Source organism: Homo sapiens, chromosome X (genome assembly GCF_000001405.40).
Source record: "Homo sapiens chromosome X, GRCh38.p14 Primary Assembly".
Taxonomy (NCBI): Eukaryota; Metazoa; Chordata; class Mammalia; order Primates; family Hominidae; genus Homo; species Homo sapiens.
The window spans coordinates 135,928,276-136,072,454 of record NC_000023.11 but is presented as its reverse complement, the minus strand read 5'-3'; the positions used below and the strand labels follow the sequence as shown (position 1 = coordinate 136,072,454).

The following is a 144,179-nucleotide window of genomic DNA, read 5'->3' as shown; positions in this document are numbered from 1 at the left end:
GATGAAAAAGAAGTGTATTTCAATTACTTTTGGGACAAGAACTGGTTTTTATTTTATTTTATTTATTCGGATGTTGATAGGAATTATGTCAAATCCGTAGATCATTTGGGGATGACTGACATCATTACTATGCTGAGTCTTCGTATCCAAGACTCTTGTGTCTCTCCAGTCTTTTAAGTCATCTTTGATTTTTTTTTGTTTGTTTGTTTGAGATGGAGTTTCACTCTTATTGCCCAGGATGGAGTGCAGTGGCGCGATCTGGGCTCACTACAACCTCCACCTCCCGGGTTCAAGCAATTCTCCTGTCTCAGCCTCCCTAGTAGCTGGGACTACAGTCACACTCCACCACGCCCGGCTAATAATTTTTGTATTTTTAGTAGATACAGGGCCTCACCATATTGGTTAGGCTGGTCTCAAACTCCTGACCTCAGGTGATCCACCTGCCTCGGCCAAGTGCTGGGATTACAGGCATGAGCCACCGTGCCCAGCCAAGAACTGTTTTTTAAATGAATTTTTGGAAAATAGCCCCTTGAAAGACTGTGCTGCCTACGTGTCATTCCTTAATTTGTTGGTAAGGCTTTTCAATGTCAAGTCATTCCCATTCTGGACTTTCGGGGGAAAATGAAAAACGCTAATCTTGGTTAAGTGAAGATTATCTTTTCCTGTTTTTGAAAGGCAATATTGGTTGAAAACTGTACGTAAAAACTGGTAAGTAGAGTAGATAACCTGTAAAAGTGTTTAGTAACCTAAACATTCCTTTACAGAGGTCAGTTACTATTGTGGTTGTTATAGTACTTAAATACATTGATTTAAAAATACATACACATAGGACCTGCAGCAGGGCAGGAGGACGGCAACCACAGACTGCACCACAACCTGCAAATGTTGCTGCTCCACTTTTTCACATCCCATGCCCTTCTCCACTTGTTTCTATCAGGCTTCCTTGCCCCCTTACCTCTTCTGAAATAGATCTTGTCAAGGACACTAATGGCTTCCCTGTAGCCAATGCAACAGTCATTCTACTGTCTTCATCTGAAGGCTCAGCAGTAGCATTAGACACGTGAACAGCTTCTTCCTCCTTGAAACAGTTTTTCCTCTCATCTGCTTCAAATAAACAACTTCTGGGTTTTCTTCTATCTCACTGGCTACTCTTCCTTCTCCTCCACTTGACCTCGAAATGTGGTGACCTCTAAATGTGCCTGTTTCTCTTAGCATTCCTCTCCATTCCCGTGGCCTTGACTGTCACAACTCTCATCTCTGGACTAACAGCTCTTCCTAGGCCAGAACACTCCCCTGTATTTCCATCTGCCTGCTGGACATCTCCTCAAACTCAAAATGTCCTGAGCACAGCTCTCACCTTGCCTCCATATCCTCACCATATATCATACTCTGTCTCTGCCATCTCTTTATTATTATTATTATTATTTATTATTATTATTAAGATGGGGTCTTGCTCTGTCACCCAGGCTGGAGTGCGGTAGCACCATTATAGCTCACTGCAGCCTCGAACTCCTGGGCTTAGGTGATCCTCCTGCCTCAGCCTCTCCAGTAGCTGGGACCACAGGAATGCACCACGGTGCTCACCTTCTGCCATCTCTTTAAATAGTACCAGCCGATATCCACTTGCTCAGGCCAAAAGCCTCAGGGGCATCACTGACTCCTCTTTCACTTTCACTTACCTCCGTATACAACTCCCTCATCAAGCCCTGTCAGTCTTACCTTCTACATGTCTCATGAATCTGTCCACTTATCTTCATCTCCATCCACCACCCTGGTCAAACCAACACCCTCTCTTACCTGAGTGCCTGAACTTGTCTCCTAACTGATCTTACTGCCTCCAGCCTTCCTCCCCTACAGCCCACTCTCCCCTTAGCAAGAGCCATGGTCTTTTCTTTTTCTTTTTTTTTTCGTGTGTGTGTGTGTGTGAGACAGAGAGAGAGAGAGAGACGGAGTCTCGCTCTCTCACCCAGGCTGGAGTGCAGTGGCACAATCTCGGCTCACTGCAACCTCTGCCTCCCAGGTTCAAGTGATTCTCCTGCCTCAGCCTCCCAAGTAGCTGGGACTATAGGCATGTGCCACCAGGCCTGGCTAATTTTTGTATTTTATTTTTAGTAGAGACAGGGTTTCGCCATTTTGGCCAGGCTGGTCTCGAACTCCTGACCTCAGGTGATCCACCTGCCTTGGCCTCACAAAGTGCTGGGATTATAGGCATGAGCCACCGCGCCCGGCCGAGCCATGGTCTTTTCAAAACATAATTTGGATTATGTCTCTCCCCAGCTTAACACTGTTTAATGGCTTCTCCATTATTGTCAGAACCAGAATCCCAAATCCATAACATGCCCCTGTCTGCTCTCCGGTCTCATATCCCATAACCCCTCCCCTTTCCTGAACTTCTGTGAGCATTTCTTGGTTCCTCAGATATGTGCTGCACTGTGAGTAGTGGCCCTTCACACTTGTGGTCCCTTCTGCTTAGACAGGGGAGCATTTTTCCCTCCACACATCCTCTCCCAGTTGACCTGGCTAACTTCTACTCAGCTTAAATGCCTCTTCCTCCAGGAAGCCTTCTCCGATCCTTACACTCAGCCTTCAGAACCTTTACTCTATGTTTCCAGAGCTTTCTGTCTGCTTTTCCTGTCATAGCATTGATCTAACTGCATTGTAACTGCCTATCTATCCGTCTGTCTTCCTAACTAAATTATTAGCACTGGGGAGAAGGGACGTCTTCCCTCTTTTTGTAAAAATTTAATTTTATTATTATTAGTTTTAGAAAGGGGGTCTCACTCCATTGCCCAGGCTGGAGTGCAGTAGTATGATTATAGCTCACTGCAGCCTCCCAATTACTGGGCTCAAGTGATCCTCCCACCTTAGCCTCCTTGGTAGCTGGGGCTACAGCCATGAGCCATCACACCCAGCTAATTTTTAAATATTTTTTTGGAGATGGAGTGTCTCTATGCTGCCCAGGCTGATCTCAAACTCTTGGCCTCATGTGATCCTCCCACCTTACTCTCCCACGTAGCTGGAATTACCTCTTCTCTTTTGTTCCCCTCTGCATGTCGGGTCTAGCTCATAGCAGGCTCTTTCCATCAGCTCATCCTTATACCTAGAATACTCCTCACCCTCACCTTTGAAAGTCTGGCTACTTATCCTTCAGATTGCTGTTTGAAGTCTGCTCTGCTCATGGATGTTGTCCTGACCATGCTATCTGAGCTAGCCCCCCAGTCACTCTATCACATCACCCTACTTTCATTCTCTGTGTTGCATTTGCCACTCTTGGATCTTTTCCATGTTTGTGTGTTTCTTTTTTGTTTATTGGCTGTTTTCACCAGAAGGAATATACATGCCATAGAAACAGGGCCTTTGTCTGGTTTTGCCCCACATTGTAACACAGCATCTAGGCAAATGCTTGGAATGTGGTAGGATGAGTGTTGGATGAATACATGTTGGATAAGTTGAATGAATGAACTGATAGTGAATGATCAGTCAATCAAACAATCAAAGGTAACCCTCAGAGGAGAGCAGCAATCCTCAAGTGGAAATGGTAAACCAAGTGAGGAGCCTGTGCTGCCCCAGCTGGGATCTAAGATAAGTCATCAGATGTTCCCTAGGGGTGGCCTACATTCTCCCAGCATGCATCACCTCTGGCACTAATTAAAGGAGGACACTAGGGAAGGTTCTTTTTCTACGTTTCCAGATGGGGCAGACTCTTGATATAGGAAGAAAAAACAAATTGCCCCCTATGGCAGGCTGAAGGGAGAGGCTGGCAGACGGCAGCTTTTTAGAAATTTGGGTCGGTGCTGGAGACTTGTTAGTCAGTGACAGGTAAGACCTGGGACACAGATAACACATGGACACATGGACACTCATGAAAAACAGTAGACCATTGGCTAATGATAGAACCCAGGGCAAGGCTGAGCTATCTGGAGGTCTAATGGTCCTTTTGAACAATCTCAGCTTTTCTGGAAGGCAGTGAAGAGGAATGTGGGCTAAGAGTCCCTGCATTGCATCTCTGTCCGGCCTTGAGCTGTCTTCAAACAACCCCCCAACCTCCCCAACTGAGAACAAAGAGCCATCATTTCCACCTCCAGAAGCTTTGCCCACCAGAACGTGTCCAACTTACTAAACAGGGCTCCTTACCCCTGTGAATACTAAGAAGTAAACCGAAACAGAGCCCTTGCCAAGACAACTTCTCCCTCTCTCAGCATCAAAACTGAGGTCCTGTGCCTTCCAGTAAACAGTTCTGAAGTTACCCGCTTTCCTTTTTTAAAATTGCAAGCCGAAAAGCTCTCTAGCAAAGAGTCCCTCCCCCACCCCTCTCTTTCGTGGCGAGCCATGCCAGTTTGGCCATCTCCCAAGGACCAGTGATGCCAGGCATTTTATGAACAAAGCACAAGTTCCTTTGGATGCTGGCTGATTGATGGAAGTCCTGTGGGATTCGACCCTTGGAGGATTCACAGACAAATTACTTGATTATTAAGTACTACCAGAATAGAAATTAAGCTCAAAATAAAAAAACAAACGCCTCAAAGTCCCACTTGCTTGCTATTTACATATTGTTGTAGACAATTAAGCAGACTATGTGTCCTCTGGTCCAAGACACTAGTCTATGTGTGATGTTGCACAAACAATAGAAGACATCATTCCTGTCCTTGGAAAGGTCCAGTGGGACCAAGTCACCATGTGTGCAAAAGGCATATATGTTCATGAAGAAATGTGTAGTACACACATATATGGTGTGACCAGCTCCTCTCTCTGCACCATGAGTGGTCTAAGGGTCTCAGCTTTCTTTTGGGCACCAAGACACAAAGACTGGGCCCCATAATATCAGGACTGGGTCCCACTCCTCTCCCCAGGCGAGAAAGCAGCTCAAGCTTAAATTCTGGTCTCTGAAGGAAAAAAAAAAAACTCAGAACAAAAGAGCCTCTCAACCCAAGCTACCTCTGATTGATCCAGAACTGGGTAGTGAGGTGGGGTGGTGCAAATCCAGGAGAACTGGGGAGGGATTTGCTCTTGTGGCTCCAGCCCTACTCTTCCTTGCTTCTGAGTAATGCACTTGATTATTCTCACTCATGCAAGCACATCGAGTTTAGTGGGAAGTATATACACAAACAGATCTGAGCAAGTCCCCGCTGAGTCCTGCATCTCAGACTCTGGCAGCACAGAAATCAGTGAAGCAACTGTGAGCTCATAAAAATTTAAGACGCTTCGTGTGGGAGACAGTGGCTCTGGATGCAAAGGCGGGGAGGAAAAGAAGTAAGAAATGACCAAAAAAGCTAAAAAGCTGAAAAGCAACTTGTTATCTTTTTGCTTCAGGAGTGACCACACCAATACCCTCATTGTGGAATGGGCTTAAGGAAAATGAGAAAGCAAAAATGTGGAGCAATAAGTAGGCATTTCACGGTTTTCTAAAACCACCAAACTCCACACCGCCTCCACCCCGCAGTCCAGAGCACACTGTGGTCCATGATATGAGCAGGGCCAGTGAATGCTGACATGCCCATCCATAGTATACCACATTCCAGCTCCTAGGGGACTCTTTCCTATCCAAACTTGGCTGTGATAAACGGAACTGAGCAGAGGGCTTCCTCAACCCTCAGCTCATGCCATTATTAGCCAAATGGGTACAATGCACCATGCCATAGCAAAATCCACTAACAGCAGCTGGGAAGAGATGGGGAAATACAAGACAGATGGTAAAGTCCTTTGAAGTATGGATACAGTCCCTAAATAGAGAGGAGAGAGCCACACACTGAACATTTCATTTTGTAAGACATAGAATGGCCCAAATGCTGAAAACATGCACTACAATTCCAAAAGTTGTTTCCAAAGTCTAACTTTGACTCTCAAGTCCTTGGGTGAAGATACCTTGCCTCTGAAGACATCGTATGTTGAGCACTTTTTAAGGAACTAACCTCAGAACATGCAACCAATTCCTTGGAATATCCTTAGTGCTGAATTTGCTGTTGTTTGAAAAAATAAGCCAACATTGATCCATGGCAACTAGGCAGATGTTCCAACAAGGCTGCACTACTTTGGGTCCAAAAAGAAGGTGAAGTGGATTTTCTCAGGTGTCACATAGCTTGGCTCTGAAGAGTACTCCCTGCAATGTCTGGCACACTGGCAGCCACATTGGAATAAGTGTGCAATTTCATTTTTCTTTTCTTTTTTTTTCTTTTTATTTTTTTTAGACAAGAGTCTTGCTCTATCACCCAGGCTGGAGTGCAATAGCGTGATCTCGGCTCACTGCAACCTCCGCCTCCCAGATTCAAGTGATTCCCCTGCCTCAGCCTCCCAAGTAGCTGGGATTACAGGTGTGTGCCACTACTCCCAGCTAATTTTTGTATTTTTAGTAGAGACGGGGTTTCACCATGTTGGCCAGGATGGTCTCGAACTCCTGATCTCAGGTGATCCGCCTGCCTCAGCCTCCAGAAGTGCTGGGATTACAGGTATGAGCCACCGTGCCTAGCCTAAGTGTGTGCAATTTCTTTAGGGAACTTCTTAGAAAGGCAACACATTTAATAAATGTGCAAGTTCTGATGACATTTAATACATACGAAAGCCCCAATATGCTTGCTGAAAATCAACCTTTACCTTTTTTGTTGTATCAGGTGTTTGGGGAAGAGGGGAAAGGAATGGGCGGGTACTCAGTCATGGGATGAGAGCACGCTAAATCCATGTGCCCTCTTCCTAGGGTGTAGGAGGAGAGAGCTTCAGCGCAGGGTTCAGCAAACTTTTTCTGCAAGGGCCAGATAGTAAAAATTTTCAGCTTTGCCTGCCATATGGGGTCTGTTACATAACTTAACTCTGCTATTGCAGTGCAAAAGCAGCCTTAGACAATACTCAAACAAATGAGCATGGCTGAATGCCAATAAAACTTTATTTGCAAAATCAGCTGGGAATGGATTTGCTCTGTGGGCCAGATTTGGTCTGCAGTTCCTAGTCTGCCAACCCCTGCTCTTGTGCAAAGCAGACACTCATTTGCAGACTTCTTGTTTGACATCTCCAAACAACTTGCTGAAAGGTAAAGGGGCAAGCAGAGGTCCCTGAGCTCCCATAATCACTTCTCTTCAACCATTCTCGGTTGAATCCCATGATGTCATTCTGAAATGCAGTGGGTCATTGACAGGGTCACATTACTCAGAGAAAAACAGGATGTTTGACACCTAAAATATTCAGAACAAGCCCAGAGCTCATCTCTGCAAAAATGCTCTTATATAACAGGAAGCAAGAAGAAAGGGAAAGCGGCGACAGGAGGCTGGGAGGGGACAGCCGCTCTTGGAGAAGGCGCACCGGGTTGGGCTCTGACGGCAGGCCTGCTGCCTAGAGAGTACATCTCTGCTTGCAGCTGTCACTTCAGTGGACAGATGACTTCATTTCAGCTCCCCCCCTCCAATAAAGAGGCAATAATCTCTCACTTGGGAGAAATACCATATGGCAGATGCTTTGCAAAGTTGTAAGAAAACAGTATAAAGTACTTAGCGGGGAAATGCCACTTCCAAAAGCATAAAATTTGTCTAGAAAGGGATCAGGCAGTGTCTTTGAAATACCATAGGTTCCCAGAAGATGAAGTTGAAACCAGTGGGATTGGGTAACAAGAGGGGCATTATCAAGGCAAGTTAACACAGACATCTCCTTTCTTGTGTTTACATACCTTTAGTGTGGCTCAAATCCGAAACACTTATTCCCAAAGCTCACCCTGAACTGCCCTTGCTGAAATCTCAATGTCCACTACTCTCTACCTTGTACTTCAGGCTCGAAAATAACAGGTCTTCTTATTCCCCAAAGACCCAGTGGCATGAAGCCTCTGGCATGTGGCTTTGTGTCTCTGGGCATTTGGTCATGCAGGTTTCTTGTTCTGGAAGGGCCCTTCTGGCTCTTCAAAATTTAGCCTCCCTTGGCTGTTTACTGGGCCTCCCAAGTGTGTTCAGCACCCCCTCTTCTGTGCTACCTTGAGATCTTATACATATTTCTTTTGTTGTACCTAGTACATCGTCGAGTCATTTATTTGATTATATGACTTATTTCCTCCACTAGACCCTGAGCTCCTTGCTCTCTGATTTGTCTCTGGATTCCCAAAACCTAGGTAGTGCTGGGCTTATGAGAACAGCCCCATAAACATTTGCAGAATTTGGTGTCCAATAGTGGGGGGAGCCTCACTTGCTCAGCTGATCTCCTTTGGACCAGAGCTATATTTTCCAGGGCAAGCCTAGGTTAGGGTTCCATTTTGAGGTCTCTAGAACAAAATCCCCAGTAGCCTTGGGTTCCTCAGCATGGGGCTCTGGTCAACTGAGTTGCTGGCGCAGTTCTTTCATTAACTCTCTTAACTCAAATGTCTGCACCAAGATTTCCAATCCAATTACGAAGAGTCTCCCAGCCAGCACCTTCTTATCCTTCAGACCTCATCTTAAATGTCTTCTGAGAGACCGTTCCTGATTTCCCAGTCTGGAGTAGCTCTCCCCATTACTGTCTTGGCTTACCACATGACTTGGCATTTAGTAGGCATTCAATAAATACCTGTTGAAAGAGTGAGTGAAGGCATTTTGCAAGGTTTGAGTAAGCTAACGCCCATGGAATGCCTCAGACACATTCATTGCCTATAGACACACAGTAAATGTTTCCTTTATCAACATCTCTTCAGACACACTAATCCCAGGAAGCAACTAGGATAATGAAGCGACATCTCCCCGACTCCAGCACTTACAAAAATGCTTCCTTCCACCTACAGACAAATATAAAGGGAGAAGAATTCCAAAAGGAAGGCAGTTGTCATCTTTGACATACAAATGAAACGTGCTCAAAGTGGACAGCATTTATGTTCCCTTAAAGTGTGGCAAAAGCCAAGTTCCCCACAGCTTGAGCAAACAGGAAGACAAGAAATGTTCACACATAACCTTAAAAGTGGATCCAACCATGCCGCAGAGTGAGGCAAGCCTGGCTTAGGAGATTATGCCCATATAAGGCCCCACAAGCAGCTCCCAGTGGAGGCTGAGATAATTTGGCACCTCTCAGCAAAAACCAATAAGATTTGCCTTTAGGGCTTTGTTCACAAATAACCCCAAGTCGGCTGTCTACATTTTCATCTAAACATTTGATGAAAAACCTAATACCACCCTAAACATTTCAGCCTCAAAGACTCTGAAGGAAGTGCTGGAAATAACTCAAAGGCAGCCATCATCTGAAATGCTCACTCAAGTCTCCCCGGTGGTCTTTCTGAGTTGCTGAGGAAGAGCTGGGATAGGGAGGCAGGGCTCTGGGGACCACCTGAACTCAGAGATGGGCTGAGATCTGTTTCCTTTTCTGTCAGTGACAGTAAAGGGCTAGATAGTAAGCATTTTTCACTTTGCGGGCCATAGGTCTATCACCACTGCTCTACTCTACCACTGTAGTGAAAAAGCCTTAGGCAAGACGTGAATGAATGGGCATGGCTGTGTTCCAATAAAATTTTATTGATGGTCACTGAAATGTGAATTTCATATAATTTTCATGTGTCACAAAATATACTTTTGATTTGTTACAACCACTTAAAAATACAAAAACCAGTCTTAGCTCTCAGGCAGCACAAAAACAGTCAATGGGCTGGACTCGACCTGTGGGCTGCAGCTAGCTAATCCCTGCAGCAGGCAGTAATGTACAGTAATGTGTAGTAACCAGCAAAGAACACAACCTCAGGCCCTTGGGCTCACTTGGATTCTGCAAGTTAACTTCTGCCACTTTCTGGCTATGTGACTTTGAGTAAGTCAGTAAAATCTCTGAGCCTCAGTTTCCCCATCTGTCTGGACCTCCTTGCCACTGCTGGAATGAGCATTAAAAGAGAGAAGCCATCTCATGATGGTGCTTGGCACACATAAACACTCTGTAGATGTTAGCTACTGTTATCTGAAGTTCCCTTTGATTACAGCTGGCATTCTCCCTTCTGATATCCCTAGTGCCTAGCACACTATGTGGCACACAGTAGACACTCATGAATCTTGGTTGAATGAATGAATGAATGAATGAATGAATGAATGAATACATGCTTGAATAAAATCCCATCGAAATGCAGCAACTGACACTTTCACTCTCTAGCTGCCCAGGCTGTCAACTTGCAGCCTCCATCACTTCCAAACTTTTAGTTTTGGCCCAGTGTTGTTGTTGGGTCAGCACTGGGGCAAGTGGTTGGAGTTGCACTTGGTACAATTTCAGATGTGCACATAGTAAGTACTCAATAATTGCTTGAGGAATGAATTAATAGACATCTATTGCCCAAGTGAAGCGATAACTTCAAGTATTTTAATTTCAAAAAGAGAGATACCCCTCCTTTGCACCCAGTCCTAGGGCTCATGATGTTGGGGAAGTGGTGATTAAGATGAGGTGACCTCCCTGAAAGTCCGCCCCGGGGAGGGACAAGGTAATTGTCCAGCACTGCATGTTGGTCTTCTCCTGCTTTCTTCAGCTAGTCCCACAGAGGGACACTGGCCTGCCCACCACCTGCCTCTCTAGGAGACCAAGCTCTTGTACAAACAAACTGTTCAGGGCTTTTTAGAGCCAAATTTCTATCTGCGTACGCATTCTCATCCAGAGGGCCATTGCTCCAGCTGCTAAGGTAAAAAGGGGGTTAGCCAGTGATTTGGGCCCATGTGCTTCATGGGGGGAAGCCATTTATTTTTGTATAAACAGCATATGGTGCTCACCTACCCCTCACAAGGAGGCTGTGGGAATTCCTGGCACACGAGTAATTTTAAGTTTCAAAGTTTTTCTAGGGTCCTGAAAAAAAAAAGCTGCAGAAAACACGGAAAAGGAAATCATCTTGAGTTGGACACGACAGCCCTTGAACCATGAAGAGCATCACGTGCAGATCAGAGGCCCCAGCGAAACTCTCCCTGGAGAAAAGGCCCAGCAAGCCCAAGCCAGGCCGATAGGGGATTGATTTCCCACCCCCGGAAACAGCGCAGGAATCAATGAGTGTGCTGTGATCCAGAGCTGACTGCCGGGAAGCCTTGGCCTTGGCCAATGCTAGGCAGGAGGCTGTGGGCTACGTGAGCACTGACAAGACCCTTAAAGGCTTCCAACTTTCCTCTGGAGGAAGGCTTGACTTGGATCCCACTATAAGTTCTGTCAACCACATCAGAGCAGTTTCACAAAAGCCACTCAGAAAATGGAAAATGTTAAGGACATTTGTGGGAACCAAGAAGGAGCCAGACACAAGTATGGCATCATTTTCCCCACCACCCAAGGAGCCACCATCCCAAGTCTTGAAGAAGCACAAAGGGAAGTCGAGGTCCTCATGCCTGTTGAGCAGGCCCCCGGGAGTCTGCACCTCAGAGCCTGCTTTGGGCCTTGAGACTTCAGTCTGCTTTGAGCCGATGGTGGCACCAGCCATTTCTTATGATTAATCATAGTAATAATCGCCATGACAGCTACCATTGACAGGGTGTTCACTGTAGGCCAGGCACTGTGCTAAGTAGCTGTGTGATCTTGGACCTTCGCTGAACCACTCTGAGCCCCAGTTCCTTCCTTATCGGCAAGAAAGGGATAGCAATGGCACTCAGCTCAGAGAGTTGTTCTGTGGATTCGATGAGGCCATGCTTATAAAGGGCTTAACCCTGTGCCTGGCCCAGATTAGGTGCTTCAACAAGAGACAACCGCTATTATTATTACATGCGGGAAATAGCTGACGATTCAGATCAAAGGGGAAAATGACAATGGCCTTAATTCTGTTGTTGTAATTCTCCCTTTCTCCCTCTCCTTACCTTCTTCTTTCTCAACTTATCCTGTTTTTTATTTTATTTTATTTTATTTTATTTTTTGAGAATGAGTTTCACTCTTGTTGCCCAAGCTGGAGTGCAATGGTGGGATCTCGGCTCACTGCAACCTCCTCCTCCCGGGTTCAAGCAATTCTCCTGCCTCAGCTAGGATTACAGGTGCCCACCACCACACCTGGCTAATTTTTTTTTTTTTTTTTGTATTTTTAGTAGAGAGGAGGTTTCACCATGTTGGCCAGGCTGGTCTCGAACTCCTGACCTCAGGTGAGACACCCGCCTTGGCCTCCCAAAGTGCTAGGATTACAGACGTGAGCTTACCCTGATCTTAAACATAGACTTTCCATTCTCTCCCAGCCCTGTGAAGTGCAGGGAGGGCAAAAGCTTGCATGGCCATGGAGAAGCACGCACGAGCCACTCACAGGTTTGTGTGCCCACCAATGGCAACTCCAAGCAGATCGCCTCTTCTTTCTCCTTGCCAGGTCCGTTTTTGGCACTTTACATCTCCCAGCCAATACGGTTTTGGTCGGCTCCATGGAGCAGTGCATGAGGCATGCCACAGAAACATGAGAAGTAGCTAGTTGGCTATCTTGTCAGGTTGTGTAGCTGTGAGTCAAAAAAATGCCAAAACATTTGAAAGCAGAATTCACCCCTTCTGTGACAGCCACCAGAGTAATGCTCAAAAAGGTATTTTTTCCTCTTCTGTGGGTAAAGCAGAAGAGAAGAAAATGAGTGGCAGTCACTAGTCCAGTAAAGGGAATGTTTGATCTTGGTTTGTTCATTCATTCGCTCCTTTGTTCATCCCTCACATTCTTGGTAGGTTCCTGTATCTACTTTTTGCTGAGCAGTATACCTAACACTGGGGGAAATCAGACGATTGAGACAAGGGTGTCTGAGCCTATGGCTTACTGTCTAGTGGGGGAGATGGATAAAATAAATGAACAATTCTAATGTAGTGAGAGGAGTTCTCTGCAGCTGAGGAGCACAGGGCACTGTCAGTCCCCAGAGGAACCAGCATCGAACTCAACCTGGGAATGTGTTTGTTTCAGTTCACGAAAAAGCCAGCATCCAAATCAAAAAGATGGCCAGGAGTGGAGGCTCTCACCTGTAATCCCTGTAGTTTGGGAGACCAAGGCAGGAGGATTGCTTGAGCCCAAAAGTTTGAAACCAGCCTGGGCAATATAGCAAGACCCTTTGCCTACAAAACAATTTTAAAAAATAAAAGATGGTCTTTGCTTAAAACAAGTGAATGCAAGCAGCCTGGGAAACCAAATGCAGAGGCCACCAAGCCTCCAAAGGCAGCCTGGAAAGTTACTCCTCTGCATCTTGTTCTGTGCCTGTTTCTTTTCTATCCCTCAGCCCATTGATTAGGCTCATGCCTTTCACTCTCAAGAAAGAGTTAATCTTATATACAGTAGGATTTCAATTTTCCAAAGTTTCTGAATGTGTGGGTGCATATGCATATAGAGTAAAAAGACTGGAAGAAGCCTCACTAAAATGTTAACAATGGTTATCTTTGGGTAGCATTTTCATGTCTCATTTCTTAAATATTTTAATTTTTTCCACAATGAACATGTATTATTTTTATAATCTGAAAACAATGTCATTAATTTCAAAAGTGCAGGTCTGCAAAAAGCTATGTGCTGTATGCTTCTGTTTATATGACATGCTGGAAAAAGCAAAACTACAGGGACAGGAAATATGTCAGTGGTTGTCAGAAGCCCAGGGTGGGGAAAGGGATTAACTACAAATGGGCACAGGGGAAGTTTTTGGAGAGATGAACCCGATTCGTCTGTTGATTGTGGTGATAGTTACATGTCTGTGTTTTTCTTTTTTCTTTTTTTTTTTTTTTTTTTTTGAGATGGAGTTTCACTCTTGTTGCCCAGGCTGGAGTGCAATGTTGCAATCTCAGCTCACTTCAGCTCACTCCAGCCTCCGCCTCCTGGGTTCAAGCCATTCTCCTGCCTCAGCCTCCTGAATTGTTGGGATTACAGGCTCCTGCCACCACGCCAGGCTAATTTTTTGTATTTTTAGTAGAGACAGGATTTCACCATTTTGGCCAGGCTGGTCTCGAACTCCTGGCCTCAGGGGATCCACCCGCCTCGGCCTCCCAAAGTGCTGGGATTACAGGCGTGAGCCACCACACCCGGCCGTCTATGTTTTTCAAAGCTCACAGAGCTATATGCTAAAGGATAAATTTTATGGCATATAAATCATACTTCAATAAGCCAGAGGTTTTGTTTGTTTGTTTTGAGACAGAGTCTCACTCTGTCGCCCAGGCTGGAGTGTGGTGGTGTGATGTCAGCTCACTGCAACCTCCACCTCCCAGGTTCAAGCGATTCTCCTACCTCAGCCTCCCGAATAGCTGGGATTACAGGCATGCGCCACCAGGCCCGGCTAATTTTTGTATTTTTAGTAGAAACTGGGTCTCTCCATGTTTGCCAGGCTGGTTCCAAACTCCTGACATCAGGTGACCTGCCAGCCTTTGCCTCCCAAAGTACTGGGATTACAGATGTGAGCCACCGCGCTTGGCCAATGAGCCAGAGTTTTTCTAAAAAGTGAGTTTAGATTATTTTTCCACTTCCATCATTTCTGGAGAATCTGATGGACCCAGGAAGATAATGAAATGTTTGAAGTGTATGATCTTAAAAAGATTACAAAAACAGACAAAGGAAATTTTCTTATTCCTGTCAGTTCTCTTAAAGTTCAGCCTTAGATGGCTGGGGCTTGAGTTTTGTTTTTTTATTCTTTGCTCCTTTTTTTTAAAGTCACTCGAGGCCAGAATTTATGTGAAAGACATAGTTTTTCTTGGTATCTAATGAGGTGACTTTAGAATGATTTCAAGTATGATTTACAACTGGAGTGCTATCTTTATGAAACATTTATATCTGTGACAACACCTAATAAAACTTTTTATTGGAAACATTGTTTGTATGGTTAGAACAGACTGTCAAAATAATCCCCCTTGGACCAGATGCATCACAAACTGATCATTTACTCTGTTGTTCTTGCCGGTATCATATTTAAATTCAATCTGATGGGGACTAGAGAAAAGGGCAAGCCGATGACATCATTTTCTTTATAAAGATTGAAGTTTTCATTTACTACAAGGGACACGATATAAAGACTATCTTACAGTAAGAAACTACAATGCCCACAAGCTGGAAATTTCTGTCCTGAACTACCCAACTAGACACTGTTATTTGAATTCAGTCATGTCATTAAAATATTTAAGACCTGGTTTGTGCTTTATTTGATATAGAATTGGATCATTGTCTATAAGTACAGACTCTAGATGCTGTATAATTAGAGTGGTATCTGAAGCTATCTTTTTTTTTTTTTTTTTTTTGAGACAGAGTTTCGCTCTTGTTGCCCAGGCTGGAGTGCAATGGCACAATCTCGGCTCACTGCAACCAACCTCCACCTCCTAGGCTCAAGCGATTCTCCCCCCTCAGCCTCTGTAGTAAGCCTGGCTAATTTTTGTATTTTTAGTAGAGATGGGGTTTTGCCATGGTGGCCAGGCTGGTCTCGAACTCCTGACCTCAGGTGATCAACCTACCTCGGCCTCCCAAAGTGCTGGGATTACGGGCGTGAGCCACTGGCCTGAAGCTACCCTTTCGTTTCTTCCTTAGCCTAACAACAAGAAAAAGTTCTATAATATACCAGGGTTATGGAGAGGAAGTGGCAACTGGCTCAGCACAGATAGAAGCAGTGTGCCAGTTACTTTTGCTTTTAATTTACCTTGTAAGTTCTTCTGTTCATCCTTAGAAGTGACTCCAAATGCGTGGTACAGAAACTACATGCACAGATGCTGCTTGTTCACATAAAATCAGTGGAGAAATCAGAGAAATACCAAAAATATCTAATAATAAGCTATTGATCCTGCTAAAGGGCATAATGAAAAGATGGCATGAAGTTCTCTACAAGAAAAAAATGGCCATTTTGATCTATTACATTTACAAACTAGAAATGCTGAGCTCTAAAACCACATATCTAATAAATGCTGAGCTCTAAAACCATGTATCTAATGACAAGGCTATCTTCACCACTAGACTGTGAGCTCCTTGAGTGCAGGCAGCATGCCTGATGTACCTCTGACTTTCTAGATCAGACAGAAGGAATGAAGGAAGAATTTGTATAATCAAGTCATTGGTTTCCTATGAAACAGAGTTTGGAATCGCACTACTGACATCCCTACCAATGGGTCAGAAAGAACAGAGCTCAGTGTAATGAGAGCAGAGCTGTGGGCTCCATTGTTACATAGAATAGCCAGCTTTGTCCTGGACTGCCTTTGTAGGTAAAGGGGAGGTTCTGCGTTTAATGTATGTTTTTTAGGTCAGCACATCAGTCCTACAGTTTCTGGGTGAAGAAATAAATTCCTGCCGAGGAAGGAATGTAATTGGGGTTTAACACAAGCAATTTTAGGAAAGACCTCTACGTATCAGGACCAGCACTACATTTCTTAAAAAAAAAAAAAAAAAAGACATCTCTTTGTCCATCATCTTTCTCTCAAGTTAGTTCTGAAGTGACTTTTCCCAGCCACTCCGGAGGCAATGAGGACTTCATTTTGGAAACATTGGCTGAGTGTACTGGTGACTCACACCTCTGATGAATTAATAAAAGTTGAGAAAACAAAAACCAGATGTTTCCTTCATCTTAATATAGACCCCTAAGCTTTCTTTTTTCAGTTATACTGTCACTTGCTGATTTCCTTCTAGTGAGGCAAAGCCCAATATTTTGAAAGTTTGTATCCATGCCTATTGGATGACCTCCATCCCAACAGTTGCTATTTGGTTCAAATTTCCATAAAGACAGCAGGTCAGGCACGGACTGTTTCAGCAAGCTAGTGGCACACAGTGTTTGAGAACAGCATACCAGAGGGCTTGGACACTAGATTGGATTTGCTTGAGAACTCTTGCAACAGCTTCTGAGGAAAAGCAAAAAGCGAAGCCGTCTCTTAGCTTGCATGCAAACCCACACAGAACCAGAAAGAGACTGGCCAACTAGCCGTGGCTTCCTTTCCACATCCAGTATTCATTCCTTGGCCCTTGACCCTTCTGGAAAATGCTAAAAACTGTGTTTTAGAGAGCCCACAACATATATTTTCATTCTTCTGGCCAGACTGGAGGTGAATACACTGAAATCCAGAGTGACGTACATTTGAAAGTTTCCTAATAACACCACCCATCATTCCCTGAGAACTTCTGTAGCTTTCTGTTTTTCGTAAGGAGGGAAAATAATTTATTTTTTCCTCCATCCATTGTACTTTGGTTAAAGCAATTATTTTTCCCCAGACACCACCCATAGCAAAAAGCTCCAGATGTTTTTAGGTTATAATGAGAGAATGGATGGCAAACCCTGGTGTTTTTCAAACTCGTATCCTTTCCCAGCCTTTTTGTTTGGGGCCCTTAGCCCTCCTCTCCCTCCCCTCTTTTCTTAATTGGGCTCCACCTACCCTTACCTAAGTGATCCAGAAACAAATTTAGATTTGTGCTTTGACCGCTACATCTCTCAATCTCTTGGTCCTAATAGGTATCTTCTAAAATTGTGATTCCCACCACCCCATCCACTGATTTGCCCAATCCAGGTTGCTGGTAATCACTGTAACCTGTCCCCCTCACCCATTCACTACGGCTAGTCTCCAAATCAACACCAACCAGATGTCTCTTGCATCTGTCCCCTCCTTTCGACCCCTACTGTATTCCTGTGCTTAGGCCACCATTCTCTCTCACCTGACCAAGTCTTCTAACCATCATCTCTGTGTCCACTGTTACCCATCTCCAAATAATTCATCCTTTCCACCGTAGCTACAGTAAGTGATCTTTCTAAAACCCCTGTATGATCATGTCTTCCATACATTGCCACTCCTGGTAACATATTGAGCATGGTGGCCTGGGAAAAATTCTTACACCAGTGAGTAATGTGAAAGTGCTAGTTAAAGCTAGGTTAGGCTGGGTGCAGTGGCTCATGCTTATAATCCCAATCCTTGGGGAGGCTGAGGCAGGTGGATTGCTTGAGACCAGGAGTTTGAGGCCAGACTGGACAACATAGTGAGACCTTGTCTCTATAAAAAATAAAAAATAAAAATAGCCGGGCTTTGTGGCACGTGCCTGTAATAAACAGCTACTTGGGAGGCTGAGGTGGGAGGATCACTTGAGCACTGGAGGTTGAGGCTGCAGCGAGCCTTGATCATGGCACTGCACTCCAACCTGGGCTACAGAACAAGACCCTGTCTTATTTGTTTGTTTGTTTATTTATTTATTTATTTATTTTTGGAGATGGAGTCTCACTCTGTTGCCCAGGCTGGAGTGTGGTGCCATGATCAAGGCTCACTGCAACCTCCACTTCCCAGGTTCCAGCGATTCTCCTGCCTCAGCCTCCTAAGAAGCTGGGATTATAGGCGTCTGCTACCATGCCCAGCTAATTTTTGTATTTTTGGTAGAGATGGGGTTTCACCAGGTTGGTCAGGCTGGTCTCAAACTCCTGACCTCAAGTGATCTGCCCACCTCGCCCTCCCAAGGTGCTGGGATTACAGGCATGGGCCACTGCACCAAGCCGCTGTCTCAAAAAAAAAAAAAAAAAAAAAAAAGAGGCTGGGTGAGGTGGCTCATGTCTGTAATTCCAGCACTTTGGGAGGTCGAGGTGGGTGGATCACTTGAGGCCAGGAGTTCAAGACCAGCCTGGCCAACATGGCAAAACCCCCATCTCTACTAAAAATATAAAAATTAGCAGGGCGCAGTGGCACACTCCTGTAATCCCAGCTACTCGGGAGGCAGAGGCAGGAGAATTGCTTGATCCTGGGAGGCGGAGGTTGCAGTGAGCCAAGATTGTGCCACTGCACTCAAGTCTGGGTGACAGAGTGAGATTCCATCTCAAAAAAAAAAAAAAAAAGAGCTAGGTTAATGTTAATGTCAGAGAAATGGCAGGACCTTCTCCAGCCTGGCATTTGTCACCTGGACTCTTCTCCATCATGTCTCCTATTGCACCACACCAAGGTTATCTGTATACCTGCTAGTCTCTCCCACCAGACTCTGAAGTCTGGGTCTTGCTCAGTTCAGTATCTGCAGCACTACACACAGTGCCTGGCACAGAGCAGAACTTAGAATAAAATAGCATCAGAGACAATAGTTTCTCCCTCAAAGGCAGTGGGTTAGTTTCCTATTGCTGCCATAACAAAATACTGCAAACTTAGTAGCTTAACACAGGGGCCCCCATCCCCCAAGCCACAGACCAGTACCAGTACCATTGCTTGCATTGCTGCCTGAGCTCTGCCTCCTGTCAGATCAGCAGTGGCATTAGATTCTCCTAGGAGGGCGAACCTTATCGTGCACTGTGCATGCAAGGGATCTAGGTTGTGCACCCGTTATGAGAATCTAATACCTGATGATCTGTCACTGTCTCCCATCACCCCCAGATGGGACTGTCTAGTTGCAGGAAAACAAGCTCAGGGCTCTCACTGATTCTACATTATGGTGAGTTGCATAATTACTTCGTTATCTATCACAATGTAATAATAATAGAAATAAAGTGCACAATGAATAATGCACTTGAATCATCCCATAACCATCCCCCCTTCTCCCCCGCTACAAATCCGTGGAAAAATTGTCTTCCATGAAACCAGTCCCTGGTCCCAAAAAGGTTGGGGACCACTGGCTTAAGACAACACTCACTTGACACCTGATGGTTCTGTAGGTCAGAAGTCTGACAAGGATCCCACTGGACTAAAATCAAGGGGACGGTGGGGCTGTGTTTGTTCTGGAGGCTCTAGGGGAGAATCCTTTTTTTTTTTTTTTTTTTTTTTTGCCTTTCCCAGCTTCTAGAGGCTGCCTTCCTCTATCTTCAAAGCCAGCAATCTGACCCAGGCACAGTGGCTCACGTCTGTAATCCCAGCACTTTGGGAGGCCGAGGTGGGTGGATCACCTGAGGTCAGGAGTTCGAGACCAGCCTGGCCAACATGGTGAAACCCCGTCTCTACTAAAAATACGAAAATGAGCTGGGCATGGTGGCATGCACCTGTAGTCCCAGCTACTTAGGAGGCTGAGGCAGGAGGATCCTTGAACCCGAGAGGTGGAGGTTGCAGTGAGCCAAGATCTTGTCACTGCACTCCAGCCTGAGAGACAGAATGAGACTCCGTCTCAAAACAACAACAACAACAAAAAAAAAACAAAGCCAGTAACGTAGCATCTCGCTGACCCTGCTTCTGTTATCACATCTCTTTCTCTGACCATAGCCAGGAAAGGCTCTCCCACTTTAAGGGGATTGGGCCCCCCCCCCCGAATAATCCAGGATAAACTCCCACCTCAAGGTCATCTAATTAGCAACCTTAATTCCATTAACATCCTTAATTCTCTTTGCCATGTAACTGAACATATTCACAGGTTCCAGGGATTAGGGTGTGGATATTTTGGGTAGGCCATTCTTCTGCCCACCATAGGCAGCAGCAGGAGAGGAATCTGAATTTCATTCAGCGCCCCCCTTGTAATGCTTTTCATACAATGGCAATGCTCTTACTTAATTGGCTGCATTTGTTTTTCAATTGAAGCTATGATTTTGTCACCTCTGCGTTCCCAGTGCCTGGCCCAGGGCTCAGCCCAGGTGAGGTTCTCAGTGTCTATTGACTGGATGTTAGTAAGCAAAATATTGATTGACTGGAGTGTTTAAATATCAACCTTTTCGTTCCCCTCAGCAAATGAAACTTTGATTGTTGAGTTTCAAAAAAGTGTTAAAAAACCAATTTTGAGGCAAAATCGGGGGTCCAATTGCCATTATCTTGCTTTCTTACACGAAACCAACTCTAAGATTGAAAAAACAGGCAACTTCTATTATCTGACAGAAGTGTTCCAGATTTTTTCTGGTGAAAAAACAGCTCACATGCTTTTTGCCTAGTCCACATGGGAACACAGCTGTATAAGAAATTCAAATGAACAGAAAAAAAAAAAATCATGCAATAAAGACTCGTGACTCCTAAAGCAACCAAAAATTGAATACTTCTCATGCAGTTTTTGTAGGATTTGTATTTAAACATACAGTGAACCACTTCAAAATTCCAACAAATCTGGAGAAATTAAACCTTGTTTCCAAGAAGTGCTCAGAGAGCTTTCAATACATTTTTTCATCACTGAAAAAGAAGTGACATGCACAACTGAGCTGTGTCTCTTTAGCAGGACCCAGTGCCTACCAGACAGCAGCAAATGGAAAATGAGCCAACCTGGTGTCCTACAGTGATACGGAGGACAGGAGTCCTCTCCTCAAGCTGCAACTGCAGTACAGGTTCATGGTAAAGGAAAGGGTTCTTAACCGGGGGCGGTGGCTCACGCCTGTAATCCCAGCACTTTGGGAGGCCGAGGCAGGTGGATCACCTGAGGTCAGGAGTTCAAGACCGGCATGGCCAACATGGTGAAACTCTGTCACTACTAAAAATAAAAAATTAGCTGGGTGTGGTGGCGCATGCCTGTAATCCCAGCTACTCGAGAGGCTGAGGCAGGAGAATTGCTGGAACCCGGGAGGTGGAGGTTGCAGTGATCCTCCGTCTCAAAAAAAAAAAAAGGAAAGGGTTCTTTCACTGGGCAGAATTGGCCAGAAATTGCCAGGTCTCATGGAGTTCGGGCTCCAGCCATGACAGCCCCAACTAAGCCAGTTCTCAGAATTCAGTGTTTACCGTGGCAACCACTTGGGGCACCTCCAAATTGCTAAACTGGAGATTCCAAAGAAAAGCAGCCCAAAGTAGCTGCATGGTCTGCAAAGACTTTTCCGTATTTTATTCAAATAGCACCTCATCAGCAAACCTTAGCGAATATTCAAACTCGGTTTCGACAGTCTTCTGAATCCCAGTCAAAACATTTCAACGTACATCACTTCATCTGATCCCCCCGCAATAGGCCTGGCAGTGACTTGGGGCTGGAACCAGTATCCAGTACCTACCACAGTGCTTGGCACATGGTAATAGCTCAGCGAACTGCCATCATTTTATAAAGGAAGAGACAGGCTCAGGCAGGTTGAAGTGGCTTCCTAAAAGTGCCTAGTGGCAGGCAGGGCTAGGACTCAGGCCTCCTGACTGTTACCCTCTTGCTTCCTTATTCCACCACCCTGGACTTCAAAATCCAGCTCCATAAAGGTCAGGAGAGCATTTCACTCATTTTCAACAAACATGCGGTGAGCATCTACCCCAAACCAGACCTTTTCACCACTCTTCCACTGTTCTCTGCCTGGCTGGCTCTTTCAGGTCTTGGTTTTAATGTTACCCCTTAAGCAAGACCTCCTGAATGTCCCTCCTACAACCACCCTGCCTCCGCACACCCATCACCCTCTATCTCATTTCCTATTTGTCACTTACCCAACTTGAATGATTTTGTGTGTATGTTGATTTACGGTCTGCCTTCCCTGACTGGAATGTAAGCTCTATGAGGGCAGGGCACTATTGGCTCAGATTTTCTGTGGACAGTCCACCCACTGTAAGATGAGCACGTGAGGAAGCCACTGAAACAAAGCCAGTGTGCGCTTGGGTGCGTTCATAAAAGAATGATGGACTTCTGGAAGATGTCCTGAAGACAGAAAGGGAATGGGGTTGTTTTGCATGGGGACAGAAGGACTCAGGGAAGACATACCAGCTCCTTTCAAATGTCTGAAGGTGGCAACACAAAAGCAGGGAGTGAACTCGCCCTAAGAGATCCAGTGGGACAGAGGCGAGGGAGAGGATGCTGCGGGGGCAGATTTTGGTTCAAGATGCTCCTTGCTCTGCTTATGTAATTGTTGGATACTTACTGTCTTCCCCACTAACTTGTAAGTGCCGCAAGGGTGGCCTGTGTCTATGGTATTCCTCACTGTATGTAAACAGGATAGCACAGCATGTGGTGTGTTTGTCACTCAATAATGTTTTGACTGAATAAAGGTCGGGTGGAATATCAATGTTTGCTCTGCCTGGAATGATCCTTGTCCTCACCCTGCTTCACATGGCTGACCCTTGACTTACTTGAGGTCTAAATGTCACTTTATCAGGACAATCTTCCCCAGTCCCCTTATCACCAGATTACAGTACCCTCTCATACTGTCCTGCATTTTTTTTTTTTTTTTGAGACAGGCTCTCGCCCTGTTGCCTAGCCTGGAATGCAGTGGTGTGATCACAGCTCACTGTGGCTTTGACTTCCTGGGCCGAAGCAATCCTCCTTCCTCAACCTCCTGGGTTGAGTGTCTGGGACTACAGGTGCACACCATCACATCCAGCTAGCACTTATAATTTTTTTTTTTTTTGGATGGAGTCTTTTTCTGTCACCAGGCTGGAGTGCAGTGGCATAATCTCGGCTCACTGCAACCTCTGCCTCCCAGGTTCAAGCGATTCTCCTGCCTCAGCCTCCTGAGTAGCTGGGACTACAGGCGCACATCACCATGCCCAGCTAATTTTTGTATTTTTAGTAGAGACCAGGTTTCACCATGTTGGCCAGGATGGTCTCAATCTCTTGACCTCGTGATCCACCCACCTTGGCCTCCCAAAATGCTGGGATTACAGGCATGAGCCACCGCGCATAGCCACGATTCTTTTATTTGTTGATTACTTAAGATAGATATCGGCTGGGCGCGGTGGCTCATGCCTGTAATCCCAGCACTTTGGGAGGCCAAGGCGGGTGGATCGCCTGAGGTCAGGAGTTTGAGACCAGTCTGGCCAAAGTGGTGAAACCCCGTCTCTACTAAAAATACAAAAATTAGCCCGGCATGGTGGCCGGCATCTGTAATCCCAGCTACTCGGGAGGCTGAAGCAGGAGAATCACTTGAACCTGGGAGGCAGAGGTTGCAGTGAGCCGAGAACGTACCATTGCACTCCAGCCTGGGCGACAAGAGCGAAACGAGCGAAACTCCATCTCAAAACAAACAAACAAACAAAAAACCAAAAACAAAACAAAACATAAAAACAAGATATCCCCCCCTGCTAGAAGGCAAGAAGGCAATCAGTCTTTCCTGCATGAATGATTCCTAAGAACCCCATGAGATTGCTACATCTCCCGTAGAATACTCTCCATGAGAGCTGGAACTGTTTAGTTATTTGCTGCTATCTCTACTGTGTGTGGCACAAAGTAAGCACTCAGATATTTCTTGAATGAATTAACTTTACAGCTGAGAAAACTAAAAGGCTCAGTGAAGTAAGTGGTCAACATTACACAATAAGCAAGCAGCAGAGCCTGGGTTTGAACCCAGGTCTGTGTCACTCCAGAGCCTGGGCTTTTTCTACTATGCTTAACTGTGGGGATGCAAAGCCATTGTTCAGGACTGCAAACTCTGCTATAAAATCCGGGCCCCTTGGTGATAATGTTGGGAGGTAGAGCATGAAGAAATGCTGCTAGGCAGGCTGCTCGCCCATGGGCCCAACAAGACACTGGAGGGCCCTTTGCTATGAATGCGAGGACCCTCCCAACCAGGGAACGCCAACAAGACAGCCAAGAACACAGCAGCAAGTGGAGGCACAGAGCTGAGACTTCATGCCTTAGCCTGGCCTGATGACAAGCAGGTCGGGGGCAGCAGGCTAGAAAGCAATTCTGCAATTCCCTTCATCCTTCTGGTTACAATCAGGATGAATCAGCAGAGCCTGCCTTTGGGGCCAGCAAAATAGTAAGCATCTGGGCTTTGGAGTCAGACTTGACTTGGGTCCTGACTCTGCCACTTACTCGCTGTGTGACTTCTCTGCACCTCAGTTTCATCTGTATACTGAGGATGATAGAATGTGCCCTCAATGCATGATTATAGATTTTAAAATGCCTTGTATACACATGACCAGTACCCAAGAAGGGCTCAAAAATGAGAACTATTATTATCATTTCCAATTTATTTTCAAGCCTCACACTACATCATCTGTGTGGCGTACGTCCTGTCGGGGACTCTCATCTCATTATACTCCTGCATTGGGTCAGGTTAACAACTGTACCTGCTCAGATCTAATGTAGGGTTTTGTGTAGGGAATTAGAAAACATGGGTTCCTTCAAGAAAAGAGCCTGTTGTGTGTGGACCATCCCCCACCAATGTCTCTCACTGGGCCATAAACAAGGAAGCTGGAGTGGATGACAAGAAAACACAACAGACAGTGTGGTTGGTGCCATTGCTGGACTAGACAAACTTGCAGTCAGCAGACTCTAGCCTATAAAACTTCTCATGCACAGAGAGACGTGTCTTTAACTTGGAAGGAGGACTATTTGTATTTGTGTGATCATGCTTTTAGCCAAACTTGGAACTGCCTTCCTACCTAACTGGATATACTTGGAACTGCCTTCCCACCTAACTGGATATAGAATTCTCTTTCCCCATACCAGCATTTTTATAACATTATCCATTACTAAGCTAACAGGCTACAAATCAATGTAATAGAATTTGACAGCTTTGAGTCATATTTCCTAAAGAGTCCAATTGTGACCATAAGCAAATACATCCACCCTTACACATAAGCACCAAAAATTTGCCAACCCATAAGTTAAGTTCTGTTAGGTTTCTGTTTGTTTATTTGAAAACATTAGTCTTCCCCTTTTCCACTAGGTATATAGGTAGAAAAATAAATGAAGTCAGCACTCTTTACGTCTCACTAAAATAAACTGTGACTCAAATACTGTGAGTGGTTATTTGCAAGGCTATAACTTTTTTAATGACAGATTTTCCTAAAAGAAACCACTATAACATCTGTCCAAGTACTCCAGAGAAAACAAAAAATACATAAAGATTAAAAGTCTATTACTTTAACAGCACATTGCCAAACACGGACAACTAGGATAAATGCCAAGAAACCTTAAAAAATAACTTTAAAAGATGCAACGTTCAAGCCATTCAAACGCGTAGGTTCCACAAACAACAGGAAAACAAGTCCAAGAGCAGTTCTACTTGTGCATGATGGTAACTCAGACTGTACTTCATCAAAGTTCATTCAGGTGTTTCATAGGCGTCTGAGCAGAGTTTGTTTTTTCTTCCTTGCTTGGAGATGTGTACACAGATTAGAGGAGAGGAAAGTCTTCCAGATGCTGATGTAAGCACAGCAGGCTTGGTTCCCCTTGATAAAGTATGAAGGCAGATTTAGTTGACTCAAGCTTTATCAGTTTCCCTAGTGAAAAGTCTTATGCATGCTGAAATAGACGAGTTACTGAATTTGTCATGCGAAGTATTTACATAAAGTGAGGTCAGTAACCCGACAGAATAAAAAAGGTAGTTGTTAAATTATTGTATAACCTTTTACAACTTGAATAACTTTGTGGGTAAGTGACACTGACGTTCAAACTCCTCAAACATACATTAACAAGAAACTATTTACTGCGTGAAGAGGCACACATCATGTAAAACATACACGTCATGGGAGGGATTCCTGCATAGCAGGAAAGTCGCTACCACTACATAACAAATGGCTATGCCAACAGTCAAAGCTGCCACGAAAGGGTACAACATTAGAATTCCCCTAAAATCTCAAGGAGTGTTTGCAATAGCACAGATAGATGCCTTTCGGAGAGTAAGTACATGTTTTGTTCAGAAGGGTATTTTTCACTGGAAAATCTGAACATCATGTAAATAAATCAATGTTCTAACTGGATAAGATTTAAGGCAATGCTACTCAGACCTGAGGGAAAAAAAATCCAAAAAAGTTTGTTTTTCTTCTGAATCATGAACAGGTCAAAATCAACATCAAAAAGCATTCTTCCAAGCATTCAATGCATCTTTAGGTATTATCAGCATTACAAAATAGAATCTACTTTCATACTCCAAATATGAAATGAGAAATTGTTCTGTGCTCTTCCTTGAGAACTGTAAAAAAAAAAATGCATGGCAGCTTAGGTAATTAATATTAAAACGTACCATGAAAATGAAGACTACTACACCTGCTGCACACAAAGGAGCCACCCTGCTGCAATCAGTGCTCCAGAATATTCGATTTCTCTTATGACTGACTTTGGTGCAGTGTGGAACGATCGTGGGTTCATAAATTAACTGTTGACATTAACTACAGACTAACAAATGATGATTAGACACAGTAAGTTCAAAAATTTTACATTTTGCTCCTGTTTGGCTGCTAAAGAGCAGCAATTTAAATCGATATAAAAACTTCTGACGACAAAGCCTGCTATACAGATAAAGTACATAATCAAAAATTAAGCAGCAATTAAATTTCTTATTTAAACTTATCTGGTATAGAATATTTACACATTTGGGAAGAGAGATCTCTGAAACCACCATTCTCTTTACTCGCCTCTTGCTCTCTGCCCACCCCAGCCCCTCCAAATCTAAATCAAGTGCCCTGAACTATATACACCTGTACTTTGGCTAAGCCGGCTAGATGTGACTCCTTCTACGGTCTTGGTCTGGAAGAAAAGACATAAAGTCTCAGAAGTCATTTGCAGCCTTCTTTTCTGAACAACAGTGTACTGTAGTCAATGAATCTGTGCTTTCACAGCAAGCGGGGGAAAAGGGTCCTCACACTTCACTCCCCAACCTGAATGGGGCAAGATCAAATGCCATCAGCTCGTTGCACCACAACAGGCCACCAGAGAAAAGGGAAAGAAAACGATCAGGACAAAGGCAGCAGCTATCAACAAAAGTTTCCCAACAAAGGAACCTCTCCTCCCTAGGTTCCCAAGGAAATAACACTCCCTCCTCACTCTCCCTCCCCTAGCACACAAAAAAATTAATTCACATCACGAGAACTGGTACTCTGGTTAAGTGTCAGGTAAGTTTAAGAAAGAGAAAATCCGTCACTTTTTACACTTTAACTGAGACATAAAACTAACAGAACACACAACATCACTGTGAAAGTAACTTCCTAAAACAGATCCAGTCTACAGAGTGCAACCAGGAAAACTTAAAGGAATATAGTTTGTTCACAATCTGCCGTGTACAGGATATTTATATTCTTTCTATGCCATATAAATAGCATTTATATAGCTTACACATTCAGAGACATGCACTGGGACTTTTAGGTAGTACAAATTTCTTCACAATCACATGTGCAAATTTTACAAATCACTAAGTGAGTATTAGTAAGCTTAGGCTGGACCATGTCTCGTATTATCTAACAAATTTAGCGGGGGTTCAGAATCATCCATTGGAAGAACCAGGCGTGTTCCTCGAATGACCAGTTCATGGTCCCCAAATGCAAGCTCCCGATCCAAGGCATCTTCAGAACTGTTTCCCATAAATCTCCTTGGGGCGCTGGATGTGGCCGGTTCAGTGTTCACAGTAGAATCTCCATATGTCAAACTGATGTCACCATCATTGAGAATAAGATCAGAATCATCATCTTTCAACTGTTCCTGGTTCTAAATGCAAATAAAGTAAGATTTAAGAATTTTTGAGAAGTTCAAGAGACATTTCCAATAGGAGTATTTTCGAGGATCCCCCATTAAAACCCTTAAGTGGTAGCCCACTGCCCTCAGGATAAAGTCTAAAGTCCATACCTTGGCTTAAAATACAGCGTGACTTGGCATCCTTAGTTCCTCTCCTGCTACAATCTGCCCCTCCCACACCAAAGGCCCCATTGTCTGCCAACCAGACTGAAGTGTGACAGCTGCCCAGACTCCTCGTGCTTTCTCTTACCTTCAGGTCCTTCTACATGACCCCTCTTTCCCTTCAAATGACTAACATCCTTTTATCACTTTTGCTCTGAAGTCTTCCTTGAGCTTCTAGGACTAGGTTAGCTGTCCTTCCTGTGTGCTTTCGTGGCATCCTATACTTGGCCCTCTCCCTGTAGTGGCACTTACCCTTGAGCTATAACTGTGTGTGTATCAATCTGCCCTCAAGAGGCTTAGAGTCTAGTGTGTGGCAGGAGCAGACCGATTCACATGTGGTGAAGACACAGGGTGAATGCTACGTAGTCCAACCACCTAATACAGTTTGGGGTACAGAGAAACATATCAAGCCCTCACTGCAGCTCCATAAGCTTTGGTTCTCATGGAAATATTACGACCAAAATAGTATACTTAAATAAGGTTCTACAAAAGGGAAAAGAATCAGGAATACATAGTCCCATATTGGCAAATAAAAAATGTGTGTATAGAAAAGTCTTTTCTTCTTTATGTTTCTGTATTATCTGAAATTTTATTATAATGAGTATATATTACTTTTAAAAAACAGAACAAGTCATTTTTTCTAAATGACTTTAAAGAGAAAGGATCATTCTAAATATTCACATTGATCTAGCATAAAACAGTCTGTCATTGATGCTCCTTGAGGGAAGTATATTCTCCAGCTTTCTAAATCCCATGTCTGTTTGAAAATTTTGAATTTGTCTAAGACCATCAAATAGACTGAGAAGACTATTAGACAAAATCTAAAAAGGAATTTAATCTGCTGTTGCTAGAAATTCCCCTAAATACTCAAAGACCAAAAAAAGTGTGAACTGAAAAATAAACGGCTGGGTATGGGTGGCACATGTCTATTGTCCTAGCTACTGGGGAGGCTAAGGCAGGAGGACTGCTTGAGCCCAGAAGTTTGAGGCCAACCTGGGCAACACAGCCAGAACCCATCTCAAAAACAAACAAACAAACTCATATCCACCAACCAGCCCAAATCCCTTCCTGTCTAATCTAGTTAGGACAGTAAGTCTATCTAACCAGTATCTATCACTTAATTCAGCAATACTCACAAGCTCTGTGGCTCCTTCACAGGTCCACAGGGGCTCTTCAGCACCTTCTAGTGTCTTTATTAAGTTTGAGGTTTGGGGCAATATCTATCAAATTTTAAAATGCACATGCCTTTTGACCCAGTGATTTTACCTTTAAAATCTATTCTATATACTTTTACATAGTTAGGTAAGTTTATATGTAAAAGAATATTCACTATAAGTATTGTTTATAATAGCAAAAAAGGAAATGACTGAAACATCTATCCATAAGAGACTGAATACATGAATTTTGCTACAGCTATGAAATGGAATAGGACGTAGCCATGAAAAGAGAAGGTAAGACATCTAACATACTCACATATAAAGGTATCCATGATGTGTCAGTAATTGAAAAAAAAAGCAAGTAATGGGACAATATGCCTATTATAATCCCATTTGTGTAAAACAATAACAAAGCCATATATACACATATTTATTTGCAATAAAATATATCAGGAAGTATCCACAGTGAGCCTATAATAAAGACTGCCTCGAGGACTGCAGGTAGGAGGAAGGCAACTTTGATTTTTCATTTTGTACATTCCATACTGTATGGATATTTGGCCATGAGCTTGCTAGTGTTATAACTAAAAAAAGCAGTTAACAAAGATAATATAAAAAATTACGTTTGGGCCAGGTGCAGTGGCTCATGCCTGTAATCCCAACACTTTGGGAGGCCAAGGTGAGTGGATCACTTGAGGTCAGGAGTTCAAGACCAGCCTGGCTGACATGGCGAAACCTCGTCTCTACTAAAAAATACAGAAAAATGAGCTGGGTGTGGTGGTGCACACCTGTAATCCCAGCTACTTGGGAGGCTGAGGCATAAGAATCGCTTGAACCTGAGAGGTAGAGGTTGCAGTGAGCCAAGATCGCGCCACTGCACTCCAGCCTGGGTGACAGAGTGAGACTCTGTCTAAAAAAAAAAAAAAAATTAAGTGTGATGGTTGTTATGGGTTAAATTGTGTCCCTCCCCAACCCCCCACCAAAAGATGTTGAAGTCCTAACCCCCAGCACCTGTGAATGTAACCTTGTTTGGAAATAGGGTCTTGTTTGGAAATAAGGTAGGCCCTGATTCAATATGACTGGTGTCCTTATGAATAGGAGAAATTTGGACACGGAAGTAGGCATGCACACAGGTAGAACCCCATGTGAAGATGAAAGTAGAGATACATAGTGATGCATCTGTAAGTCAAGGAAGGTCCAAGATAGCCAGGAAGCCACCAGGAGTTAGAAGAGAGGCCTGGAGCAGATTCTCCCTCACAGCCTAGAAGGAACTGACCCGGCCAACAACTTGACTTTGGATTTTAGCCTCCAGAAATAAGAGATGATAAGTTTCTATTGTTTAAGCCATTCGGTTTTGGTACTTTGTTACAGCTGCTCTAGGGAGCCTGTTGTGTTTCGCTACATTCCAAGGACACAGGTTTGTTGTGGACCTCTTCTGGCTTTTGGTGACAGCGAGTGGGTCTCTGGAATCCAAGAGCCAAGCTTCACTGCCTGAACCAACAGAGCTGGCTGACTTCTCTGCACAGTTATGTGGGTTAACAGGGCATGGTGGAAATGGAGACAATGTTTGAGAGGCGAGCCTGGGCAATGTGGAAGGGAGAGGAGGGGCAACATGGGGTGTGTGCCCCATCTCACAGGCACAGTCTGTCAGAAACATGCACTGACACGACATAACACAAAGCCGTAGGATGCTCCTCCCTGGCCCAGATGCCACCCCTACTCTGCCTACTCTCTCCTGTCCATTTCTTATACAATCTGGTTTCACATGAGGTTCACTCACAGGGAATGGGGGCACGGGGAGGGAGGTGTGTGTGGTGCATGTCTACACAGCTTCACTACAGCTTCCCCTCTCAAGGTTCTGCGTGTTGCACCTAAGTAGTCAAAACTGGTGGGCTTTGTTAACAGGGGAGCCTATATGATGTCATAGATTATTTCTGAAAGGTTTGTTTAGAATGGAAGGCTTTTTCTTTTTCTTTTTTTTTTCTTTTGATACAGAGTCTCACTCTGTCACCCAGGCTGGAGTGCAGTGGCATGATCTCTGCTCACAACCTCCACCTCCCCAATTCAAGCAATTCTCCTGCCTCAGCCTCCCGAGTAGTTGGGATTACAGGTGCACGCCACTGTGCCCAGCTAATTTTTGTAATTTTGGTAGAGACTGGGTTTCGCCATGTTGACCAGTCTGGTCTTGAACTCCTGACCTCAGGTGATCTGCCGCCTCGGCCTCCCAAAGTGCTGGGATTACAGGCATGAGCCACCACGCCTGGCCAGAATGGAAGGTTTTTAAAAAAGAACTTGAAAAATAAAAACGTGCACATTTAAAAACAAAGGTCAGCTAGGATTTCTGTTATTTTTTTCTTAGTAGCAATATTTATCAAATTACCAATCACATTTTGGTAGCTAAGGAAAAAATATGGAATTCAGATTCTATCTAGATATGCTCATGTGTCCCAGAAATGTGGAACAGAGGCAGATAGCTTTCCCAAACATCCAAAGGTTGGGAGGTGTGAAATAATAGACCATCTGTTGCACTTTAGGGATGTCAAAATTGTTTTAAAATCCTCAAAATGTAACTGAGACAACCCTCATTTGTGGAGGAAAGCATACACATTTAGTGCTGAGCTCAGGACACATACTGCAAAGAAATGAAAGCCAGCAGGGAAATAGAACTATTTACTAAAATCACCCACAGTAAGATGAGGCACGATTCTATATCTGTTTTCAAATGCTGTTTCAAAGGCTGTGAATTATATTTATAGGTTTCAGTGTATTTTCTGGTTGAGCAAAATATGCTTAAATTCCCTTTCATGGAATTTATACCTCAAAGGCAAAAAAACAAACCAAAATAAAATAAAACCAGTGACTCATCCACAGAGCAGATAAATTTAACTTACTGAAGAATTTAGTTTTGGATAAAACCAACTTACTTCGTAAGCCTGGGGGCTGGTGAGGCACCTGGCGATGGGTCCACAGCAGGCAGGGAGTGTTGTTGTCAGCGGAGGCCCGCTGTGGGTCAGCAGAGGCTTCAGATAGCTGCGGTGGTTAAGGAAGAGCTGTGGTCCTTTCTTTACAAATTTAAAAGAGCAACTCGTTTGATAATAATCACCATCATAGTATAGTAACCACTTCGGAGGACAGCAAAGGGCTTTCACATCTATGGTCTCATTTCCTCCTCACATGATGGCAGTGAAACAGCAAAGGGGTATTTTATCATCTCCACTTCACAGATATGGAAACTGAGGCTCAGAGAGGTCAATGACCTGCTTAAAGCTACACAATGAGGTAAATGGGGACCAATCTGCTAGCCCAAATTGGTCTGAATTTCAAATCTTGTGCCCTTTCCACTACATCACATTGCTTTTCTGATTTTACTAAAACCAAAAGGAACATCACTGTAAATTGGGCACTACAGGAGATAAGGGAGAAAGTAAACAATGTTAATGGCCAGAGAGGAAATTAAATTTTCCAGTAGAACATAGTAATAAAATGGTTTTCATCATTTATTGTGAATTCAGCTGGCCTCTTGCATGGTATAAGTTGAAACTTCAGTATCAGACTGACTGTTTACTTAGGAAGCTATAAGAAGGAAAGGCAAGTCAAATCTCAAGACATTTTAAAAAACTATGTATCATGAGGCCCTTTATCATAGGCCCTCATTTCAGTATTCATTTATTTGCCAAAAAATAAAAATAGACATGAGAATATATGACACTCAGAAGAAAAAAGAGGGAATCACAAGAAAAAGGAGAAAAGGATACAGACACACAAATTCCCCACTTTATTTATTTATTCATTTATTTTTTTTTTTTTTGAGACAGTGTCGCTCTGTCACCCAGGCTAGAGTGCAGTGGGTGATCATAGCAGGTACGTGCCACAATGCCCAACTAATTTTTTTTTATTTGATTTTTGCAAAGACAGGGTCTCGCTATGTTGCTAGGGCTGGTCTTGAACTGAGCCTGCCTCAAGCAATCCTCCCACCTCAGCCTCCCAAAGTGTTGGGTTTACAGGCATGAGCCTCCATGCCCTCCCTCCTCATTTTCTAAAATGAGACCCTAAGGTGGTTCTCAGTTAAAAATGAGAAAGTCAGAGAAAATTTCATGAATCCTCATATTAATAAATTCTAAGTAAAGATTAAAACACTGCATATAAACACGCTTTATAAAACATCTGGCCAAACACAAAGCTACTAAAAAACTGGAATGATGAATTCTAGCATTTTGAGTAAAGAAATGACCAGGTCTTCATCTTCTGGTACTGAATGGGTAGTACTGAGGCTAACAAGTCTTGATGTTTGACTCTACAAGAAAAAATTCCTTAGAAAAAAAAACTCGCCAGATGATGACAAATGGTTTTAAAAAAAGAAAAAAAAAAAGAAAAAAAAACCTAGATAGTCCTGTATTTATTAATGAAATTAAAAACTTTCTCCTACAGAAAGCTCCAGGCTCAAATGGCTTCACTGGTAAAACTTTCCTAACATTAAAAAAAAATAATAATAACACTAATCTTATCACTCCTTCAGAGAACAGAAAATGAGGGAATACTTCCTGATTCATTTTATGAGGCCAGCTTAATCTTGTTATAGAAACCTGACAAGGACACTATAAGAAAAAATCACAAGCCAATATTGTTCATAAAAATAGACACAAAAATCAGATGCAAAATATTAGCAAATTAAATCCAGAGATATACACAAAGGATAACACATCATGACCAAGTGGAATTTGTTCCAGCAATGCAAGACTAGTTTAACATTCAAACAATCAATCAATGAAAATCAAAATAACAGATTAAAGAAGAAAAATATAAACACATGATCATCTCGATGCAGAAAAAGCATCTGATACTAAAAATTCTCAGCAGACAAAAACTCATGATAAAAACTCTCAGCAGACTAGAAATAAAAGAGAATGCTCTTAACCTGCTAAAGGATATATCCAAAAACGTATAGCTAACATCGTACTTAATGGTGAAATATTGAAAAATTTCCCTCTGAGGTCAGGAATAAGGTAAGAATGTCCTGTATCATCACTTATATTCACCATTGCACTGAAGAAGTCCCCTAAAAAAGCTGATGTAAAAAGACACAAAAAAGAAATACAGGGATTGGAAAAGAAAAAAAAATAATTAGTCATAGATCATTTAATTATGTATATAGAAGACCAAAAAGTATCTATTAGAAATCATAAGTGAACTTAGCAAGATTGCTGGACCCAAGGTCCATATATAAAATCAAATTTTAGGCTGGGCACAGTGGCTCACGCCTGTAATCCCAGCACTTTGGGAGGCTGAGGCGGGCAGATCACAAGGTCAGGAGATCGAGACCATCCTGGCAAACACGGTGAAACACCATCTCTACCAAAAATACAAAAAATTAGCTGGGCCTGGTGGCGGGCGCCTGTAGTCCCAGCTACTTGGGAGGCTGAGGCAGAAGAATCACTTGAATCCGGGAGGCAGAGGTTGCAGTGAGCCGAGATTGTGCCACTGCACTCCTGCCTGGGCAACAGAGTGAGACTCTGTCTCAATAAATAAATAAATAAATAAATAAATAAATATCCAATTTTCTATCTATATATTTACATCAAACAAGTATAAAACAGAGTAAATACCATTTGCAATAGGATCAAAAACATCAAATACTTAGGAATAAATCTAATGAAAATGTACAAGAGCTGTGTACTGAAAAGTACAAATCGTTAATGAGAGAAATTTTAAAAGACCTAAATGAGTGGAGCAATATGCTGTGTTTATGATATGGAAGTCTCAATATTGTTATGATATCATTTCTCTCCAAATTCATTTATGGATTCAATACAAACCCAATAAACTTGCCAGCAGTTGTGTGTGTGCGTGTGTGTGCACATGCACATGTGTGTAAATTGACAAGCTGTTTCTAAAATTTAAAGGAAAACGCAAAGCACCCAAAATAGCCAAGGCTATACTGGAGAAGAACAAAGCCAGATTTTAATTACTCTACTGGATAGCAAGACTTATTATAAAGTACAGTAATAAAAAGGGTGTGGTATTGATATAAAAATAGAGAAACAGGATTAAAAAAGAGAGTCCAGAAACTTATCCCCACTTATACAGCCAAGTGATTTACAACAAAGATTGTACTGCAATTCAGTGGGGTAAGGATGATATTTTTCAATAAATGGTGCTGCATCAACTGGATATGCATATGGAAAAAAGTAGATCTTCACCCACTATCTCTCACCATGCACAAAAATGAATTTGTGATGGATCAAAGACTTAAATGTGATAGTTAAAGCAATCATACTTCTAGAAAAAAACAGGAAAATATCTTCACGACCTTGGGATATGGAAGATTTCTTAAGACACAGAAAACACTAACCATAAAAGGTGAATAAAATGGACTTCTAGCCTGGGCAACAAAGTGAGAACCTGTCTGTATAAAAAACTTTTAAAAACTAGCTGGATGTGGTGCCATGCACCTGTAGTCCTAGCTATTCAGGAGGCTGAGGCAGGAGGATCACCTGAGCCCAGGAGGTTGGGGCTACAGTGAACTATGATTGCACCACTGCACTCCAGCCTGGGTGAGAGAGTGGGAACTTATCTTAAAAATAAACAAAATGTAATAGACTTCATTAAATTGAAGAACTTCTACTCCTTAAATACAGGATTAAGAAAATGAAAAGGCAAGCTACAGACTGAGAAAAAATACAATAATCAACAACAAAAAACCCAATTCAGGAATATAGAGAGAACTATAAATCAATGAGAGAAAAAAACAACTCAGTTAAACAATGGACGAAAGACTTAGACTTCACAAAAGAGGATATCTAAATGGTCAAAAAACAAGAAAAGGTGCTCAGCCTCTCTGGTCATCAGAGAAATGCAAATTAAACCATATGAGATATCACTACACACCCATCAAAATGGCTAAAATTTAAAAGACTGAAAAATAGAACTCCCTTAATTTGCTGATGGAAATAATCATAAATTCACCAAGTTGGTTAAAACCAATTAAACTGGTTGCAATCACTCTGGAAAACTGGTTGGTTGGCAATGTCTGTTTTAAAGCTAAACAGGCTGGGCAAGTGGCTCACTCCTATAATTCCAGCACTTTGGGAGGCTGAGGTGGGTGGATCACTTGAGTCCCAGAGTTCAAGGCCAGCCTGGGAAACATGGTGAAACCATGTCTCTACATTGAGAAAAAAAAAAAAAAAAATAGCTGGGTGTGATGACATGCACCAGGAGTCCCAGCTACCCAGGAGGCTGTGTTTAGAGGATCACTTGAGCCTGGGAGGCAGAGGTTGCAGTGAGCCAAGATTGTGCCACTGCATTCCAGCCTGGGTGACAGAGCCAGACACTACTGCAAACAAACAAACAAACAAACAAACAAACAAAAAACACGTTAAACATATACTTGTCCTAAATTCCACTCTTTGCACTCCTTGGTATATACCCAAGAGAAATGAGTGCTATGTCCACCAAAAGATATATATTCATGCAGGTTTTTGTAATAGCCAAAAGCTAGAACCAACCCAAATATTTATTAACAGTAGACTGGTTACAAACAAAAATCCTGTAGTATATTCCTACTACAGAGCTCTACCCTACTACAGCAATAAAAAAAGAATGAATTGCTGTTACATGAAACAATAGGGATAAATTACACAGATGTCGAGTGAAAGAAGCAAGACAGAAACGAATACCTAATATATGAATCCATATATATAAAGATCAAAATCAGGTAAAACTAACCCATGTTGATGAAAGTCAGAATCATGGTTACCCCTTTGTGGAGGGGGATAGAGAATGTTCATTTGTATCTTTGTATGGGTGGGAGGCACACAGTTGTTGACACAGGTTGAAATTCATTAAGCTGTACACTTAAGATTCGTGTACTTTATTGTATTCAAGTTATAGCTCAATTATAACAAATCATTTGCCTACACAAATGAACTGAAATCTAAAATAATGAATATTTAATTATATCAGGGCACTAGGTATTAAAATGATCAGGTCTTCATTGAGTAGGACTTAATAGGGCAGTACTGAGTCAAACAAGCCTTGGTGTTTACTTCCATAAAATATACAGAAGAATAAGCTATTATTCTACGCTTTCTCAACATTAGGATCATTGAACTGTTTTATATATTATGTAGAAAATGTACAAAACATTTTATGCAGAAAACTCACTAAAAAATTATTGCTAAATTAGAGGGATGAAAAAGCCCCAAGAGATATGAGAGTGGCTTATATCCAAAACCCTGACAATGGAGCCAAAAGTAATGACATAATCTTTAAAAAATTTTAAGAGCCAGGCTCTCTTTCTCTAATGGGAGTCTTAATACCCCAGATATGCTTGCATTCTTGTTTCCATACAATAATTTAATTTTGAAGTACTTGCAAGCAGTGAATGCAAAAATTACCAAACAGAACATGGTAAGTAGTAGCTTCTAATCATTAAGTGTCAAGTGATTTTTCTTAAATATACAAGGCTTTCATCAGAAAGTTGAAAGCAAGGACAAATTTCTTACACGGTTGTCTCCAATTTGCTTCAATAGAACATAAACCAAGTTTTGAATCATTTACTGATAAATCAGAGCCTGAAAGAACTCCATGGCTGTTTTTGCTAGGTGAATTTTCAAATAAGAAATTAATTTTAATAATGATAAAATGTTTAAAAGGCATGATTTAAAGCAGTGGTCCCCAACTCTTTTGGCACCAGGGACCGGTTTTGTGGAAGACAATTTTTCCATGGACTGGGCTGGGAACAAAACAGTTTTGGGATAAAACTGTTCCACCTCACATCATCAGACATTAGATTCTCATAAGGAGTATGTAACCTAGATCCCTCGCAAGTGCAGTTCACAACAGGGTTCGGGCTCCTGTGAGAATCTAATGCTGCTCATCTGACAGGAGGCGGAGCTCAGGTGGTAATGTTCACTGGCCCATTGCTCACCTCCTGCTGTGTGGCCCGGTTCCCAACAGGCCACGGACCAGTACTGGTCCGCGGCCCGGGAGTTGGGGATCCCTGATTTAAAGAGGTTATAGAATATCAACACTACTCAAAGTACAGCTATGAAACAGACTTACAACAGGGCAAGAAGGAAATCTGGCAAACAAAAACATTAGCTATCTGTGGCATGCTGAACAGAGAGAATCTCCTAGTCTTTGGAAAGGTCAGGGGAAAAAAAAGTGTATTGCTGAACAGCGCAGTATTGAACATTATCGCATTTTGATTTCATTCTCATGCTTTTTCCCAAGCCTTTCCTCTCTTACCCTGCCAAGTACGCAGACAAGAACCAAGAAATACCTTCTGTGGGATTCACTAAATTAGCTAAAGGACAACAAATATTAAAGTTTGCTCAATAAATAAACCTATATATCAAAGAAAGTATGTCATTTGGGCTTTGGTTCCCTTTACACAGCCAGCTTCTGAAATGACCAGTCCCTACGGTTTCATGGGTTTGAAGAGGAATCTGTCTGTGTGGGTTTCCTTTTCCACAGCACTGATGGGGAAAGGGAAGATGAAAGGTAGGTTTTATATTCTGCTCCAGGAAGAGAATAGTCAAAACACTTGTTCCATTAAACTGTAATTATCTATGTCCACATTATCCTTTTTTTTTTTCCCTCAATTAAGGATACTTATGATCAAAGTTGTACCACATCCGGAAAAGCCAAGCACTCTCTGCTTTGGTAGTTCTCCTTTCATTTTCAGGAACACCCTGCAGATAGATAATACAGAAATCAATATCTATACAAAGATATGAACATTTATTTAGAGCCATTCCTTTGGAGAATCAGAAATAGAGGCTACTATATTATAAGACACTCTCCAACAAGGGTAACATTAGAAATTTAATAGTTTGTATATTGCAGCTTTGGAATAGGAAATTGAAATGTTTTTCTGAACACCTCTATTACTCAGGCTGCTTGCTAACTTACGAATCTACTCTCACTTAAAAAATCAATGTGGGGGCCGGGTGTGGTGGCTCATGCCTGTAATCCCAGCACTTTGGGAGGCCGAGGCAGGCAGATCACGAGATCAGGAGTTCGAGACCAGCCTGACCAACATGGTGAAACCCCGTTTCTACTAAAAATACAAAAATTAGCCAGGCGTGGTGGGGCCTGCCTGTAATCCCAGCTACTCAGGAGGCTGAGGCAGGAAGTTCACTTGAACCCGGGAGGTAGAGGTTGCAGTGAGCCGAGATCGTGCCACTGCACTCCAGACTCGGCGACAGAGCGAGACTCCATCTCAAAAAAAAGAAAAAAAATCAATGTGGTATAATTCATGTACTGAACCTGAAAGACTTAACTCTCAATGTAATAATAGCACCTTAGAAAATATCACATCAACATCCCTATATTTGGGAGTCGTCATGGATCTCGAAAATAACTAGCAACTTCAAAGTTGCTACTATGTTCTTGAAACACTAGCAAAATAAAAACAAGTAGGGAAATTCCATGGTAAGCCTGACCAGCTAGGAGGAGAAACTAACATAGCAAGTAGGCGTCTTCTAAAAGTTTCCAAAAATATAAACTGTGTCTTTATTTGTAATATGGTGCAGTCAGCAGTTGGGCAGTTAGGCAATCTGCTTCCAGTCCCAGCTTATTGACATTAAGTAGTTTAAGCAAGTCCCTTTCTCTCTCTGGGCCCGAATTTCTTCATGTATAAAAACATGATGAGGGTTAGAGAATTCTGAAGGCCCTTTCCAGTGCTCATGTTCTATGTTTCCATAATCTTCTTTTCTAAAAGCACAGAATTTAGGCCAGACACAGTGGCTCATGCCTGTAATCCCAACACTTTGGGAAGCCAAGGCGGGTATATCACTTGAGGTCAGGAGTTCGAGTCCAGCCTGACCAATATGGGGAAACCCCGTCTCTACTAAAAACACACAAAAAAATGAGCTGGGCGTGGTGGCAGGCACCTATAGTCTCAGCTACCTGGAAGGGTGAGGCAAGAGAATTGCTTGAATCTGGGAGGTGGAGGTTGCAGTGACCTGAGATCGTGCCACTGCACTCTAGCATGACCGACAGAGTGAAACTTCATCTCAGTAAGTAAGTAAATAAATAAATAAATAAATAAGCAAGCAAGCACAGAGTTTAGATTCTGGGTTTTGGCTTCTTCCTGTCCTTCCTAATGCTCAAAATAAATTTCTCTCTGCTTCAACGTGTCACGTGTCATGTATCAACTTATATATAACACAAAAATGTTTGGAAACACTGTATGGGCTTACGAAAGCTGAAGAACACCTGCAATTCCTTTCACATCATAGAAGTATCTTTCTGTGCCTCCACCTCTTGAAGAACAACATTTCACCACCCCTCACCACATGAACACCTGTATACCCCACCCCCACACACTCCATACTTAGTATAAGGTTCCTCTGTGCTTTCTCGTGGACATTCAAAATATTAAAGGAACAATATAACCAAGACAGCCACAGGGTTGTTTTTTTTTTATTTTGTTTTTGTTTTTCCAGACAGAGTCTCGCTCTGTTGCCCAGGCTGGAGTGCAGTGGCACGATCTCCTGCCTCAGTTTCCTGAGTAGCTGGGACTACAGGCACCCACCACCACGCCCAGCTAATTTCTGTATTTTTAGCAGAGACAGGGTTTCACCATGTTGGCCAGGCTGGTCTCGAATTCCTGACCTCGTGTGATCCACCCGCTTTGGCCTCCCAATATGCTGGGATTACAGGCGTGAGCCACCATGCCCGGCCCAGCCATAGGGTTTTGAAGGTATGGGAAAAAAAACGGTCCTTTGTTCTGTATGTCACGACTGGCACTCACCTACCTGGCTCTCTCCCTGTCACTCCTTTTCCATTTCTCCTCTGTGGTTACACAGGTGACACAGCTGGTGGAGACTTACACAGTGATCGAGCATTTGTCTTTTGAACTGCATGATTAACTTTATTCTTGTTTTCACACAGGGAGGAGGCACTGAGGAATTATCACCCCTTGGACACTACACCAGGAGCCCGGCATCATGGGAATTTATCCAGCTTGGTTTTTACAAGTATGTCAAGCCCATGGAATTCTACTTTAAGGCTCTGACCACAAGAGTCAAGTACTTACTATATCTCATACATACATTCACACTCATCACTCAACAGCTAACAAAATTAGCATTTAGGAAATGAATCTGAGAAATGTTTTTTTTAACCTCACCCTGAAGACAAATATACTGACTGTGGTTTGTTTCTGACAAGAAAAAAATTGTGTTTTGAAAGAGATGCTTTCCATGTTCAAAAATCTAATTTCTGTGATTTCTCATCTAACGTCTGATATGGAGACACATATTCAATGGTGCTCAGAAGCAATTGAAAAACAGATGGAAAATACCAGACAAGGGTAGTCAGTCTAGAGAGGGCAGTGAGTTACAATGCATTCAGTCCAACGGGCTCAAGTTCATAGCAACAACTGAGAAACTGACACAACAGAAGGAAGGAAGCAAGGAAACGTGGCCAAGGCTGAGGGGCAAGGTAAGAAAGTGCGTTTCCCTGAGCAGGCAGGGAAGACTGGTTGAAGATTCAAAAGCTTCTAGGCAGTTCTCTAGGGCAGCTGCTGGTCATTCGATTTGAAAGTTACACAGGAAGAGCAGCTGGAGTGGGGCTTACATCAGAGACAAGCCTTCATGCGCAAACCAAAGTGGAAAAAGCCTCCCCGTGCCAGAGGAGTCACTCGAAAACCCAGGAGTGCTTAAAAGACTGCTCTCCTCTGGGACAAAAGCCCAGGCAGGATGGCCCAGAGACATGAAAGCTGTCACCCTTGATAACCACACACTATGGCACTGTGGCAAACTTGGTTTTGTCTCTATGGAGCAGTGAGAAAAGCCAGGAATGATATCATTCCTCCAAAGCTGAGGCAAAGAGGACAGGATCTAAATAGAAGGTTGAAGTTTATAGTAGATTGTTTTCTTTCCAAATGACTGCACATTTGACAGAAATGCCAGGAACAACAAAAACGCATATTTACCAAGTGTTCTTGGTCTGAATCAACACCAACCCTAAAGGAGAAAGACAAAGAGCAAATGAGATTTTGAAGCCAAAAAATGGTCTATTCACACATATACATTGTCAGGCAACTACTTTTCTCAACACAGAAGCTATGGAATGGTTAATGTTTTCTTGCTTCTCTATAGCTGTTGATGCAGATTTTTGGCTCCTGCCACTTTCCTTAGCAACAGCTTGGATTCTAAGGCAAGCAGGGTGTACCCATGATTCTCTTCCTGCAATCTTACTTACCAGTTTCAGAAAAAAACAGCATTTTTTTTCTCTGAATATAGGTCCACTCGAAGCGGAATCAGGGAGAGCAGCACTGCCCCAGTTGCTAAATAAGAATTACTGGCTAGCTCCAAAAACAAGGATGGCACAGTGCAATTCACTTCGCAGCTCTCATGGCAACATTCTGTTACGATGACTGAAGAGAGGGCCCAATTACAGGTTTTTCATAGGCTAATGGATAGACATTAGCCTTGCTTCTTCACAACTCTTGTTTTATCTGTTTAAAATTCCTGCTTTCTGTATCCCAGGGAAAAGCTTCACTACAAAGTTCTCTGGCTCCTCTCTATTCCCTAAACACGGGCACTCACAAACTCTGTTCATTCCTCCTCTAAACGGTCTCTCAAGTCTTCTCTCCTTTCCATCCCAACTGCTCAAGGGCAGCCCTCATCCTGAGGCTCACGGGCTCTGTCGTGGAAGCTTTTCCAGCTGCCAGGCTCTCCCCGAGAGTCAGCTGTCGCCAGCATAGAGCTCGCTGTGTTACTCCCTTGACAAAGGACTCTGAGAGTGGCTTACAACCCAGAGGGTCAAGTCTGAAGTCTTTTGTGGGGCATTCAAGACTCTCTACAAACTAGCATCCCCACCCCACTCCAACCTACTTTTCCATCCTCATTTCCCATCATTCTCTTCTACATGCCCCATTCTAGCTATACCTGCCTGCTCATCTCCCCAAATCCATCCTCTCCTGTGCCTCCCATGCCTTTGCTCATGCTGTTCTCTCCAGCTGCAATGTGCTTTCCCTCATTTTTTAAGCGATTTTCAAGTTCCAAAGTAACCATTCTACGACCCCTTCAAGCAGAATCATTTTCTCCTCTGTGCATCTGCAGCACTTTCTACAGTCCTTTATTATGATACTTAGCACAGTAGAGTATAGTTATTTACCTGTCAGTCTCCCCAAAAAGACTGTGAGTTCCTTGAGGGTAAAGGCCATGTCTCAATTCATCTCTGTATCCCCAGAGTCTAGCACAGTACCTGACACACAATAGGTGCTCAAATGTTTATTGATTAAATTAACTACTACAGACAACACAGAAAAAATAGCAGTACTAGAAGCTGTAGCAGTAGCATCCCAGAACACAAATAACACTGAAGGGAGAAAATGATGCAAGGCTGCATCTGGAAAGCAAGGGAACCATGGTCAAGGACCTGAAAACAGATTGCTATGACCAGATTCATAATTCAAAGAATGGCTCATTTTTCCTTTGTTAAAATGGCCAGGAGCTGTTTTAACATCTTCTCAGTCACATTAAACTCTAACCACATTTATGCATCTCCAGTGACATCTAGTGGTCTTGAAGATAGCACACTTGTAATAGATGGTACATTATTAGAAGCTAAGTCAATGTAATAAACATTTATAGAGCACTTATTATTTGCCAGGCACTGTACTAGGCACAGGGCATAGAAATGAATTAAACATGGCCCCTGCCCTCAAGGAACTCACAGACTAGTGGGGGAAACCAACACAACTAGGGCATAATCCCTAAGGGCTTCTATCAGGGAGCTCTGGGTTCAAATCTGGACTTGGCTGCTTTCTAGCTGTGTGAACTCAGTCAAGTGAGGCAGTCTTATAAATCATCACTTTATCACCTGGAAAATGGGGCTAATATCCACCACACAGAGTTGCTGCAAGGATTTAATGAGAAAATGTATGAAAAGCTTTTAAAAGAGTATCTGAAACATTAACACTAAGTGGCAGCTCTTATAACAATATTATCACAAGACTGAATAAAATAAGTGCTACAATGAAGAGGCCCAATGTTGCACCAACATAAGAGTGGTTCCGAGGGAAAAGAACAGAGGGAAAAGGAGGTGGCACTTAGCTGTGTCATTTACTGACAGTGAAAGAGCATTCCAGGCAGAGGGAACAGTATGAGCAAAGGCTCAGAGACGCAGAAGTGCAAAGCATGTGTAGTAAATGATAGAAATGTGACTGTCACAAACTATGTGAAAGGACATGGGAATAGCTGGCTGTTTCAAATTTACTGTGGATCCACCGTTCACATGACAACTAAAGTGAACCTTTTACACTGTAAATGACTTCATGTCACTCCCTTGCTTTAAAATCCTCCAGGATTTCCAATTGTATTTTAAAATCCAAATCCCTTACCATGTTCCACAAGACTATACATTAGGGGTCCACAAAGTACAGCCTACAGGCCACATCAGCACCTCTTCTGTTTTTGTAAATAAAGTTTTACTGGGATACAACCACACCAATTGATTTATATATTGTCTAGGGCTGCTTTCACACTAGAGTTGAGTAGCTGAGACAGACCATATGGCCTCCAAAGCCTGATATATTTACTCTCTGGCCCTTGACAGTTAAGTGTGCAGAACCCCTGCTTCCATAGGATCTTGCCAACCTCACTTCCTATCTACCCTTCAGTCACTATACTCCGGCCATGAGAGTTTTTTTCCTGTTCATTCAACAGGCCAAGTTTGTCCCTTCCTCAGGACATTTGTACAACTTGCTCTTCCCTCTGCCTAGACTGCTCTTCTTCCTGATGACTGTTTAACTGGCACCATCTAGTCACGTAGGTAAGACTGAACTCAAACATAACCTCTCAAAGAAACCGTCCCTGGCCTCCTTGTATCAAAAACACCCCCATCCCCAGTCACTATCACAGTACCTTGCCCGATTCCCATCACAGCATTTAATATCATCTGCAGTTATCAGGTTCATTTATGTGTTACTAGCTTATTGTCTGTCTTCTCTCACTAAAGTATGGATGTTATGAGTCGAGGAACCTTTTCTATCTTATTTTGATCACTGTGCTTCTCTAGAGGAGGATTTCTTAACCCTAGCATTACTGACATTCTGGCCTAGATAATTCTCTGTTGGCAGGTGGTGAGGAGCCTGTCCTATGCATTGTAGCATGTTTAGCAGCATCCTTGGCCTCTACTCACTAGATGCCAGCAGAGGCCCCCTCTTCCAGTTGTGACAACCAAAAATGTCTCCAGAAAGTGCCAAATGTCCCTTGGGCGGGGGGCAAAATTCTCCCCAGTTAAGAAGCACTGAGGCTGGGTGAGATGGCTCATGCCTGTAATCCCAATACTTTGGGAGGCTGAGGCGGGCGAATCACTTGAGGCCAGGAGTTTGAGACCAGCCTGGCCAACATGGTGAAACCCCATATCTACTAAAAATACAAAAATTAGCCAGGTGTGGTGGTGCATGCCTGTAATCCCAGCTACTTGGGAGGCTGAGGCAGGAGAATTGCTTGAACCTGGGAGGCGGAGGTTGCAACGAGCTGAGATTGCACCACTGCACTCCAGCCTAAGCGACAGAGCAAGACTCTGTCTCAAAAAAAAAAAAAGAACCACTGAGTTGTAACCTACAGTGCCCGGCACATGGCTGGTGTTCAGTAAATGTTTATTGAATGAATGAATAAAAGGTAATTTGAAATGCTGTGCTAAGAACTTTACAGATATTAGCTCACTGAATCCTTACAACAACCCAAGGAGGTAGGTACTATAACATACATGTTACAGATGAGGAAACCGAGGCTTTAAAAGGTTAAAGAACTTGCCAAAGATCACAGAATTCATCAGTGAAGGGGCAAGAACTCAAAGCCAAGTCTAAGTCTGCATGAATCTTAAACTTTCAGGACTTTGCAGTGCCCTTAAAATTGTACTAGACAAATTTGGGGGGAGGGAAGAAAAGCTTAAAATACAGCCCCTGTTCACGAAGAGGCCAAGAATAATGCCAATAAAACAAGAAGGCAATAAGAAGTAACCTAAGACTATAAGACAATATTATAATTAAGTGACCAACTATGTTACAGGACAGGCACTATGCGGCCAAAGAGCTTTGACAGCTAGTGATGTAGATTAAATTTTGTGTGAGTAGGTACGTTTTTGTCTTTTCTTTTTGCGGGGATGGTAAGCGTAGATATTTTGTTTGGTTTGTTCTTACATTTAATTTTGTTATCCTTAGGACAATGAGGGAAAGTCTTCATCTACAAGCTCTTGAGAAAAGAAAGGAACTGTGTCCTTTCAAAATGTACCATGACCATTATTTGATGAAATTAATTTCTAAAAAAATTAAGAAAGACTGGAGGCTCCTCTGCCTGCCATTTAATTATCCAGATGACCTTGAACAACTCAGAACCTTTCTAAGCCTCTATTTCATCCCTTGTAAAATGGAGTTATCATGTTTGGATAAATATGTAAAATGTACTTAGCACAATGCCCAGCACATAGTAAGTGTTCAATAAATGCCAGGTCCTCCCTAAAGTAATAATTAAGGTTATAAGAACATTATTTTTGTGTATTTTATACTATGCACAATAAAAGCACAGAAATTATAAGAGATTTGAATAGTAAAGAGAAATTAAGACAATAACAACAACATTCAAAGTGTGATTTAGGGCTGGCTGGTTTTTAGAAGTCTTAAAAAAGGTGTAATAGAATTTAAAAAAATGGAGGACAGGATCTATAAAGTGTGAAATACTGTTTTCTCTAATGAGTCCTATGTATTCTGGAAGCTTGGTAGCTCTTAATGTCTATGAAGTTTCAGCCAAACACAGAACTCAAATCTACAAAGGCTTTAGCAGCATAGGCTGCTGTATCCATGGAAACAAATGCAGAACTCTTGAGATACAAGGGAGCTTTCAAATTGAATACATTAACTGGTACACATTCAAGACTAAGACCTCACGATCTCGGCTTTGGATTGTTAGGTTAAAAACAGTGCTGATGAGAAAAATGATAATATCTAGTAGTGATTAGGGTTGGAGTAAACCGCATTGTCTCATACATTGCAGGTGGAAGGCAAATTTTTTATCTGACCTGGTGATATTGATCAAAAGCCTTAAATATATACATATCCTTTTGAGCAAGCAATTTCATTTCTAGACATGCATTCTAAAAAATAATCAAACAAGTACACAGTGGTGTATACATTTAAGAATGTTCACATCGTTAACGGTAATAGTAACAGCAAAATCCTCAAATGGTAATGGTAATAGCAAAATCCTAGAAACAATACAAAAGTCCAACAACAGGGTTTTGATTAAGTAAATCAGGACATATGCAGCCATTAAAGCAATGATGTAAATATATTTACAATGTAAATGTCCATGCTATATTACATTTAAAAATCAGGCTACAAGAGTACCTTCAGTGTTGCCCCTTTTTGTCAAAAATATATATCATGTATAGCAAAAGATCTGGAAAGATATCCCTCAAAGTCTTAACAATGAATTTTTCTTTTGCATATATATTTTCCTTTTTCTGTACTATATATTACATACTTTTTAAAAGGAAAAAATAAAACATTACAGATTCTCCAAAGATTAAAAATTGAAAACAGGCAGAAAAATAAACCAAATTAAAATTTAATCTTAAAATGAGGTCTCTAGTTAGTACTTACCTGATATGCAAGCATGACAGCATTGCAGTGGTGCCACCACCAAATACCCACACGGTAAAAAACACAATCAGAAGCGTGGTGCTGAACATCATTTGCCGTGCATAAGTGGCAGTATCTCGAATGGCCAAGGCAAATGCCATTGCACCACGAAGGCCTACAGGGGAACAGAAAAGGTATTTCTTCAATAACTCATTACCAATGCAAGCTTCATAAATTCAGAGCAAGAAAGCACGTTCTAAAAACTTAGAAGCATGTGAACAAATATGCAGTAAATATTAACATACTTAAATATGTCCAGGCTGTGCATGGTGGCTCACACCTGTAATCCCAGCACTTTGGGAGGCCGAGGTGGGCAGATCACCTGAGGTCAGGAGTTCGAGACCAGCCTGACCAACATGCCGAAACCCCATCTCTACTAAAAATACAAAAATCAGCCAGCCATGATGGCGCATGCCTGTAATCCCAGCTACTTGGGAGGCTGAGGCAGAATTGCTTGAACCAGGGAGGCAGAGGTTACAGTGAGCTGAGATTGTACCACTGCACTCCAACCTGAGTGACAGAGCAAGACTCCATCTCGGAAAAAAAAAAAAAGTACAAACAGAAATAGAATTTGTGTATGTTACTTACTGACATGCATTGATGTTTCAGTAATTTTTTTAAATTCACTTTTCATTTACAAACAGTAAAATTCACTCTTTTTGGTCTATAGCCACATGAATATTGGCAAATTCATAGAGGTGTGTGTGACTACTACTACAATCAAGACACAGAATGGTTTCATCATCCCTCCCCCTGTCAAATTTCTTTGTATTACCCTTTTTTAGTCTAACCTCTTGTCACTCCATCAAACCCCTGGCAACCACTGATGCATTCCCCATCGCTACGACTTTGTCTTTTTGTGAATGTCATATAAAGGGAATCACACAGCAGGTAACCTTTCAAGACTGGCTTCTTGCACTTAGCATAATGCCTCTGAGATTCATCCATGCTGTATGGGTAAATTGTTTGTTCTTTTTAGTGCACAGTAGTATTCCATAGCATGGATGTATCACAGTTTGATTAGCTATTTGACCACTGAGAGACAGACAAGTGGGTTGTTTCCAGGTTTTGGCAATTATGAAAAGAACTGCTATACATTCACCTACTGGTTTTTGTTTGAAAATGACTTCATCCTTATCTTTCTCACTTTGTATGACATAATTCTGAACCAAGGATTTGGAATCAGAATATGAAAAATTCCCACAGAAGGGAATGGGACACTATATATATATATATATATATATATATATATATATATATATATATATATATATATATATACATTTTCTTTTTCTATTCAAGGATGCAACTTCAATGTTTAAAGGAGTATTATAGGCCAGGCGTGGTGCCTCATGCCTATAATCCTAGCACTTTGAAAGGCCAAGGTGGGTGGATTACTTGAGGTCAGGAGTTCGTGACCAGCCTGGCCAACATGGCGAAACCCCATCTCTACTAAAAATACAAAAATTAGCCAGGCATATTGGTGCATGCCTTGTAATCCCAGCTACTTGGGAGGCTGAGGCACGAGAATTGCTTGAACCTGGGAGGCAGAGGTTGCAGTGAGCCAAGATCGTGCCACTGCACTACAGCCTGGGCGACAGAGTGAAACAGTGTCTCTAAATAAATAAATAATATAAAAATAAAGGAGTATTATATGACCAGCATAACATCTCAGTGTTACATCAAGCTGGCACACGCATTGTGAATGGTTGCTTGAAGTGGGCAAGAGAAGAAAGTTACAACTTACCAGCAAACATCATCATGTGTTGAAAATTTGATCCAATCTTACTTCTTCTACCCAAATTAAGTAAGAGGGACAAGGGGTAAATATTGGCAGCTCTTCCCAAGAAAATAGCAACCTAAAATTATTAATAGGTTAAGGATCATTTCATTTTACTATTAATATTATTTAGACTATACACTCAAGATGGTGAAAGACTATTTTAGGGAACTCAGTTTCTAACACACAGTCTCTTGGTTCCATTGTCTAACATAACACTGTCCAACAGAACTTTCTGCAATGATGGAAATTTTCTATATCTGAACTGTCCAATTTGGTGAGCACCTGAAATGTGGCTAGAGTGATCAAGGAACTGAAAATTTATTTCATTTTAATTACTTCAAATTAAAATAATCACATTTGGCTAGTTGCTACCAAATCAGACAGAGCAAGTGTAACATGCAGGAAATTTACTAGATTAAGAGAAACACGTTTAAAAGCAGTTTCTTTACTATACTTTTAAGATTATTAATAGAATAGGTTAATTCACTTTCATTGTCAGTGTTGGTAGGAAGAAGAGTAATACTGAGAAAACTTCCCCTTCCTTCCTCAGAACAAAGAAAAGGGCAGCTGAATCACCACCTCACAGCACTAAAATGGCTACCAGTCCCACTGTACTCCACTAAGTTTATACTTCCAACTTGCTTCAAAGGGAAAGTTTAATGTGAATTCAGATTGGTTTTAACTAGAAACCAATTTTAGTATCTTTTTCTCCAGTTTGCTGTCTATGGGACTCCTGCTTTATGATGGCAATTTTTATTTCAGGAGTCACGATACAGTCTCCATCCCATTTCCTGAGAAAAATATAAGGGAAAATCTAAGATTAAAAACAGAACAAGGCCAGACATGGTGGCTCACACTTGTAATCCCAGCATTTTGGGAGACCGGGGCGGGAGGATAGCTTGAGGCCAGGAGTTCAAGACCAGCCTGGCCATCATGGCAAAAACCTGTCTCTATTAAAAATACAAAAATGAGCCGGGTGTGGTGGTGTACACCTGTAATCCCAGCTACTCTGGTGGCTGAGGCACGAGAATTGCTTGAACCCAGGAGATGGAGGCTGCAGTGAGCTGAGATCGTGCCACTGCACTCCAGCCTGGGTGACAAGAGCGAGACCCTGTCTCAAAACAAACAAGGTAGGGGGAATGGTGTTGGTCTAAGTAACTTTGGAAAACAGAAGAATCTGTAAGACTAAAGACAGAAGACACTGCACAAAAGCATTCTATGCTCATGACAAAGCTGTTTCCCATGGGAACACTGGTTAACAATTCTGAAACTATTATACATGTATACTGAAACTGAACAATTAGGTAAATGGATGGCAAGTGGTGACAACAAGGTTTCTTACTGTTAGAATGGGAGTTTACAGTTCAGAAAGAGGAGGAGGCCAGAATCATCCATGTGGTAATGAATTAAAGTTGGAGACATCAGTATGAACCCATATTGAGCTTAACAGAGATACAGATGGTTATATGCAGAAATATGTATAGATATATGTGTATATATGAGTTAGTATATATATCTACATATATGGATATATAGATATATACATATCTAACTCCTTGCTCTGTCAGCTGAGAGAGCCTAGAAGCAATCTGTCAGCTGAGACGGCCTAGAAGCAAAGACACCAAGTAACACTGAGCACACCTAGTGCTCAGATTTTGGTTTCTAATACTATTCTCCAATAAAAGGAACCAGGACTTCTTGGAGAAATGGCCAATTCTTGGGCTGAGCCAGAACAGATACAAGATGAGCCTGAAGCATCTTATAGTTCCAGGGAGTAAGGAAGTACTCAAAAAAAAAAAATTAAAAACAATGATGAAGATAAAAATTAAAAACAATGATGAGGATATATCAAAGGCACACAGGAGAGCCTGCCAAAAGAGCTCTCAATGGCCAAGCTGGAACAGTTTCAGCAAGAAAATAAAAAAGTTGTATTATAACTCAAAGTATAAAATAAATATCAGTGAATCCATATTGATATAAATAAATGACTGGGCTGGGTGTGGTGGCTCACGCCTGTAATTCCAGCACTTTGGGAGGCTGAGAGGCGCAGATCACTTGAGGTCAGGAGTTCAAGACCAGAGTGGCCAACATGGCGAAACCCTGCCTCTACTGAAAATATAAAAATTAGCCGGGCGTGGTGGCGCATGCCTGTAATCTCAGATCATGCCTGTAATCTCAGCTACTCAGGAGGATGAGACAGGAAAATCGCCTGGACCCGGGAGGCGGAGGTTGCAGTAGGCTGAGATCATGCCATTGCACTCCAGTCTGGGCAACAAGAGTGAAATTCTGTCTCAAAAAAAAAAGTAATAATAATTAAAAAATGACTGAATAAAACAATAAATGAGGAAGAATAGATAAATCTCCTGTGTGAAAAATTCCAAATAATTTTGCTGATACTCTGTCCTCAAGGAGGTGGAACCTAACTCCCCATTCCTCAATCCTTGCTCATAGCAACTTCCTTCCACGCAGTACAACATGGCGGGGGAAGGGGGGGGAATGTGTAACTTTATAATGGATAAATCTGACAAACACTATCTCAACCAAGTGATTAAGACTATCGTCAACATTATTAAGTATATACCCTTCATATAATGTGATGAGAATGGCATTTTACCTCTGTGGTCTTCCTCCCAAAGAACATGTAACTCCAGTCTAATCATGGGGAAAATATCAGACAAGTTCCAACTGCAGGACATTCTACAAAACACATGGCTAGTACCCCTCAACACTGTCAAGGGTCACCAAAAACAATGAACACATATGAGAAACTGTCACAGTCAGGCAGAGCCTAAGGGGACATGACAACTAAATGTAATGTGGTATCCTGGATGGGACCCTGGAATAGAAAAAGGACATTAGGGAAAAACTATGGGAATCAGAATAAAGTTCAAACGTTAGTTAGTAATATCAATATTAGTTCATTCACTGTGACAAATGTACCATGCTAATATGTTAATAATAGGGGAAACTGAGTGCGGGGCATATGAGAACTTTCTGTATTATCTTCACAATTTTTCTGTAAACCTAAAACTATTCTAAAATCAAACATTTATTTTAAAAAGTGATTCCCTAAAAAGAAAAGAAAATGTAACCACGAAACATGTGGGCCAACGTGGCAGTGACTGCTAGTTCTCCCCAACATCTGTTCTTGCTTTCTTCCTTGGTAGTTGGCACTCCTCCCTTTCATCTTTATGCAGCCACCCAGATAAAGTATATAACTCCTAGCCTCCCTTGTGAGTAGGTGTAATCAATGATGTTAAGTGGAAGGGACGTGTGCACATTCTGGGTCAAGCCCTTCAAGGCAACGGGCAGACAGGGGTGAGCCACGTTGGATCACAAGAACAACAGCAAGTCCCTAAGGATGTTAGCAACAATATTGCTTCAGTCCCTGATGACCCTATGCAGCAGAACTGCCATACCAGTTCAGATTTTTAGATAAGAAAGAAATTTCTATGTTGTTTAAACCTGGATTAGTTTGAGTCTTTTCACATGAAACCAACCTATGTCCTAACTAACATAGCCAGAAATAGAGCAACTCTCTCCTGTTACGAGGCCATTTTCATGGTAGGATTTTGTATTGAGGAATTTTAATTCCTAACAGACTCAGAAACCTACAGAGAATATTTAGCTTTGTTTCCAGACTAAGTATAGTGGATCGAGCCACTTTACTGCTCCAAATTTTCTCCAAGACTAGCAGGACATTAAGTTACTGATCTCATGGTTATCTTTCAGCTAAGAACTTCTCTTATTAACAGTACTTTATCTTTTTTGCCTAAAGTTCATTCACAGACTAAGGCTCTGCAGAATAGTATTTCAGTAATACTTCGCTTTCTAACAGAGATCCTATCTAGAGTTTTAATTAAAAAAAAAAAAACTTCCACTAATCTCTTTGGCAGAATCTTCATTCTGATGTGAGGTTTTAAAATATTTCTTTTAAAAATTCCTTATTCAAACATTCCCACTGACCACAATTGCTCCTTCCATATTTTGTGTTCAACTATCCCACTCTGATCATTCCTCCATAGCACTGGGACCTTCAGTCCAAAGATCCCTATATTCTTTCCTTAAACAATGTCTTCTTTCCTCACTTCCCTTCTTATCATCATGTTAATAACACCTTTTAATGTTAAACATTAAATGAAGTGTTTAGAGTGCATCAGTCATGTAATAACACTATGATCTCTTGTCCTTCTGTTTTCATTGCACCCACTTGAAAAAACTCCAAACCTGGAAGGAGCCAACTATCTCTTTTTTCCATGCTTACAGTAAGTACTGCTGGACAAACTCATTCAATGGGGCAGATTGGTTCTACTGCTAATTCCTATTTCTCAAACACAATGGATCCCTAGTACTTCTTAGCAGTCCTGTTGAGTTTCTTTGGTCAACTTATTCTCCCACTCTCTACAACAACTATTTCACGAACCTCCATCTTCCTCAAAATCCCTATGATCTGTGTAAGCCATCCCCCAAGATAGTCCCTAACCATCCCTGCCTCTTAGTATTCACACCCTTGTGTAGTCCCCACCCACACTGTACCAGGTTGGTCTGTATAACCAACAGAATATTATGGAAGTGACGCTGGTATGCCTCTTCAAAGATTAGGTTACAAAAGGCACTTCGGCTTTCATTTTAGGGCTCTCTCAGCTCACTCAGTTTGGGGGAAGAAGCCATGTTGTAAGCTGCCCTATGGAGATATCCACGTGAAGAATAGAAGCCTCTTGCTGACAGTGATGTGAGTTGAGTGAGCTTGCAGTGGATTCCCTGGCCCTAGTCAAGTCTTGAGAAGGTGCAGTCCCAGCCAAGAGCACAACTGCGACCTCTTAAGAGATCCTGGAGCCAGAATCACCCAGATGAGCTGCTCCAGGATTCCTGACCCTCAGAAACTGTGTGAGATAATAACTGTCTGTTGTTTTAAGCTGCTAAATTTAAGGTAATTTGTTACACAATAGATAACTCCCTATCTTACTCTCAGCAGATGATCTCACCTCCTACTTAACAGATAAACATAGAAGCCATCAGAGAGGATGGCTCCATCTTACAAATGTGCCTTCATTTCTACATACCCTATCCTCTCCTGTAGTCATGGTGGAGTTGTCTCTCCTTCCAGTGAAGGCAAAATTTCTCTCTACATGCTTTGGATTTCATTCCTGCCTTCTCAAGAGGCTTTCACTATTGCCTCCTCTCTTTCATATACTCAGTTTCTTCCTTCCAACTGTTTTTTGGTTTTTTGGTTTTTTTTTTTTTGAGACAGGGTCTCCCTTTGTCACCCAGTCTGGACTGCAGTGACCCAATCACAGCTCACTGCAGCCTCAAACTCCTAGGCTCAAGGGATCCTTCCACCTTACCCTCCCAAGTAGCTTAGACTACAGGCATGAACCACCATACCTGGCTAGTTTTTAAAATTTTGTTTGTAAAGATGGGGTCTTGCTACATTGCCCAGGTTGGGGTTTTTATTTTATAAGACTCTTTGTATATATATGAGAGAAAGAGAGAGGGAGAGAGAGGGGTTGGGGGAGGGAGAGAAAGAGAAAGAAAGTGGCCTCATTCAACGTTTCCTTATCTTTCGCCTTCTGCCCTGTGGCATAGACTGCTAACTGCTCCCCAGTATCCAACCTCTCCTTCCCTGTAGTAATAAAGGGAAAACACTTATCTTTTGGGGTTGGCAGAACAGTGGGACACTTGTCTGTCATTTTAATCTGTCAACATTATTTGTGCAATAACCACAAATTGAAATAGAATATAATAAAATAAATAGACTAGAAAAAAGAGCTGGAATCCTTATTTGTTTTACTCAGAGGAAAACTGTATATATTTAAATGTATTCTTATGAACCACATACTCAAAACCCACATGAAAATCTCAATTAAAAATATTTTCAAAATAAAACACATAATAAAGGATACAAATGCTCCTACTACAAATGTTGGGTTAAAGACATGGTTCTGGAAGGTGAACAGTGTCAGCCCCATGTAGGAGAAGATGAAATTCTCTGCCAAGAAATTGAGAAGCTCAAACAACTGAAACGAAATTGTAAAAGATTAGTCCAGCAAATAAAGTTACATAATTTGAAAGCATGAGTATTACTAAGATATTAAAACAGACACTCATATATATAAACTTCATGCATACACACAAAATATGTGGTTCAGAAGGGAGCAAATGTGGAGACGACATTTCTAGTCCTGCAGAAAAAGCCAGGAATGTTGCCCCCTCATTTCCCCTAACAGCTTCCCTTCTTCAAAGCCCCATCTTCAATTATTCCTCTCCTCTTCCTCCAAACTGTCAGTTTTTTTTAATGTTCCTGTGTCCCTGCTACTGCCTTAGTCAAACTTTCATCACTTCCTACCCATAATGATGAGAAAGGACCTCTAACCATCCCTCATCCTCCAGCTCCCCCAAACCAATGAATCTCTAAAACTGATAGTTTCAAGATACTTTCCTCTTGCAAGCTATAAGATTCATTTCAACTTTCTGATCCTAGCATAGAGTGCTTCGTGAGAACTCTCGTACTCCCAGCTTGCCCTGTGACTTCACTTTTTGCGTGGGTCTTCCTCTCGTATAGGGAGTAAGCGTCCTACAGATAGGGGCTTCCACATTGTGGAAGAGATCGATCTGTAGGATAGCAGAACTATCTGTGGGGGGAACTAAACCCTGCTGCCCGCCTGCCCCATCCCATTCACATCATAGCCTTGGCAATGGTATATGATACTTGCTGAATGAAGTTAAGGCCCTTCATAATCTCGTGTCCCTCTGGCCACCAGAGTTATCTACAATGAGCCCTCTGACACATAACAGAATAGTGGTTAAGAACATGGGCTTAAGAATGAAAATGCTTAGGCTTGAGCCCTGTCTTCCCCTTTGCTGGCTGTGTGGCTTTGGGCAAATTAGTTAATCTCTTTAAACCAGGGTTGCCTTATTACCCAAAAATGAGAATAAAAATTAAAATAAGTAAGCGTATATTTATTTTTCTTTAAATGATTTAATATGCTATTATTACTACTTATTTATACTAATGATAACAGCTATACCTTTTTCAGTTTTTACCGTGTGTCTGATACTATACTAAGGACTTCATATGCATTATCTCGTTTTAATCCCACAAAAACTCAGTGAGGTAGGTATTATTATTATCTCCATTTTCAAAGATGGCAAAACTGAAGCACAGAGAAGTTATGGAACTTCCTCCTGGTCACACAGCCAGCAAGTAGTAGAACCAGGATTTAAAACAATACAGTGACTCCAGAGTCCCAGCTTTACTTTGCAACATAGGGATCGGCAAACTTTCCCATGAATGGCCAGAGAGTAAACATGAGAGGATTTGCAGGCCAAGAAGTCTCTGTCACAACTACTTCACTCTGCCAGTGAAGCACAAAAGCAGCCATAGACTATATATTTTAAAAAATGGGTGTGGCTGTGTGCCAAGAAAATTTTATTGGTGGACATGGAAATGTGAATTTCATATAACTGTCATGGGTCACAACATATTCTTCTTTTGATCTTTTGCCAACCAATTAAAAATGGATGGAAAGAAAACCATGCTTAGCTCACTGGCAAGGGCCGGATGTGGCCGGAGGGCTGGAGTCCGCCACCCTCTGCTCTACACTTTACTGCCTTCTTTTTATTCCTGCCTTTATCTGTACTGCCTCCCCTAGGCCTTCCTAAATCTTCCCCATCCTTCTAAGGGTACTGTTTCTTCTAGGATACTTTCCAGATCCTCAAGCCTCAAACCATTTCCCCTACTTCTCTGATGTCTTCTATGACATATAATCTGAAGTACATAATCTAGGATTCCTATTCCTCATATTTCTTAAATGTACATAAGCTTCATATCATATCACCAACAACACTGGAAGCTCTTACCCTGTTCTAGTTTTTTGTTGTTTGTTTGTTTGTTCTTGAGACAGAGTCTCGCTCTGTCATCCAGGCTGGAGTGCAGTGGCACGATCTCAGCTCACTGCAACCTCCGCCTTCCGGGTTCAAGCGATTCTTCTACCTCAGCCTCCTGAGTAGCTGGGACTACAGGCGCAAGCCACTACATCCGGCTAATTTTTGTATTTTTAGTAGAGACGGGGTTTCACCATGTTGGCCAGGCTGGTCTCGAACTTCTGACCTCGGGTGATCCGCCCGCTTTGGCCTCCCAAAATGCTGGGATTACAGGCGTGAGCCACAGCGCCCGGCCTGTTCTTGTTTTTTATTCCCTTCCCACGACCTGGAAAAATGCTGACTCCCCTCCCCCACCGCCCCCTGCCAGCTGATTTTCTTCTCTTTACTTATTGCACTGAATTAATTTGTAAAAAGGATTTGTAGCCCTAATGTATACACTTGGGGGAAAAAGCCTAATCTCTTTTGAGGGGCTGGGGAAAAGCATAGGTCATAAACTTGATTTGTGGCTCTAGCCGGAAGAAGAAATACTGTTGCTCCTGCTTTTAGCACCACTCCTTTTCAGGCGAATCCCACAACCTTCTTGTCATTTGGCAAAATTTAAACCTTCTGTTTCTCACTATAGCCATAATCAAGTATGCACCTATTTCTATTCCAGACATTACACTTTTTTCATGTATTTGTCCCACATACCTCCTAAGACTGGAAAAATTGTATTCCTATCTCCTTTATAATTCCCTTCAGATACCCTGCACAACTGATCATTCAGTACCAAATAAAACCAGACCACTGACTAGTCCCCTGACATTCCTGGAAACATAGTAGCTTTGCAGCACCTGAGCGGACTGAAGGAAGTTTATCTTCTCTTAGTAGGTCTAATCAGATCAGAAGCTAATCTTACCTATGTCATGTCTTAGAAGGTCTAGTAATATCAGAAGTTAATTTTCTTTATGTCATCTCTTAGTAGGTCTGGTCAGATCAGAAGTTAACCTTATCTACGTCACACAGCAGTAGTTCAAGTAAAACCAGAGTGAGCTTCCAAAACATTCCCCTTAAAAGCCATTAAATTGGGAAAACACTGAGAAAAAGGGAAGCTACTTCACTGGTTATTGAAGCCACAATAGTAACAGTCTCTGGCTATTCTGCTGATCTATTTCCACCCTAAATGCTGTCATTCTTCATTTTGCCAATCCCACCTACTTTTAGAGTCAAAGGAAGAGGAGCCAAAATGAGTAGATAGCATCTTGAACAGATCAAAGACTATTTTTTTTTTTTAGTAAAAAAGACTTCTATTTTGCTGAAAGAAGGAAAAGCCTATTCACAAACTATAAAGTTCCTCTTACCTGTTTAGTTCTATGCTGAGACTCCGTGGACAAATTATTATACGTATAATGTGCTTGTGTGATGCCACAAAACAATACTGCAACTACACCTATAAAGACAACAAATTCCAAGTTCACATAAAAGGATGGTTCCCACCTTTTATACTGAGGTTCTTTCTTCACAGTAGATTATAGGCTTTGTCTGGAAATTCTCATTTGTGACTTACTTTGTTAAGAGGAACCACTTCCACTGAAAATTTTTTTTTATGTTCTAAAGCAACAACCTAAATCCCAACCACAATAAGTATGTTCAAATACTAACGGAGCTGATCCACTTGGAGCAAAATTGACTGGCAAAGTCACTCCTTTTAAGGGTTGACAATCAAAGGGAGCAAGTCACCTACCTGTGAAGCCCCATGCTTCAGCCAAGAGGAAGGTACTCCAGGACATCAAGAAGAACAGGCCTGTCTCCAACAACTGGAACTCCCGTAATTTGGTGAACTTTGTCACGTAAGACTGTTAAGGCTAGTAATGAGATCTTGTAACACAAAAGTGTGACTAGAAAAAATAACAGTTTAAGCAAGGCAACCATGAAAGAAAGGTTCTCTAGCTTCTCTAACACAGAAATCTCAGAATAAGGTACCACCAGAATAGGGAGACTTTTAAAATGAGCATCTTACTGAGGAGTCAGCTGCCTTCCCTTCAGTGAGGAAGCCTTACGGCTTAGCCACTCCAATTGTTTCACGGGTATCACACACCTTGCCAGAAACCATGCAGTAAAGGATAGATAGAGACGGGAGTAACAGATCAGATCTATAACATGCCACCTCTATTAATCTGAGACCCAAAGCTAGACAGCTTCCATAATTGTAGCAATTTACATTTATAAAAATACATAATTTCCAAGAGATTTTACACGAATTTGATCCTCTACCACTTCTATGATATAGAGCATTCATTCCATGATGAAGAAATTGAGGCACTTCACTGCTTTATACTAGTTTAACAAGTATTTGTTAGCTGACAGTGGAAGGGCCTGTGCCAAGTTACGACCAATCTCAGGCTAGAATCTAGAGTCATTTCTACAACTAGGCACTACAACAAAATGATTAACAAGATATACTTTCTACCCTCAAGGAACTTGTAATGGGGAAGAGATACTATCACTCTTGGCATCACCTTCAGAACTCTTTTTACTGCTGCTTTATGCCTCAGTTCACTTATAAAAAGCCATAAAAGAAGCCTCTTCCAGCACAAGGCTGAAGTATACCAAACTAAGAAGTCCTTGACAAAGAATAACGTATCTGTTTTATACAAGTATCATAGAAGTTTTAGAGCTGGAAACTTTTTTGTTTTGTTTTGTTTTTTTGAGACGGAGTCTCGCACTGTCGCCCAGGCTGGAGTGCAGTGGCACCATCTCGGCTCACTGCAAGCTCCGCCTCCTGGGTTCATGCCATTCTCCCGCTTCAGCCTCCCGAGTAGCTGGGACTACAGGCGCCCACCACCATGCCCGGCTAATTTTTTGAATTTTTAGTAGAGACGGGGTTTCACCGTGTTGGCCAGGATGGTCTCGATCTCCCGACCTTGTGATCCGCCCGCCATGGCCTCCCAAAGTGCTAGGATTACAGGCACGAGCCACTGCACCAGGCCAGAGCTGGAAACTCTTTAGACATCATCTAGTCCCACTCCTCTTTCCTACCGTCCCCACCCTCCAATTTCCTACACTGAGATCCAAAGAGGTGAAGTGTCAAAGCTTCTAGCATGTTTGTGTCTGCCACTATATCGAAAGCACCAGGGAGGCAGAGGTCATGTTTGTCTTCTTTAGCTTTGATACACAGAGCACAGCACATGTAGCAGGTGATCCAGACATGCCTTCTGGCTTTTTGTTTTGGGTGGGGGGTTTAAAACATGTTTTTAGGCCGGGCACGGTGGCTCATGCCTGTAATCCCAGCACTTTGGGAGGCCGAGGTGGGTGGATCACTTGACGTCAGGAGTTCGAGATCAGCCTGGCCGACATGATGAAACCCCATCTCTACTAAAAATATAAAAAAACTTGCTGGGTGTGGTGTTGCGCACCTGTAATCCCAGCTACTTGGGAGGCTGAGGCGGGGGAATCGCTTGAACTCGGGAGGCGGAGGTTGCAGTGAGCCGAGATCGTGCCATTGCACTCCAGCCTGGGCGAAAGAGTGAGACTCCGTCTCAAAAAAACAAATAAATAAATAAAAATAAAATTTGTTTTTATAGATTCAGGATGCACAAGTGCAGTTTTATGACATGGATATATTGCATGGTGGTGAAGTCCGGGATAAAATGGCCTTTGCATGAACACAAGAATAACTTGACTAAGTGGTAGTACCAGGACTACAACTCAGGTCCTTTGGGCTTCCCGTCCAGGGCTCTAGAGCACAAAGTTTAAAATCGGGAGAGCTGAGATGAACTCTTACATATCCTAACCAAGGAAACACATTTTGTTCATTCGGCGTCGCTGTTGTACATTTCCTATTTGTCCTATTAAACAAAGAGCAAAAGACTGCCAGGCTGACCAGCAACACAGAACACCCAGAGGCTCTTTGGAATATGTCTACCTTTACAGCTATTTAATCTACAACTATAAAATTCACCCTCAGAGAGATATCATCTCTAATTATACACTTGCAGTGAAAGTTTTAGGGCACCAAACCCTATGCAGAACAATACAGTTCTTTTATTTATTTATTGGCAAAGACTGTTGCTTAATGTTTTCAAACCAAGTACTTAGTTATAAGATTAATAATTCTAACATAATTCTAATCATAGAACTAGGAAAAACAACGGAATACAGCATTCAACTACTATATTATGTTAACAAGAAAAGATAAATATAACAAAAGGATATTAAAGCTGTCACCACTCCAGTAGCAGCACCCATTGCAAAAGATCCACTGAAGATTCCAAGGAAGATCCCAATAGACTTGAACATCGCTGTGACATCAAAGGTGTGACTGTTGTCTCCAGCTGGCTGGTATGCCACTATTGAGCTACAGAAGAGAGACTGCTTTTACTTCTGAAAACAACCTTTACTTTTAAAAAAACATTATGTAGTATAGAGCTTGAAAGATGAAATTAGAGGGAGAAGAAAAACAAGCTTTCGATTGGAATTGCCAAAATAAGGACAAAATTACCCAAAAATCCTGCAATGTATCTGGCTAGCAAGAAAACTTGGCTTTCCCTTAAATGTTAATTTCGGGGGGGGGGTAGAACATTGTAAAATCCTCTATATGAAAATTGCACCAAGCTTTTTCCCCCATCCCCAAGATACTGTGCAGTATTATTCTTTTGTGATTCTGTTTCAGAATTACTAGTACTGAGTGTCCGAAAGCCTTAACATACTAATGTGAACAAACTAATGAAAAATCCCACTTGTTTCCAGTAGAGGCATAAGAACATAAAGAACATTATTCAATACTCAACCCAGTCACATTTTGTTTTTCCTATGAGAAAAAAAGGTAACTGAAGGACCCTTCCAACTTTTAGAATTCTAGAATGGGCCAAATGCCTAATATCTATTCATTCACTGAAATGGACTATTATAGGAAAAAGCACTCGAAAGACCTCCCAAGGAATTAGAATCCACTCAACAGTACTTTCAGCATAACCAGCTGGATCTTCCACCTCAAACTTCTGAAAGAAAGTCACTCTATACCAGGCCAAGACAGGCAATTATAGGAGATGCTCTCCATCTTGAACTCACAGTCCAAACCTGGTCTGAAAAAGCTTCTTTTGTAACAGTTACCACCCCAGGAAATAGAAATGCCTGAGAAAATTGCTGTTGCCAGCAGGTCTTTGGCAACGGTGCTTACCGTTACTAAATCAGTTCTCATCTCAGTTAATTGAGAGACCAGCATTATAAAAAGTCCAGACTCAACAACATCATACAAATCACGTCAAAGAAAAGAAGGAAAAACACATTCCTAAAAATATAATGAATTCTCCCTGTGGTTGCTGCAATGTTTTTTTCTGATTCAAGGCTGAAAAATGTTTGCTATACCATATACAAGTTCTTTTCATATCTCCCAGGTTAAAAAAAAAATCTAAGATCAAACTAAAATCTCCTAATTTGTACTTATTTTATTGAAATATAGCACTAATATTAATTTCTGATAATGGGATCCAGAAATTTCTGAGACTCACTCTAAATTGAAAATGTTAAACATTTACGTTTAAATGTGCAAAGCAACCAGATCATTTTGGAACAGTAGATTTGATATCATTTTGATAAATATGAAATGGCCTTTAACACCATGCTACCTTACCTACATATATATAAAGGGTCCCACTACCATAAATGAGATCTGATTTCATTATAACATGAAAATACAGTAACTGGCTGGAGAAAAGAAAAAAATTGCTATACAATCTTCTTTTTCTTTGGTGGTATTTTTCAAAATGCTCTCTGGAACAAAATACCTATGCCATGCCTCCTGAGGTTGCTTTCCCTGGATTAGTTCATGTAAATTCAAGATTCACACTAATCATTATTTCATTCTTTAATCATTAAAATGTATAAGGACACATGGGAAACATGATGGGCTGAGAACAGATGACAGGCTCGTTTTGTTCTCTCTTAGGCAGACACTAGCCTCTGGATTGAAATCTTAACTCATCTTTTCTGTATCAATTGATATTTTATCTTGAGGCAGTAGCATTTTTTATGAATACTTTTTTTTAAACCCTGAAAGTAATAAAATGTACAGTTTAGGTGGAAAAATCTTCCCATCATTCCACTACCCTGATAGATCGATTTTATTTTCCTTCTGTATTCCTTTCCCCTCTTTGTGTTACATGCATGCTAATTCTTATTTAGCTGTAATCACAGTGAATGTGTGGTTTTGAATTATGCTTTTTTAACTGACAATGACATAAAAATATTCATAGTCTTGGCCGGACGCAGTGGCTCATGCCTGTAATCCCAGCACTTTGGGAGGCCGAGGCAGGCGGATCACCTGAGATGGGGAGTTCGAGACCAGCCTGACCAACATGGAGAAACTCCGTCTCTACTAAAAATAAAAATACAAAATTAGCCGGGCATGGTGGTGCATGCCTGTAATCCCAGCTACTTGGGAGGCTAAGGCAGGTGAACCTCATGAACCCGGGAGGTGGAGGTTGCAGTGAGCTGACATCATGCCATTGCACTCCAGCCTGGGCAGTAAGAACAAAATTCCATCTCAAGAAAAAAAAAAATTCATAGTCTTTATAACTACAGTTTTTAAGACTTCACAATGGTCCAAATGGATACAGCACAATTTATTCAACCATTTCCTCATTGTTAGACATTTGAAAGTTGCTTCTACTATTTTTGCTACTATAAATAACTGAAAGAACATCTTCTTGCTTTTTATATATTTTAGACTATTCCTTGCACTATATTTCTAAAAATAGACTATTACTATACCTATGGCTCATTTTACATGTTGCTCCACTGCCTTCCAAAAGGTCTCCATTACACTTTTGGAGGGAAATATGATAATATCTCCCAATTTTTTTAATGATCATACCATTGACCTAGCAATTCTACTCCTAAAAAATACCCTACAGAAATATTTACAAGGATTCACAAAGATTTACACATAAATATGCTCACTGCCATGCTAGTCATAATACAATATTAGAAAATACCAAATATTAATCAATCAATAGGGGATTGGAGAGGTAAATTTGTAATGCATCCACCCAATGTGATAATAGAGGTATTAATATAGTATAATATCCAAGTAAAAAAGCTACAGAAAAGTATATATACTACTATGCCTTTATTGTTTATAAAGATTATTAACATATTTATATGTATACTACTATCTTAACGGAAAAAGTCTGGATTAAAATCCTAATAGTGGTTATTTCTGAGCTGAAATTTCAGGAATTTTCTACTTTTTGAGTCAAATGCTTTAAATTTTTGCCACAAACATATTTTAACATTATCATAAATAGTGATAAAAGGTAATACCAATTTCAATGTTAACAATGTATGAGTGGTCTAGTTTTACAACACCAGGGTTTCTCAACCACAGCATTATTGATATTTGTGGCCAGGTATTTATTTGTTGGCTGTGATGGGGGTGGGGTGAGGGGAATGCTGTCCTGTGCATTGAAAACTTCTACCCACTAGGCCATGTCAATAGGAACCCCCCCCCATTGATGACAGCCAAAATGCCCCCAGACACTGTCAAATATCTCCTGTGTGTGTGTGGTGAGGGGGTGGCAAATTGCCCCTGGCTAAGAATGACTGTACTATGTCATTATCATTAACAATTCTGGCCGAGCACAGTGGCTCCTGCCTATCATCCCAGCACTTTGGGAGGCCGAGGCGGACGGATCACCTGAGGTTGGGAGTTCGAGACCAGCCTGGCCAACACGGTGAAACCCCACCTCTACTAAAAATACAAAAATTAGCTGGGCATGGTGGTGTGCACCTGTAATCCCAGCTACTCGGGAGGCTAAGGCAGGAGAATCGCTTGAACCTGGGAGGCGGAGGTAGCAGTGAGCCAAGACCGCGCCATTGTACTCCAGCCTGGGTGACGAGAGCAAAACTCTGTCTCAAAAAAAAAAGTTATGTCTTGTTAATTGAATAGGTAGAAATGGCTACTGATCCTAGCATGTATCTCTGGTAATTAGTGAAGTTAAACAGTTTATCACGTTTGTTGTCTCTCTGTACATCTTCTTTCATAAAAATATAAATGACTGTAAACAACATATTTTAAACTAATATGGATTTAGGTCCCCAGGCTAATCACGGTAATCCATTCAGTGGAATACTATGCAACGTATACTTTATCTCTAACTACATATACCGTATCTAACATAATATATCAATATACATATAGATCTACCTCATGCAGCCATGTATGAGGGAGTCAATTTCACTTCACCCTCACTGGATTAAAAGCATTATTTTAAAAAATAAAATAAAATAAAATAAAATAACTGCTACTCCAATAGGTTAAAAAAAAAAAAAAAAAAACAGTGCTTCAGGAAGAATAGCTAATGGATGCTGTGCTTAATATCTAGGTGATGGGTTGACCTGTGCAGTAAACCACCATGGCACATATTTACCTATGTAACAAACCTGCACATCCTGCACATGTACCCTTGAACTTAAAATAAAAGTTGGGAAAAAAAAAAACCAGACAGAAACAAAAACAACCTCCAACATAAATTTCAAGATGAGTTGCCTTAACCTGTTAACTGCCAAACAGAACTCCTTCAAAAAGGGGTTCCCTCCCCTTTGATGCAAAGCTGCTTACACAGAATGCAGACAGTAGATAATCCTCAAACTAAGAAAATTCAACACAAAGTAGACTATCTGCATCTAACCCACTTCAAAACACATAAAAGGTAAATGAAGAATGATGAGCATGATACCACTGATCATTCCAGCTAGTAAACTCCCACAGCGAGCACACAACTGCTTTCCCTTCAGCTTTTGGGCAGTAACTCATTTTTTCAATTCTATTAAAACACAGAGCTAACAATTTCTCTGTTATGTTCCTCTCAAGATACAGTCCTTCTCCACCAGAATCCCACTGAGGTTGTAATGAGTTAACGTATTATCTCTTACAAATTTAAAATGGCACTAGCTCGCTATCATCCTTAGGTGAAATGAGAAAAGACTCACTCAAATTGTTTCCTATAAGGCTTCATTCTCTCACAGAAAACCCTGTTTGAGAAAGGCTGCAAGAGAAGAAGTATGGCCCTTTGTGAGAAATGCTATGGAAAGGGCTCTCTCTCTTTTTTTTTTTTTTTTGAGACAGTCTCGCTCCGTTGCTCAGGCTGGAGGGCAGTGCCGAGATCTCAGGTCACCGCAACTTCCGCCTCCTGGGTTCAAGAAATTCTCCTGCCTCAGCCTCCCAGGTAGCTGGGATTACAGGCGTGTGCCACCACGCCTGACTAATTTTTGTATTTTTAGTAGAGACAGGGTTTTGCCATGTTGGCCAGGCTGGTCTCGAACTCCTGACCTCAGGTGATCCGCCCGCCTCGGCCTCCCGAAGTGCTGGGATCACAGGCATGAGCCACTGCGCCCAGCCGGCTCTCTCTTTTTAGCATTTATTCTTCACCAACACTGGTATGTACACCCCCAAGCTTAAAATCTTTCAATGAGGTTTTGACCCCTTTCACACTAATCAACTATTCCTAATGTTGCAGGAAATAGATTATTTATAACTCCAAGCTCAAAATCTTTCAATGAGGGTTTTTATCTTTTCCTCTAACGCTAATCAACTGTTCCTAAAGATGCAGGAAACAGGCAATTTTATTAATAGGAAAAACTAAGGCACAGGGCACATCAGTTTAAGATAAGACCAGAACAGAGATTTTCTAACTCTTAATCCATTAGGCCATTAGGGCAATGATAAGACAACAGTTACTAGTAAGATGACTGAACAGTAGAATAGTTGTCTAGGATAGGGAATCGATGCTAAAAGTGACTGCCTGTACCTACTCTCTTTACTTTGTAGTGCTGGTAATCGCTCATGTACCTACGTACTGGAAGCTTCAACAATCTTTGTTGCTTCATTTTTTATAACATTTTTTATAACCATACTATCCATTTCTCCCTTACTTCAAATAATACAAAACTCTTATTCTGCACCTATCATCATTGAAGGTGCTAAAGTTCAGTATCAATATGAGTTACAGCCTTTAGGTTTTATTTCTCAAGTTAAATTTATATTAGTTGCAGACAGCTGCAAAAAAAATCTGGCAATAAATATGGTGGGGAGGGGGTAATATTTACATACATTGCATTCACAAAAAAGGATATGGCCTTTTGTATATCTTCACATACAACGTTTAAGGGATTAATGTTACATCTGAGAAATAATAATTTCCAACTTTGCAGAAGACAATCAGGCTATGCAAAACAGAGCCAGTGATGTTTTATTCTTTCATAACTAACAAAGTGAAAATTAAGGAGAGAAATAAAAATAAAGAGAAAATGTGAAGGGCTCTTACTTCTCTCTCATAGAAAGTTCTGGTATGAAGTAAGGGCAACTGCCTATAGAGTTAGATATTTGCCTAATAAGAGTAGGTAGGCAGGGGCCAGGCATGGTGGCTCACGCCTGTAATTCTAGCACTTGGGGAGGCCGAGGCAGGTGGATCACCTAAGGTCAGGAGTTCGAAACCAGCCTGGCCAACACAGTGAAACCCCGTCTTTACTAAATATACAAAAATGAGCCAGGCATGGTGGCACATGCCCGTAGTCCCAGCTACTCGGGAGGCTGAGGCAGGAGAATTGCTTGAACCTGGGAGGTGGAGGTTGCAGTGAGTCTATATTGCGCCACTGCACCCCAGCCTGGGTGACAGAGCAAAGCTCTGTCTCAAAAAAAAAAAAAAAAAAAAAAAAAAGATTAGGGAGGCAGGATTGAATTCCTCAGAGGTTCAGACTCATTCTTCAACCTGCAAACACCTTATAGTAACATGTATAGTACTTTCTATAATTAGATAAAAAATATTGCTCATTCAAAATTGTCTGCAATTAAATTGGTATAAGTAATACATAACTACATATCTATAATATATATTAACACTTCTAGAGATTAAAAATGTTTTGAAATGATTATGTCAAATAAGAGAAACACAAATTAAGCTACAATGAGATATTTCTCAATTATCAAGTTAGCAAAAATATAAAAGTTTGACAAATATTCTGCTGGCGAAACTGTGAGGAAACAGACCAATAATTTAATGGTGAAAGTGCGAAGTGCTACAATTTCTTTGATGAGCAATTTAACAATGTCGAACAAAATTACAAATGGATTTTACCCTTTAACCTACCTACCAATCTCACTTTGGGACATTCAGCCTACCATTATACCTAAACATGTATAAAACAAGGTAAGTTCAAGGTTAATCACTGCAGCACCTTTTGGGACAGCAAAGGATTAAAAACCCTTCAAATGTCCTGCTATAGGAGACTGAGCAAATAAACAATAATGCAGTTCACACAGAGAATACTATATAGCTGCAAAGAATGAGAATATTCACTCTTTTGACATGCAAAGTTCTCCAGAAGATAGACAGTATGTAACTTTAAAAATAAGAAATGAGAGGCAAATAAGACTATTTATTCACGGTTGTGCCTGCATTTGAATAAAGAAATACTAAGATAGGTAAGAGACTAATAAAAATGGTTATCTAGGCCGGGCGTGGTGGCTCACGCCTGTAATCTCAGCACTTTGGGAGGCCGAGGCGGGCAGATCACCTGAGGTCGGGAGTTTGAGACCAACCTGGCCAACATGGTGAAACCCCGTCTCTACTAAAAATACAAAAATTAGCCGGGCGTGGTGGTAGGAGCCTGTAATCCCAGCTACTCAGGAGGCTGAGGCAGAAGAATCACTTGAACCCAGGAAGCAGAGGTTGCAGTGAGCCAAGACCGTGCCATTGCACTCCAGCCTGGGGGACAGGAGCGAGACTTCGTCTCAAAAAAAAAAAAAAAAAGTTATCTACAAGGAACTAGGGGGACAGGTGGATGAGGACAGATGTAAGAGTGTGAATTTTCTGTGTGTAACTTTTTACATGACTTTAATTTATGAGCCACGTGAATATATTATGTATTCAGAAAAAATTAAGGCCGGGCACAGTGGCTCACGCCTGTAATCCCAGCACTTTGGGAAATCGAGGTAGGTGGATCACCTGAGGTCAGGAGAAGACCAGCCTGGGCAACATGGTGAAAACCCATCTCTACTAAAATACAAAAATTAGCCGGGCATGGTGGCGGGTGCCTATAATCCCAGCTACTCGGGAGGCTGAGGCAGGAGAATCACTTGAACCTGGGAGGCAGAGGTTGCACTGAGCCGAGATCACGCCACTGCACTCCAGCCTGTGTGATAGAGTGAGACTCTTATCTCCAAAAAAAAAAAAGAAAGAAAATATTAAATCTAATTTAAAAAATTAAATGCTCATGTTGTAATGTTAAAACCGAATACAAAATTATACAGACACTACAATCACAACTATGTAACAATATCATACATAGAAAAGGAAATGTTCTAGAATGTTTACAGTAATTGTCTTTAGGTGGTGGCAGTACATATTTTTCTCTTCCCTGTATTTTCCAATTTATCTATAAAATATGGATTTCTTCAAGAGGGAAAAAAATGCCTCATTCTTCCAAATGTTTCCATTCATAATGTACTTTATTCAATAAGTGACTTTCAGTTCCTAGTACCCTCACACTTAATATTCAGAATATAATAAGAAAACAAACACTTACGAGGACAGCACTATGGCAACAGCATCATTGAGGACACTTTCACCAAAAAGAAGTGCATAGAGTTCAACATCAACTTGAAGCTCGTGGAATATAGCAAGAACAGTCACTAGTAAGTAAAAAGAGTCAGAGGAATACTTAGACATTACAAATATAACATATTCTCCTCAGTAGATGACTCTGAGAGTTATTTAGAAATTCATTTCCTCCTAGAATTCAATCCTAATAAACATTCTCTTACCATATTAAAGACCCCGTAATTTTATATAAATATTTTTCTTTTCTAATTGTGTACCTGCACAAACTTCTCCTCTCTCTCTTAAAAATGGCTGAAAGTAACCCTGAAGAACTGAGTTGGCCTACATTCTTCACGCAGATGTTAATAATCGTGTCTTGTACATTTCTTTCCCACAAAGAATATATTCAGAATTTCTTATAGACCATGTAGTCATTAATCTTTAATGAAGAAGAATATTATGAAAAGAATCTAATGTTGCAAACTTTGTTTCTTTGGGCCTTACAACTCATTTGTACTTGACTTACAAATTGCAAGCACAAAGGTTTAGCAAAGACAGTAGGAAATGAAAACATAGGTTTAGTTTTTGGTTGGGGTAAAATTTATGACCAGAATTACAGCTGCTGGATTTGTCTTAATAAGAAGCCAACTATGAGAATATTCCAGCTTAAGAAGAAAAACAATAAATCCTCCTTTTAGGAAAGCAATTATATGAGAAATCTTAGAAAATCAGATGAAATTGAAGTTATATTATAACTTTAATTACTAAGTCACATAGCTCAGTTACTAAAGAAACCCAAGCGGACATGAAAAATTAATATAACGAGAGGTGAGCCTTTTGGTTTTTTTTTTTTTTTTTTTTTTGAGATGGAGTCTTGCTCTGTCGCCCAGACTGGAGTGCAGTGGCGCAATCTCGGCTCACTGCAAGCCCCGCCTCCCGGGTTCACGCCATTCTCCTGCTTCAGCCTCCCGAGTAGCTGGGACTACAGGCGCCCGCCAGAACACCTGGCTAATTTTTTTTGTATTTTTAGTAGAGACAGAGTTTTACCGTGTTAGTCAGGATGGTCTCAATCTCCTGACCTCATGATCCACCTGTCTCAGCCTCCCAAAGGGCTGGGATTACAAGCGTGAGCCACCAGACCCAGCTGAGAGAGCCTTTTCAAATGCCAATCATAAAAACAAGAAACTTGCATTTTATTTATTTAATTTTTTTTAAGAGACAGGGTCTTGCTTTGTCACTCAGGCTGGAGTACAGTGGCACAATCACAGTTCACTGCAGCCTCAAACCCCTAGGTTCAAGTGATCCTCCTGCCTCAGCCTCCTGAGTCACTGGGATTAAAGACATGAGCCACCATGTCCAGTATATTTTAAAAGATATAGTTTCTACTACAAAGCATTGCAGCTGGAATATACTGATACCAAAGCTCATCAAGAGAGGGGGAGAAGGAGAGTAGAGCAATAGTGCAGAATTTCTAAAAGAAACCCATACCTCACCCTTCTAAGAGCAAGCTAACAATGGTAAAATAATAGAAATGGGGCAAGTACTTACATAATTCAGAAAAAAATAACAGTCCAACTTTATATAAGCAAAAGATATTTGCTTGGGCTATTCAGGCAATAGTCCTATCAAACAAAACCAGAAAGTTGAAATAATGTAGCCAAGCCAATGGACTCATGGACTCAGATTTCTCATAGGATTTGAAAAGTTGAGAACCTTGCTTATAATGAAAGGACACAGAAACCAGAGACCACCGGCTCCTTGCCAAAACCATCCTACCTTCATGTTGATAATGGGAGTAGCTACAAACAATGAGAGGACAGCTTTGGTGGTCTTTAAGGAAGCAATTTAATTTCCAGTTTTAAAAATGCTAAACTACACAAATTCTCTAAAATGGCCCTCTAACTAATCCTTTAAAATCTTTTTTTTTTTTTTTTTTTTTTTTTTTGGAGACAGGGTCTCGCCCTTCTCGCCCAGGCAGAATGAGACTGCAGCCTCACTGCAGCTCACTGCAGCCTCAAACTCCTAGGCTCAAGTGGTCCTCCCACCTCAGCCTCCCAAGTAGCTAGGACTACAGGCACGCACTCCCATGCTCAGCTATTTTTTTTCTTTTTTTTTGTAGAGACAGGGTGTCACTGTGTTGCCTAGGCTGGTCTCGAACTCACAGTCTCAAGTGATCCTACCATCTCGGCCTCCCAAAGCACTGGCATTTATATGCATGAGCCACTGTGTCCAGCCAAAATATCTCTCATAGAGTATTGAACACATTTTTCTCCTTCCCATAAAGCCCTGTGTTATCAGAGTTAACACAGGAATGCAGAGATAACCTTAGGATTCTACCTTTAATTGTGCTGGATGACAATTAAAGATGATTAACTTACAAGGTTAAAAAGTAAAACAAAATGAGCTTCAACGAAAGTCTTAAAGCATGCTAAAAGAAAATTTCCATCCTTAGTTCAAAAACATCAGTCTATGTTCCTACCCCAACCTTTCCATTCTGTGTCTTCTCCAAATTCCTAATTTGAATGTAGCTGTTAAGTTTACCAATACTCTATCAGGAAAACTAAAACCTAACTCAGTACAATTAAATTCATTCTGGAACACAACTTTTAGAAGATCTGACACTTAAAGCACAGGGGAACAAGTTGTGTTAATATTAAACAAACAACTGTATAATCATAAAGCCAATTTTATAAAAACAATTCTTTAATGTATATTAAAGTCCTCCAATGACTCCAAATCAAACCTGTATTAGCACAACTGCCTTCTAACAATCATTTGTAAACATTTTTTCTTACTGTTAAATGCATACAGCTGAATAGAAACTGAAAGATTTTTAGGGAACTGGTTTTCTAAAAGCTTGAAAGGAAATATATAATTATTACCCATTTAAACTAATCTATAATCTAGTTCATCTTCTATACTCAATCACTAGGGATAAAGACCAACATGAATTTCTGAAGAAAGTACCTTATAGTCCTTGTTGAAACAGCGTCAACTTGTGGACCAGTAATAGGCAAATGTAATTAAAAAAAAAAAAAGGAAAAGGAAAACAAATTTGTGCTGAAGCCAAAAGGAATCATGAATTTTGTTTTTTCCTCCACAATTAGAAAGTATAGTACTAAGGAAGTATCTAATCATGAATTCTACACCTCAAAGAAAGAAAAACCCACATGTATTTGACTGCAAAACAATGCACCTCAAGTATGTAAACTCCACTCATATAAAACATACCTGGATCAGTTGCTGATACAATGGCACCAAACAGTAGGCAATCTGTAAAGTAAAAATCTCCTGCAAGTTGTCCCGTTACCTTCATCAGCGTTACACAGCCATACATTATTGACCTGTTCAATAAACACAGTCCTACTTTAGAAAAAAATATCAACTGTTAAAAAAATTAGGATAAAGTAAGAAGATGGGTTTACTGTAGTACTTTGTGACTAATCCCAAATTTAATTCATGTCATTGAAATATGGTAATACTTTGGCCTTAAGGAAAATTCAAACAACTTATTACCTACGTGAATATTGCAAAAGTCTTTAGACCCAGTCAGGAATATATAACACTGCATAAATCAAAAATATATTATTTTAAAATTATAATTTGAAGGCCACAAAGTATTTTAAGCTTAAAATACTTACCCAATAACGAAACAAGAAATTGCTGTTCCAAGAAAAGCGTATGCTAGGATAGACCCAAGATTTCGAAAAAAATGTCTCTGACAAAAAAAAAAAAGTTACACTGTTAGAATACTTACCAGTTACTTGAAAAAGAAAAGGTTTTCTATGCTATGCTAATATGAAATGCATTATTCACTAGGATTAAATGCATTATTCACTAGGATAAATAAGAGAAAGCATTCTTGTACAGGTATAAATTTCAGCATCTAAAAAGGATAAGGAGAGGAGAAAGGAGGGTAATCTGGAAAGAACAGCCCATTTCTGAAGTGTCAAATATTACAAAGCCCACTGAGTTTAAGATTATTCAAAGTATATGAAAGACAAAAGGACTTACCCTTTTCAGGCTATAACCTGCATAAAATATGATAGGAGGAAGTAATATGTTGAAAAATACTTCTGGATCAAAAGTAACCTGTTAAAATAAAGAGTTATTTTAGATCAATTCCCTAGAAGACCTCATATTCCATTATCAAATGATCAAAAAGAAAAAATACTATATGTTAAACTAGTCAAAGGCAAGAACATTACTGTGCTAACTTAAAAATATTTCATATAGGATAGTTTCTATTCTACTTCTCAACCAAACGACCAGGAGATAGCATTGGAACAATCAGTTAAGGCCTATCTGTGGAAAGTGTATTAAAATACTATGTCATTAAAAAATGTTTCAGGAGGCTGAGGCAGGAGAATTGCTTGAACCTGGGAGGCAGAGGCTGCAGTGAGCTGAGACTGCACCACTGCACTCCAGCCTGGGTGACAGAGCAAGACTCCATCTAAACAAACCAAGAAAAAAGTTAAAAATAGGGCCAGGCGCAGTGGCTCACACCTGTAATCCCAGCACTTTGGGAGGCGGAGGTGGGCGGATGGGCGGATCACCTGAAGCCAAGAGTTCAAGGCCAGCCTAGCCAACATGGTGAAGCCCCAACTCTACTAAAAATACAAAAATTAGCCGGGTGTGGTGGCGTGTGCCTGTAATCCCAGCTACTCAGGAGGCTGAGGCAGGAGAGTCGCTTGAACTCGGGAGGCAGAGATTGCAGTGAGCCAAGATCGCGCCAGTGCACTCCAGCCTGGGCGAAAGAGTGAGACTTTGTCTCAAAAAAAAAAAAAAAAAAAAAAAAAAAGAGAAAGCATGAACATTACTTTCGCTTTAAATAAAAGAAGCCTGGCTGGGTGCTGTGGCCCACGCCTGTAATCCCAGCACTTTGGGAGGCCGAGGCAGGTGGATCACTTGAGGTCAGGAGTTTGAGACCTGCCTGACCGACATGGCAAAACCCCATCTCTTTTAAAAATACAAAATTAGCCAGGTATGGTGGTGCATGCCTGTAATCCCCGCTACTTGGGAGGCTGAGACAGGAGAATTACTTGAACCTGGGAGGCGGAGGAGCCGAGATTGTGCCACTGCACTCCAGCTTGGGCAACAAGAGCAAAACTCCATCCCAAAAATAAATGAATGAGGCCAGGCGTGGTGGCTCAAGCCTGTAATCCCAGCACTTTGGGAGGCCAAGGCGGGCGGATCACAAAGTCAGGAGATCGAGACCATCCTGGCTAACACGGTGAAACCCCGTCTCTATTAAAAATACAAAAAATTAGCCGGGCGTGGTGGCGGGCGCCTGTAGTCCCAGCTACTCGGGAGGCTGAGGCAGGAGAACGGCGTGAACCCAGGAGGCAGAGCTTGCAATGAGCCGAGATCACGCCACTGCACTCCAGCCTGGGCGACAGAGCGAGACTCTGTCTCAAACAAACAAACAAACAAACAAAAAAAAACAAAAACAACAACAACAAAAAATAAATGAATGAATGAAACCCCAAACTGGTAATATAAAACTTAAGAGTACAGTATTATTGTTGGCAAAAAGAAACAGATTTCTTACATAGATAACATCTCTAAAGTTGTATAATATTGTAGTAAAAAGTTTCTGTACAGCTCAGATTTCTACTTCCGATAGCCCACTCATTTTAAGACCTAGTCACCATAAAAATGTAAATACCCCCTTCTGTTCATAAGGCTGCAGTAGAATGTGACATGAACACAAAGTAGCTACACACAAACCCATGCTAAAACTTCGTTAACTAGAACTTTTAAGGAATTGGAATTTTCCACAGGTGGAAAGAACTCCTGCTGCAAGGTAAACCTCAAGTTCATATGAAATTTTAAAAGCATTAAAGATGGTCAGAAACACAACCAAGTAGCTATAAAAATCAAGTCCTGCCTGTACTCCTAGCACTCTGGGAGGCTGAGGTGGGTGGTTCGCCTGAGTCCAGGAGTTTGAGACAAGCCTAGACAACATGGTGAAACCCCAACTCTACTAAAAATACAAAAATTAGCCGGGTATGGTGGCACGTGCCTGTAGTCTGAGCTACTAAGGAGGCTGAGGTTGGAGAGTCACCTGAGCCTGGGAGGCGGGGGTTGCAGAGAGCTGAGATCGTGCCACTACACTCCAGCCTGGGTGACAGAGTAAAACCCTGTGTCAAAAAAAAAAAAAAAAAAAAAAAAAAGTCAAGTCCTGCCAATGTAGCAGACAGAAGTGAAGGCAAACAGCAAAGGTAGGAGAAAACAAAGAGACATGAGCAAAGTGGCATTGAGCCGTTTATCATGAGAAACGTCATGATAAACCTATGAGGGAGACAGGAGAAAGCAGCTCCAGGGATTTCTGGGAGCCAGTACAATTGCAACTCAAACTCTAACATAAAGCTTTATGCACAATATGGTACAATAACTCAGACTCACACTTAGGGCCCCTGAAGTTGTGTCAGATTGTGAATCAAAGAAAGATTAAATTGTGATCGGTATAGAATACAAGCAAGGCAAGAAAGAATTGAAAGAAATATTAATAGAATATTTTAGGTATTATCAAATAAAGCCAATGTGCTGAAGTACTATAAAACTATAAGGACCGGCTGGGCGCAGTGGCTCATGCCTGTAATCCCAGCACTTTGGGAGGCCGAGGCGGGGGATTCACTTGAGGTCAGGAGTTGGAGACCAGCCTGGCCAACATGGTAGAACCCCGTCTCTACTAAAAAATACAAAAATCAGCCGGGTGTGGTGGTGGATGCCTGTAATCCCAGCTACACGGGAGGCTGAGGCAGGAGAATTGCTTGAACCCAGGAGACAGAGGCTGCAGTGAGCCAAGATCATGCCACTGCACTCTACCTGGGTGACAGAGTGAGACTCCATCTCAGAAAAAATAAAATAAAGAAAGAAAAAGAAAAAGAAAACTATAAGGACCATCTGCAAATGGAAAGAAACGCTTATAAATTCTGCTTAACTCAATCCCAGTCTCCATTTATCACAACAAGCTGTAAACAATCCAGAGAGAAACAAAAAGAGTTATACTACTTAACCTCAATCAGAAAATGAGTTGTACAGACATATCCATTTCCTTACATTATTACATTTGTTAATTGAGGTTTTACTCCATTGAAAAAGACTCATTATTTTAAATATCATTAAAAATCCATTACTTATTTTCTCCTGGATCATTTTGCTGCTAGTTAGACACAAAAAAGATTCAAAGATTTCCTTTAAGAACTTACCTTTCTAAGCATTTCATTATCTTGAACATTATTGAGTTCATGTGAACTAATCTCTCCTTTCAGCATATACTCATAAAATTTTCCACTAACATTTACCAGTAAGGTAGTTGGACTTGACTGCACTTCACAGCTCAGGGTCACATTATTTACATCACTCGGAACATGAATGCCATACCGAAGCACAAGGCCCACCAAAAGACCTGGAAAAAAGAACAACATAAGCTCTTCTTGCCGACAGAGACCACTTCTTTTGTACCCCACGCATAACTATGGATAAGAGAAAATCTCTTACGGTAGTTCCCTGTAGCTCAGAACTGATTTTTAGATGAAATGCAGTTATGTTTTAAAATATTACTAAATTCATACAACAAACAGCCCAATCTTCATATAATCCAGTGAAACAGGAGAGAAAAACATTCCCTAGGACAACAGCACAGATCACTGCATTTCTAGATCAATATTTAAATAAGTAATGAGGAAGGTAACAAAAGGAGAAAATATCTTCAAATCATCTGTAGACAGAATATGCTCCAATGTGTCCCAACTCGACAGTGCAATCGTGTTAGAAATGTGTTTTCTGGCCAGGCGCGGTGGCTCATGCCTGTAATCTTAGCACTTTGGGAGGCCGAGATGGGTGGATTGCCTGAGAGCTCAGAAGTTCGAGACCAGCCTGGGAAACTTGGTGAAACCCCAACTCTACTAAGATACAAAAAATCAGCCGGGCGTGGTGGCGGGCGCCTGTAATCCCAGCTACTCAGGAGGCTGAGGTGTGAGAATTGCTTTAACCCAGGAGGCAGAGGTTGCAGTGAGCCGAGATCATGCCACTTCACTCCAGCCTGGGCAACAAAGTGAAACCCTGTCTCAAAAAAAAAAAAAAAGAAATTTGTTTTTCACCTCCATTCATCAATTTATAAGACTTAAACAATGCACTTCGCAAGTTTATTCCCAAAGCACATGACTGGCCAAACAATGCACATTTAACAAATTGAAAAGTCAATAATATTTGTAGGTTGATTGAGTTCTTCTACTTCTAAAAGATCAGATTTTAATTTTAAAAATCTGCTTCAAAATCAAAACATGGAATAGAAGTCCTGAATCTGGCACTATGACATCAAACAGATTGCTGGATCATCCTACTGACATTCAAATATGCACAATGTTCTAGGTACTGTAAAACTAAATTTTTTTTTTTTCTGAGACGAAATTTTGCTCTGTTGCCCAGGCTGGAGTGCAGTGGCATGATCTCGGCTCACTGCAACCTCCGCCTCCCGGGTCCAATCAATTATCCTGCCTCAGCCTCCCAAGTAGCTGGGATTATAGGCTCACACCAACACACCTGGCTAATTTTTGTATTTTTAGTAGAGATGGGGTTTCACCATGTTGGCCAGGCTCCTGACCAAGGTCGAACTCCTGACCTTGTAATCCATCCACCTCGGCCTCCCAAACTGCTGGGATTACAGACCTGAGCCACCATGCCCAGCCCTATAAAACTATATTGATCGACTATAATTGTTTAGTAATGGCTTTACTGATATCTAATTCAAACACCAAAAGTTTATCCTTTTAAAAACTGTACAATTCAGTGGTCTTTAGTGTATTCACAAAGTTGAACATCAATCACCACTATCTAATTCTAGAACATTTTCCTTCCCTCCAAAAAGAACCCCACACCTACTAGCAGTCACTCTCCATTCCCCCATGCCCGAATCCACAGCCCCTGGCAACCACTCATCTACTTTCTTTCTTTATGGACCTGTCTTTTCTAGACATTTCATATAAATGAACTCCTACAATATATGGCCTTTTGTGTCTGACTTCTTTCACTTAGCATATTTTCAAGGTTTATCTATGTTGTAGCATGCATCAGAACCTCATTTACTTTTACGACCAAACGATATTTCATTGTATGGACATACCTCAACTACAAATAAAACCCAAACTTCTGGAACTTTCCTTAACTCCATGCATAGTATACCACTACTAGCTGCATTTTACCTTCCTATTGCCTTTCATTCTGACTAGCCAGCCATTCTTTTAATACGTGAATGAGTGTACTATGCTAGGTAGGCCTCCAGGGTTCAGAGATGAAAACAAGGTCCCTCCTTCAAGGAAAACTCGGTCCAGTTGGTGAAAACAGACTGAATAAACAATCATAATGTCAAGGAAAACTCGGTCCAGTTGGTGAAAACAGACTGAATAAACAATCATAATGCTATATATATATATGTATACAAGGTATTATAAAAACAGAAAAGAGACAACTATGCAACCCTGGGGGAGTAAGACATTAGGGAAGTCTTTCCAGAGATGTCACCTGGGCAGGTAACAAACTAGAAGAAATGGGTATATTCCACGTAGGGGAATAGTAGTACATATCAGTCAAGGATGGAGACAACACAGCCCATCCAGTGAATCAAGTAGTTTAGTATGGCTGGCTTATAAAGTGACAAGAGTTGAGGTTTGAAAGATTGGCAGGAGTTGAATCATAAAAGATCTTATCTGTTGGGGAAGGGAATTTGAAGTTTATCCCAAAAGTAAAATGAAGTCATAGAAGGCAGAGGCTTGATAGCAGATTTCTACTTTAGAAAGACTGGTCTAGACTAAAGAGGGTCTAAAAGGCTAGATACAGGGCTACTGTAGGCATTCAGGCAATAAGAGTTTAGGTCCTAACCTAAGAGAGTACTGACAGGAGGCGAGAAGGATTTTTTGAAGGTATTATATTTTAGGAAGATTTAGTGACTGAGGAAGGGAGATGAAAGACTAAGAGGAACCTTAATTGATTTGGTAACCAGGTGGGTAAGTTGGCCTGAGCACCGAGGGGGATAACAAGGACATTCAATGAGGTAAGGAACATACACAGATGAACAGATTTACAGGGGAAAAGGCTACATTCAGTTTTGGACACGTTGAGTTGGATGTACTTGTGACACACGCATAGTTGAGTATGTGGTATCTGGAGCTAAAGCGAGGGGTCTCAACTGGAGATATACACTGTGCAGTCATAAGATGGTTGAAGTCAGATGTAGATGAGATCGCCAGGGGAGCAAGTAAAATGGGAAGAAGACTATGATATAGATCTGGGGTTTGATCTATTAACAGCCAACATTAAGGGGCTGCTAGAGGAGAAGGAGCTGATGAAGGAGTCTGAGAAGGAAAACCCACAGGAGTAGAAAAAAAAAGGAACCAGTGGTGGCAAAGTCAGGAAGAAAGGGAAAAAATTCATTTTTGAGGAGAAGGAAGTGATAAAAACTATCAAATGCTATAGTAAAGTCGAGTAAGGCAGGCATTAGAAGTATCCATTGGGTTTGGCAACAAGGAGGCCATAGGTGACCTTGATAAGAGCAGTTTCAGTGGAGTAGCAGGAGTGGAAACCAGACCCAAGTGAGAAGTGATGAAGCAGAAATGAGGAGGTATAAGAGCAGTCGTTGCCAGCCGGGCGCAGTGGCTCACGTGTAATCCTAGCACTTTGGGAGGCCGAGGCGGGTGGATCACTTGAGGTCAAGAGTTCGAGACCAGCCTGGCCAACATAGTGAAACCTCATCTCTACTAAAAATACAAAAATTAGCCGGGCGTGGTGGCAGGCACCTGTAATCCCAGCTACTTGGGAGGCTGAGGCAGGAAAGTTGCTTGAACCCAGGAGGTGGAGGTTGCAGTGAGTTGAGATCATGCCACCGCACTCCAGCCAGGACAATGGAGCAAAAACTCTGTCCAAAAAAAAAAAAAGGCAGTAGTTGCCCAGGAAGCAGGGAGGGAGCAGAGAGGAGGGATCCTTCTGGTCAATTTATAGTCACATATATTTTTTAGAGTAGTAATGATTCATTCGTGAACAGTAGTATAATGACACCAACTTTAAAAACGTTTAAACAAAGGTTCGAATTTAAAATAAATGAAAGACACCTTTTAAAAATATCTCACCTCCAAAAACAAAATTAAAAACTGACTGTTAGATAGCAACTGCACTTGACAGACATAACCTAGAAGAGAAAAGCCTGTAGATCCAGTCGTTCTGCCTGTATGAGACAGAAACAGCTCTTTTCTCTACTATTCCACAAGAGCTAATTAAGAGGCTCAGTAAAAGCTGTCCTCTTATATTTACATGCAAAAATCACAGACAAGCTACTACAAATGCTAATAATGGCAGCATAAATTCCTTCCATGTCCCCAAGCCCAACCATGGTTCTTTTTTTTTATTTTATTTATTTATTTATTTTTGAGACGGAGTCCTACTCTGTTGCTGAGGTTGGAGTGCAGTGGCGTGATCTCGGCTCACTGCAACCTCCGCCTCCCGAGTGCCCACTGGTTCTACTGTTTGCCCAACCCTATGCTGAAGCATCACTGGGTACCCTGAGGAGAGCTCAGCACTTGGGCAAATTTGAAACACATACCTTGGTCGATAAAACAACAGCATGGAGAATAATTATTTAGGTTGAAAACAAAATCAAGATCCCTTTATTATGGCACCAGGCATCTGAAAAATTGGTATTTGAAAAAAATTCACAGATCAAGTTAACGAGGGTTCTGTAAAAGGCCAAATCCTAGTCATAGAGTCAAAGCAATTCTCAGTGAAAGGATACAAAAACAGAGCTTTGTTAAGAGACTAAAGCAGAAACTTCTAGCCTCCTACATAGAGGGAGGCACAGAAAATATTTATATTATGAAACTTTAAATGACCACTAACAGGCAACAAAGAACACAACCATGGCTGGGTGCTGTGGCTCATGCCTGTAATCCCAGCACTTTGGGAGGCCGAGGTGGGTGGATCACAAGGTCAGGAGATCGAGACCATCCTGGCTAACACAGTGAAACCCCATCTCTACTAAAATTACAAAAAATTTAGCCAGGCGTGGTGGCGGTCACCTGTAATCCCAGCTACTCGGGAGGCTGAGGCAGAAGAATGGCATGAACCCAGGAGGCGGAGCTTGCAGTGAGCCGAGATAGCGCCACTGCACTCCAGCCTGGGAGACAGAGCGAGACTCCGTCTCAAAACAAAAACAAAAACAAAAAAAACACAACCACAAAGAGATATCTTTCACAAAACAGAGAGGTCCTAACGCGTCTCAAAACAAAAACAAAAACAAAAAAAACACAACCACAAAGAGATATCTTTCACAAAACAGAGAGGTCCTAACCCTCCTACACATTCCTGACCCTCCTGTGCTGAAAAGTCTCCCAGTGATAAAAAAAATCAGCATCACCCAAGGCCCTACTAATGTGTGATTCTCCCAGTTGGCAGTGACTGGTTTCCTCATGGATTTCAGCCCATTATTCCAGCCAATCACACCTGAAGCCTCTGATAGTCAAAAATATAGGAAGAACATCACTAGGGCATTAAGTGTGACCAAAACTGATACAATTTCTACAGATTAGTTTTGTGAAAGATATGATGAGAAATAAGGTATGAGCCATAGTCATTAGATGATAAGTGCTTTGAGGGCAGATACTGTGGCTCAAACATGTATTTCTCATCATATCCCATACATCATAGACATCTAATCAATATTTATTGATGAATCACATTGGTTAAACCTCGGACTCCAGATGCCTTAAGCTTAAGGCAATACAAATATTTCTGCCATATTTTGCTTTTTATACCATCTGTAAGCACAGTGTAGTGCGTGATCACTTTTCAGACTTAATTTAACTACCTCGACAACTTTTACTAACAGTGACTCACTTTTAAGCTTCTTAAGAAAGCTAACCCAAGGAGCAAAACATGTGGGTACTTTGCAATTGTGTGTTTGTAACTGGAGCAATTGATCTATATTACAATCTAGAAACTGACCACTTTGGCAATTTAAACTGTTTTTACTCCTGCTTCTCAGATAAAGGAAAAGCTTATTTTTAATAGCATTTTCCAGGATTTACGTAGCTAACCCAATATCACAGGAATAAGATCACCAGTGGGCTGAATCTTAGAGGTCTAGGCATCCCATTTTGACCCCAGAGTCATGCTGAAAAATAAAGGTTTTAAAATAATATATTAATAATAATAAGATAGCTATGATGTTGTGAGAGCTATAAGAAAAATAACAGACAATAAATAGGACTAGAAAACTTCCATTTCTGACCAGGCGAGGTGGCTCACACTTATAATCCCAGCACTTTGGGAGGCCAAGGTGAAAGGATAGCTTGAGCCCAAGAGCTAAGAGCTTGAGACCAGCCTGGGCAACATGGGAAGACCCCCCCACACTCGCGTCACCACAAAAATAAAAATAAAAAATTAGCCAGGTGTGGTGATGCACACCTGTAGTCACAGTAACTCAGAAGGATGAGGTGGGAGGATCACTTAAGCCCAGGAGGTTGAGGCTGCAGTGAGCTATGACCCCACCACTGCACTCCAGCCTAGGCGACAGAGCAACACTCTATCAAAAATAAAAAAAGGAAAAAGAAAACTTCAATTTTCATGCTATTGAAAATACTTTGACCCTCCACAAAAAAAGAAAGAAAGAAAGAGAGAGAAAGAAAGAGAGAGAAAGAAAGAAAGAAAAGAAAGAAAGAAAGAAAGAAAGAAAAGAAAGAAAGAAAGAAAAGAGAGAGAAAGAAAGAAAGAAAGAAAAGAAAGAGAGAGAAAGAAAGAAACTTTGACCCAATCCCATCTATTCTCGAACTGGACTTGCGAGTTAAGTTAGGAGGCTGTTTGGTCCACAGCACCCATTGCCCACAATGAGAAAATAGGACAGGCTAAAGAACGCCAAGTCAACTCCAGATTTGACTCCCAGACTAACACTCTTGCACTTTACATTCCACAAGAGATACCCTTGTTTTTCCTTCAAAAAATACTAACACCAAGGTGCTCTATCACTTTTTATTAACTTAGAAACCTCACAAAATGCAATCGGTAATCCTTTTCTACTTCAGTCCTAGAGTTAGATGAGGTTAATGATACCAGCTACCAAAGAGAAAATATTTCCAGGGCAATTCAAAGCCCCTATTTGATTCTCTTAAAAAGACTGTATTTGTCCCTTGACTTATGAGACTGACCAATTAAAAGAGTTGTTCTGGGCCTAATCTGAGAAAATGCAGTTGTAACAGCAATAATAATAATAATAGCACAGCTATCATTTCTTGGGCATTTACTTAAGGGTCAGTTACTAGTCTAAAAACATTTCTTCCTCACAGTAATCCTACTATCATCATCCCTAACATATAGATGATGGTAAAAGAGAGTAAGGGACTTGTCTAAGATCACACATACCTATGGGCAGAGTGTGACGGGAATCTAGGTCTGATTCTAAAGCAGGGGTTGGCAAACTACAGCCCTTGGTCTGTTTTTGTATGGCCCGAGAGCTAAGAATAGTTTTTATGTTGTAAAACTTTATAAAAAGAAAAAAAAATCAAAGAAAAAAAATGCAACAGCGACAGAGATCTACGTATCCACAAGATCAACAATCATTACTACCTGGCCCTTTACAGAAAAAAAAAAAAATTGCTGACCTCTGGTCTAAAGCCTTGTACCTTTAATTACCACATCATACTATCTCTCTCTATAAAAGAAGTATCTCTGATCAGTTCATTACTTTATAATACTCATTTGGCATTTAACCAAATTTAAGATGCCATTATTTTCTTTATATGACCTGCCTATAAGTGACTTGAAGGCAAAGATCTTATACCTCTTTGTATTTTCTGAGCATAATACATAGAAGGTTTATCAACAAATGTTTGTTGAGGATAGTAAATAAATCACACACTGTTATGCAGAAAATTATATAGAAATATATAGCTTATCTGGCCAATTTGGCTTAAGGTGCACTGCAAATGAAATGCAAAACATATTAAATATAAAAACCATCTAATATGTCTAAAAACTAGGAATCTTAGTGAGCAGAGATATTTTACACGCAGGCTCAGAACTGTATTCTCTTAAAAATGAAAAATAAGCCTGAGTTCATGCATCTTCCTGAGGCACACAACTACCTTTCCTTGCTATCCTTGAGAGATGCACATTACAGAAGTCTGGATTTACTAGGGGGCGGGGGTTTGCATGGAGCAATGTCTTTTGTGCCAAAGCTTCATCTACCTATCTGCAAGTCTGAGAGACAAACCTCAACAAGCTCATCGGTTTAACTGCTCCAAATGAAGATAATCTTCACACATGTACTGCACAGAAAGAATTGTTTGTCCGCCCTCATCTCTTTAGCAATACCCGCACAGATTAATACAGTCGGCAATATGTATCTTTTCTCCTCTTGAGGCCCCAGCACAGCTCAAAATGCCTCTGAGCCCACACTTTGATTTACCCCTTCTCGCCTTGTCACCAAAATAATAATAATAATAATAATAATAAACCTCAGAAAGCAGACTGAGACACAAGAATCGAAGCCATTTATTCTACAATCGGTCAATAACCTCATGCCAACAGCAAGTCACCCATACTGCATATGCATGGTGTTTGTAATTACTGTTTGTCTGAACTGTCCTGATCATCGTATAGTACACTATACTTCTGGAAGGACCTTAACTCTTCCTCGTCCTCACTTTTGTATGCCTGAATTGGAAGGGTCAACCACAGGTATCCATATCAGATATTAGAGGCATAGTACAATAAATGGGATGTCATTAAAAATGCCCTAAGCCTTCTGTAGCCTATTTCACGTTCGGGTTTTTTTTTTCGGACTCCACAAGAATAAGATTTTCCTTTGCAACCTCGAAAGGACAGGGCGTAGCAGGAGCTAGGTGTTGAGTAAAGGTCGACTCTGGCTCCAAAAGAACGCCAGATTCTGGGCAGTAGAGATACTACTGCAGTTTCAATGAACCTTAAACAAACTGACACCCCAGAGAAATGGATCGCAATGGTGTCTCCCCTCCCCCAGCCCCCAGCCCAATTCCAGACACCGCGCCCACTCGTTTTCCATCCTCAGCCCCGGGTCCCGAGCTTGGTAGGCAGGGAAAGGGTGGGGGGCTGGGGGTGCGGAGGAAAAAGGGGGTGGGGTCGGAAGCGAAAAAGGTGTGGAGAGGCAGATAAAATGGGGCGCGAGGCTGAAGAGGAAAGGGGGTGAGGCAGAGAAACGCGGGGTAGGGGGAAGGCGAGGCAGAAAATGGAAGGAATTAGAAGGGGAGCCGAACGTAGGCCGAGCAGGGCCAGCAGAGGAGGCGAAGCAGCCGGCGGGCAGAGAAAGGGGCAGCGCCAAGGGGCTGACAAGGGTTGAGGAACTTGCCATAAATCATAGCCAGGCCGGTTTCGTGCAGGAAGCGGGCCCGGCGGTGCTTGAAGAGCCAGATTGTGAGAATGGTGAGGGTGAGCAGCAGGATGAAGATGAGCAGGTTGGCGCTGTCCTGCCGGTGGCTCTCCTCGGCTTGCTTCTCGGACACGATCTCCTCGTCCATGGCTCTAGCCTCTCCGCCGCCGCCGTCCGAAGCCCCTGCCCAGTCAAAGACGCCCACTGCGAGGAGCAACCAAAGGGGCCGCATGAGCCTGCGGGCTCGGGGACTGCTGCCGACGCCACGGCGGAGGGGTGCCCGCCGCCAGCCGCGCCGAGCCATGTCTCCCCCCGCCTCCCGCCCCTACCTCACCGGCGGCCGCCCGCGGTCGGACCACTCCCCGAGGGCTCACGGGAAAGGGGCGGGGCCCGGGGGTAGCCGTCGGAGCGCGCGCCGCCGCCGCCGCTCTTAAAGGGGCCGCGGCATCCCAAGCTCGCTCTGCCAGGTTCCTTTGCCCCTCTGTCCCAGGTCACACGCACCCACAGGCGCTGCCGGGAATGAAAGGCCGTCTAAACTAGCCCACTGCCTTTGGCTAAAGAAACATCGGCTCAGTGTAACCAAGCAGAGGCAGACTGCGCTTTCTACTTTGATCCTATTCTCAGAGCTCTCAGGGGAATTGATCTTTCATAGGAATTGATCTTTCATAACCCATCTCAATATCGTCCCCCAGTGTCTCTTAACAGGATAAGTTGTCCCCTTGGGAGGAGCCTCAATCTCCATCTCTGTAATTTAAATTTAAATCGGATTCTCCTTGTATTGTCCTCATCGGGAAAGAAAAAAAAAAAAACACAAAAAAACACCACACACACACAGAGCACTGTAGCAGTTCATAAAACAATCGACTCAAAGGTATGGATTATGTGTGTGTCTGTGTAGTCGGTTTTCTTTACATGTAAACATCTGATATAAGTCATCTCTCACGCTAGGAATCTGTACACAGAAACTCATCAACCTTACAGCAAAGATTGGATCGGTTTGTGCTTAGATTTCCCAATGCTCGTAAACACTTCCCTCCCGAAGAAAAAATCTTGGGTGGTGTGGTGGATTTCTCCTTCTCCTCTTGCTCCTTTTTACTGCTGTTTTAAAGCAAATGTCCCCAGCTCCGAAGTCACCCTTGACCCCTATCTCTCATCTCTCCTCTTTAGTATTCCTCAGGACAGTATTTTTTTTCTGTTCTCAGCCTGTCCAACCTCTCTCACCAGAATTTTCACAGTTCTCACCTCCATACTGGAGCTTTGTCTTTTGAGAACAGTGACTTCCTATTTTTTCTGTATTTCTCCGATCGCTCCTTAGTTTGTGTGGGCTCTTTGTTTTCTCAAGACTTTGATTTCAACATGAATGATCTACAAGTCTCAAGCCCTGGCCTGCTGCCCCAACTTCAGGCCTCTACCTGTTGGATTCTGAGCATACCCTGTTGAGGCTCCTACCACCCTCAAAACTAAAAATATTTTGAAATGAGCTCATTTGAAATGAGTTCCCCCTGCAAGTACAAATTCCTTCTCAAATTCTTCATACCATCAGTGGTACCACTGTCAGTTCAATTCCTATCATTCTGCCTGGAACTCATGATTCTCAAATGGTTCTTTCCATCTCATGGCCATATAACCTCCTTGCTAAAACAAGTAATACTCAGGCAACTCCAAGCTGCCCCTGTGTGTATTCACCCTCACTAACCAGCTCTCTAAGCTCTCAGGATGATGAGCTAAACAAAAAAAGCACTCAAACGATGTCCAATTCCACTTTCTGTCCCTGTCAGGTCAGGAACTGTCCCAAATCAGAGCCAGTGACTGTGTGCCCATTCTCTGCTATTAGTACTTGGGTCTGTGTCTTCCCAAGAAACCTCATGGCTGCCTGTTCCCCTATACCCTGACTCCACTTGAACCACACTGTCCTGTTCACACAGAGCTGGGCTTTGTGGAAGCAAGAAACCTAGGTGAGGATCCTTCCCATTCTCCCCATCATCCTCTCCCCAGAAGACCTAGTAAATGAGCTTACCTGCTAACTGCTCATTCCAAGGCTGTTTTGTCCCAGCATAAACCCACTTTTCACTGAGTGTTGGGAACTTGAAAAAAAAAAAAAAAAACCCGAAGCCACAGATTGCTTCCCTGACCAGAGTCAGGAAATGTCTTCAAGCACCAGACTCCACCTCTGTTTATGTGGCCCCAGCAACTTAGTATGCCCCTCAGCAATCTCTTTGTACTCGAGTTCTAGGAGGAATCTTGAAATGGTAGTAACTTCTACCAGGCAGCCAATCCCCCTGAGGCTTCTGCTCCCCCGAGAATGTACTTCTCTCTCCATCCAGCACTGCTCTATACTTCTGACGCCTACACCCGGGTTTCTCCTCTTGCTACTTCCCTCCCTTTCCATGTTAGTCGGTGTGCTCCTTGGAACGTTCTTCCTTGTAAACATACTACTCAACCCTCTCAGTCACTGCATGGATGGCCCCTCCATCTCCTCTCATTACCAGAACCCATGTCTCTCCCAGGATATCACACGCTCTGACGCTATTGCAAGTGGAGGTTGTTCATGTTCATTTGGTCACAGCCCCACTGTCCTGCACACATATACACACGTATACACAACTCACACCCTGCATCAGGTGGCCTGAAGGAGTTGGCACTGTGCTCACTCCCATTGTTTCACATTGTTTCAAACTCATTACCCCTCCACCCTCCATTGAAGCTCTAACACCTTCTCCTTCCCCATGGTCCTCACTTATTGACTTCCTGGTCACTCCTACACATTTGCTGAGTACTAGGGAATCTGTTTCACAGGCTTCCTCTCTCCTCTCACCCCACTCCCCAGGCCTGACATCATCCTGAGTGACTTCACTGCTCATATAGACAACTCACCAGGAATCCAGCCTTGCTTCTTTTGTCACTGAGAAAGTCAAGGCATTCTGGGAAAATCCTACCCTGCTATCTACTTAAATATCCCATCAGTGCCCATCCTTTCTTTCTCCCCCCAGCCACAGTGGAAGAAGTGTTTCCTTCTCCCTTAAGAAGCTAATTGGCCAGGCATGGTGGCTTACGCCTTTGATCTCAGCAATTTGGGAGGCCAAGGCGGGAGAATCACTTGAGCCCAGGAGTTCAAGACCAGCCTGGGCAACATAGTGAAACCCTGTCTCTACAAAATTAACAGAAATTAGCCGGGCATGGTGGCGCGTGCCTGTAGCACCAGCTACTGAGGAGGCTGAGGAAGGAAAAGGGCTTGAGTCCAGGAGATGGAGGTTGCAGTGAGCTGATATTGGGCCAGACTGGGTGACAGAGTGAGACTTTGTCTCAAAAAAAAAAAAAAAGCGAATTGACCAAACTGTACTCTGCATGTCATCACTTCCTTTCCTCTTCTTCCAGGATCTACTCCAACAATCACCGCCCCCCCCAACCCCCGCCCTCCACCTCCACCATCTTCAGTGGCTCCTTCTCTATCATCTCTTTCTGCTCTCCATGAACATTTTCAGGTCTCCTCTGAGAAACACCTTTTCATCCACACCCCTCCAGCTACTGTACTATCTCTCCTTTCCTCTTCATAGATAAGCTTCTCAAAGGAATTGTCTGCATTCTCTGCACTCCCATCCAGGGAGTGCAGGGATAGTCCAGGGATTATCAAAAATCAGACTACAGTCTGAGGGCCAAATCCAGCCTGCTATCTGTTTTTGTATGTCTTGAAACTAAGAATGTTTTTCACGTTTTAAGGGCTGAGAAAAAAAGAATTAAAGAATATTTTGTGACATGTGAAAGTGATATGAAATTCAAATTTCTGTGTCCATCAATAATGGTTTATTGGACATGGCCATGTCCATTCCTTTACTTATTGTCTATGGCTGCTTTAGCACTACAAGGGCAGAGTTGAGCAGTTGCAAAAGAGACTGTGGATTGCAAAGTTTACATATATACTATCTGGCCCTTTGCCAGAAAGATATGCTGACCTCTTCTTTAGTCTCTGCCAATCATTCCTCTACACTTTCATAAGGGGGTGTTTCTGGAACACAAATCCTCTAATGCCCCCTGCCTTGCTTTTGGCTCTGGCTCCTTAGCCTGGCACCCAATGCTCCACACACCCTGCCTCCAGACTGTCTCTTCACCCTTATATCCTGTGCTTATTTCCCAAATATATTTTGCTTCAGCCATTCTGAACTTCTAGTTCCTTGAATGCTTCATGTGGTTTCCTGCCGTCTATGTGCCTTTCCATGTGTTCCTTCTACTTGGATAGTCCTCAACTTTTTCCTCACCTAACTAACTTCTACTTGTCTGACGAAACTCAGATTAAAGATCACCAAATTTTCCAGGATGCCCTCAGGCTGAGTTAGGAGCCTGATATGGTTTGGCTCTGTCTCCCCATCCAAATCTCATGTCAAATTGTCATCCCCACCTGTTGGGGGAGGGACCTGGTGGGAGGTGATTGGATCATGGGGACAGTTTCCCCCATGCTGTTCTTGTGATAGTGAGTGCGTTCTCAGGATATCTGAGGGTTTAAAAGTGTGTGGCGTTTCCCCCTCGCTTTTTGTTTCCTGCTGCCATAAGAAGACACTCCTTGCTTCCTCTTTGCCTTCCACCATGATCGCAAGTTTCCTGAGATCCTCCTCCCCAAGTCATGCTTCCTGTACAGCCTGCAGAACTGTGAGTCAATTAAACCTCTTTTCTTCATAAATTACCCAGTCTTCAGGTAGTTCGTTATAGCAGTGTGAGAACAGACTAATACAGGGCCCCTCTTCAGAAAGGGCTCTATGGCCCCCTGGGAAGATCTCTATCCTAGTAGCTCCCATGATGTACTGTCATGTTTGATTGACAAGTTTGTCATTCAACAGGTCATGAGCATCTTGAAGGCAGGAACTAGGCATTTATTTCCTTACTGACAGCATCTAGCATAAGGCCTAACCAAAACAGGAACTTAATAAAACATATCTGTGCATCAATAAATGTCTCTTAGGCCAAGCATGGTGGCTCACACGTATAATCCTAGCACTTTAGAAGGCTGAGGCAGGAGCATTGCTTAAGGCCAGGAGTTTGTGACCAGCCTGGGCAACATAGTGAGAACTCATCTCTACAAAAATTTAAAAAATTAGCCAGGTATGGAGGTGTGCACCTGTGGTCCCACCTACTTGGGAGGCTGAGGTGGGAGGATTGCTTGAGCCCAGAAGTTCGAGGTTACAGTGACCTATGATCATGCCACTGCACTCCAGCCTAGACAACAGAGTGAGACCACGACTCTAAAAATAATAAATAAATATCTCTTAAATTTAATGAAGTGTCAAAGAAATCTTCATATCTGCAGATAACATTAAATTTCTCCAGGTAGAGAGATTCAATTCAAGGATAAGCTGAAAAGAGAGCTTCACTCAGTGTAATACTAGATGACTGAACAGCATAGATAAGTTTAGTCAACACAGTCATTGATTCGTTGGAGGTGCCTGATAAACACTGAATTAAATAATTCATGTATTGGTAGGAGGCTGAGGCAGGAGAATCACTTGAACCTGGGAGGCCGAAGTTGCAGTGAGCCGAGATTGCACCACTGCACTGCAGCCTGAGCAACAGAGTGAGACTCCGTCTTAAAAAAAAAAAAAAATCATGTATTGGGGGACAGGCTGAAAAACTAGGTTGAAGTCATATTGTGGAAGTCCTCTATGCCACAGAAAATTTTAACTCATTCATTTTCCTGGTCAAAAACCTCCCCAATATTAATTTGGCAACAGAAAAGGGGGTGAATGAAATGTGGAGGCCGAGTGCAGTGGCTCACGCCTGTAATCCCAGCATTTTGGGAGGCTGAGGTGGGCAGATCACTTGAGGTCAGGAGTTCAAGACCAGCCTGGGCAACATGGTGAAACCCTATATCTACTAAAAATACAAAAATTAGCTGGGCGTGGTGGTGTGCGCCTGTAATTCCAGCTACTCGGGAGGCTGAGGTGGGAGAATCGCTTGGACCTGGGAGGTGGAGGCTGCAGTGAGCTGAGATCGTGCCACTGCACTCCAGCCTGAGCAACAGAGCAAGACTCCATTTCAAGAAAAGAAAAGAAATGTGGAAAGGTAAGTACTAGGGAGGCCAGTTAGGAGGTTATAAAGGTCATCTTGCTGAAGAGTAGTGAGGCCTTAACTTAGCAGGTGCAGTAGGAATGCATATGGAAAGTTAGATGCAAAGAGCCAATGCAGAGGTAGGATTAACCTGTCTTGGAATTGATTGGGTGGGTGAGTGGGAGTGCCTGAGGAAGAAGAACTGAGAGATGACTCCAAAGGTTTGAACCTGGATAACTGAAAAACAGAGGGCTGTCAGTAGCATTAATGTGGGAGTCAGAAAGTAGAGCTCAACTATGGACAGGTTGGATTTAAGGGACTGGTAGGATATCCAAGAACGGATGTCAACATAGGCACTTAGGAACTTGGCTCTGCAGTTCAGGAGTAAAGACTGGACCAGTGATGGATTTTTGAGCTATATGCATAATATTGACGCTGTGGGAGCGCCAAAGAAGAGAAGGTATAAAGAGACTTGGACTTAAGGCAGCAGTATAGAAAATGCCTATATTCATGTGGAACAAAGAATAGGTCACAGCTAGTACCCAGGATAAGGATGCTGAGGTTTTCAGTTTTGTTACTGAAATACCAGGGGTCCCGTCTAGGCCCTGCTGCTCACTGCACAGAAAACCAATCACTGAGACAATAAGTACTGCCAAGGAAGAAAGCTTTAATTGGGTGCTGCAGCCGAGAAGATGGTAGCTCAGTCTCAAATCCATCTCCCTGACCGACTAAAACTAGGGGTTTACAAAGCAGGGAAGAAATGCAATAATGTATAAGAAAACAAGAAGTAGGGAGGGGCAAGGAAGCAATCATGACGAATGAGGGGTCTGGAATCTAGTGTGGTGGTATCTGGTGTGGTGGTCTGGTGAATTTCAGTTCTTTGATGCTTTTTTTTGAGAGGCCTGAAGGTCCTTTCCTGAGGAAGGAACTCAGATCAAACAAATGTAAGTTTCAAGCTTTAAGACTAGAAGGGTCAATTTCTACATTTATCAAAAAGAACAGTCTATGGGAATATTGGATCAGTTTCACTTTATTTTCTGAACAGACCAACCCAATGTGCTCAAAAAGCAAATAAGATTTGCAGTGTCATTAGGAAGGCTATTTGATTTTTTTTTTTTTTTTGAGATGGAGTCTCGCTCTGTTGCCCAGACTGGAGTACAGTGGTGCGATCTTGGCTCACTGCAACCTCTGCCTCCCAGGTTCAAGTGATTCTCTTGGCTCAGCCTCCCGAGTAGCTGGGATTACTGGCATGCGCCACCACACCTAGCTAATTTTTGTGTTTTTAGTAGAGATGGGGTTTCACCATGTTGGCTAGGCTGGTCTTGAACTCCTGACCTCAAGTGATCTGCCCGCCTCAGCCTCTCAAAGTGCTGGGATTACAAGCGTGAGCCACCGTGCCCAGCTAGGAAGGCTATTTGAAATGAATAATCATATTAACCTCACACAAGTAACCTAGGATACTTTGTGCACATGTGGTAATGAAACCCTAAGAGAGATATTAGTAGATCTGGAAATGGTCCAGAGAAGAGCAATTAAAATAGTCAAAAGAGAGAAGCAATTGATGTTTTAGGAAAGACTAAAAAGGTAAGGAACCTCTTTAGCTTACAAAAATAGCTAGAAGGGTCAATAGCAACAACAACAATGGCTGACATTTACTTAGTGTTTACTATGTGTAAGACTATTCTAATCACTTTATATGTATGATCTCACTCAATGCTGATAACAACCTAGGCAGGTAAACACTATTATTATCCTCATTTCACAGATGAGAAAACTGAGGCGCAGTGAAGTTAAGTAACTTCTCCAATCTCTCAGAGGTAGAAAAGGAAAAGCAAGGATTCAAACCCAAAACTATTCCAGAGCATATGCTTTTAACCACTGTAGTGTAGATCATCCAGCAAGTAAACAAATCTTAAAGATATGAATCATGTAACCACAGTACTGTTTACTCAGATTCAAAACTTAAAATACCAAGGTACCACTTAATGCTTCAAGACAAATACTTTTTTTTATTGTTTGAATTTCTTACAATGAGCTCATACCACTTTGGTAATGAAAAAAAAAAAGTAAACAGGATGCGATTTCAATATTGAAAGTACTAGTTTACTCGGCAGGTAGTAAACTTCTAGAATGTGTTACCCAGAGAGGTTGTACGAAATATAAATAGCTCAAAGAAAGGTTTTGTGCCTACAATAGGTATATATCTCATAAATATCTATAATAGTCAGGAGCATATTCCTAAGGAAAGTGGAATTTTGAACCAGGTGGGAAAGAACAGTGTGCCAGATCGAGGGAGAATCTGCATGGAAAATGGAGACGTGGATAAGCAGTGTGTGAAGATACTCGTGGAGCTGGGTGGCATGTAATAAGTCAATTAGCTTGAAGATGAGTCTGGGATAGCAGTGCTTTCTCTATTCAGTGAACTAGCCTGGGAAACGTGATAAGTCTTCACAAATAACATCTCAGTAGGAAACGCTTTAGAGACCATTATCCCCATCTTTAATAACATCCACATCATTTATCCAAGGTGCATATGGAAAATGGCTCTTTCTTTGGAAAAACAAACAGCACTTCTGGGGTCACTTAGGAATTTAAATGCACTTTCTCATGAGGTTTGACTTTTGTTCTAAGAGCTCATGAAAACAGTGCTACCACTAGCTGTACCTTGCACCTTTGGGATTAACTGCAACTTAAAGAACCATGTATGAGTGAACCCAAGGTACTTATTTGAATGATACAGTCCTTGGTAACTGTGACTATGAATACCTTGGCTTCCCTTCAGGTTGGAATCTACAGAAAAGACAATTAAAATCTCACTCCCTGAACATAATTTAACCATGTATTACTAGAAAATGTGAAACGAGGCTAGTTTCTCTTGCATTCAGTATATGGGTAAAGAGGTAAAAAAAGAGTGAGAAATGCATCTTAAGAGGGCAATAGAGAAAACAAAACTCAATATCTGGACATGGGTGATCTCCCTGAAGACTAGGATAATGCATTGGTGGTTTATACAAATACCAGATTCATTATTGAATTTCTTTTTTCCTATAACTTCATCTTTTTAAAGGAAAAGAACCAGATCTCAGGTCCTATAAGAAAACTCCTAATCATTTTCTGCTTCAGATAAATTGATATTAAAAGGGTTTTTTTCTTTTTTCTTTTTTTTTTTTGGAAATGGAGTTTCACTCTTGTTGCCCAGGCTGGAGTGCAATGGCGTGATCTCGGCTCACTGCAACCTCCGCCTCCTGGGTTCAAGCGATTCTCCTGCCTCAGCCTCCTGAGTAGCTGGAATTACAGGGGCCCACCACCACGCCCGGCAAATTTTTTGTATTTTTAGTAGAGATGGGGTTTCACCATGTTGGCCAGGCTGGTCTGGAAGAAGGGGTAATTTTACAGGGGATCTGAAAAGGCTAATTTCAATCTGACCATTATTTTAGACAAAACAAAGTTGTAAGATTTTTTTGGTCAACTATCTTTTCTACCTTATTACCTCCCAGGGGCGGAGAAGGAAGCACTTTCCTGTCAACTACAGAGAGATTATCTCCTGGTTCTTCCTGATTGTATAAATAGAACTACATTTGTAAGGAATGCATTATACTGCACTTGACATCCATCAAGTATTGTGTAAAATTCTGGCTTAGAGGTGAAGAAATTGGAAAGGGCCCAGAAAAGAATAATGAACATGACTAAAGGTTTGGAAAATGAGATCCAGGACAAAAATTATATAAGTAAAGTTGAGGAAATATGATTAATTTTAGATGTCTTCTTCTACTTTTTTTTTTTTTTTTTTTTGGTTAGAGAAAGGGTCTCGCTCTGTCACTCAGCCTGTAGTGCAGTGGCATAATCATGGCTCACTGTAGCCTTGAACTCCTGGGATCAAGCAATCCTCCTTCTTTAGCTTCCCAAGTAGCTAGGACTACAAGCATGTGCTACTATGCCCAGCTAATGAGATGTCTTATTTGTTTTTCCAGCTTTGAGGAAGCTCAAGCATATCAGAAAATGTTTACAATCAAAAGGTTGTCAAAATGTGAGAGTACATGCAAGTCCATGGGGATTTTTGAGCCCAATTCAAAAGATTGGAAGGACTCTCTGTAGAGATCCTTTCAAATAGGGATACTGTCCCAATTATTTTCCGGAATTCATTTGTCATTCAACAAGCACTTATTGAATGCTTATCACATGACAGTCAAAGTTTTAGGTACAGAGAAATCTCTGTTCTCTCAGAGCTTACATTCCAGTGGGGAAAGACAGACAGTAAACAGTAACACAACAAACATAAATAGTTAAATTATATAGTATGTTAGAAGGTGATATAAAAAGTAGAACAGAATAAGGGGATCAGGAATAGGAATTTTGCACATTTAAAAGGGGTGGTCAGGATAGGACGCATCTTTGAGCAAAAGCAAATTGATGCAACTAAAACGTAGAATTCTGATTGGGTTAAAGGAAAAGAATGGTGATCATACTTTGCATTTACCTTGTGATATGCAGTTTACAAAGCTTTGCCACTCAGTCAGGGGTCACTGGAGGAACTGGTGCAGAATTTGGAAAAAAAGGATGAATTCCATTTTAGCCATATTACGTTTTAAGTGCCACAGGAAATAAATGCCTATCTGGTAGTCAGAAATGCAGCCCTGGAGCTAAGGAGAGATATTTGTGATAGAGATGTCGATTTGGAATCACTGTAATACCTTTGCTGGCTGAAGCGGTGGGAATGAATGGGTGAGCTCCCCAGGGGACAGCAGAGTGATGAGGTCAAGGGGAGAAGCTCACTATTAAATGTCTACATTTCAGGAGATGAAGACAAAGAAAAATGGGCAGAGGAGTATACATTTTACCCGGATCAGAGATAGAGACAAGGCAAGAAGGCTGCGTTATTAGCATTTTAAAATTTCCTCTTTCATTTCTTCCTTAATGTAAGCTGGTTCTTTTCACGACAAAACACTCCCCCCGCGCTACACCTCTTTTTGCGCGAATCTTTCTCCAGGACCTTAAAATGGTTTACTGAGCACTTCCCGCGAGCCAAGTATTTGGGGTTCCAGATCCTGGGATTTTGTCCTGACACTGCCTCCTCGTTTTAACACCCTTGCCTCCTTCTGCAGTGCCAGTTTCCAGGGAGCTGAAGCACAGGAAAGGCCTACAGAAAACAAAAGGCACAGTTTCACAAAAAGCCAAAACCAACCAACCCACAAAACACAACTGTCAGGGGTCTATATCCAGCACCTACCGCCTTTCCCCAACGCCCCCAGCCCCGCCCCTCGGCCCCACCTCCTCCCGCCCCTCGGCCCCACCTCCTCCCCGCCCCCTCGGTCCCACTCCTCCGCGCCCCCTCGGTCCCACCTCCTCCCCGCCCCTCGGTCCCACCTCCTCCCCGCCCCCTCGGCCCTCACCCACTCTCCGTCCCCTCCGCCCCGCCCCCTACGCCCCACCCATCCTCCCGTAGGCCCCGCCCTCGGCCCCACCTCCTCCCCGCCCCTCGGCCCCACCTCCTCCCCGCCCCTCGGCCCCACCTCCTCCCCGCCCCTCGGCCCCACCCATCCTCCCCGCAGGCCCCGCCACTCGACCGCACCCACCAGGGCCCCCCCCCCCCGGCTACGCCCACCCACCCACCCACTGGCCCCGCCCCTCGGCTACACCCACCCTCGTGCGGGCCCCGCGCGTCTTCCCCACCCCGCCCGTCTGCCTACCCCGCCCCTCGCCCCCACACGTTCTCTACGCAGGCCCCCGTCCCTCTGCCCCACCCTGTTCTCGCCACTGGCCCTGCCCCCATTTGCCGGCGCCCTTCCTCTTCGCTTCCCCGTAGCTCCCGCTTTCGCCTCTTCGTTTATGACTCCGTTGGGCTCCGGCCCTCCTAGAGAGGCCTCCATAGCGCAGGTTCGTGGGTTCTCGCGGACCTTTTTCCGTGTAGCTTTCTGCTTCTTCCCGGCATTCCTGTTTCCGTTTTCTCACAGCCCTCTGGCTTTTCCACCACTGAGACACTTTGCGCTCAGGACTTCAGTGACGTCATCTTTCTGCGGCGCGCGGACACCCGCCGGTGGAAGAAGAAACAGCTCCGCCGTCCTTCGCTTCTTTTGCTGGGCTGCTGCTCCTTCGGCATCATGGCGCCGTCGCTGTGGAAGGGGCTGGTGGGCATCGGTCTCTTTGCCCTAGCCCACGCCGCCTTTTCCGCTGCGCAGCGTAAGTGCCTGGGGCACGGGGACCGCTTCGGTGTGGAACCCTAGGGGCGGTGTGTGGGCGCACTTCTAAGGGACCATCGGACCGAGTGTCAGATTAATGGTCCTTTGAGACCTTACAGTTTGGGGTGACTAAGAAAATCAGTGCAGGAGTTCCCAGTGGAAGGTTCGGAGTTTGAATTTGGAGAGAGTGTGGCACCTGAAATTGCAGGAAGGTTGGAAGGAGGTGTCTGGGAGAGGGTTCAGAATAGGAGTCTCCAGGAATCCAGGACAAGTGATGTCAGATCCAGCATGGGGCAGATCAGGCACAGTTGTGAGATTGAGGACTCTGGTTGCTCATGGTCCCACGACAACCAAGTGGACAACATCTTGGGCACTCTTGGGCTGTCCAGGCAGAGACTGAGTAGTTAAGTGACCGATTGCCTCAGGGAGGCACTGTGGTACAGGAGAAAGAGCACTGGACTGGGAGTCTAAAGGACTGGTTGTTAAAAACTTGCATTACCGCTACATCTGTGTGACGTTGGGCAAAAGATTTGTGCTACACTGCGTTATGAAATTCAGTTTTGGGTCGCTGTTTGAAATTGCGCTGTGTTTAGGTGCTAGAGATACAGTGATGCCCTGAGCCAGTTCAAAGTCTAAAGGAAAACAAGTGGATCAAGAAGTAGTTACAATAAAGTGATATGCTAAAAGTATATAAGGATGCATGGAAGCAGGGACAGTCATATTTTGGGGGAACTGGGAGGTTAAGGAAAGTATCCTAGATCCTTGCTGCTTACAGTGTGATCAACAGACCAGCATCATGAGCACCACCTGGCAGGTAATTAGAAGATACTCAGGCCAGACCTGTTCAATCAGAATCTGGGTTTTAATAAGATCCCAGGGTGATTTGTATGCGCATTAGTTTGAGAAACACTGTCCTGGAAGAGATTAGGATACACTGGAGTACTGTGTCATTTTCTACAGTAAGCTTTAACTGTAGAATTATATGATTGTGGGGCGAGAAGGGCCTTTGGAGTTCACTGAAGTCCAACCCCTTCATTTTACAGATGAGGAAATTCCTGGTTAAAGGTAGTGTTAGAAGCAGGCGAGGCTTCATGCAAACTAGCAAGCTAGCTAGGAATTGAACCAGATAGGAGATTAGTCAAAATCGATTTTTGGTGTTGGTTTGATGTTTCTTTTACACTTGTCTTTATGACAGAGCTGTAGGTTAAAACTTAAGAAATGTCTCTAAACACATTCTTCTTCAAGAGTCAATACACATGCACTCAAAAACAGTTTGAATTATTTAGTCCAAAGTACGTTATTAAATAGGGATTGTCCTAGGTTCATCTAGAATTAAGATTTTTGTATTTTATGTTTTGGGTGATGAGAATGCCTTGTGGATTTGCCACTGCAGTGAGACCTCTTTATATATAATGCTCATGTTAGGGAGAGAGTAATATGTAACTTTAAGACTAAGTGTGTCATGTCAGACTGTAGCAGCAGATAGCACAATGTGGTGCTGTGGCATGCTCATCTTTGCTGTAATGAACTTTGTTACAGTAGGGCACCAGTCATTTACTGTATCTTGTTTAATCCTCACCTCACATTATTCTCATTTTACTGTTGTGGAAATTCAGGTAATGAAAAAAATAGATACTGTATTTCTTTGATTCTAAGACACCCACCATTTTAACACTCTGAACTTGAGATATGTATTATGATCACTGCGGGCTTCTTTAATTAAATGAAATTATAGTAAATTGAAGAGCTGGCACTGATTTAGGCTTACCAGTTTCCAAATCCTGATCCTTTTCTTTTATCCCTTGCTGCCTCCTGAGGTTAAGGCAGCAGCAGCGGAATTATAATTAACTAGTAGAGGCAGAAATTGATTTCATGGAATTCCTATTCCACCACTGCCCCAGCGTATCCTCTCAGGAGAACCATTTCCATACCAGTATTATTTTGTCCATACTGTGTGGTTGGTGGTGGTGCTATTTCAGAGTTGAGATTTTCTGTAGACTTTACTTTTTAAATAATTGTGATTTCTTTGGCGAGTTAGTGAAAGTAACGGTTTTGAGAAGTTTCTAGTATTTCTATAATAATGAAAGAAAAATTATACTAAGGTATTTCTGCCTCATACTTGCTCACTTGTCACTCTTACCCATTTTATAAGGTGACAAAGCAGGTCATGATGAAAATAAAATAGTTGACTAAGATAGAGCTGACTACCTTAGAAGATAGAAGGTTTTGAGGAATCCAGGATTAGCATTACTTTATGTAGCATATAAGTCAGCCACTTCTTTTTTTATTTTTTATTTTATTTTATTATTATTATACTTTAAGTTTTAGGGTACATGTGCACAATGTGCAGGTTAGTTACATATGTATACATGTGCCATGCTGGTGTGCTGCACATAAGTCAGCCACTTCTTTGGTATATTGATTTGCTTCATTTTAAGAAAGAAAAATGAACTACAGTTTCCTTAATGGTATGCTTCTGGTTTATAGATCGTTCTTATATGCGATTAACAGAAAAAGAAGATGAATCACTGCCAATAGATGTAAGTTGGTCATTTATATTCCGTTACATGTATGTTTAAAATCAGCCACATAGCTTGTAATAATTTTTTTTTTACTGGTTTTTCGTAAAATTTTTCAGACATGAAATAAAATCTGATCTCCACTTTTCTTTTCTTTTCTTTTCTCTTTTGAGACGGAGTCTCACTCTGTCACCCAGGCTGGAGTGCAGTGGCCTGATCTCAGCTCACTGCAAGCTCCGCCTCCCAGGTTCACACCATTCTCCTGCCACAGCCTCCCGAGTAGCTGGGACTACAGGTGCCCACCACCATGCCCGGCTAATTTTTTGTATTTTTAGTAGAGACAGGGTTTCACCGTGTTAGCCACGATGGTCTCGATCTCCTGACCTCATGATCCGCCTGCCTTGGCCTCCCAAAGTGCTGGGATTACAGGAGTGAGCCACCGCGCCTGGCCTGTGATCTCCACTTTTCATCACTCATAAAGCTCAAAGATTTGGAAAGGTTTCTCTATTTGGTTTCTAGAGCTGTAGTCGAAATAGTCTTTCTCGAAGATGCTCTGTCCATAGTATGGGATGGACTTAAAAAGTTGATTATTTAGCTTTATTTCTTAGAAAAGTTCATTTTTATGTAAGGGAAATAAAGCCAACAGTACATTGTTTAGGGACATACATAGGTGGTAAAATGAAAGTGGTTTTAGTTTTTTTTCTTTTTTTTGAGACAATGTTTTGCTCTTGTTGCCCAGGCTGGAATGCAGTGACGCGATCTGGGCTCGTTGCAACCTCTGCCTCCCAGGTTCAAGCAATTATCCTTCCTCAGCCTCCCAAGTAGCTGGGATTATAGGCGCCCACCACCACGCCCAGCTAATTTTTTTGTGTTTTTAGTAGAGACAGGGTTTCCCTGTGTTGGCCAGGCTAGTCTCGAACTCCTGACCTCAGGTGATCCATCTGCCTCAGCCTCCCAAAGTGCTGGGATTACAGGTGTGAGCCACAGCGCCCGACCAGGAAAGTGTTTTTTAAAACTAAAATGATAAGTATTCCAGCATCACTCACAATTTTTATCTTTACTAGACTTGAAATTACACAAGTAGTAAGTTCTTTGTAACAGAGTCAAACAGTAAAAACTAAAACTGACCCTACACAATTATAAAAACACCAACAACAGAAGAACTGGCCCCGTTCCTTGGCAGTTCCACTTCTACTCCCAACAGTTTGGAGTATAGCAGTAGTTCAGTCTTCTTCCTATACACAAACAGCATTATGTATGTGTAGTTTTACCTAATCCAAACACGTATTATTTTTTCTTTAAAAAGTTATACATGTGTATATATGTATAGTTTTATAATTAACTTTTTTATTACTTAACAACTTCAGTCTTACTTTCATGACAGCTCATATAGATTCTTGTTAAAAGTGCCTGTGACTGTGTTATATAAAACAAGTCTTCTGGCCAGGCATGGTGGCTCACGCCTGTAATCCCAGCACTTTGGAAGGCCAAGGCAGGCAGATCATGAGGTCAGGAGATCAAGACCATCCTGGCTAACACGGTGAAACCCCGTCTCTACTAAAAACACAAAAAATTAGCCGGGCATGGTGGTGGGCGCCTTAATCCCAGATACTCGGGAGGCCAAGGCAGGAGAATCACTTGAACCCGAGAGGCAAAGGTTGCAGTGAGCCGAGATCATGCACTCGAGATCTGCACTCCAACCTGGGTGACAGAGCGAGACTCCATCTCAAAAACAAAAACCAAGTGTTCTTGGTAGACTGGTGGTGGGAATGTAAATTGGTATCGTATATGATGTTAGATTTTAATTTAAACAGGAAAATAGATTGTGGCTAATTTTGACTTTGTCTGTAATTAAATATATGATTGATGAGGCTGTTAACTCCTATCACCTTTTTTTTGTGGTAGATACACACACACACACACACACACACACATACACATATTTATGTCTATTTTAAAGAACTTTTTTCTATAATCTGAACATGCCCATAATCCCATGTTGGTTAAAATAAAACATTCTGCGTTTTTGCTCGCTCAACCTCTTTGGAAAGCAGTTGATATTACTCAATCAAATTGAACATGTGCATACTCTACACTCAGTGTTTCCATGTGTGAACTGGGCGACATGCATATGAATATTCATGTTGATTGTGAAGGTAACAGGAAACAACCCACATATCCAATAACAACAGCAGAATGGATAAATTGTGGTATTTTCATATCATGAAATACAAAGCACAGTGAAAACTGGCCGAGCACGGTGGCTCATGCCTGTAATCCCAGCACTTTGGGAGGCTGAGGCAGGCGGATCACCTGAGGTCAGAATTTGAAACCAGCCTGGCCAACATGGTGAAACCCCATCTCTACTAAAAATACAAAAATCGGTTGGGTGCAGTGGCGGGCACCTGTAATCCTAGCTACTTGGGGGCTGAGGCACGAGAATCACTTGAACCTGGGAGGCTGAGGTTGCAGTGAGCCGAGATTGCACCACTGCACTCCAGCCTGGGTGACAGAGCAAGACTCCATCTCAAAAAAAGAAAACACACACACACACACACACACACACACACACACACACAATGACATAATGTTGAGCGAGGAAAGCTAGACACAAAAGAATACATTTGAGTCCATTTAAATAAAGTTCAGTATGGGCAAAAGTAAGGCATATATGTTTTAGAGATTCATATATATTTAATAGCTGGTAAAATTATCAAGAAAAACAAGAAACTGAGTAATATATAATTCAGGACCATAGTTAACTTTGAGAGGGAAGGTAAAGGATATCATCTGAGATTGACATGTGGAACTTGAAAGGTACTAGGAATGATCTATTTCTTAAGCTGGGTGGTGGGTACATGGTCTTTTAATTGCTTTATGCTGTGTACATATGCTTTCTGCACTCTATGATATATAACAATAATACTGGCTGGGTGTGGTGGCTCACGCCTGTAATCCCAGCACTTTGGGAGGCCGTGGCGGGCGGATCACCTGAGGTCAGGAGTTCGAGACCAGCCTGACCAACATGGAGAAACCCCGTCTCTACTAAAAATACAAAATTAGCCTGGCGTGGTGGCGCATGCCTGTAATCTACTCAGGAGGCTGAAACAGGAGAATTGCTTGAACCCGGGAGGTGGAGGTTGCAGTGAGCCGAGATTGCACCATTGCACTCCAGCCTGGATAACAAGAGGGAAACTTCGTCTCAAAAACAAAAAGCAAACAACAACAACAACAACAAAAAAAAAACAAAAACAATAATACCTTAAAAATTCTTAGTTGCTCTTGGAAGCAGGTAATATTTGATCATTGAGTTCTGAGTGGCTCAGTACCATTCAGTACTCAGTGATTTTGCTTATTTGAACACTAGATTTATTTATTGAAGCATCAGAGGTATTTTTGCAGCCAATCCACAGAATTTATAGATTGTATTGTGTCTGAATCCCAGTCATTTCAAGTGAGCATTGTCTCCCTGATGGTGGCCCTGAGAGGACTACCTGTTAGAGGCAATGAAGAGGTAGAGAGAAAATTGTAAATATTTATAATAATGTTTGTGTTATTTAGTATTATCAATCTTTATACTCACAGATAGTTCTTCAGACACTTCTGGCCTTTGCAGTTACCTGTTACGGTATAGTTCATATTGCAGGAGAGTTTAAAGACATGGATGCCACTTCAGAACTGAAAAATAAGTAAGTCTTTCTCTTTTCATAGGCATTGCATTTCATAGAGGTTTGCTGTATTCACATAATTTTAAAAAGTATGTTTTCTGATACATAAAAGTTGGTTTTGTTTCTGCATTTTGATTACACAGTTTGTATGAATAATGAGGTAAAAACATTGAGGCGGTATTTGATACTGTAAGAAAATGGAAGATGAATGCCAGATTATTCACAGTAGAATCAAAAAAATACGTTGCTTAAAATTATTGGTTGGTTGTATGGATGAAAATAGATATATAGAAAAATAATGCCTCAGAATTTTTAACCTTTCTCCTTCCATTCCTTCCTTGCTCCCTTTCTTCCCCCCTCCCTTCCCCCTTTCACTCCTTCCATCCCTCTCTTCCTACCATCCTCTTTCTATCCTCTTGTCCCAGCTTAGTCTTTGGAAGAGTAAGTGGTTTTCGGTTTCCCCTCTCACTTGAACCTAGTATGTGAGATAAGCTCTGCTCCCAGGCCCTTTTCTACTACTGGATTAAAAGTATATTTGTTATTCTGCTTTCTTTTTTTTCTCCTGGACTACTTCTAAGCTATTTTCATGAGCTATGTTTGCTTTTATTTTTCATATTTTTACTTTCCTAAAATCATCCTTTAGCTTTGTTCAGTTCCATCTCTGGACTTTACCCACCTTCTTGATCCTGGACATGATGCCCCTTTACAATATTTTCTTAGAAGGAGTCACAGTGAACATTTATGTGTTAGAGGAAAGTCATATCCCCCTTTTAGTTCATTATGTACATTTTATTTATTTTTATTTCTTTCTTTCTTTATGGAGACAGAGTCTCTATCAACCAGGCTGGAGTGCAGTGGCATGATTTTGGCTCACTGCAACCTCTGCCTCCTAAGTTCAAGTGATTCTCCTGCCTCAGCCTCCTGAGTAGCTGGGATTAACAGGCACCTGCCGCCATGCCCGGCTAATTTTTGTATTTTTAGTAGAGACGGGGTTTCACCATGTTGGCCAGGATGGTCTCGAACTCCTGACCTGAAGTGATCCACCCGCCTTGGGTTCCCAAAGTTCTGGGATTACAGATGTGAGCCAACGTGCCCCACCCAATATGTACATTTTAAGGAGTTACATATCAGGCCTCTTTTTTGTATGGGAGTATGCTTGGATGTTTAGGTGGGCTGAGATTTGAGTTTTTGTCAAAGGAAGAGTTCTCCTATCCTTTCCAGGAAAATAATATTGAAAAACAAAAACCATAAAGGCCACACACCAAGGTGTTTGTGAACTCTTTTAGACTACATATCTCTCACTGGAAAAGTAGAAAGGATACTTTACTGTCATCACTGCTTGCTCTTACAAAGAGTCTACCAAGAATCACAGGCAAGGGGCCAGGAAAGAAAGAAGTAAAACAATGTCATTAAGTAGGTGGTAGAAAAATATGTGTTTGGACAATAGCAGGTACAGAGGGCCAAAAGGAATTTTTTGTTGTGCTTGAAAGATTCTTGGAAAACAGATCTGTGAAACGATCATATGGCTTGAATAATGAGGGCCAAATGAGAATAATCAAAGCTGTAATCTATGTGCTGCTTTTTTAAAAAGACTATTCGACATGCGTTACTGTTAGATTTACAGGGGAGATTAATAGTTGAGCTAGTATTTGTGTTGTTATTCATAGGCATTCTGGAAGGAATGGCTGGATAAAAAAAAATATTAGAAGCCGGGCATCATGGCTCATACCTGTAATCTCAGCTCTTTGGGAGGCTGAGGTAGGAGAATTGCTTGATCCTAGGAGTCTGAGACCACCTGGGCAACATTGGGAGACCCTGTCTCTACAAAAAATAATAATAAAAGAAAGCCATGTGTGGTGGTGCGCATCTGTAGTGCCAGCACTTGGGGGGCTGAGATGAGAGGGTCGCTTGAGTCCAGGAGTTTGAGGCTGCAGTGAGCTATGATTGTGCTACTGCACTCCAGCCTGGGCAACAGAATGAGACCCTATCTCTATTTTTTTTAAAAAGAAGAAATTTGAGAGCTATATGCTGCTTTTCCAGGTTTCTTATTTTCTTTATATAGGAAAAGAGATACAGTATAATTATTATTTACAGTCTGATTTCATGTATTAATACTTGTTAAAAAATATAACCCATAGTAAATTGATAATTCGTTAGAAGCCTACTTATTTTCAAGTAGGGTTTTATAAAGGTTTATCTAAAATTGATGCTTTTTTCTTCTTTCAAGGACATTTGATACGTTAAGGAATCACCCATCCTTTTATGTATTTAATCATCGTGGTCGAGTACTTTTCCGGCCTTCGGATACAGCAAATTCTTCAAACCAAGATGCATTGTCCTCTAACACATCATTGAAGTTACGAAAACTCGAATCACTGCGTCGTTAAGATTTTTACAAATTATAATAATAGGACAGGACACAGAGCTGGAATATTGGAGTTTGGGGTATAAAACACTCCTCCCTGCCCCCATTAGTATTTATATTGATCTTTCAGACCTACTTTAGTAAAAAAAACCATGGCCCTTGTTTATATACTGTTAATCCAATCATTAATGCAGTGTAAGTTATATGTGAAATGAGTCTTTGGTATTTCATATAGGAATTATTTTTTTTTTCATTTAAAACAAATCCACATCTTTTGTAAAAGCCACTGTTTTGAACACATTTCCTTGAAAAATGTTGGTGGTTTTTGTGATTATTTATTTTTTTAGATTTCTTTTCTTTTGCACTACAATTTTTGGAATCCTTTTGGAAATACTGTGTGACTGCTGTGTTTTGCAGCATGAATTATAGTAAAATGGTCTTCAATTCTTAACAAATGGACTTCCCTGATGAGACCAAAATGGTGATTTAACAGTTTTTCTTGTGTCCCCTAAAAAGTGGCTCTGCTTCAGAAGTACTTGCCAGTTTTTAATTTATTTGTGACTTTTCACCCTACCCTGCTCCCATATACCTTCTACCATCAGCTGTCTTGTTTCATCATTTCTCTGAGATTCTGTGTGCAGTGAGCAATTTTTGTGTCAGAAATTCTTTGTCAGAACAAATATATGTAACAGGCTCAACTTACTGTAAAGCTACTTGTGTTCTCTTCATTTGTCTGTAAAAATTTCCCTAATTGATTATATAGTGTAAGAATAGTTGAAGACTAGTTGAAGACCTTTTGTGATTTCATTATCATGCCTATGCAGAAGAAAAATCATTGAGGAAAATTGTCATTAGCCAGTTTAACTGATTCAAACTCTGTTTATTTCATACTAAACTAGTGAATAAGTGAAATAAAGGAAACTCGTCATTAATCTAAAGACAGAGTTCAAAGGAATTGGGCCAAATATATTCTCAGTATTTGGAACTAATGTTTTTAAGGTTTTTAGGAAAATCAGGTCATTTAAGAAATTGTTTTGTAGTTTCTGGTTTATAGCAGTCTTCAAGTTTTCCATCTTCACTGTATGTTGCTGAAAGTGAGGATGAGGATACAGAGTTGATATTTTTAGAAACAGTAATTTTACTTTTAAGGAAATTGGCTAGCTCTTTGAGCTAGAGAGCTGTAGGAAGCTCAACATTTCTTTGTAGAGAACGTTGCTTTTTTTGGATTGTACAGGTATAAAAACATTGCTTTTGTTGAATTGTATAGGTGTAAAAAGGGAATAACTGTATGCAGGTTTGAAAAGGAAATGTGCTTTAGGCATGAGTCATAAGATGCCATTGTACTTGTAGGCATTTTATTTTCCTTTAGAAATGGACATCAGCTCTTCTCTTCTGACTGGTAACACATAGCCCCAAAGCATGAGATTATTTTTCATTGGGTTTTTATTGTTGTTTAGTTTTGGTTTGTTACGCCAGCCCAGTCTGTCTGCGGAACACTGACTCTGCTCTCTAATGAGAACAAAGTTAGAAATCTGCCGATAACCTAAAATAATTTAGAAATGAATTAAAAATGTGAAATCGGGTTAAAGTGATGATGATAAAATAGCATGCAAGAAACAAGCTCCTTCCATCAGACTTGGCTACTGTTTTCTTCTGGTACGATTTGGTTTGGAAGAGCCTCTTGTTTCCTTCTCTTTGGGGTATGTCTTCGTTTCTTAATATGTTTGTAACATTATTGAGATATAATTCACATACCTTACAATTCACTTATTTTAAGGGTACAATTTAGTGGTTTTTAGTGTATTCACAAAGTTGTGTAACCGTGACCACAGTCAATTTTAGAACATTTCGTTACCCCAAAAAGAAACCCTGTACCCTTGAGCAGTCACCTCTCATTTTCTCCCAGTGCCCACCCCATCCCCGAGCCCCTGGCAACCACTAATCTATTTCTCTCTCTGTAGATTTGCTTATTCTGGTCATTTCATATAAATGGAATTCTACAATATTCGGTCTTTTGGGACTGGCTTCCCAAATATGATTTTCTATATGGAGTGAGAAAATTCTTCTCATCTTGAGAACTCTTATTGCTGTGAAAGGGAGTGGTTGGTAAAATCAATAGATTTCAGGCAAGAGGGCCAGATACCTAACAGGTTTTTCTCCGTGAATCTTATGCTGAGTAGTTTTTCCTCATAACCAAGCATTTATGATATATTACTACTTATAATACTGTGGCTAGTCTCTAGAATGGATGTTGAAATCTTTGCCTCCTCAGTCGGGAAGAGTCCTGCTAAAAATCAGGCTAAAAATCAGGCCAAAAATCAGGCCAAATGACTTGGCAAATAATTGACAAAGTGGTTTTCACGTGTGTCTATCTTTGCTAGCAGCTTGTATACCTCAGGCCAGGTGAGCTCCCCAAATTTCTTTTTTCATTTACTCCAGTGAGTTTCTGCTGTCTTTTTCAAGTATGTACCATAGGACTTAAAGGTGATTTGGATGCGTTGTAACACTGCTAAATATGCTAAGTACAGAATTTTATCTACAGTACTGTGAGACAGTCAATTATTGCCTAGGGTAGTTCAAAAATATGATGTGAGCTAGTTAAGCCTTTGCTTGACTGATTTCAGTGATATTCAGAAGTGTGTACCAATCAAGGCTCTTTAAAATACGGAACGACTCACTTAATAACCAGGGAACCAGCCAAATACTGTGCAGCCGCAGAATATGCATATCAATGAGTTGGAGGTGATTATTCTCTGTAACTCCCTAATGATTGTTTTCTAAGCATTGTGGCTTCTCAGTGGCTTGACAGCATCTTCCTGGTTGTATGTGGCCTGTTTACATGATGTATTGAATAATGTTGTTTGTTGTGAGCATCAATGCCTGTAACACCAAACTAAACACGTGTTTTTGGGATATGTTTCCAATCTTTAAATGACCTTGCCCTGTCCAATAAATAAATGATTGTCTCACCCTGTTTTTGGTAGTGTTTTTTGGGCTTTTTTTTTTTGGACTTTTAATCTCATTTCTTCTGCTTTTCTGTCCCCAGAAAAATGTAAGAGCTAATTTTATGACTGTATTTTTCTACTGTGATGCTGTTTTACTGAATTCAATGGATAATTTAATTGTACATGTAAAATCTTACTGCAGTTTTATGTTTTTAATAGTCAAAATAGAATGTATAATCTTGATGATGTTTATAAATCATCAAATGCCCTTTGGGGTGTAAAAATGGGTTCTTGAGCAGCAGTGTCTAATGATTCCATCACAAATTTGTTATAAAGCCAAACTCCCATTGAAAGTGTCACTTTATACTTAATAGGAAATCGTTATGATTAAAGCATCAAGGAAGCAAATATAAAGTTTAATGAAAATCCAAGGGGAAGTTCTAAATTGCAAAACTTGGCACTTATCTACAGTATTTTGAAAAATAACACCACCGGTATTCAAACCTACCTAGGAATATCTCAAAATAACCTGTTAATTAAGTGTTCTTAGAAAGGGGAGTGGGGGCAAGAAAGATGATGTATGCACATGGCGAAAAGATCAGATGGTACAGAAAGGTATAAAAACTTGGTCCCTTCCCTCCTACCCTAATACTCCTCTCCAAAAGTAACCAGTTTCAAGTGTCTTGTACTCACAGGAAAACAATTTTTTATTTTTTATCAGCAAATTTGTACTTTAAAAATTTCACATTAATAGAATCAGACTATATATACTCTTCTGTACCTTGCTTTTTTTGCTACCTGTGTTTTATGAGATCTTTCTGTATCAGTATATATAAAAATACCTCATTATTTTTAGCGGCTGTGTGGTATTCTAATGTTTGAATGTGTTACAAATGTTCAAACACTGATAGGCTCTTTAGGTTGTTTCCAATATTAAATCACATTGTGGTGAATATACTTGTACATATAATGAGTTTTTATTCTACAGTGTACCTAGCAATACAATTGCTGGATCAGAGGGTATTTTTTATTTTCAGTTCAGTAGTTACTGCCAAATTGTCCTCTAGAAATCTTTGCCCAGTATGCTTCCACATATAATGTATGAGAATGATTATTTACCAAACCCATGCCAATACTGGGTACTAAACTTTTGAAGTCTGATCATGTGAAAGTGAATAAATGGTATCTTGCGTTTTAATGAAGTTCTAATGCATTTTAATGAAGGTCTGGTACATTTTAATGAAGGAGATGGAACACATTTTCATGTTTATTGATTACTGATATTTCCTGTGAAATGTGTAGTCATGTTCTGTTTTCTATTAGGTGGTATGTGTTTTATTGATTTGTATGAGCTTTTTGTAAGCTAAGAAAATTGGTCCATTGTCATGTTTAATAATATTTTCCTAAGTTTTATTTATGTAGTTAAACTTAGTCTTTACAGCTTCTGAGATTTTGCCTTGCTTAGAAAGGCCACCTTTGCATTTAAGAATAAATTTAATGTATTTTTCCAGTATTTTAAAGGTTTTTTTTTCAACTTTTAAATCTTTGATTCATTTGGAATTTGTCTAGGTAGTAAGAGTGAGGAGAGGATTCAACATTTTTCTCTCCAATAGCAATCTATTCTAACCCCATTTATTAACTTTTTCAACACTGATTGGAAAAACCATCATCCTCATTCATACATCAAATTTCCATATGTCTGGTTAGATATGCTTCTGGGTTCTGTAGTCTGTTGCAAAAAATACGAGTCTTTTAATTATTTTAAATTGTTATATATTTTTGTCTTGGGTATTGCTAGTCCATACCTCATTTTTAGGAATTTTTTCTAGTTACTGCATGTTTATTTTTTTCAGATAAGCTTTCATATCATTTTGTCCAAATCTAAAATTATATTTTCCCTGAAATTTAATTTTGAAAAATTTCAAATCTACAGAAAATGTGAAAGAAAATAGGATGGACACCAGTATACTTTTCATTTAGGTTCACCATTTTTAACATTTTACCACTGTTGCTTTTGCTCTCTCCAGATGTGCTTTTCCTCCCCTCCTGATTCATTCGAGCTAAGTTGCAAACTTCATCATCACACTTCAGGACATCACTTAATATGTCAGCATGCCTTTCCTGCAAGAGGGAGGAGATTCTCCCATTTAACCACAATTCCATTATCACAGGTAAAAAAATGGATCAACCACCCAAAGTTTCATATTCATATTTCCCCATGTATCCCCTAAATAGCTTTTATAGCTGTCCCCACCAAGGTTCACAAATTACATTATTAGTGTGTCTCTGTAGTCTCTTTTCAAGTCTGTCTACCTCTTTTTTAAGCTGGTATTTTCTCTAGACAAACTTTATTTTCTTAGAACTGTTTTAGATTTATGGAGAAAATGGGAAGATAGTATAGAGAGTTCCCACATACTCCATACTCAATTTCCTCTATTAACATGTTAGCATGAGGCATTTGACACAATGAGCCAATGTCAATACATTATTATTAGTAGTAGTAGTATTGGTATTACTGGAATGCAATGGCGTGATCTCGGCCCACTGCAACCTCTGCCTCCCAGGTTCAAGCGATTCTCCTGCCTCAGCCACCCGAGTAGCTGGGAGTACAGGCATGCACCACCACGCCTGGTTAATTTTGTATTTTTAGTAGAGACGGGGTTTCTCTATGTTGGTCAGGTTGGTCTCAAACTCCTGACCTCAGGTGATCCACCTGTCTCGGCTTCCCAAAGTGCTGGGATTACAGGCGTGAGCCAACGTGCCTGGCCTAATACATTATTATTAACTAAAGTCCATACTTTATTCAGATTTCCTTTTTTTTTTTTGAGACAGAGTCTCTCTCTGTCACCCAGGCTGGAGTGCAGTGGCGCGATCTCGGCTCACTGCAAGCTCTGCCTCCCGGGTTCATGCCATCCTCCTGCCTCAGCCTCCCGAGTAGCTGGGACTACAGGTGCCCACCACCATGCCCGGCTAATTTTTTGTATTTTTAGTAGAGACGAGGTTTCACGGTGTTAGCCAGGATGTTCTCGATCTCCTGACCTCGTGATCCGCCCGCCTCGGCCTCTCAAAGGGCTGGGATTATAGGCGTGAGCCACCGCGTCCAGCCCCTTTGGTTTTACCTAGTATCCTTTTTGTGTTCTAGGATTCTATCAAGAGGACCACATTACGTTTAGTCATCATGTCTTGGCTCCTCTTGGCTGTGACAGTTTCTTAGACTTCCCTTGTTTTTGATGATCTTGACAGTTTTCAGGAGTGCTGGTCAGGTATTTTGTAGAATCTTCCTCTACTGGGATTTGTTAGATGATTTTTCGGTTATTAAACTGGAGTTGTGTGTGTTTTTGGAGGAAGACCACTAAGGTAAAGTGCTATTCTTATCACATCATATCAAGGACACATTTATACTGCTGATGTTAATCTTGATCACCTGGCTGAGGTAGTGTTTGTCAGGTTTCCCCACTGTAAAGTACTGTTTTTTCCCCTTTCCATACTGTACTTTTTGGAAGGAAGTCACTCTGCACAGCCCACACATAAGGAGTGACATGTTATGCTCCACCTCCTTGAGGACAGAGTATCTACATAACTTATTTGGAATTCTTCTGCATGGGAGATATGCTTCTTCTCCCCCATTTATTCATTTATTTTTATGAGTTTGGACTCATACCTTGCTTTATCCTTTAATACTATATCTTGTTGAAATTGTTCCAGTTTCAGACATTGGTAGCTTTTTCAGTAAACTCCTGTGTCCCTTTGACATATTCCCATCGTTGTCATTGTGAGTTTTCTATTTTTTTTTTTTTATTTGAGTACTTCCTTCCTGGCACTACAAAGATGTTCCGGGCTTGTGTTGTATATTTCCTTCCTCAGTCCTGGAATCAGCCATTTCTCCAAGGAGCATGGTTCCTTTCATTGAAGAATGGTATTACAAACCAAGATCTGGCCACTAGGTTCGCTCATTGCTGCTTGACGTTTCATTGCCTCTAGGCCTTTTCAGCAGACAGATCAAGGAAATATATATGTGCATACTAACCTGTGCATTTATGCCTAAGTGTAAATATGTAACATCTGTATTTCCATTAAATGAAACATGAGTTCATACTGATGTTCAATCCATTACCACATAGATCATTCTAACCTCTTCCCTTTGCTTATCTGTAAACCTCCACTGCAACTGAGAAACCCGACTCCCACCATCGGCTCTCTTCTTGCTTCAACTGTTTAATTCCAGTATACATATAAACTGGCTTCAGAATTGTTAACCCTTTCCCCCACAAGAAACAACTTTATCAGCTAGAGCACAGTGATTATGTAGCTTTGTTGGTTGTTCATTTGTTGCCATTAGTTTCACAGGCTACTCATTTTGAAAGTTACTTAGGTCAGGACCTTTTCCCTCACCTCCTTTGGTGAGATTGTTTCATAAATTTGTGATAAACTTAGATTGTTTTGTAACATTCTACCTTCGATTTTGGTATTCTCCTGACCTCCCAAATGGTTTTTAAAAATGTGTGTACATTAAGGTTCACTTTTTGTTTCTGGAAGTTCAGTGGGTTATGATGGATTCATAATGTTAGGTATCCACAATTGTATTATCACATAGAATAGTTTCACAGCCATAAGAATCCCTGTGCTTCACATATTTATCCTTCCCTCCCCTTCTGCTGAGCCTGTGTTAACCACCGATCTTTTCAGTGTCTCTATAGTTTTGCCTTTTCAAGAATGTCATGTGGTTGGAATCATGCAGTATGTAGTCTTTTTAGACTGGCTTCTTTCACTTAGCAATATGCATTCAGGATTCCTCCATTTCTCTCAGAAGTTTGATAATTCATTTCTTCTTATCTCTGAATAATAGTTTTATTGTATGGATGTTCCCACACTTTGTTTATCCATTCACCTATTGAAGGACATCTTGGTTGCTGCCAGTCTTTGCTGGTTATGAATAAATCTTCCATAAACACTCACATGCAGGTTTTTGTGTGGACATGATTTTTCAAAGTGGTTGGGTGTAAATACCGAGGAGCAGAATTGCTGGGTCATATGATGAGATTATGTTCAGCTTTATAAGAAATTGCCAAGCTGAATGCGGTGGCTCATGCCTATAATCCCAGTACCTTGAAAGGCCAAGACGGGCGATCACTTGAGCCCAGAAGTTCGAGACCACCTGGGCAATATGGTGAAACCCTGTCTCTACACAAAATACAAAAAAATTAGCCAATCATGGTGGTGCATGTCTGTAGTCCCAGCTACTCAGGAGACTGAAGTGGGAGGATTGCTTGAGCCTGGGAGTTCCAGGCTGCAGTGACCCGTGTTCGCACCACTGCACTCCAGCCTGGATGGTAGAGTGAGACCCTGTCTCAAAAAATAAAATAAATAAAAAATAAAAAAATTGCCAAACTGCCATCCAAAGTGGCTGTACCATTTTGCATTCCTATCAGCAATGGACCATTTTGCATTCCTATCAGCAATGGATAAGAGTTCCTGTTGCTCCATGTCTTTGCCAGCAATTGGTATTGTCAGTTTTTGAATTTTAGTTATTAATAGGTGTGTAGTGCTATTTCTTTGTTTTAATTTGCAGTTCTTTAACAACAAATGATGTTAAGCATTGTATGTGCTTATCTGCCATCTGCATTTCTCCTGTGATGAGGTATCTGTTCAGGTCTTTTGCCCATTTTAAAACTGGTTTGTTTGCTTAATTGTTGAGTTGTAAGACTTCTTTGTATATTTTGAATACAAGTCCTTTACACGTGTGGGTTTTGCAAATATTTTCTCCCAGTCAGTGGCTTCTCTTTTCATTCTCATAACAGTGTCTATCACAGATAAATTTTGATTGTAGTAAAGATCAACTTATCAGGTTTCTCTTTCATGGATCATGCTTTTGGTGTTGAATTTAAAAGTTCACTTTCAAACCTAAGCTCATCTAGATATTCTCCTATGTTTCCATTCAAAGGTTTTGTAGGTTTTCATTTTACATTTAGATCTATAATCCATTTGAAATTAATTTTTGCAAAAGGTATAAATAAGATCTGTGTCTAGGTTCCTTTTTTTTTTTCATATGGACATCCGCTTGTCCTAGCACCATTTGTTGAGAAGACTGTGCTTTCTTCATTGCTTTGCTTTTGTTCCTTTGTCAAAAACCAATTGACTGCATATGTGTGGATCTATTTCTGGGCTGTCTACTTTGTTCCATTGGTTGATGTGTCTATTGCCAGTCCCACAGTGTCTTGATCATTTACCTTTATACTATGTCTTGAAATTCGGTAGTATGAGTACTCCAAGTTTGTTGTTATTTTTCAGTATTGTGTTGGCTATTCAGGGTCTTTCCTGTTTCCTTAGAAGCTTTATAATCTGTTTGTCAATATCTCCAAGATAGTTTGCTGGGATTTTCATGTTGATTGCTTTGAATCTATAGATCACGCTGGGAAGGACTGACAATAATATTGCATCTTCCAATTTGTGAAGGTGGAATAGCTTTCCATTTATATAGACCTTGTAGTTTTCCACATGTAGATCCTATACATATTTTGTTTGGATTATACGTATTTCATTATTTTGGCCAGGCATGGTGGCTCACGCCTGTAATCCCAGCACTTGGGAGGCCAAGGTGGGTGGATCACCTGAGGTTAGGAGTTCAAGAACAGCCTGGCCAACATGGTGAAAACCTGTCTCTACTAAAAATACAAAAAAAATAGCCAGGTGTGGTGGGGGGCACCTGCAATCCCAGCTACTCGGGAGGCTGAGGCAGGAGAATCGCTTGAACCCGGGAGGTGGAGGTTGCAGTGAGCTGAGATCATGCCACTGCACTCCAGCCTGGGCAACAAGAGCGAAACTCCATCTCATATTTCATTATTTTGGTGCTCTTGTGAATGACATTGCCTTTAAATTTCAAATTCCAATTATTGGGATTTAGGAAAGTAATCCAATTTGTATATTAACCTTGTATCCTACTCCTTGTTATCATTATTTTTAAAATTCAGGAATGGATCTTGAATTTTTTCAAGTGCATTTTTGGAATATATTGAAATAACCATATATATTTTTTCTTTTACATATTAAAATGGCAAATTACAAGAATAGATTTTCAAATGTTGACCCATCTTTGCATTCATGAGATGAAGTAAGTATTCATTAAAAATAATAGCTTGCTAGGATTTTGGTTTTTAAATTTCCCTTAATGTTAGTTCTGCTTTTATGATAATTTCTTTAAACCACAGATTCATTAAAAGGAGGAGAATTCTGCTACAAGTCAGGCTTATTTTTTTCGTGATTGTTAAAGGGTACTGACCTTTTGCTCTGCCATAATTTATATGCCTTTCTTTTTGTAGTCAAATGCGTTAACTATACAGAGCATATATATGATGAAACTTAATAAAAGGGGCATACCATCAAATGTAAGATGAGAGTATTATCAATGCCATCGCAGTAAACTTTTCTGTTTAGCACTTTTTGTATCCTCTTGAAGAAATATTTTTCTATTTTGAAATCTTAAAGAAATTCTTCTATAATTTCTTCTAAAGTCTTATTAATTTTTTCTTTCACACTTAAGTACTTAATCCATTTGAAATTGCTTTTTAAAAAATATGGCATAAGAAAGAAATCCAACGGCATTATTTTTCACATAGATTGCCAGTTGTCCCAGTGCTGTCCACTACTACATGATCTATTCTTTCCTCCAATCATGTTCAATGATACCTCTGAAATGTGTCAAATTTCCACATATTCATAGGACTCTTTCTGGGCTCTGCTATTCTATTTTCATTGTTCAATTCATGTACCTCTGCATTCATATCACACTGTCATTATTATTAAAGGTTAATAATGTCTTGAAAACAGTAAGGCATTTCCCCCTAATTTGTTCTTCTTCACGTTTATCTTGACTGGTCTTGAGAATTTACTTTTCCATATACATTTTATTTATTTATTTATTTATTGAGACGGAATCTCTGTCACCCAGTCTGGAATGCAGTGGTGCGATCTTGGCTCACTGCAACCTCTGTCACCTGGGTTCAAGCGATTCTCCTGCCTCAGCCTGCCAAGTAGCTGGGATTACAGGCGCCTGCCACCGTGTCTGGCTAATTTTTGATGTTTTAGTAGAGATGGGGTTTCACTATATTGGCCAGGCTGGTCTTGAACTCCTGACTTCGTGATCCACCTGCATCAGCCTCCCAAAGTGCCGGTATTACAGGCGTGAGCCACCGCCCCTGGCCTTATTTATTTATTTATTTAGACAGAGTCTTGCTCTGTCACCCAGGCTGGAGAGCAGTGATGCAATCTCAGCTCACTGCAACCTCTGCCTCCCAGGTTCAAGTGATTCTTGTGTCTCAGCCTCCCGAGTAGCTGGGACTACAGGCACGCACCACCATGCCCTGCTAATTTTTGTGTTTTTAATAAAGACAGGGTTTCACCATGTTGGCCAGGCTGGTCTCAAACTCCTGACCTCGGGTGATCCATCCACCTCGGCCTCCCAAAGTGCTGGGATTATAGGTGTGAGCCACTGCACCCAGCCCATATACATTTTAGAATCAGCTTGTCAAGTTCCATGAAAAGAACGTGTTGGGATCTTTGTCATTTTAGTGAATTTATACATTAATCTGGAGAGGGGGATGGACATTGAGTTCTCCTATCCACAGTGTAGCCCCCCTTTTAAGTTTTCTCTGATGTCTTCCAGTAAATTTTTATAATTATCTGCCTATTGGTTGGTATACCTCCTTATATTCATTTTATATATATGCATTCACATACTTCATATATATAGTCCATATATATTCCATGTATATGATATATATTTCTACATATATATCTTTATATGCTTATTCCTTATATAGTTTTGCTAATGTTATCTTAAAAAGTTATATTTCCTAAGTTTCTTGGTACTCTTATATAGAAGCACAGTTAATTTTTATATTCTGATTTTATATCTAGCCACCTTGTTAAGTTCTTTGTCTACAGACTACTTTGAGCTTTTAGTTTAGACAAATAATTTATCTCAGGATGCAAGCTAGGAATTATCATAATGCAGTGTTGAATAGAAGTGGCACTAATGGGCATCTTTGTCTTGTTATTGATTTTACAAAGAATATTTTTAACTTTTAATCACTAGCAATAATGCACACTGTAGATTTTTGGTAGATTCACTTAATGCTTTTACTTTTGTCCTTTATGAAACTATTGTGTTTCATTGCATGTATTTTCTACATTGATTTATTTTTCTCCAGCTTTATTAAGGTATAATTGACAAATAAAACTTGTATATTTTTACTGTGTACAACATGAGGTTTTGATATATGTATATATCATTAAATGATTAAATCAAGCAAATTAATGTACCCATCACGTCATATACGTATTGTTTTGTGGAGAGAACATTTAAAGTATACTCTCTTACAACTTTCAAGTATACAATCCATTGTTATTAACTATAGTCACCATGCTATACAATAGGTTTCCAGAACTTATTTGCTTTTGTTGTCTGTGCTTTTGGGGTCTTATCCAAAAAAGTATTGCCCAGAACAATGCTAAGAAGCTTTTCCTCTATGTTTTCTTGTAAGAGTTTTACAATTTCAGGTCTTATGTTTAAGTCTTTAATCCACGTTGAGTTGATTTTTGTATATATTGAGAGATCAGGGTCCAAATTCATTCTTTCAGACTCAAATTCAAATGCAGAGATGGCATCTCCACTTACTTGTCCAAGAAACATTTAAAATTCAACCCATTCCATGTGTTTAAACTGAACTCCTGAACTGTCTCTCCCAAAACACCTTCTCTACATACAGCACTTGCCAACTCAGTTAATGACACCATACAGTGATGTACTGGTAAAACTGTAACAATTTGCTGTCCACAGGTGTGTGTAGGGTGGTAGGGTAGAGAAGCCCTTGTTTGTAGTGTTTGCAGATTACTATGTTGTGTAAATTAATTCTGACTTGGCTAATGTCGAGCTATCAACATGCGGTCATTGAACACTGAGTCAGGAAGAGTTGGGCACAATCTGCTTTTGCAAGTTGTGTGCTGGCTCCTAAACACTCCTGGCCCTACTATTTACCCAGTGGTTCAGGCAAAAAAAACCTTACAATCACTGTCATTTCTCTTATTCTTCTCTCACATTCAATCTCTTAGCAACTCTAGGCAACTTTATGTCTAATATAATCCCCAAACATCACCATTTCTCTCCACCCCTCTAGTCGACTCTGCCATGATCAATCACTGGGTGACTGTGCTATCTCCATGTTTCCCATTCTTGCCCCCATCAACACATACTCTCTAACCCTGCAGCCAGGTCAGCATTTTGGCACATAAATCACATCATGCCCTGTGCCTCCTGAAAACCTGTCCTCAACTCTCCTAAGTACTCAGAACAGATCCTGAACTCCTGGCTCTGGTCTGCACGGCCTGCCCTCCATCACCCTCTCCTAAAGTGGGTCCCATCCATCTCCTCCTGACTCTGCCTCTGTCCTTCACCTCGTAGTGCTCGGTCCATCCCCACTCCAGTCCCTACCCTTGGCCTCACCACAACCTGGAACTCTCCCTCTGCCTCTGGACAGGCAGCTCTGCTTCTTCCTTCAACCCTGCCCAAGGGCACCTCCTCAGAAGGCCCTGTCCAACCAGCCACAGCCTCTGGGGCTCCCTCTGCTGCTCTCTCCCACAGGCCTGTGGACTGCTTCCGCACCACCAGCCCAATGCTGCTTGTTTCATTTGCTCATTGTACATGTACTGTCTGACTGCCCCATGAGGATGTGAGCTCCACAAGGGCAGGGAACATTGCTCTCTGGGCTGTTTGCTGCTGATTCCCAGCTCCTAGCACGCTGCCTGCCACAAATGATGAATAAATGAAAGAAGTGTCAGACCTGGAGTGAAAAGAAAGTCACTTTTCTGGAAACGAAGGATGAGGAAGGTCATACACTAAAAGGGATTTTTGGTGATGGAGTGTCTATAGAACTTTCAGCACTAGTGGCCGCCTCTATTTTCTCAGAATATATTTGATGTAGAGAGGAGGCAGGTCAAAGTGTATCCAAGTTGTCTGGCTTCCAGTTTAGAAAAGGACACAAAATTATATGCAAGTTTCAGAAATCATGACATCATGTGAGACTTTCAGCTCATCAACTTGTAAAAGGCAAAAAGGCAACGTTAAATGAAGAGTATCTTGGCCGGACATGGTGATTCACGCCTGTAATCTCTGCACTTTGTGAGGCCGAGGTGGGAGGATCACTTGAGCCCAGGAGTTCAAGACCAGTCTGAGCAACATGGTGAAACCCCATCTCTACAAAAATACAAAAATTAGCTGGGGGTGATGGCACATGCCTGTAGTCTCAGCTACTAGGGAGGCTGAGGCAGGAGGACTGCTTGAGCACAGAAGGTTAAGGCTGCAGTGAGCCATGACCATGAGCATGCCACTGCACTCCAGCCAGGACGACAGAGCAAGACCCTGTCTCAAAATAAATAAATAAATAAATAAATAAATAAATAAAAAGAGTACCAGGAATTTATGAATGTTCATTAGTTGTATAGTTTTACTCGATTTCTGTATGTATTGATCGTGCCAGGAAGTTAAGAGGTAGTTTTGTTGTATTATCTTTTATGAGCTCAATTTTTCAGGTCTGAGATTTCTGTCTGGTTTATCATTTTACTTTATGAAATAATAATTTCCTAGAAACTACAGAGTACAGTGACATCCCTGTGGGGGTGAAGAAATGCACCTGCCTTGCAGCTCAACCATTTAATTTGCAAGTTTCAGAAATCACGACATCATGTGAGACTTTTATGTGAAACCACTTAATTTGGTTTCCAGATGCTACTGTCATTTGCGATGTCCATGAGGAGAAGATGGAAGTGGTCAAACTCCACCTGATGATTCCTTGTCAAAATCTGCTCCACCAGAGGTTATGAACATGGCAGGATATGGTATTCTACCCAACTAACTGTATTATCTGTTTAATGAATTAACTAGTCTCAGCAAATATGGGCTGATTCAAAAAGCTGGTAGTAGTGTGCACTTTTCGGTCTTATGTGCGCTTGTACCCTCAATTATCTCTGTATTTGCTGGAGGGTATCATTCCATGAGAGTTCATTTTTCATTAAATTTTTAAATTGTGGGAAAAAATACATGGCATACAATCTACCATCTTAACCATTTTTAAGTGTGCAGTTCAGTAGTGTTAAGTATATTAACATTGTTGTGAAACAGATCTCCAGAACGTTTTCATCTTGCAATCATCTGAAATAAATTCTCATGGAATGGAGTAAAGTCAGAGTCCAGGTATATTTGATGTGATTATTAGCCATTTAAGTTTGACTCCTATGAAGTGCATATTCAGCTTTTCCCCCCAAATTTTATTGGGATGTTTGTTTTTTAGAAATTCATTTGTAGTTGTGGATATATTCTGGATTCCACTCATTTGTTGCCAGATCTATATGCATATATGTGTGTAATTAATATATATTTTTATATATAACCTATACTATATACTGCATAATGTATAATCTACAAACACGCTTTGGTTTTTCAGTCTGTTAATAGTGTCTTTGAGGAACGGAAGTTTTCCATTTAATTATGTCTAATTAAACAGTTCATTCTTTATGGTTAGTGCTTGTTTATCCTCATTAAAAACATCTTTGCCTATTCTATAGTTGTGAAGACAATATCTTAAGTGTTTACTCGATTGTCTATCCGTCTTTAATAAAGTTTTGTGGAGTGGGAAGAGGTAAGAGTCAAGGTTTGTATTTTCCCTGCATTTATCAAGTGCATTTATTAAAAGCACTGTGCTTTCCGCAATGATTTACAGCTCTTCTGTATTTTGTATTTCCAGATTCTTTTTGTTCTCTGTGTCCTCTTCCCTTGGTGTATTTGCCTGTCATTGCTCCAATACCACACTGTTTTAATTACTCTACCTTTATAGTAAATTTCATATATAGTAGTGCATATCTACTAACTTAGTTCTTTTTCTTAAAAAAACTGACTTTCCCTTGGCTTAAAAAAACTTGGCTTTTCCAAATCTTTAATTTGCATATACTTAAAAACTGATCTGCGTGTCAATTTTCAGAAAAACTTTTGTTAACATGGTGGAATTTTAAATATGATTGCTAGGATCATTCTGAGAGACTTGACAATAATGTCTCTTAATAATGTTTTCCGGCCGGGCGTGGTGGCTCACGCCTGTAATCCCAGCACTTTGGGAGGCCGAGGCGGGCGGATCACTTGAGGTCAGGAGTTCGAGACCAGTATGGCTAACATAGTGAAACCCCATCTCTACTAAAAATAGAAAAATTAGCCAGGCGTCATGGCAGGCGCCTGTAATCCCAGCTACTCGGGAGGCTGAGGCAGGAGAATCTCTTGAACTTGGGAGGTGGAGGTCGCAGTGAGCAGAGACTGTGCCACTCCACTCTAGCCTAGTCTTCCAATGCATGGAAAGAATATTTTTCTCCATTTACTGCAGTCTTGAATTTCTCTGAGTGATGTTTTATAATTTTTGTGTAGTACTCTAGCATATCTTGATTAGATTTATTCCTAAATATTTGATGTTTTTGGTACTGTTTTTAATGACATTTGAAATCTCCTATTCTAATTATTTGTTGCTATTAATTACACAGAAATGCCATTGGTTTTTATTAGATCTAGTGTGTTGACTAAATTTGCTTATTAACCATAATGATTTTATTCTTCTGCATTTTCTATGTACAGAACAATGTCATCTGTGAATGGCATGTAAATCACATCATGGCATGTCACTCCTGAAAACCCATCCTTAACTCTCCTAAGCAGTCAGAACCGACTGTGAACCAGCTTTGGTCTGCGAGGTTATTTCTTTCCAAATTTTAAACTTATTATATTTTCCTGATGCTACAGCACTTTTCAGAACCTCCAGTAAATTGTTGAATGGATAGTGGACATCTTTGTCTTGTTTTTAAACTCAGGGAGAAAATACTGATACGTCACTATAAAGTATGGCATTTACTATTTTTTTGTACATATGTTAACCAGAATGGGAAAGTTGCCCCTTTTTCTAAGATGGTGATAGTTTTTATCACGAATGGACTTTAAACATTGACCATGTATGAAAATGATCATGTGGTGTTTCCGTGTTTTTGTTGTTGTTGTTGTTAATATGGTGAATTACATTTATTGATTTTCAAATGTTAAATCAATGTTGCCTTTCTACAATATACTCCACCATGGCTGATGTATGTCCTTTTTAAGTACTAGTACATTTTATTTGCTCACGTTTAGTTCGAATTTTTTGTGTCTAAGTTCAGGGGTGATCTTGGCTTGTATTTTGGCTTGATCTTGTAGCTTTTCTTTCTTCTAAAATCCTTGTCAGATGTCGTTATCAGTTTTGTATCAATCTTCTAAAATCCTTTTCTTTGTCCTCGTTTTTCCTAATAAGGGTTAATACAGATTGGTTTATACATCTATTTGAATATATAATAAATATATAATATACTTAAATACTAATACATAAGTATAAGTATACATACTTCTATATTTATATAATATATAAGTATACATACTTCTATATTTATATAATATATAAGTATACATACTTCTATATTAAATATTATTATGTATAATATAATGTATTATATATATAATTTAAAATATAATGTATAATAAGGGTTAATACAGATTGGTTTATGCATGTATTTTTCCTAATAAGGGTTAATACAGATTGGCTTATACATCTTCAAATAGGTAATAATATTTTTATCTATTTTTGGTTGATGACAGCTGCTTATTCCACAAGCATTCTGATTGATTTGGTTATACCATCTTTCTTCTGTTTTACTTTGTGTACATTAAAATTAGGTTTCTTTTCCTGAGAACAGAGTGTTTGTTGAGACTTGGTAAATCTTGGCTCATGATTAAAAGTGAAATTAATGATTCAAAGTCTTGGTTGTATACACATATGCAGACTGTTTGCCATTTTGTGATTGTTAGATTTTTGTCATGAATGGAATATGTTCATTGATGTTTTTCAGGAAACAATAACCGATAAAACAGAGAAGGTGGCTGTAGATCCTGAAACTGTGTTTAAACGTCCCAGGGAATGTGACAGTCCTTCGTATCAGAAAAGGTAGAAGATGGCCCTGTTGGCAAGGAAACAAGGAGCAGGAGACAGCCTTATTGCAGGCTGTGCCATGTCCAAAGAAAACAGTAAGTAAGCCTGTCCTCACCTCTTCTTCATGCTGTATCCAGTGCAGTCGGCCTCCTGCCTCATCCCCTCCAGAGAAACTGTCCTTGACAAGGTCAACAGTTTCAGCTGATATTGCCATTAATTTCTCAGCAGCATTTGACAGTTGTTCACTCGCTTCTTCATGAAAATCTTCTTGGATTTCCATTTTCCACAATTTTTTTTTAAATTTCTTGTCTGTATTGGTGAATCCCTATCATTTTTTTCTTGAGACGCAGTTTCGCTCTTCTCGGCCAGGCTGGAGTGCAGTGGCGCGATCTCGGCTCACTGAAATCTCTGTCTCCTGGGTTCAAGTGATTCTTCTGCCGCAGCCCCCTGAGAAGCGGGATTACAACCACCAGCCACCACACCCAGCTAATTTTTGTAAGTTTAATAGAGATGGGGTTTCGCCATGTCGGCCAGGCTGGTCTCGAACTGCTCACCTCAGGTGATCCACCCACTTCAGCCTCCCAAAGTGCTGGCTTTACATGCACGAGCCACCGCCCCCGACCCCATCATTGTTTTTTTCTACATTTCTTTTTCTTCTCTTCTCTAAATACTGTAAAAAATTCCTGAACCCCAGCATCTCTCTCTCTCCTATTCCACTCTGCCACGATCAATCACTGAGCTCCTGAGATACCTCCATGTTTCCCATTATTTCCCGCATCAAACACATACCCTCCAACCCTGCAGCCGGGTCATGATGTTGGCATGTAAATCACGTGATGCCATGTCGCTCCTGAACACCCATCCTCAACACTCCTAAGCACTCAGAACCGACTGCGAAGCAGCTTTGGTCTGCGAGGTTCTGCGTGGCCTGGCCTCCGTCACCCTCTCCTCACACGGGCCCCATCATCTCCTGACTCTCTCTGCTACTGTCCTTCACCCCGTAGTGCCCGGTCCATCCCCACTCCAGCCCATATCCTTGGCCTCACCGCAACCTGGAACTCCCCCTCTGCCTCTGCGCAGGCAGCTCTGCTTTCTCCTTCAAGCCCTGCCCAAGGGTACCTCCACAGAAGGCTCTGCCCAACCAGCAGCAGCTCCTGGGGCTCCCTCTGCTGCTGTTGCCCACAGGCCTGTGGACTGCTTCCTTACCACTAGCCCAACACTGTATGTTTCATTTGCTCATTGTGCACGTACTGTCTGACCGCCCCATGAGGATGTGAGCTCCACAAGGGCAGGGAACGTTGCTCTCTGGGCTGTTTACTGCTGATCCCCAGCTACCGGCACGCTGCCTGCCACAGACGATGAATAAATGAGAGGTGTCAGACCTGGAGTGAAAAGAAAGTCACTTTTGTGAGACAGAAAGGAAGGATGAGGAAAATCATACAGTAAAAGGGACTTTTTGGTGGTGGAGTGCGTATAGAACTTTCAGCAGTAATGGCCGCCTCTATTTTCTCAGAATGTGTTTGATATAACAGGAGACCGGTTGAGTTGTATCCCAGTTGCCTGGGTTTCAGCTCAGTAAAGCATGGCAGTTTGTAAGTGAATTTGAGAAATCATGATATCAAGTGAGACTTGCTGCTTTCAACTTGTAAAGCATAACAAGCTGAAACTGTCCCATGAGTACCAGGGATCTGTGAATGTTGCTTTAGAGTTGTACTGTCTTACTTGGTTTCCATATCTATTCATAGGGCCAGAAAATAAGAGGTGATTTTATTGTATTATGTGTCCTGGCCTCCGTTTGTCAGGCCTGGGATTTCTCCCTGGTGTATCCTCCCATTTATGAAATAAATAATTCCCTAGAAACTGAGGAGCACATAGATGTACCCAGAGGGGTGATGAAACACACATATCTCACAGCTCAACTTCTCAGTTTGATTTCCAGATCTGTCATTCATGAGGTCTATGTGGAGGGGAAAGAAAGTGGTCAAACACCAACTGATGGCTTTTACTCAAAATCTGTTTCACCAGAGCTTATGACAGGAGATGGTATTCCACCCAGCCAATTGGATTCTCAGATTGATGACTTCAGAAAGATAGGATGAGGCAGAAATCTGGTAGCAATGCACCTGTGGGAGGAATCATTACCAGCAATTTCTCTGGAGATGACCTAGAATGCAGAGAAATAGTCCTTTTTCCTAAAAGCCAAGAAGAAATTAATGCTGATATAAAATGTCAATTAGTGAAGGAAATCCGATGCATTGGACAAAGTAAGTAGTATAAGAATGTCTGTTTTTATAAAACTATAGGAAGTCTCTCTTTCTATGATTCAGAAGATATTCATGTTACCTCTTGAGGCTGATTCTTTGCCAGAGTTGAGTTTGCACATAATTTATGGTGGTTCCTCTTTTCTTTGACTACAGCATAGTACGCCTTTTGCTTTTCTTTTCTTACTTGGTTAGGGTTAAAAGAGTTTCATTGGTATGTATGTGCAGGTGTCTTTTTTATTATTTAGTTTTTGTATGTGCAGGTATCTTGATTTAAGCAATTGAAACCTTTTAGCCTATGAAGCATGATTGCTGAGGTATAGATTCTCTTGTATTCTTCTTTATATTTGATAATACTGAAGGTTTTTTTAAACACCTTCAGAATATTAAAAAATCTTCAAATTGCTTTAAGGAGTGCAAGGACCTGTAGAAGTCAAGAAACTATTTTTTTAATCCATCATCAAGGAAGCAGCAAGGTGGGTAGAAATAGGAACTGTCCAATTTCTTTAAGCACTTGGGCCCAATAGAGTACTGGGGGTGAGCGTGGGGGAACAGCCCCTGCCTTGAGTTTCTCAAACCCTGGTCCTCACTCATAGTTACAGCTGTCTCCACAGTTACTTAGGCTAATGTTATCTGAATCTAAGTCATTCTTCGAAGACTATGGAGACTTCCAATATCATCATAGTCTGAGGTGTGCATTGTCCCTCGATTGACACTCTTTGTATTTGCTAGACAACCTCCTTTTAAAAAATTTGTGTAGGGACATAGCAGATGCATATATTTCTGGGGTATATGAGATATTGTGATACAGACAACAATGTGTAATAATCATATCACGGTAAATGAGGTATCTATCTCTTCAAGCTTTTGTCCTTTGTGTTACGGGCAATCCAATTATACTCTTCATTATTTTTAAATGTACAATTAAATTATTACTGACAATAGTCACCCTATTGGGCTATGAAATACTACATCTTATTTGTTCTATTTTTCTACCTATTAATCATCCCCCTTCCCACACCCTCCACCCTCACTAACCTTCCCAGCCTCTGGTAACTGTCATTCTACTCTCTATCTCCATTAGTTCAGTTGTCTTACATTTTTGCTCCAACAAATAAGCGAGAACATGGGCAGTTTGTCTTTCTGTGCCTGGCTTATTTCACTTAACATAAGGACCTTTGATTCCATCCATGTTGTTGCAAATAACTGAATCTCATTCTTTTTTTATGGCTGAACAGTACTCTATGGTGTATATGTACCATATTTTCTTTATCCATTTGTCTGTTAGTGGACACTTAGGTTGCTTCCAAATCTTGGCTACTGTGAATGGTGCTGCAACAAACATGGGAGTGCAGATATCTCTTCGGTACACTGACTTCCTTTCTCTTGGGTATATACCCAACAATGGAATTGCTGAATCATATGATAGCTCCATTTTTAGTTTTTTGAGGAAACTCCATACTGTTCTTCATAGTTGTTGTAGTAATTTATATTCCCACCAACAGCGTGTGAAGGTTCCCTTTTCTCCACACCCTCGCCAGCATTTGTTATTGCCGGCTAGAGTACCTCTTACCATGCAGATGAATTTCTATTTCCATGCTGATTGTTTCTTCATCTTTCTGTCCTTCACGGTGCTTCCTACAGCATAGGTTCTTGGGCTATCTTTTGGTTAATGACATGTCTCTTTCTTTTCAGATATATGAGCCGAGACTTTGTTCAGCTCCTTGAGAAGAAACTGGAACATATGATTTGGGAGTACTTGTCCATGGAGGATTATCACACCCCAAATGCATAATCTCATTAATGATTCAAGAGAGAAAAGGATCAGATTGCTGTTTTCTGCAATGGAGCAGGATATTGCTGAAGTCTCCTGGCATATGTTACTGAATCAAATGGCCTTCCAGAAGCTAAGAAATTTCTGTTAGTAAAAGATGTTCTTTTTCCCTAAGCATTTCATTTGAAAGAATAACTTGTTTTTTGGTTGTTTTGTATTCCCACCTGTGCTGGTAGATATTATTAACCCATTAGGTAAATAGTATTGCAGTCGTGGTTTCTGCAGCAGCTTACATTGTTGTAGCTGGTATTTATAACTGCCTTTTTTCACTACCCATTTTGCATTCCCTTTGCCCTAAGATAGCATGTCAGTTGGTCATGATGCTTGGCCTGGCAGGATGACTCAAACCTTCATTATGGAAGAGTCTGAACCATTAGATGTCCTGCCTGGAAGGGGTTGCTGTGATTTTCCATTAACTCTAATTGCAAAACACCAGAGGACTAAGAAGCTCTCTAGACATATTAGACATACTCTTCCTTAGCCCCTGGTGTAGTAGGAACCTGATCTCCTTTTTTTTTCAGTTTCCATCACCCAAGTCAGTAGCGGACCCCCTACTTTGTCTCTTGGTTGAGAGGAATGAAGAGTTCAAAGTGGTCAGCTGGCAGACACAATTTTCATTTCAATGGAATCATTTTTGGTTCCCCTGTTGAAAAAATTTCTCAATTTGTAACTAAGACCTCTAGTCCAGCAAAGCCAAAAGTTGGCTTCTTGAGAGCAAAGTTTGCTTCTTGAGCATAAGAAGAAAAATTTTGCTGCTAGACACCCAGGAGTAATAGTGAGAGGAGGCCCGCATCTTGCCTCTTTCATTCTTGAAGACATAGATGTGGCTATGGGAGAAATAGTTCCATATACTTGAAGCTGGGATACAGCATTGCCACCTCTGAGATTGTCAGCCAAGTCCCTCAAGGCACTGCCAAAAAGCTAGAACTACAACTCAGGCTTTAAAGATCACTCCACTGTTCTATTGAGCCAGTCACTTCATGATGTTGAAGAACATCAGAAGACTAGTGAAATCCATTAGCATGAGCCCATTCTCATACTTCATTTCCTGTAAAGTGAGTTTCATGGTTAAAACTGGTGCAGTGTGGGCCATTTCTGGTTCCAAGATGGCTGAATAGGAAGAGCTCCAGTCTACAGCTCCCAGTGTGAGCGACACAGAAGACAGGTGATTTCTGCATTTCCAACTGAAGTACCAGGTTCATCTCACTGGGGCTTATTGGACGGTGGGTGCAGTTCATGGAGTGTGAGCCGAAGCAGGGCGGGGCATTGCCTCACCCAGGAAGTGCAAGGTACCGCCATGACAGATGGTACCTGGAAAATTGGGACACTCCCACCCTAATACTGTGCTTTTCCAACGGTCTTAGGAAACTGCACACCAGGAGATTATATCCTGCGCCTGGCTCAGAGGGTCCCACGCCCATGGAGCCTCGCTCACTGCTAGCACAGCAGTCTGAGATCAAACTGCAAGGCAGCAGCGAGGTTGGGGGAGGGGCGTTCGCCATTGCTGAGGCTTGAGTAGGTAAACAAAGCGGCCAGGAAGCTCGAACTGGGTGGAGCCCACTGCAGCTCAAGGAGGCCTGCCTGCCTCTGTAGACTCCACCTCTGGGTGCAGGGCATAGCTGAACAAAAGGCAGCAGAAACTTCAGCAGACTTAAACATCACTGTCTGACAACTTTGAAGAGATTAGTGGTTCTCCCAACATGGAGTTTGAGATCTGAGAACGGACAGACTGCCTCCTCAAGTGGGTCCCTCACCCCCAAGTAGCCTAACTGGGAGACACCTCCCAGTAGGGGCCGACTGACACCTCATACAACTGGGTGCCCCTCTGAGATGAAGCTTCCAGGGGAAGGATCAGGCAACGATATTTGCCGTTCTGCAATAGTTGCTGTTCTGCAGCCTCTGCTGGTGATACCCAGGCATACAGTGTCTGGAGTGGACCTCCAGCAAACTCCAACAGACCTGCAGCTGGGGGTGCTGACTGTTAGAGGTAAAACTAACAAACAGAAAGGACATCCACATCAAAACCCCATCTGTACGTCACCATCATCAAAGACCAAGGTAGATAAAACCACAAAGATGGGGAGAAACCAGGGCAGAAAGCTGAAAATTCTAAAAATAAGAGCACCACTTCTCCTCCAAAGTAATACAGCTCCTTGCCAGCAACAGAACAAAGCTGGATGGAGAATGACTTTGACTAGTTGAGAGAAGAAGGCTTCAGATGATTGGTAATAACAAACTTCTCCAAGCTAAAGGAGGATATTCAAACCCATCGTAAAGAAGCTAAAAACCTTGAAAAAAGATTAGATGAATGGCTAGCTAGAATAAACAGCATAGAGAAGACCTTAAATGACCTAATGGAGCTGAAAACCATGGCATGAGAACTACGTGACGCATGCACAAGCTTCAGTAGCCGATTCGATCAAGTGGAAGAAAGGGTATCAGTGATTGAAGATCAAATGAATGAAATGAAGCGAAAAGAGAAGTTTAGAGAAAAAAAGAGCAAAAAGAAATGAACAAAGCCTCCAAGAAATATGGGACTATGTGAAAAGACCAAATCTACATCTGATTGGTGTACCCAAAAGTGACGGGGAGAATGGAACCAAGTTGGAAAATACTCTTCAGGATATCATCCAGGAGAACTTCCCCAACTTAGGAAGGCAGGCCAACATTCAAATTCAGGAAATACAGAGAACGCCACAAAGATACTCCTCGAGAAGAGCAACTCCAAGACACATAATTGTCAGATTCACCAAAGTTGAAATGAAGGAAAAAATATTAAGGGCAGCCAGAGAGAAAGGTCAGGTTACCCACAAAGGAAGCCCATCAGACTAACAGCGGATCTCTCGGCAGAAACTCTACAAGCCAGAAGAGAGTGGGGGCCAATATTCAACATTCTTAAAGAAAAGAATTTTCGATCCAGAATTTCATATCCAGCCAAACTAAGCTTCATAAGTGAAGGAGAAATAAGATACTTTACAGACAAGCAAATGCTGAGAGATTTTGTCACCGCCAGGCCTGCCTTACAAGAGCTCCTGAAGGAAGCACTAAACATGGAAAGGAACAACTGGTACCAGCCACTGCAAAAACATGCCAAATTGTAAAGACCATCGATGCTAGGAAGAAACTGCATCAACTAACGAGCAAAATAATCAGCTAACATCATAATGACAGGATCAAATTGACACATAAAAATATTAACCTTAAATGTAAATGGGCTAAATGCTCCAATTAAAAGACATAGACTGGCAAATTGGATAAAGAGTCAAGACCCATCAGTGTGCTGTATTCAGGAGACCCATCTCGTGCAGAGACACACATAGGCTCAAAATAAAGGGATGGAGGAAGATCTACCAAGCAAATGGAAAACAAAAAAAAGCAGGGGTTGCAATCCTAGTCTCTGATAAAACAGACTTTAAACCAACAAAGATCAAAAGCGACAAAGAAGGCCATTACATAATGGTAAAGGGATGAATTCAACAAGAAGGGCTGACTATCCTAAATATATATGCACCCAATACAGGAGCACCCAGATTCATAAAGCAAGGCCTCAGAGACCTACAAAGAGACCTAGACTCCCACACAATAATAATGGGAGACTTTAGCACCCCACTGTCAACATTAGACAGATCAACGAGACAGAAAGTTAACAAGAATATCCAGGAATTGAACTCAGCTCTGCACCAAGTGGACCTAATAGACATCTACAGAACTCTCAACCCCAAATCAACAGAATATACATTCTTCTCAGCACCACATAGCACTAATTCCAAAACTGACCACATAGTTGGAAGTAAAGCACTCCTCAGCAAATGTCAAAGAATAGAAATTATAACAAACTGTCTCTCAGACCACAGTGCAATCAAACTAGAACTCAGGATCAAGAAACTCACTCAAAACCGCTCAACTACATGGAAACTGAACAACCTGCTCGTGAATGACTACTGGGTACATAACAAAATGAAGGCAGAAATAAAGATATTCTTTGAAACCAATGAGAACAAAGACGCAACATACCAGAATCTCTGGGACACATTTAAAGCAGTGTGTAGAGGGAAATTTACAGCACTAAATGCCATCAAGAGAAAGCAGGAAAGATCTAAAATCGACACCCTAACATCATAATTAAAAGAACTGGAGAAGCAAGAGCAAACACATTCAAAAGCTAGCAGAAGGCAAGAAATAACTAAGATCAGAGCAGAACTGAAGGAGATAGAGAAACAAAAAACCCTTCAAAAAATCAATGAATCCAGGAGCTGGTTTTTTGAAAAGATCAACAAAATTGGTAGACCACTAGCAAGACTAATAAAGAAGAAAAGACAAGAATCAAATAGACACAATAAAAAATGATAAAGGGGATATTACCACCGATCCCACAGAAATACAAACGGAGAATACTATAAACACCTCTACGCAAATAAACTAGAAAATCTAGAAGAAATGGAAAAATTCCTGGACACATACGCCCTCCCAAGACTAAACCAGGAAGAAGTTGAATCCCTGAATAGACCAATAACAGGCTTTGAAATTGAGGCAATATTTAATAGCCTAGCAACCAAAAAAAGTCCAGGTCCAGGCAGATTCACAGCCGAATTCTCCCAGAGGTACAAAGAGGAGCTGGTACCATTCCTTCTGAAACTATTCCAATCAATAGAAAAAGAGGGAATCCTCCCTAACTCATTTTATGAGGCCAGCATCATCCTCAATAAAATACTGGCAAACCGAATCCAGCAGCACATCAAAAAGCTTATCCACCACGATCAAGTTGGCTTCATCCCTGGGATGCAAGGCTGATTCAACATATGCAAATCAATAAACGTAATCCATCATATAAACAGAACCAAAGACAAAAACCACATGATTATCTCAATAGATGCAGAAAAGGCCTTTGACAAAATTCAACACCCCTTCATGCTAAAAGCTCTCAATAAACTAGGTATTGATGGGATATATCTCAAAATAATAGCTATTTATGACAAACCCACAGCCAATATCATACTGCATGGGCAAAAACTGAAAGCATTCCCTTTGAAAACTGGCACAAGACAGGGATGCCCTCTCTCACCACTCCTATTCAACATAGTGTTAGAAGTTCTGGTCAGGGCAATCAGGCAGGAGAAAGAAATAAAGGGTATTCAATTAGGAAAAGAGGAAGTCAAACTGTCCCTGTTTGCAGGTGACATGATTGTATATTTAGACAACCCCATCATCTCAGCCCAAAATCTCCTTAAGCTGATAACTTCAGCAAAGTCTCAGGATACAAAATCAATGTGCAAAAATCACAACCATTCCTATACACCAATAACAGCCAAACAGAGAGCCAAATCATGAGTGAACTCCCATTCACAATTGCTTCAAAGAGAATAAAATACCTAGGAATCCAACTTACAAGGGATGTGAAGGACCTTTTCAAGGAGAACTACAAACCACTGCTCAACGAAATAAAAGAGGACACAAACAAATGGAAGAACATTCCATGCTCATGGATAGGAAGAATCAATATCGTGAAAATGGCCATACTGCCCAAGGTAATTTATAGATTCAATGCCATCCCCATCAAGCTACCAATGACTTTCTTCCAGAATTGGAGAAAACGACTTTAAAGTTCATATGGAACCAAAAAAGATCCCACATTGCCAAGGCAATCCTAAGCCAAAAGAACAAAGCTGGAGGCATCACACTACCTGACTTCAAACTATACTACAAGGATACAGTAACCAAAACAGCATGGTACTGGTACCAAAACAGAGATATAGACCAATGGAACAGAAGAGAGCCCTCAGAAATAATACCACACATCTACAACCATCTGATCTTTGACAAACCTGACAAAAACAAGCAATGGGGAAAGGATTCCCTATTTAATAAATGGTGTTGGGAAAACTGGCTAGCCATATGTAGAAAGCTGAAACTGGATCCCTTCCTTAAACTTTATACAAATATTAATTCAAGATGGATTAAAGACTTAAATGTTAGACCTAAAACCATAAAAACCCTAGGAGAAAAACCTAGGCAATACCATTCAGGCCATAGGCATGGGCAAGGACTTCATGACTAAAACACCAAAAGCAATGGCAACAAAAGCCAAAATTGACAAATGGGATCTAATTAAACTAAGGGGTTCTGCACAGCAAAAGAAACTGCCAGCAGAGTGAACAGGCAACCTACAGAATGGGAGAAAATTTTTACCATCTACCCATCTAACAAAGGGCTAATATCCAGAATCCACAAAGAACTCAAACTAATTTACAAGAAAAAATCAAACAACCCCATCAAAAAGTGGGCAAAGGATATGAACAGACACTTCTCAAAGGAAGGCATTTATGCAGCCAACAGACACATGAAAAAATGCTCATCATCACCGGCCATCAGAGAAATGCAAATCAAAACCACAATGAGATACCATCTCACACCAGTTAGAACGGCGATCATTGAAAAGTCAGGAAACAACAGGTGCTGGAGAGGATGTGGAGAAATAGGAACACTTTTACACTGTTGGTGGGCCTGTAAACTAGTTCAACCATTGTGGAAGACAGTGTGGCAATTCCTCAGGGATCTAGAACTAGAAATACCATTTGACCCAGCCATCCCATTACTGGGCATATACCCAAAGGATTATAAAACATGCTGCTATAAAGACACATGCACACGTATGTTTATCGTGGCACTATTCACAATAGCAAAGACTTGGAACCAACCCAAATGTCCATCAATGATAGACTGGATTAAGAAAATGTGATACATATACAACATGGAATACTATGCAGCCATAAAAAAGGATGAGTTCATGTCCTTTGTAGGGACTTGGATGAAGCTGGAAACCATCATTCTGAGCAAACTATTGCCAGGACATAAAACCAAACACCGTATGTTCTCACTCATAGGTGGGAATTGAACAATGAGAACACATGGACACAGGAAGGGGAACATCACACACCGGGGCCTGTCGTGGGGTAGGTGGTGGGGGGAGGAATAGCATCAGGAGACATACCTAATGTAAATGATGAGTTAATGGGTGCAGCACACCAACATGGCACATGTATACATATGTAACAAACCTGCATGTTGTGCACATGTACCCTAGAACTTAAAGTATTAAAAAAAAAACTGGTGCAGTGTGGGATACCACGATGGTGGATACAGCCTTTCCTAATACCACAGTATTGGTTTTCTTGACGTACTGTGGGTGGGAATGAAAATCCATATGCAGAATAAGTGTCCATTTGAGCAAGGTCAAAGTGATACCCCTTCAATCATGGAAGCAGACCCAAGTAATCACAGTGCTACCTGGAAGCTGACTGACCACTCTGGGACATGGTGCTACACTGGGGACTCAGTGTTGGTCTCTGCTGCTGGCAGATTGAATAGTGAGCAGTGGCTGTAGTGAGATGGACCTGGTAAATGAAAGTTCATCTTGCCAAACCCATGAATAATCTTTATGTCAGCCACCATAATCATGATGCACCATTACTGCTTAGAAGATAGAGGGGTGCATCCAAGGAGGTATGGAGGTGGCTCAAGTAGCTTAGAGTGGCCTCAGCCAAGACTGCAAGTATATGGCTACCTCAGTTCCACAACTTTAAGAAGTTAGACCTTCCCGTAACCCAAATGAGCTTGAAAACAGGTTCTCTCTGAGTCCTCAGTTAGTCAGCAGCCTGGTTGATACCTTAACTTTGATTTTGTGAGATCCTAAGCAGAGAAACCAATCCAGGCTGCATAGATTTCTGATCTACAGAACTGCTTATATATTTGTGTTGTTTTAAGCTGCTAAATTGGGGATAATTTGTTTTGTAGCATTAACAAACTAATACATGTTGTGCCTGAATATTCTGAAGTAACAAATGAAAATCAGGCATGATATTTTTTATTTTCTAGTCAACTGGTCACAGGGAACTCCACACGAGACCACACGTGCAGGATCAGAGAAGTTTCTCCTTTTCTGGGCCCCAATCCATGCTAGCAGGGTTTCAGTCACTTGGCAATGGGTCATGGTACTGCACAACATTGAGGTATACGCGAAAACAAGCATCTATTACACAATTCGTTTTTGCGTTCCTTATTTAGTGGTAAGAAAGGCAAGATGTAGGAACTTGCTGTTCACCTTATAAGCACCATCTTGACATGCCAGACTACTAGATTGTTAAACGTTTCACTCAGTTAGAAGGCCCCTGATTTTGTGTGGGAATTATTTATCACAGAATGTCTTGCAAGTGTGTTGCTAATGCGACTGGATTAGTTGCTACCTCCCGCTCAGTCAGCATAGTGTTATCAGTGCAAGGATGCTGTCACATCTGGTATAAGGGAACGGTGGTCAAGGACCCTTAAGGACTCATTTAGGATGTAAGCTTAGAGAGTTGATATAAGCTTGAAATAGGAGGTCATAGTACATTGCTGACCTTTCCAGCCGAACCCAAACTTGTTTGTGATAATGACTGAAAGAGAAAAAAACATTCACCTAATTGATATTATGTATCAGGTTCCCAGGGATGTCACAGTTACGAAAGCAACAAAACCACCTGGAGCACAGCAGCTGCAGTACCTCCCAGGTCCAAGCGATTCTCCTGCCTCAACCTCCTGAGCAGCTGGGACTGTAGTTGTGCACCATCACACCTTGCTAATTGTTTGTATATTTTAGTAGAGACAGGGATTCACCATGTTGGCCAGGCTGGTCTTGAACTCCTGACCTCAAGTGACCCACCTGCCTTGGTTTCCCAAAGTGCTGGGATTATAGGCGTGAGCCACCGTGCCTGGCCACAAATCCATATATTTCTGCACAGGACAAATAGTTCAGTTGAAAGGGATGGCTGAAGAATCACTAGCCTATGTCCTTCAAATGCTTGGTGTTACCACCAGTTACTGCAGTCCCTCCAGGAAAGTAGTATTGCTTGTGGATTATGATTTTTATAATTAGGGCAGTTCTAGTGGCTTCAGCTTGGCCTCTCCATCCATAGCATCCCTCACTCCACAGGTCAGGGAACCAATGTGGGGATTCTGCCAGTTACCGTGTACGTCCCCAACTATGCATTCTGAAACTGGGAAACAACCAGAAGGTGGATTCATGGACCAACTTAGTCCACTGTACATTGGACCTGATGTAAAACCACATGAATTTCCTGATGAAAAACCACATGATTAACAGAAACAACTCTTATTAGAGTAGCATAGGGACATTTTAGGTATCCTGGAATTAGTACCAGTTCAAAGCCTTTATCAAGTAATCCCTGAGAATTCTGATTACTTTTCCACCATGCACTGCCACAGTAAGAATTGGGCGCAGATCTGTTGAGGAAGGTCGGGACAACGATTAACAGCATAGTTATTAGGCAGTGCAGCATGATCTTTCCTCAAGGGCAAGCCTGCAGTAATGTATGACTAAAGAAGACAGCCACCACAAACTCCTCACAGATTTCTGGGCTCCGCATACAAAGTAATTTCTTGCAGCCTTGGTGAAAGTCACGTCCTCTGGACCTACCAGCATGGCTGAGCAGTTCTTCCATGATAAATTCACTCCAACATTCCAGTGTCCTTAAGCCTTTGGACTATATCAAGGAAGTCCTTGAATTTCTCCTTAATTAAGGATAGTCAACATTTGCTTCCTTATTTTAGTCAACCAACCAAGCAAACTGCTAGAGCCATCCTTACCCTCTCAAAGAAAAACACTGAATCCAGAACCTTGGCTTAATGACTCTATATTGATAAATCTGGTGTGTATCAAATTTATTTTTTCTCTACCTTCATACCCCACCCTCAAGAAACATTTCCACACAAAGTCCCTAGGTTTCTGCCTATTAGCGTTGGAAAAAAATATCAGTAGTTGTTATAGTACATTCTACCCCTACTAATGGGTCACATTATGTACCCTCTAGTTTGGGGCTGGTGGAAACTTGAGTCTTACAGGGTTTTAAATGAAGTAAAGGTGGTGGGTGCAGTTTCTCAGGAGGATCAACAGTGTCCTGCAAGGCCACTACCTCAGACCAGACTATTGCAGGTTCTTCAGGCAGAGGAGAAATAAACTCCTTGGGCGGGAGTGAAGGTGCTTTTTTTTACTTTTTTACACCTTTTTTTAGGTGTCTGAAAGACATATCTCACAGAATTTAGGGGTTCAAGGTACCCAGCTTCATCAAAGTCTGCATATATATCACATTAAAATGTTCAGGATCCCATTCATTCCCAGTCAGTGCTCTACATGAACAGAAGAGACCTTGAGAGATTAGGAATTGCATTCGTGTTGTAATTCAGCCAACTGCAAGATTCACCTTTGGATATGGTTTTCCCAAATATCAGGTATGTGGCTACGGGAGATAATGGGTTCTTTCATGGATGCTTTCTAGCTCTTTATGTGGATCTTGGTATGGATAAGGCTTTAAGGACCTGAGGTCATAATTTTCTTTTCCTATGTTCTCCAGCACATTTAGAGGCAACCAGTCATCTCCATTATACTCCTCATTTTCACTACATTGTTTTTTTTTCTACTTTATTTACTTATCCATTTATTTAAATTTTGAGAAAAGGTGTCTCTCTGTTGCCCAGGCTGGAGTGCAGTGGCATGATCCCGGCCCACTGCAACCTCCGCCTCTTGAGCTGTGGGCGGCAAGCCACCCAGGTGCCGAGGCAAGAGACCAAAGGCACAAGCTGTTTCAGTACAATAAAGGAAATATATACAATAAGAATATTCTAGAAATAGATTATAGATATGATTATATATGAATATTACTAATAATTAGTTTGTAGCATTACTCTTTATTACAATATTATAATAATCTTTGTTCTACAATGATAACCTAGGAAAAACCAGGCCATACAGAGATAGGAGCTGAAGGGACACGGTGAGAAGTGACCAGAAGACAAGAGTGTGAGCCCTCTGTTATGCCTGGATAGGGCCACTAGAGGGCTCCCTGGTCTAGCGGTAACCCAGTGCCTGGGCCTTACCCTGCTCCCTAACCTTGTATCCAATAAATAACAGCGCAGCCAGGTATTCGGGGCCACTGCTGGTCTCCGCGTCTAGGTGGTAGTGGTCCCCCGGGCCTAGCTGTCTTTTCTTTGTCTTGTGTCTTTGTTTCTACGATCTCTCGTCTCCGCAAACGAGGAGAAAAACCCACAGGCCCAGTAGGGCTGGACCCTACACTAAGCCCAAGCGACCTTCCCACCTCAGCCCCCAGAGTAGCTGGGACTATAGGCCTGCGCCACCATACTAGGCTTTTTTTGTAGTTTTAAAATTTTTATTTTATTTTACGTTCTGGGATACTTGTTTACGGAAATCACCTACTTGATCACCTAGACCCTGGCATTCTTACAGGTGCTTGAGTGCAAATAACTAAAAGTGATAATTTAAGAAAATCCCTTGCCACTTCTTGCTGTAGACTACCAGTGCTCTTTTACCATTAGAAACAGGGTCACGAAGGCCTTTAAATCAAATTAGATAAAAGAGAGAACTCCAGAAACCCAGAACAATTTCAGAGAATTTCTTCTTAAAATTCTGTTCTTCTGAAATCACACTTAATACCAAAATCTATATCAATCAAACTTCAACCAGGAAAGCAGAACCAATAGGCGATAATATCTGTGTGTACAGATTTTTCATAATGAAAGGGCCTTCTGCAATGGTAGGAGCTCATTAAGCAGTCTCTGTAAGATTGCTGTCTCCTCCTCCGGTGCTGGAGCAGGGCAGACATGCAGAAGAAAAGATTACATGCAGACTGCACCCAAAGACATGAGCTGGAAAGCCTTAGGAAGACTTACTAAAATCCGTGTCCCTCCTTTTTCTCTGACCTTGGAGGAGAGGGGACTCTGCAGAAGCTGAGCCTTTCAGGGCTGAACTAAATGCATAAGGTCCTTTACTCCTGTCTCAGGTTAGATGTCTCTTTCTCAGAGAGGCCTTCCTTGACTACCAAGTTCAAAGTACCATCCACTCTTGTACCATCTCTTCACCTGATTTCTGCTTTTGGTGAATAACATGTTCTGTAGTTGCTCTGGTTGTTTAGTGCATTTGCCCTCCACTGGAATGTAAGATCCACGAGAACAGTTTAGTTCACTGTTTTTTTCATGCCGATATTAGTGCCTGGCACTTAGAGGGTTTTTAGTCAATGTTGAATAAATGAATTAATTCTTTTACTGTTCGCAGTAATCCTAGGGAATAGCTGCTGTTATCATCCTCTGTTTACAGAAGAGGATATGGAAACACAGAGAGGTTAAGTAACTAGTGCCAGGTCATAGGCACATAAGTGCATACCTGTAGCAGCACCTCATCTCCAGCTCTGTCTTGAACCCAAAGCACTTTCCACTCATCCAGTGCAGCCTCATCATACTCTCCAGCTTTAGACTCCTCCTGACCCACAGCCTCCCATTGTGTTCTACTCATCACATGACCCTGACTCCAGAACTTTCTCTACTCACTTGTCGTCTCTTACATGGGCCTCTCAGGAGAGTGAGGGCTTAGCTCCCATCTTCTGCTTCTGCCTCTGCCTCAGCCTGTCAGCTCTGAGTACTCCTAGGAAGCTGTCTCCTGTCAGGGCCCAATTACCCTCACTCAGCTTATTGCTGGCCTTCCGGGCTAGTCTTCACTCTGTGTACCCCAGAACAGGTCACTGAAAATCAGCAAATGACCCACCTTGAACTTTGCTCTGCCCCAGAGCTGCAACATCTACTAGGTACTTGGCCATGTCCGCTTCCTGTATGCCGTACCAACCCAGGAAGGACATCGCATGAGCAATGAAAACATGCTGGGCATTGCCTATGACTTCTTACGTTCATGCTCACCTTCAATCCCCACACAACCTTTTGAGATAGGAGCTATGGTTTCTAAATAACACCTGAGGAGACTGAGCCTTGAGAGATTAAGTCACTTGCCCAAGGACAGACAACTAGCTGGTAGCTAAGCCCAGATTTAAACCCAGGTGTTTCTAACTCCACTGCCAATGCTCTAAGAATTCTACTGCAATGTGACTGTACTACACAAAAGGGCGACTAAATTCCTTAGTAAACTGAGATCCCCAAACTAAAATGTGCGAAGATTTTGCCTTGCCAAGTGGAGAAGCCCATGGCAAAAACCCCTTTCATCTTAAAATATGATGCAACTCTGTATCAGTTTCAAGAGCCCGTAATACAAGGCTAAGTGTCCCTTGGCAGACGCTTGATATTCCCGCAACATGGAGCTTGTATAAAAAGGGACGTCCTTTCTTTTGAAAACCTGCACCTAGAACAACAGTCTCTTTTCTGGGGGAGATACTCAGAAAATCAATTCACACTAGACAGTGGAGATTCTGCTTAAAGCTCATGCAGAGCATCTTAAATCGGGCTGCCTTCCTGCCTCCAAAGTGCATGTTTCCCTGTCCACAGGCTGTGCTCCATGGCGGACATCTCTGTACCTTTCCAGTTTCTCCTGGGGGTTAGGGGTCACCAGAGTCCGTCTCCCTGTAGGTGTCACGCAGCACTGATGAGCCCAGCCAGTATCATTCATCTTTGCCCTCATCGTTAGCCCACAAATTTTCTGACTATGCCCTGGCATGGTACAGACACTTGGAATGTTACATCTCTTTCACTCCTGCTGAGGATTCCAGGGAGTAGAAATTGCTCACCCCATTTTACTGGTGAGGAAGTTCAGGCCACAGAAGATGAGGGGACGACCCAAGTCCCACTGTCAGTAAATGGCAAATCCAAATCTTGACAGTTGAGGACAACCAGACGGGCCCAACGGAGCCAGCCAATGCTTTTAGGGGCCTTGGTGAGGGGGGAATGACAATAACTTGTGTTCTAATGTCCCTGCCCCTGCTGCCATGCCAAACACAACCTGATGATTCCCAAAAGAGCTTCTGCTTTAAAGTAGGTCTTCTCTGATGGTGGAAAAGCATGGTTTCCACAAGGTTTTGCTCACAGATGTGTAGGGGGGTCCATGAATATACTTGATATTCTGCTTAAACCTGACTTTCACAAGTGTGATATCCAATGTATGTAATGCATTAGTCTCAGAACCAGAATGAAGAAGTTTCTGAATAAGTTGTTACAGATCATCAAATTATGTATACAGAGATCTTTCCATTTGAGAAAGTTCCAAGTGCTCTGCAAGTCTTGTGAGGGAGATTAGTAAAAGTGATTCCCAAGGAAATGTAAAAAAGGGAATATAGATATTTGCCTTTTCCTAGTGTCTGCTATGCAGCCAGCAGTGGGGTGTACAGACCTGTGTTTGAACCCAAAGAGGTAGTGCCTGCATCAGAACTCAGCTTAGCCACTGTGGGTTTTCTCTGAACTGGGAAGGAAGGACTTAGGATGGACTGGTGCTCCTGGGACACCGGAATCTGTCATCTACAAGGCCAGAGCTTGCTAGCAGGTCCTAGAGCCTCAATATTGCAGTTTCCAAGGGGAGAGCCTAGAGTCCAAGAAGGAGGCTTACTAGAAGAGTCCAATCCAGTTGGTGCCCCTTGGGCAATCTCTTTAAGAAACAGGGAAGAAAAGGAGATACAAAGAGGAGGTTTGGGCCTCCTATGGAAAAATATGTGCAAGGTTTTGTAAATTGTGGAATTTGGAAAAATACATGGAAGGTTCTGTAGACTCCAGGTTTTACAGGGTCCAGGAGTGTTTTTCAAGGAAACTGAGCAGAAGTGCAGTCCCACAAAGCTGGACCATGTCTAGGTAAAAGGGCTTTAAGGAATTCTGTGAACACAGGCTGAGGGCTCATCCCCTGTGCATCAGCTAGGAG

At 41.5% G+C, this 144,179-nt stretch overlaps 2 protein-coding genes and 1 pseudogene across 13 annotated transcripts, besides 5 other annotated features; 2 read left to right on the top strand and 1 right to left on the bottom strand.

The window, feature by feature from the left end:
- Nucleotides 25,186-98,618, bottom strand: SLC9A6 (solute carrier family 9 member A6). 11 transcript variants are annotated; one of them, NM_001400909.1, is made up of 18 exons: nucleotides 98,423-98,618; nucleotides 97,672-97,818; nucleotides 86,628-86,831; nucleotides 77,470-77,669; nucleotides 74,270-74,347; nucleotides 73,897-73,973; nucleotides 73,487-73,599; nucleotides 70,242-70,347; nucleotides 61,872-62,013; nucleotides 59,401-59,506; nucleotides 59,018-59,106; nucleotides 55,697-55,810; nucleotides 49,758-49,869; nucleotides 47,972-48,125; nucleotides 42,293-42,323; nucleotides 38,962-39,041; nucleotides 32,274-32,379; nucleotides 25,186-28,003 (listed from the first exon to the last, which is right to left on the bottom strand). In NM_001400909.1, exons 3-18 carry the CDS (start codon nucleotides 86,794-86,796, stop codon nucleotides 27,731-27,733), a joined length of 1,950 nt encoding a protein of 649 aa, NP_001387838.1. In that variant the 5' UTR covers nucleotides 86,797-86,831; nucleotides 97,672-97,818; nucleotides 98,423-98,618; the 3' UTR covers nucleotides 25,186-27,730. The 11 variants fall into 11 exon arrangements, with proteins under 11 accessions (NP_001387838.1, NP_001366039.1, NP_001387839.1 ...); NM_001379110.1 differs by lacking the exons at nucleotides 97,672-97,818; nucleotides 98,423-98,618 and adding exons at nucleotides 43,480-43,569; nucleotides 86,978-87,020 and having other exon boundaries at nucleotides 86,628-86,852; NM_001400910.1 differs by lacking the exon at nucleotides 98,423-98,618 and having other exon boundaries at nucleotides 86,628-86,852; nucleotides 97,672-97,859.
- Nucleotides 86,620-86,739: an enhancer, noted in NCBI's record as "active region_29988". NCBI's record gives its function as "activates an Ori minimal core promoter by ATAC-STARR-seq in GM12878 lymphoblastoid cells {active_cell/tissue: GM12878}" and the evidence as "EXISTENCE:reporter gene assay evidence [ECO:0000049][PMID:35858748]".
- Nucleotides 86,890-87,129: a silencer, noted in NCBI's record as "silent region_21025". NCBI's record gives its function as "represses an Ori minimal core promoter by ATAC-STARR-seq in GM12878 lymphoblastoid cells {active_cell/tissue: GM12878}" and the evidence as "EXISTENCE:reporter gene assay evidence [ECO:0000049][PMID:35858748]".
- Nucleotides 98,269-98,378: a silencer, noted in NCBI's record as "silent region_21024". NCBI's record gives its function as "represses an Ori minimal core promoter by ATAC-STARR-seq in GM12878 lymphoblastoid cells {active_cell/tissue: GM12878}" and the evidence as "EXISTENCE:reporter gene assay evidence [ECO:0000049][PMID:35858748]".
- Nucleotides 98,389-98,918: an enhancer, noted in NCBI's record as "active region_29987". NCBI's record gives its function as "activates an Ori minimal core promoter by ATAC-STARR-seq in GM12878 lymphoblastoid cells {active_cell/tissue: GM12878}" and the evidence as "EXISTENCE:reporter gene assay evidence [ECO:0000049][PMID:35858748]".
- Nucleotides 98,467-111,867, top strand: MMGT1 (membrane magnesium transporter 1). Of its 2 annotated transcripts, NM_001330000.2 has the most exons (5): nucleotides 98,467-98,555; nucleotides 98,633-98,858; nucleotides 101,345-101,397; nucleotides 104,962-105,065; nucleotides 107,272-111,867. In NM_001330000.2, exons 2-5 carry the CDS (start codon nucleotides 98,780-98,782, stop codon nucleotides 107,429-107,431), a joined length of 396 nt encoding a protein of 131 aa, NP_001316929.1. In that variant the 5' UTR covers nucleotides 98,467-98,555; nucleotides 98,633-98,779; the 3' UTR covers nucleotides 107,432-111,867. The 2 variants fall into 2 exon arrangements, with proteins under 2 accessions (NP_001316929.1, NP_775741.1); NM_173470.3 differs by having other exon boundaries at nucleotides 98,467-98,858.
- On the top strand, nucleotides 125,304-129,968 carry CT45A11P (cancer/testis antigen family 45 member A11, pseudogene; annotated as a pseudogene).
- Nucleotides 139,901-140,137: a silencer, noted in NCBI's record as "fragment chrX:135014477-135014713 (GRCh37/hg19 assembly coordinates)". NCBI's record gives its function as "represses an EF-1alpha promoter that drives an FKBP-Casp9 reporter gene in an ReSE screen in K562 erythroleukemia cells {active_cell/tissue: K562}" and the evidence as "EXISTENCE:reporter gene assay evidence [ECO:0000049][PMID:32094911]".

Excerpts from the sequence above, each read along its gene's own strand:
- SLC9A6 (NM_001438742.1), bottom strand. The coding sequence starts at position 86,952 with ATGGCTCGGCGCGGCTGGCGGCGGGCACCCCTCCGCCGTGGCGTCGGC. Across the intron at positions 73,600-73,896 it reads ATTTCTTGTTTCGTTATTGG|GTCAATAATGTATGGCTGTG; the intron begins GTAAGTATTTTA and ends TTTATTGAACAG. Across the intron at positions 32,380-38,961 it reads TGGTACAACTTTGATCATAA|CTATCTGAAGCCTCTGCTGA; the intron begins GTATCCTTAATT and ends TAACCACCGCAG.
- MMGT1 (NM_001330000.2), top strand. The coding sequence starts at position 98,780 with ATGGCGCCGTCGCTGTGGAAGGGGCTGGTGGGCATCGGTCTCTTTGCC. Across the intron at positions 98,859-101,344 it reads CGCCTTTTCCGCTGCGCAGC|ATCGTTCTTATATGCGATTA; the intron begins GTAAGTGCCTGG and ends TCTGGTTTATAG. Across the intron at positions 101,398-104,961 it reads ATGAATCACTGCCAATAGAT|ATAGTTCTTCAGACACTTCT; the intron begins GTAAGTTGGTCA and ends TTATACTCACAG.